Raw genomic sequence first — 144179 nt, 5'->3', positions numbered from 1 at the left:
TACAGGGCTCTATTATATCAATGAAATGAAGCCAATGTCAGCAACAGTTGAACCTCCAAGGGGAAGACATTCCAATACTGGGGTATGACAGGAGAGAAGTCCCTCTTGCGTGTTCTCACACAATATATTGCTGCCACTGGTGAGATGCAGAGAGGACTCCTTCTTCACCAATGTTATGAGCTATTTCCTTTTGAAAATGTTTTTGATACAGCCAGCCCTCTGTATCCACAAATTCTGCATCCATGGGTTCCTCCATTCAAAGCTTAATTTAAAAAAAAAAATCCCTAAAGCAAACTTTGATTTTGCCATTTTGTATAAGGGGTGCCATTTACTATGTGATTGAATTTAATAGGGCTTGAGCATCCATGGATTTTGGTTGGCATAGGAGGTCCTGGAACCAAACCCCATTGAATACCGACTGCCCACTGTATTTGCAGATCTGGTCCCAGTAGTCCTTGTAGTCTGTAGTTCCTGAGTGGGATACCAATCTACTATTATTTGACTGGAACAGACTCATGAAAATCAAACACGACAGTAAAACTGTTATAATTTTTGCAATATGTTCACCAACATTTCCAAGACTTTCTTTAACTGTACTGCCATAAAACGTTTATTTATTTTTTCTTTTGCCCTGTGTCATTTCATTTGCAGATGAAGAACAAACTTCTTCCCCTTCTCCTGGTGTTACTTGTTCATTGATGGACATGTATTTATCTTACATGGCATTTTGTTCAGATCAGCTGCAAGGAAATAGCTTGGTCATCAAAACAAGATGAAAACGGGGGAAAAGAACATGATCTTAACCAAGAGCAAAGGAAAGAAATTGCCTCTGTTACATTATTGTCTTGGCAAGAGGTGGGAGGAAGGGGAAAAGAAAGAGGAAAATAATATATTCAGACACAAATTACTTTCCATACCACCCACTGTGGATTTTCAAAGGAAATTCTCACTGCTATAATTAGAGTACAATAAAAACAGCCCAGCTGCACCATCTCCTTTTTAGGAGTTATTTGCATTGTCTATTAAGTCATATTTTCCTTAATTAGTTGCAATTTTGTGGGAAGGATAAAACAGGAGAAAAATATCTTCCAGGGCTGTAGTTATTGGGGGGGGGGGCAAAATGAGAGCATTCTCCCCAAATAATTTCTCACCAGTCCACCTCAACATTAGGAAGACCTTCCTGAGAGTAAGAGCTGTTCGAAAGTGGAACACACTGCCTCAGAGTTTGGTGGAGTCTCCTTCTTTGGAGTTCTTTATATAGACGCTGGATGGCCATTTGTTGGGGATGCTTTCATTGTGTATTCCTGCATGGCTGAATGGGGTTGGACTGGTTGGACCTTGATGTCTCTTCTAAGTCTATGGGTTCTATTATTCCATGATTCTAAATGGTTGGATTTCCCCTCCACCAAGGCAGAATTCCTACAGTCAGTTCAGAAGTGGTCTTGTGCTCATGGTGCCATTGGACATAAAAGTGTATAGGTCATGGCTGCACATACACATTTGGTTATGCATTCAATGGATGTACATCATGCATTGATGTGACTATGTACATTGCCTTGTGGTTTTGTGCATGGATGCACATTTGGCTGTATATTCAATTGCAGATTTGGGTTCTTGATCCAGTTATACAATGTTGCCATTCATCATGATACTTGGATAGCACAGTTAATGCAATTTATGTACCCTCTGTGTGGATTTACTATGCAACCCTGATGTAGGATCTCAGCTGTGGTCTTTCGTCATATAAAAATGAATTCAGAGAGAGTGCTGAACCTATAAATCTTTCCAGAACTATCCCTGGAAAAAAAAAACTTTATCTGCATTTTACAAACCCTCCCTTTCTCTCAAGAAACAATTGCATGCTATATTTACATATAGTCGGTGTGTGCTAATGTTGGTTTCAATAAGGTAAATGTTGCCCAGACTGCAGGATTGCTGCATTAAACATTTAGGGCATTGCTTCGCTTTCCTCTGCTGTATCAACAATTTAAACTTCCTTATTTGCTTCATGAAACAGCAACAATAACAACAGCCTCAACATAAAAGAAAAGAAAAACAACAACCCACAGTTGGTTCAAAGAAATTTTATGGAGGGCTAATGCATAGTGAACCATGTCAAATAGATTTTCTTGGGCCCTTCAGCAGATGCACTGCAATTTTGCCGCAAAGAGCCATTAAGCTTTAAAGCTTGAAGAACGCCTAGCAAATAGGTGGCGCATCTGAGGGCAACATTTCTTCCATTTCTGATGTCCATGCTGTAGGTGCCAACAGTTATGTAGCCAAAACATTACCATACATGTCTAAGAGACATGACCCAAACTTGAGATAAACCAAACATTTGTGGAAGTGACCTCAACAAATGTTTTGGGGATAAGATTATAAGAAGGCAAGACCTCCTGGTGATTAACTGTGCTTAGACGGCACAAAATCTTGACTAGTAATGGAATCATAGAATTGGAAGAGACCTCAAGGGCTATCCAAGGAAGACACAATCAAAGTGAATTAGGGAAGTAAGGCTGTGGGGGATCCAGAGCTCTCAGAACTGAAACTCTGGGACTTTCTTATGAGCTGGGACAATGCCATTCACTGGACTTTCCTTTCATTTTAGGTGCAATCCCTATTGCAGCTGAAAGGGAACTGATATTTTTTTTACAGCAACAGGGATTATGCATTAGTATGTTCCCTACAGAACGAGTTGGACATTTTGGTTCAATGTAAAACATTTACATTCAGTTCAAGGTTTTGGAAGCAGAGCTGTGTGTGAATGCCACTTCACATGATGCAAATATACAGTGGCATTCACTTGTGTATCCAGCTGCACATTGAGTTGTACAATGTTGCTCTTCAACACAATGGCTGTGTAGCACAATCAAAGATCTTGCAAGGTCACATGTAGTATAAGAAATCCACATGCAGAAGTCTGCTATAGCTTCCCTGTCACCACCACAGGAGTCACTGTTGGATTTATAGGTTAGGTATGTTACTAACAGGATGTCAACCTCATTGTGTAACTCCACATGTGCTTCACACAATACTACAACAATGTAAGGTACATGGGCTGCAATACAGGTTGAAAATCCCTTTTTCCGAATTACGAAATCTGAAATACTCCAAAATCCAAAAAGTTTTTCATGGGTTGCTGAGATAGTGTCATCTTTGTCTTCTGATGGTTCAGTGTGCATAAACTTCATTTCGTGCACAAAATAATTATAAATATTATAAATATTATGTATAAAAAATTCCCTCAGGCTATGTGTAAAGTGTATATGAAACCTAATTGAATTTCATGTTTAAACTCCACCTTCAAGACATTTCATTATTGGTTTCTGCTGGGGATTCATTCCAGGACCACCACCACCACAACCACAACCACACCATGGTTGAATCTGTGGATTAAAAAAAAATCCGTGGATAAGGAGGACTGACTGTATATGCAAAAATTCCAAAATCCAAAAAAATCAATAATTTTACACATACCTAGCTAAGGTGTTATAGGAACTTCCTAATAAACTGTGAAGATGCTTATCAGGACATTGGAAAAGTGTCCCAATGTACATCAGGCTCTACTGATGTACATCGGTAGTCCCTAGCCATTGTTACAATGTGCATTGCAGTGCCCAATGTGTGTCAGCACCCATTTCACACCAGGACTGATGTTTATCAGTCTGCATGTGCATTGGGACTGATGTCACTATGGTCTCTACACTGGCTCTGCTGTATTCTAGACTTCTACATGAGTATATAAAATAAATCCCATGTCATATTCCAGCCATCACCACTATGTCTTTGAAATGGAGCAATACATATTGCACCATTTTATTCAGTGGTAGTCTATAGACCAAGCATAGTGAGACACCCCCACTGGGTCTACAAGGCACTCATGATTTTGTTGCAAGTCTCACTTGTACGTTCCTAGTACATTACAGATGGACGTTGCAAGGAAACTTGCCTTGCAGTTTTCTTACTGTTTTGTTTTGTTTTAAAAATAAGCAACAGCAATTAACTTGGAAGTATCACCTCACACATTCTGAAAGCTTGGGGCAGAAAACAATAGATTAAAGCAAATATAAAATGTCCTATTACCTTTCAATTAAAATCCAATTAAAACAGATGAAAATATATCCAATTCAATCTTCCCCTGAGCCAGACAGGACTGTAACCTGTATTTCTTGTTAATTTATTCTTTAATTAGCTTACATTTATACTCCACCTGAGGCTTCAAAGTGGTTTACAACTTTTTCATTGTGCCTTCATTTGATGGGAATGCTCCAGATGCAAATCGGTTGCTCTATCCCAGCCTAAGCCCTACTGCTGCACTTCTGTAGCTATATGAATAGATCTGGGCTGTGCAATTACCTCACACTGGTGCAGATGGTGAGGATTTGGCCTGCCCATGTGTGACAGCATTGAGAATCTTGTGTAACTCAGCCACCTACTGGTAGTAGCCAAGGGTGAGATTGTGAGCCAGCGTGGTGTAGTATTTTGACCATTGGTCTATGACTCTGGAGACCAGGAATTGTTTTCTAGCTCAGCCTTGGAAACTCATTGGGTGACACTCTCTCAGCCTTGAGGAAGACAATGGTAAACCTCCTCCGAGCGACTCTTGCCAAGATAGCCCCATGATAGGTTCACCTTAGGGTCACCATAAGTCGGAAACAACTTGAAGTCACAATAACAACAGGGCTGAGATTATAAGGGTTTATACACTCTGTACAATTCTATAGTTTGATACCACTTCAATTTCCATGGCTTCACCCCTTCGAAACTTGTGATATGTAGGCGCGTTACAGACCGCCCAGAACGGGCGGTCTGCTGCCACCGCCATTTGCAGCGTGAAGGAGACCCAGCGTCCAAACTGCGCAGCTCCTCTGCGCTGCAAATAAGAAGCCCCAAAATGGCGCTTCTCTTTGCGTCATGGCTATGATGCTGCGAGGGGCCAATGGTGCATTTGCTGTGTTATTTGTGCCACGCAACGTGCAGATGCAACGCGTCCACTACATCAAGATTTATAGTTTGGAATGGGTGCCTCCATTTTGTACAGACTTGGTCCATATTAGAGTTAGGGGCGTCCGGAAGGGACGCCCCTTCTCAACCCTAATATGTACCGAGGCAACCCTAGCACGCCACTTCAGCGCGTCTGTAACGCGCCGTAGTTTCATCAGAATTCTCAGTTGCAGTGCTATCGTGCCTCCCAAACTATAAATCCCACGACTTCACAGAATACAGACATGGCATTTAAAGGGATATCAAAGTGCAAATTGTGCAGTGTGGATACAGCCTTTACCATGGCCTCAATCCCATCAGTTAATCTTGTTTCAGGTATGTTGATTGAATCTACGGTTAAATGGTGGATTGATATGTAAATATGTAAATACAGTGGGTTGGACTTGTGTTGTTTTCAGTACAAAGAAAGTGCAAATTTTGCACAGGAAAACTGTAACTGGCAGTTTTCAAAAATGTTCTTGTAATAGGAAGAAAATTGCTATGATTATTCATTGTTTCCTTTGAGAATGAAATTAGTGAAGCCTTGAGTGGCATGCTGCAAGATTTGTTTCTGGGACTAGCATTCTTCAACATTTTAAATCAATGACTTAGATGATGGGGGAGAATGAACCCTTATAAGGGTTATGGATGATACAGTACTGGGAAAGGTAGCTAACACATTTGAAGATAGGAACAGAATTCAAAAGGACTGAGAAAACAATGGATTCTTGTACATTTTAATACTACCGCAGCCCCTAGGTGAATATGGCTATTGTGAAGCAACTTGATTCAATTTTGGACACAGGTAAAGTTCTGTTAGAACAGAATAAAGAAAAATCGAATGGGATCAGGCAAGGATGCATATTATCAGCATACTTGTCCAACTTGTATAGAGAAAATATAATGCAAAGAGCATGTTTTAGACTCAGAAGGTGGAGGAGGAACATCAACAATTCTAAGATATGTAGATGACAACATACTACTGTTGGAAAAGATCATGGACACAGAAGGAAGATCAAGGAAGAAAGTGCAAAGGCTGGATTGTTGCTAAACATGAAGAAAACAAAAATAATGATTATAGACGATCTACATAAATTCAGTCTAGACAATAAGGGATGCAAAATAGTTAAAGATTCCACATACTTTGGATCAGACATTGATCAGATCAGAGACGGCGGTCAAGAAATAAGAAGACTAGGAATGGGAAGGGCAGTGATGAAAGAACTAGACAAGATGCTAAAGAGTAAAGATATACAACTGAACACTAAAGTTGGAATCATCCAGTCCACTGTATTCCCCATCGTCTTGTATTGATGTGAGAGCTGGACAGTTAAAAAAGTGAACAAAAAGAAAATCAACTCATTTGAGCCGTGGCGCTGGAGAAGAGTGCTGAGGATCCCGTGGACAGCCAGAAAGACAAACAAATGCGTCCTAGAACAGATCAAGCCTGAAATCTCCCTGGAAGCCAAGATGATTAAACTGAGGCTGTCATAGTTTGATCACATCATGAAAAGGCATGACTCTCTAGAAAAGACAATAATGCTTGGAATGGTGGAGGGAGGCAGAAAAAGAGAAAGACCATGCACTCGACAGACAGACTCCAATAGGGAAGTCATGGGTCTGAATCTATAAGACCTAAACAGAGCAGTGGAGGATAAGGGGACTTGGAGATATCTCATCCACAGAGTTGCCATGAGTTGAGGTTGACTCAAGGGCATCTAAAAACAACATTATTTAGAAAGGAATCAGTCCTAAGCAGAAAGCGCAGCCTGGGTTAGTTTGAGAAACGGGAAAATAAAGTCATTCTCTCTCTCTCTCTCTCTCTCTCTCTATATATATATATATATATATATATATATATATATATATATATATATATATATATATATATAATCTGTGGAAGTGATGAAATGGGAAGTCATTCCTTTTGCCCAAAATAAACTAGAGTTTTAAATGTTCAGAGGTAAGAGGGACATCAAAACCTGACCATTTGATGAAATATGCCTTGGAAACCTTTGAAAACGGGAACAGGGAACTAAATTTAGCTCCTACGTATTTTGGGGGGGAATGGTTAAAATGTTCCCTAAGATCTCTTTGCTTCGGTTTATTGGCTTTTTGTTTCTAAGCGGATGGTCTCTTCGCTTTTTGCAAATGTCAAGCATAGAAAAGTTTTATCAAACATAAGAAAGTTTTATTTGAGTATACAAAGAGGCAAAACTTTTCTACACTTTCAATTCTAGAAACATAGGGTTCATCAAGGTGGTAGAAATAATACAGCGTGACACCACTTTAAGTGCTATAGTGACACTCTATGGAACCCTGGGATTTATAGTTTTACAGTATTTTAGCCTTATGTGCCAGAGTGCTGATGCCTCACAAAACTACAAATTCCAGGATTCTGTAGGATGGAGTCATGGCAGCTAAGGTAGTGCCAAACTGCATTATTTCTACAATGCAGATGCACCCTTAGTGAAGAAAACTCTCACTGCTGTGATATAGCACCATTTCTGAAAGTAGATGGGGAAAGTGAGGTTATGGTGAAAGCCTTCCCTTCCCTTCACCTGATAGGGAGTGGTTTTATAATTTTGACTTCACTTTTTGTCCCCATGACAGCAGAGGAAGGAATACAGAGAGAAGCAGGATATTGGTTGCAATGACTTTGCCACAGTGACAATTCTGCAGAGAGATGACAGATGCAGGAGCATATGTTTTTGGAGCTATCAGTTCTAATAATTTCACTTATCATAAAGAGAGGGGGCAACGTCTTAACGTCTTAGAAGGAAATGACATTTCTGTAATTCCCCGATCCATGTTGTTCTTGTTTTTCGGTATCCAGAAAAGGTAAAACTGTCTTACCAGATGCTCCAACTCCCTTGACAGTTTGTTAATAATAGCATCCCATAGTCTGTTCTGGTAGAGAAACAGAGGCGACCCAGATGGGATATACTGGTAAAAATGGAAAAATCTATGTTACCCATTTAAATTATTAAAAGTCACAGCTTGGAAGTAACACATTAAAATACTGCTATTGCTTGTGATATTTTTTTTAACTCTATTGTTAGTACTGACTAGAGCAGGCCTATTGAGTCCATAGTATTTCCCTATGGGTCACCTCACCATGCAATAATTGATCAAATGGATCTATTCTACTTGAGACTAACCAACAGGATGTCTGCCATTAGTTAATAATAATGAAGTTATGATTGAGAATGTGGTTACTTACTTTGGGGTAACAAACAATGCATTCTAGTTACTGTTAGAAGTTATCTTTAAAAGGGCAATTTTAGCCATTTCTAGAGGGATTTTGACTTGATTTTCAGTTTCTACATCACTCTCTCCTAACCAGCCTAAGGGTTGAAGGGTGAGTGAACATATACATGTTGTTAGAGGTGGGATGGAGGGTAGAAAGAAAAGACATCATCATCATCATCATCATTTCCTTTATTTTTATAGTGTCATCAATTTACATGATGGCTTACATGGCGCTTCACAGAGACAGCAACCAAAAACAGTGGGTCTTGCCAGAGGCATACAATCCAAAGTGTGTGCATAAGCATACACACAGAAGGAAGGAAGGAATAATAAAATACAGCTATACTATACAGATATAAAGCAAATTATTTAAGTGGAATACAAAAAGTATAACATAATATAAAACAAATGAGCCAATACGTGTAATCAAATATCCAGGATTATAAAACAACATTAAACAAAAGTTCCAAATGCTTTAGGAAACAAGAAGTACATCGCTGAATTAGCAAAAGATGAAATGCAGACACTATGCGATACCATGCTTCTCCCAATGTGGCACTTTGTAGGACCACAAATCTTGCTATCCCCAGCCAGCAACCCCATTAAGGGATTTGTCAAAATGAGGAACTCACTTAAACCCCCTTCCAAGCAACACTTTTGAAAGAATGAGACACAAAAGATACCTCTTGTAGGCAACAACGTCAACCCACACATGCCATTTTCTCTGTTTGACCCTATGGCTTCTAATCTTACCACAATAATAAACATTAAGACCATGGAAGATCCATAAGAATTCACCCTAAACAATGAGAAAATTGAAATAGTCAAAGAGTTCCCATACCTTAAATCAAACATTGACTGGAACAAAAACTGCAGTCAAGAAATCAAAAGAAGACCAGGACTGGGAAGAGCAGCTATGAAAGAACTAGATCCTGAAGTACATAGGTACAACTCTTAACACTAAAGCAAGGTTAATCCAAGCCATCATATTCCCTGCCATGTAATGATGTGAGGGCTGAACAGTGAAGAAAGCTGATAAGAAGAGAATCAACTCATTTGAGATGTGGTGCTGGAGAAGAGTACTGAGGATACTGTGGATGGCCCAGAACACAAACAAATGGTTTCTAGAACTGATCAAGCCTGAACTCTCTCTGGAAGCTAGGATGATTACATTGATACTGTCAGACTTTGGTCACATCATGAGAAGGCATGATTCATTTGAAAAGACAATGATGCTGGGAAAGAAAGAGGGCAGCAGAAAGAGAGGAAGACCACATGCCAGATAGTTAGACTTGAGGGAGGCCACAGGTCTGAGTCGGCAGGACTTGAGCAGAGCAGATGAGGACAGGGGATCTTGGAGATGTCTCATCCACAGAGTCACCATGAGCTAAAGTTGACTTGAAGGCAGTTAACAACCACAATTTATAAGTTGACTTAGGTCTTTGGGGCCAATTCTTTTTTGACTAAAATTTCTAGACATATAGATATCCAGTATACCATGTCCATGCTTTCTGATGCATTTTTTTCTCATCTTCACTGCTTTAAGATTTTGCCTATTAATTCTGTATGTGAACCACCCCAAATTTAGGAACCGTCTCAAATGTGGTGTAGCCCGTACTCACCAAAACGACTGAGAATTTAATGGAGATATCCTTCAATTTAGGCATCATTTAGCTCATGAAACTGAATATTAATGCCACGTGTTGTATATGGGAGGCCCCTTTGACAGCATTTCATGCCTCATTGGCTGGCAAAGTTATTAGATTTTAGTGAATGGTCTAAGAGTAAATTGACTCTAAAGGGCTCCTTTGAATCACTGGCGCATGAGATTAGAACAATTCAGAAATAATTTTGATCTTTTCTTCACCCACTACTAATATAACTTTTTCCCCCTGAGTTGTCTCCAGTTAGCTCAGTACTTACTTTAAAAAAAAGCCATGAAGGCATCATTAGTGCAATGGTTTGGCTGACATTTGCATTCAGATTGTAGTTTGAGAAGAATCATCCTAGTATCTGTCTGCAGATAGGAATGTTAGATCTGATACATTACAAACTTCTTCTGGAAAGGCAATTCTAGGTGAGAGGAGGCCGAGCTGTCTGTTCTCTTGACTGCCTGGCTTTCCTTGTGGGTGATGGCAAATAACATGGTCTTTTTTGCAGCAGCATCAAAGTAAGCAATCTATTCTCTAGATAACTGTATCCATTCCTCCTTGGCTTTTAGATGCTAAACACTTACAACAGATTCTTACAACCCCCCTATTATTGTTGTTGTTGTTGTTGTTGTGTACCTTTAAGTCCTTCCTGATTTATGGTGACCCTATTCTATCATGGGTTTTCTTGGCAAGATTTGTTCAGATGAGGTTTGCCAATCCCTTCCCCTGAGGTTGAGAGTGTGTGACCTGCCCAAGGGGAACAGATTAAATTAGCCTTCTAATCAAGAACAGAATGGGTATTTTAGGGCCCATACAGACAGGCCAAAATAAAGCTGCTTCGGGTCACTTTGTAGATATGCTGTTTAAATAATGTGTGCATTCTAAGAGGTCAGAAGCTGCCTCTTTGGTGTGGCTTCTGGCCTCTTAGGATGCATGCATCATTTAAAACGCATACCTCCAAAGTGACCCAAAGCAGCTTTATTTTAGCCTGTCTGTATGGACCCATAGAATCATAGTATCATAGATTTCATAATAGTCATAGAGTTTGAAGGTGCCCCATTGAGTCCACTCACTGCCCCTTCCCACTCAGTGCAAAAACTCCAGCTACACTCCCTGTTCATTCCCTCCTTGTTGCCTCATATTTACCCCAACAAGTCTTCAGCTAACCATGGTTTTCTGTAACCAGTTTTAAACTTTGGTTTCAAATCCTGGCTTGGTCCAGTCCTGATAAACATAGTTTTCCCACTGAGATGTAACAAAAAACTATAATGAAATGAAGGCCCCCTTGGTTGATCCAAGGGAGGAGGGACTGAAGAGCATGATGACAGAACACACAAATGGAAAGCTTGTGAAGAGTTTCACTTATTAATTTATGGTATGTATGTCTGAACTGAGCCAGTGGATTACTAATCAAGGTTTATCCCCTCTGTGTCCAAAATATTCACTTTATGCATTGCTTGATGTAAGAAAGGAAAATAATGAACTGCATCCTCTGTGATCTAAGTTCATGTTATTTTGCTTATTCCATTTTTTTTCTCATGTATTATTCTTTTGGCTGCTGAGATACTTAGCATCTATTTCATAATGCTGAAATATTGAAATGGTACCAAAGGGCTTGTCCACAGGTCAAGCAATAAAGAGCAGTTTACCTTATAAACAGGATGCTGGTGGCTGCTCTGTGTGCATGTTATGGTTTATTATGACCAACTCACTGTTGACTCATGGCTTTATATATTTCCAGTTGACCTCTTACCAATCCTTTTCTATGGCATAAAAAAAAATCTCAGAAGTGAAAATTCTCTGCCCTCTCATTCTACTTCTTCATAAGAAAACACTCTTTCTCTTCCATACATTAGAAACTCTGCAGAAACTAAATTACTACCATGCCGTAATTAGAACAGTGTTTCTAACAGAGGCTAAATCACAGTTGACGAAAGCCATTGTGGTCGCTCTTCCCGTAAATGGTGTTTCATGGCCTCTGAATTATTCTTAGTCTTCTCCTAATCTCTCCTCTTCCTTCGATTTCAAGACGAATGTCTCAGTTTTGCATAGCTTCATTATCAAAACCTCTTTTTTTGTGGGCCTAGGATCATTTTTCGCTTAGCATGAGACCTGACAAGAAATTTTTATTATTATTATGTTCAAGGGAGATTAGCTCATTTTCACTCAATGAACACTTTCTCATTCATCATGCCAAAAGCTTCTGGGGTTTTACGTGATTTACGACGGCTTAAAACCTGAACATGGGGTGGAAGAAGATGCCTAAATCCTTTTGTTCATTTCAACTAGAGGAGACCCATTCAATCAACATGGGATTTGCCCATGTTTTGACTCAGCATTCAACAACTGATTCAGTGTCTCTGCTTTTGTTGTTGTGTTCTGTCAAGCTGATTCCAACATACAGCAATCTTCTGGTAGTGTTCTCTTGGCAAAATGTCTTCAGATGAGGTTTAGCATCACCAGCTACTTAGGCTGAAAGTGTGGGGCTTGTGTGAGAGTTTGGGACTCACTCAATGGTTTTCCATGGCTGAGTGGGGATTCAAACCCTGGTCTTCCAGAGTCCTAAACAAACCATTGCACCAACTGCTCAGTTCTACTCTAGTTGGGACTAATCAACTACTGTACAGTCCTAACCAATAGTCCCAACCAACGGAATTCCAACTAATAGGCTGCAATTCTTGCAAAAATTATCTTTCTGGACTACAGCTCTCAGAATCCCTCAGATCATATGGTCAGTGGTCCAGAAAAGCACAATCCCTAACCTCATCCAAGTTTTAATGTGTTACAGAAGCTACCAGTTTTCCTTCTCCCACAAACTCTTCCTACTATATGAGAGGAAAAATGCACATCCCAACTTTATATTACGTGGGTTCTAGATGGAATTGTTGTGAGTTCTGACCTCACAAGAGCTCTTTGTGTTCTCCTCTCTTGGCCCAATTGCACAGTCCTCCTTAGGGTACGGCCCCAAATATCCCTCTAGCCACTATTGTCTTAGTAAATCCCATGTTCTCCAAAACAGCATGACACAAGAGATATAAAGAATACTCTTTTTTCATTCATCATGCAAATGGTCAATGACCACAAGTGTGTGTGCGTGTGTGTGTGTGTGTGTGTGTGTGTGTGTGCGCATTTCACATTTGTAAAAAAAATGCACAGTTTTTGGGGGGAATGTGTGAAAACAAGTGTTTTGTACTAAAGCCTGATATTTTTACTCAGAACACACTGTATTTTGTGGAAAAGTAGACTCCTTGCTTACCAGAAAAATGTCTTTAACACAAATGCTGGGGTTCTTTCTGAAGGGGGGCAAAGAAATTTTTCAGAAGAAAGTCCTGATGTGTAAAAACAAAAACTACCACAAAAAAAAAGCATTGAGCAAAAAGAAAAAAAACTCTTGTAATCTCATCCAGCCAGGAGAAAAGTTTTGAAATTACTCATTCTTGGATGCAATAATGAATTAAACAAAGATTTCAATCTCTGCCTGGCATACAGATTGAATTAAAAATGGCATATTGGCAGGTGTTTGGCAGGCTCATGGGGCATAGCTAAACACCTGCAAATCCCCACCACAACCCAAGAGTAATGGGTAATGAAAAAAGAGAAGAGCTCATGGTCTGATCTGAAAACAAAAACATGTCAGATTGATACTAAGAACTGCAATCCAAAAAGTGTCATTTCATTGGGAGTTCTGGAGTCTGGGGGTGGAGGTGGACTGGCTGCTATTAACAGCTCTGTCTTACTCCTTATTAGTTGTGTTTATCTGGCTTGGTGTAATCACTTCTGGACTGCTGCCCTTGCTCTTGTTCTTCTCTTCATTTTTCTGGATTACCTGTGACTGATCTGTATTGGATTACTTATCCTACTGCTGTTTGTATTACAACAGCCTGACCCTCCAGTCATTTGCTGACTGTAGCACAGGAGACAGCACAATTAATGCTCATTTTATCCTACAAACATTTACAGTATGTGACTGTGATGAAGGATCATGTCCATTTCTTAATTGTTTACTGCTACACAGAGGAAGAAGCACTTGTAAAATTTTCTTCCTCAAATTTCAGAACAACTTGGATGGCACTGGATGCTATGCACCTTGACTGGGGAGTGGGGAGGTTTCTCTGGTAGGAAATTATCTTTCTGCTGTGGACACCATTCCCAATAATGCTCCCCCAAGCTTTTGTCCACTAATCACTTTAAGGCAACAGCTTTGGTCAGCGTATATGAAAGCAGTAATAATAAACTCATGGCAGTTCAAGCAAATTAAATTGGTATGAAATTCCAAACTAATATTTGAACAACAGTTGAGCTTTGCATTATTCCTCTAGCTGTAGCCACAAAGATCTTAAATGGTTTATAATAGACCTACCGTGTTTTGAATATACAAAATATGGTATAAAGGGATCTTTTCATTAGTTTGTGGTCATAATAAGTTGTACCAATTAATTAAATGGAGGGTCTCCTTGAGGGATCTTTTATCTGGATTAAATCTTAATGCTCCTTTTGTTCCCCCTGCAGATGTGGAGTGGATGTGAAAGTAAGAATAAGAGACTCACAAAATTAATATATTTCTATTTTTTTAAAAAAAAGCAAAGTGGACATATTCTGAGATCCTAAACTGAAGAGGCACAGCATAATTTTACACTCATGGAATTAAATAGTGGTTGTGCAATACAGGGAAACATACCTATTGAATTATAGTATCATAGAGCTGGAAGAGATCACAAGGGTCACCCAGTCCAAGCCTATCCTGCCATGCAGGAATACACAATCATAGAATCAAAGAATCATACAGTTGGAAGAGACCGCAAGGGCCATCCAGTCCAACCTCATTCTGCCGTGCAGGAACTCTCAATCAAAGCATCCCCAACAGATGGCCATCCAGCCTCTGCTTAAAGACCTCCAAAGAAGGAGATTCCACCACCTCTGAGGGAGTGTGTTCCACTGCCAAACAGCCCTTACTGTCAGGAAGTTCCTCCTAATGTTGAGCTGGAATCTCTTTTCCTGGAGCTTGCATTCATTGTTCCAGGTCCTGTTCTCTGGAGCAGCAGAAAACAAGCTTGCTCCCTCCTCAATATGACATCCTTTTAAGTATTTAAACAGGGCTATCATATCACCTCTTAACCTTCTCTTCTCCAGGCTAAACATCCCCAGCTCCCTGAGTTCCTCATAGGACATGGTTTCCAGACCCTTCATCAGAGATGCCACTAAAGTCATGCTCCAGTTTCTCAACATCCTTCTTAAATTGTGGTGCCCAGAATTGGACACAATATTCCAGGTGAAGCCAGATCAGGGCAGAATAGAGTGGCACTATTACTTCCCTTGATCTAGATACTAAGTACCCCTGACAGATTACCTTCCACCCTCTGTTTGAAAACCTCCAAAGAAGGAGATTCTACCACTCTTTGAGGCAGCATGTTCCACTGTCTAACAGCTCTTACCATCAGAAAGTTCTTCCTAATGTTTAGGCAGAATGTCTTTTCCTGTAACTTGAATCCAATCCCCATGTCCTAGTCTCTGTAGCAGCAGAAAACAAGCCTGCTCCATCCTCAATATGGAATCCCTTCAAATATTTAAACATGGGTACCATGTCATCCCTTAACCATCTCTTCTCCAAGCTAAACACACCCAGCTCCTTACATCACTCTTCATGGTTTCCAGATAAGACACCAACAGAATTCTCCACTTATCTGGGATTTCTTTTTTGCGGGGAGAGCATGCTGAAAGAATTACAGCAATCCTTTGTTGTGTGCAAATGTTACTGTCTCTGCTACCCATATTTCTTTGATCTTTGTTTATGCTGGATGAGACAGCATTTGCTTTCTCTGTTCCACATAGCAGAATGAAATGAAAGAGCTCAGGACATGGGTTAGGGAGGGGCACAGATGCCTACGGTGTATAAACTGTATACTAAGAGTTCCATTTCAGACATGTCAAGTCCCATTTCTCACTTGAGTTTAATTTCCAGCATTGTTCAATTTGCTGGCTCTCTGCTTTGAAAATGTATTTGCTGCTTTTCACATTGACTTCTGTACACACACATCCATACTCACATAGGATAAAAGGGAAATCTACAAGGTCTTATATGCATAGAAATATAAAAAGAAAGTGGGCTCCCTCACTTGAATTGCCACCTAGACATGCCCTGATGTTTCCTTCTCTACAATGGCCACTCACTTAGCCCTAGACATCATCTATTTTGTTTGCTATAAATTGTATAGCCACGTTCGACTATCTGGAAAGATTTTTCCCAGGGTGGCTTACAAAAAATCTTTAAACACATAAAACATACAACTTGAAAGCCATGTTGTTGTTGTTGTTGTTGTTGTTGTTGTTGTTGTTTTCATTTGTATGCTGCCTTTCTCCCAGGAGGGTCCCAAGGTGGCTCACAGATTTTAAAAAAATAGACATTTCAATAACATTCAAAACAATTAAAATCAATTAAAATTAAAAGAGAATGTCTGAAGCTTAGTGGCAGCCATTGATTCATTGGGACACTGTACTAAATGCCCCCGAATCTGGATGCTTGTTTTTACTTGTCATTCAAATTGTTGATCTGAGCTTCAAGTTAGAGATTCTGAAAGCACTGTTCTTAGAATCCATATGCCTCACCTGAGCTGGTGAAGGCATCCAAAGAAGGCTGCTAAAGAAAGCTTCATGGCACAGGCAGTTTATTATAGAGAGCTTATTACACAGCTTAGGTGAATTTTGAAAGTAAACATCAACACTGTGAATTGTGTCTGGAAATAGACTACAGGTCCTTTCACTAGTGTACACAGTTTTCACACCCACCAGGAATATGGAACGTGTCAAGAGAAGGGTGACCAAGATGGCAAAAAGTCTGGGAAACCAATGCCTAGCAGGCGTGGTTTAGGGAAGTGGGGAAGATAACGATAAGAAGTGACATGATAGCCATGTTTAAACATTTCAAAGGCTGTCATATTGAAGATGGAGCAAGCTTGTTTATAGACTAGGGCATGGAGCAAGGAATTCAAACTACATAGACTCATAAAATCATAGAATCATAGAGTTTGAAGAGAGCTCAAGGGCCATCCAGTCCAACCCCCTGCCATACAGGACCTTTCAATCAAAGCAAACCCATACAGGAAAAGAGATGCCACTTAAATATTAGTAAGAACTACCTGATGATAAAAGCCATTAAACAGTGGAAGAAGTTTCACCAGAGAGTGATGGACTCTCCTTCTTTGGACATTTTCAAGCAGAGGCTGGATGACCATCTCTTGAGGGTGCTTTGATTGTGTCTTCCTGCACAACAGATACAGGTTGGACTGGATGGCCCTTGTGCTCTTTTCCCACTCTAGGATTCCATGACTGTATGAACTCTAGCCCTGTGATTCCACTTTCATGCTCTGTCCTGTGGAATTTGGTTTTTGTAGTTTGATGAGCCACTAGAGCTTGCTGGGTAAGAAAATAAATGCCCCTCCCTCATGGCCAAGGCCAAGTTGACAATGCAAGATTATGCTTCTTGCTTTAGGACTGGGAAGAACATTTTGACCACCGCAGACCTGAGTGGCAAGATTAGAAAAAAGTAGTGAGGGATTTATTTTATTTTATTTTATTTGCCTACCCTGCACTCTGTTCCTGTGGAAACTTGGAGGAATGGTCTGGGAGCTGTCCTTAATTTAATCTAATCACATTGGCAGAAGCTTTGGTGGTGAGCACCTTAGAGGCAGGGCTTGGCCTGGGAGGTTCTTTTTGGTCAAGCTGGCCAGTAAGATGATGTCACATCCCGGGATAATGGGAGGGCATTGGGGTCTGGATGCTTGCCCATTAGCAGTTGAGGAGTGAACAGGAAGGTCCCCTGGCCTTTGCTGATTTCTGTACTATCTAGATATCATTCCAGGGGTTGGGGGCTGAGTTTAATAAAATGTGGCCTTTAGTTTGCTCCAGCATCTGTGTCTGCCTCTTTATTTCTTGGCGGGTGTGCAGATAAAACAAAAATGTTGTGTGACTCTTGCTGGGGGGAGTGACTCTCCTTCTTCCTCCCAACATTATTAGAGGGCTCCTTGTCACCTTGCCTTCTGACAATAGAAAGAGCTGGACACCATCTGGAAGGCACCCTGCATTTCTCAACAGCAGAGGAAGGATTTTTAAAGTTCAGTGACTTGATTTTTGCAAAGTGAAAAGCAATGCTTGCTTCTGCCATGGCTCTGCTCCTACTGCCCATTTGTATGGCTTGCACTTGCCTTCAAGTGTCACATTAAAGCACGCTCTATTTTCTGCCCCAGTGCCATTGTAACATTCTCAGTCGAGGCAGAATCAATGAATGTCCTACAAGGTCTGCACTGGAGAGCACTTGGAGTGCTATGTGTTGCTTACAAACTGGAGGGTGGAGGAGTGAAATCACAAAAGCAGCAAATGAGGATGGATGGGCTGCATGCATTGGCAAGGAAGAAAAAGTGGGTGCAACAAGCCAACCTTCCCAGGAAAAAAAAACAGGGCAAGGAAAGGTCAGAGTTGGCTATAATGGAGCATATATAGTGACCAAGAGAAAAAAATGTATATTCAAGTTGAGCAGAAGATTTATTGAATCAAAAACTGTTTTTCTCCAAGTTATACAGGCTCCAGAAGGCTTGGAAGGCCCATATGTGTGCACATCCAGCAACTCTCTAACTCATCTCCATTATCATTTTTAAAAATTAACCAAAAAAAAGGGAGAATTCTGTTTCCAGAAGGGTGTAATTTTCCAATTAAATGTTATTCTCATAAGGGCCTTACTTAGTAGGCAGCACATAGCACTTTTAAGTACATCGAAAGATCTACGTCCAACCTCCAGAGTTTAGGAATGAGTGCAAGAAATTGGTATGGAATACAAGTTTGAGAAGAAACTTGAAACAATTTATTTTATTGTATTTTTGTGTAGCGAGTGTGGCCTCTGCCACCAGACAGATAGGTTCTAGAGTTCTTGTCAGTAAACACAACCATCTGTGTAGAAAGTTCAAACTTGTATTTGCAAAGCCTTGTCTGATAGTTACACTTTAGCTTGGCAGTTCAAGGCTGTGAGCAGAAAGGATGGAAAGAATACTTGAAAATATCTTGTTAAATGGTTGAAAAATGTGTTTTTCAAGTGTCTGGAAAACATGGTGAGAAGAATCGTGACAAAATTCTTCCGGGTTTAGGACTTCTGTGTAAAATTTGCATACGGTTTGTTTGCACAGAAAAAGGCATTTTGGGGGTGGAGGGTGGGGAGGGGTACATGAAGTTGCATTTTTTCACAGAAAGAGTTATTTTTGTGCCACAAATGCTGTTTTCTGTGCAAAACAACCTTATGAAAATTTTGCACAGAAGAAGTCCTGAATTGTGAATAAACTTGAAAACCACATTTTTGAAGACTTTTTCTCAGTGGTAGTAAATATCTAAAATTACTCATTGCTTCCTTTAAGAGGAAAAAAAACTTGCATCCCTAGGGAACAAACTGGGGAAGTAAGCTTTCCGTTTAGCAGCTTGTTTGTACACTTCTCAAAGCTATCGGGCGGCACAGCCTTATGATGCTCCTTGAGCTATTTGGGTGCTGCGTACAAGCGACACCATCATGGCACCTGCCGTTTGGTCAGGTACACACCAAAATGGCCCTGGGTGCCGGCACAAGGGCTTTTAGCATGTAAATGCTCATCCCTCTCTGAACCCTAGTTTGGGTCCAGGCTGGCACAAAGTGCCGGTCTGTACACCCTCTAACTAATTTAAAGAAATATGTTCAGCAGCATTACCTTGTAAAAGGCATTTAAAATACAATGTGCCCGTGTTATATGCGGATGTGCTATATGCAGCTTTGAGCGTACGTGCTCAAGCCACGGGGAGTGCACGGGGTGCAAGGGACGGTGCATCCCATTCAGATGAATGGGGTGCGCGCCCGTGGCACGCGCACGCCACCGCACCGCCGTGCACACAAGCCCCATTCATTTGAATGGGGCTCGAGCATAGGCAGAATTCGCCTTATGCGGGGGGGGGGGGGGCGCGGAACAGATCCCCCACATAAGGCGAGGTTCCACTGTATGTTGAAATAAAAATACTACAACCCTTCCCCAGTAAAAGCTCTACCTGCTATAACCAAATATCTCATTAAATAAAAATGTTATCACCTGCTGGTGGAAAGAGAGCAGGGAGGGGGGCAACCAACTTTCCCATGGAAGAGAGTTCCACAGTCTGAAAGCAGTCATTGAGAAGTGTCTATCCCAAGTCCTCACCAGTCAAGCTTGCAAAGAAGATGGGATGAGAGAAAGCCCTCCCCTGCAGTTCTGGCTTATATAAGGAGATTGTTGTTGTTGTTGTTGTTGTGTGCCTTCAAGTCATTTCTGACTTATGGTGATGCTAAGGCAAACCTATCAGGGGCTTTTCTTGGTAAGAATTGTTCAGAGGACATTTTTCATTGCCTTCCCCTGGGACTGAGAGCATGCAACTTGCCCCAAGGTCAGACAGTGGGTTTTATGGTTGAGCAGGGAATTGAACTTTGGTTTTCAGAGTTGTAGTCCAACACCTTAACCACTACGCCATGCTGTAGGTACAATATTTCAAATAATTAATTGATAGATCATAAAACAGAATGAGAGAGCTGGAAGAGACACAAAGGGCCATCATGGGCCTGCCATCAAAGCACTCTCAAGAGATGGCCGTCCAGCCTCTGTTTAAAAACTTCCAAAGAAGGAGGCTCCACAACCCTCAAAGTCAGCATATTCCACTGTTAAACAGCTCTTACTGTCTGGAAGCCCGTCCTAATGTTGAGGCTGAATCTCTTTTCACGTAGTTTGAATCTGTGGCTCTGTGTCTTAGTCTCTGGAGAAGCAGATAACAAGCTTGCTCCATCCTCAATATGGCATCCCATCAAATATTTAAATATGACTATCCTGTCACCTCTTAATCTTCTCCAAACCAGGCTAAACATACCCAACTCCCTAAGTCGCTCCGCATAGGGCATGGTATTCTGGACTACGTAGAATTCCTTCCACACATCTCATGTCAACCTCATACATGGAGGACTTTTTGAAGAATTTTGAATAATAATTTGTTATATTGTATTATCACATGATATCAAAAAAGTTTTACTTCTGTAATATATATTGCAATATAGTTTTATGAGTATACAAAAAGTGTTGTTATTGTTTTTCCATTGCTCTATTATTTGTAATGAAGAAATATTGGAATCCATCACCTAAAAGACAAAAGGAATGCTTTTGTTGTTGTTGTTGTTGTTGTTGTTGTTGTAGACCACCAGCTGCAACAATTTACCACAAGTCAAGCTTATCTTACAGCAATGATATGTCTCACTTTTCAACAGACTTGAGAAGGCCTAGGACTGCAATCATTCTCAGCTCAGAACATTTCAGAGGAAAATTTGTACTTAAGATCTACTTAGGTGTTCCTGGATGGTGATGTCTTTCTGTCTATTCTTGGCATCCTTTTGTGCTTTTCATCTGGTTAGAAGGACGCATAGATCTTGTCAATATCTACTGCATGGCTGTAGCTGTGTGTAAAGAGCACGGATGAAATTAAGCATCACTAGAAGGCAGGACATCTTTTCTGGGCAATTACACTTACCTTGTATAATCTAATGAGCTGTTACGATGCCCTAATGTAACATTTTTAAGAAGCAGGTTGTGCATCTCCTCCTCGGCTCTACAATCCTTCTTCTTCACAATTTGCTGGGCTGCAAAGATAATTGATTCGCCAGGCCAAATCCCCACATCACACTCTAGCCTTCACTCCTGTCCCAGACCTCCGAGTTCTTAAAAATATTTTTTTCCTCCATATATATATATTAGAAATGAGGAACCGGTGTTTTCACTGATAAAATGCAGTGCCTTGAAAAGAAAAGGTCAGCTCAGCAATCTATTCTCAAGTGGTAACCTGGTGATAACAATAAATTTACTTTCATTGCAAAATAGTAATGTAAAAAAAAAAAAAAATACAATAAGAGCATTACCTTTCTCATCATATAAAGAAGCCATAGTTGGACTCAGATTCCATTTGCTTCTGCTGGGAGCAAAGGTACCCTTGGAATAGTCGACACCATAGATTATAACTCTGAGAATCCCTCAGCTATCTTCCAGCATAAAAGGGATAAAATTGGATACCATTGTCTCCTGTGATTGTCAAGGCATATGAAGTCTCTGGATTGGACAGGTCTGGTATAAATGCTTACTGCAAGCCTGACTGTCTTTCATTCTCCTCCCTTGAGGTGGTCATACTTGTGACCCTAAAAGTTCGTGGGGCCCCCACCAACAATGTTGGTGTCTTTTGGGTGATGCTGGCTGAAAACTGGAAAGGAGATGTGATGAAGTGGCCAAGGTAGCCCTATGAGGCTGAGGTGCTAATTGTTTTTTTAAAATATGTGCAGCATGCCAGGAAGCCATTGTCTCTGTTCAACCCACTGTTGATGGCCTGACGTTTGTGGATATATTCCAATTCTTTTTCTCTTTCTTTGTAGTGTTTTTGTTCAATGACAACCGGCCTGAGGTCAGAGATGGTATGCTCAGGAAGACTGAAGTGGTCTGCAACTGGTTGTGTGTGTGTATATTCACATTGTCTAATGGCTAATTTTCATCCATTTATCTTCTGGCACAGAGACTGATCTGTTTGCCCAATGGAGAGTGCTAAGAGGCATGCTGACAGATGATAGCATATATCACATTAGAGGAACAGCAAGTGAAAGTACCTCTAATATTGGTGGTGGTATGATTAGGTCCTGTGATGTCATTTCCTGAATAGATGTGTGAGCAGTTTGCATCTGGGTCTGTGGCTAGGTGTTGTACCTGTCTCCAGATCTATGTTGTATGTCCTCTTGTAGGTAAGTAACTATTTGAGGCTTGGAAGCTGTCAGTAGGCAAGCATAGCCCTGCCATCAAGAGCCCTTGAGACTTTCCATTATTAAGTCGACCTATCTGTAATATCGGCTTCCCCATTCCCTTCTGTATTCCACTTTTCCCAGCATTACCATATTTTCATTGTGACATGTTTTTTCTTTGATATGTCCTCAGCATGACAGCCTTACTTTACTCATTTTGGTTTCTAGGGATTGTTCAAGCTTGATCTGCTTTAGGATCCATTTGTGCTCATTTTGTGAGTCCAGGGTGGCTGCAGAACTCTTTTCCAGCACCCCCCCCCTTTTTTTTTTTTTTTTTTTTTTTTGAATTGACTCTCTTCGTATCAACTTTCTTCACTGTACAGATTTCAGACCCCTATCTAGAAATCAGAAATATTTTGGCAAATTCCCCTTTAAAAGGGGGAGTGGGAAAAGCTTGGCCCATCAGTCTCATGTAACTTCAATCCCTTTCTGCAGCTTCCTCTCTAAACCCTAAATCCCAAACTACAAAAATACAAAAACAAACACCCAGCAAAATATTGCCCAACTTTCTAGGAAGGGAAGAGTAGAAGTGACAGGTGGTTAGTCCTGCGTCACACCTTTTGCTTAATTTTGGCTGAAAATCTATCAGTGTGATCCACTGAATCCCTGTGGAGATAGAAATTGGCCTCTAATAATGTTGAAAGCTTTTGTTGTTTTTTCCAGACTTTGGATCAGCATCTGGCAGACATAGCACTCACATCTGGGATAAGAAGTCCTGCCCAATTCTTGTTTCCCACACAAACTTCAGGAAATCCCTTCATTGTTGTTGTCACTCACAAGCCTCTGGCTGCAGAAAACATTTGGTATTGTCCCAACTGGTGACCCTTTCCATGGCATACAAATGAATGTGCATTTACATAGGCAATAAAAACAGTAATTAAAATCACCAGCACATTAAATTCACATCCTAATCCCTGAGAACAGCACTGCCTTGGGGCAAAGAAGCAGCATTGGGGGAGGGGGGCACCCAGGTCTAACAAGACACCAGTAGTTAAATGCCAATTAACCATGCCTATTAGTTGTCCATTATCAACTCTGGCTAATGTAAATAAAAACATTAATTGCTACAGGTCCTGCTGTTAACTGCTGAATCAATCCAAATATTTCTAGGTCTGTTAATGATGGCTTCACTTGCCATTTTAATGTTTACTCTGTGCAAGCATTGTCTGAAACCTTGTAAATAAGGAGCAATCAGGTTTAAAAGCCTACAGCCTTAGAGGAAACTGGGGCTGGAATCCCGTTGGTGTCTTAGATATGTTTAGGTTCCCCATGTCATATGGAAGTGGTGCCGCACATATTGTGCTGTTCCCATGTAGATGTGCATTCTTTCTTCTTGTTTCTCCTTCAGCCACTGCTGAAATTGGTGATAGCATCCTTTCATTGTATGTTTGGTTCCTCATTCAGCTGGGCATTTGATTGTGCATTTGGGTGGACATTCAGTTATGCAGAATTGCCTTTCAACACAAGGATGAAATAACACAACCAGCATTCATTTCTTCACCTTGTTGTTAACTGTCCTTGAATTGCCTTTGACTCATGATGATCTTGTGGATGAGACATCTCCAAACTCCTCTGTCCTCAACTTCTCTGCTCAGGTCATGTAGACTCAGGCCTGTGTCTTCCTTGATTGAGTTTAACCATCTGGCACATAGTTTTTTTCTAATAATTCATTTTTCCTCATGATGTGGCCAAAGTACAACAGCCCCAATTCCGTCATCTTGTCTTCCAGTGAGATTTCTGGCTTGATTTGTTCTAGAACCCATTTGTTTGTCTTTTTGGCTGTCCATGGTATTCTCAGCACTCTTCTCTGGCATCACATCTCAAATGAATTTATTTTCTTCTTGTCAGCTTTCTTCACTGTCCAGCTTTCACATCCATACATGGTGATGGGGAATACTATGGGTTGAACAATCTTCACTTTAGTGTTTGGAGTTATTATCTTTACACTTTATGATTTTGTCCATTCTTTCATAGCTGCCCTTCCCAGATCTAATCTTCATCTAATTTATTGATTGCAGTTTATGTTCTGATCAATATTTGACCCAAGGTATGTGAATTCTGACTAATTCAACTTTGTCATTGTCTAGGGTGAATTTTGAAGATCTTCCATAGTCGTTATTTATTTGTTTATTTTTTAATGTTCAGTATTATTCTGACCTTGGCACTTTCCTCTTTGACCTTATTAAGTAATTGTTCCATAGCTTTGTTCCAGATTAATACTTCATAAGCTCATAGAATTGTAGAGCTGGAAGGACCACAAGGGAGATCTAGTAAAACCCCACTGCCATGAAGGAATACGCAACTAAAGCACTCTTGAAAGATGGAGATCCAACTTCTATCGACTGCTAGTTCACTTCCTGCTTTTGGTTTTTAAAGATTCCTCTGTACAAAAAATGGCCTGGGAAAGGGGATTGTAAATATTCTCACATACATTTTTCAGGAGTGGGAGCATTTGAAGCCCAAGCTTTTAATATAATTTTGAGTTTTGGGAGCTGGTGAAAGAAGTGCTGCCCTCCAAGTTTTCTCAAGAGAGCTAATTCAGCCCCCATCTCCTAATAGTTGCCCACCCCTGATTTATATTAAAGTTATAATAAAAAAGAGTGCCCTACAACCTTGTGGGAGATACAACAATCCAGCAATTCATCTCTGTAAACTGAGGCACTTATGTATGGATTTCACTCACTTGAGCTCAAATGTTAATTTCCTCCTGGAATCACAACATATCTCCTCGCCTTGTTCACCAGAAAACCTCCCAAAGGCCCAAGAGATCTCTGAGCAAGGCAAACGTAAGTTCATATCCAGCATTTCATGCTGGATATGTGTTCATGAGGGTGGGGGTGAATCATTACATTGGAGCCTTGCTCACCTTTGATTGAAGATAAAGGCATTTCATACGGAATTGAATCCCCTTTTATCTGAATCAATAAATGCTCCCTCCCCCTGCTTCCCTGCTTATCTAATTAATGCAGAATGTCAAATAGGAAATCAGCAGCTTGGGCAGAAAAAAAAGTACAACTGCTCAGAAAAATTAATTAGCTTTTCATTAAGACTGTAAAGTGCAGGAATATCTGGTTTGGCAAAAATGTTAATAATCATGAGCTGGTCTTTGAACTATAATTAAAATGTTGAGTTCAAATGTGAGAAAAGAAATTACTAGGTGCCCCGGTGCCCACAGGAAAGGTGGCTGGAGCCTTAATCAAAAAACTACAGGTGGTGGGAAATGTATATTTTGCTAAATGAAGTGGGATCAAATTAGCCTACATTTTAATGGTGCCATGGCTTTGATTAAGAAACCAGCCAAATATTTCCTTTCAGGATGTTCTTAATATAGGTAGAGTAGCCCACACCTTCCAACCATTTTAAATATGGTACTTCTTTGGTAGTGATAGGCAAACCACATGCCCGGTTAATTTGAAACCTGGTTCTATAGACCGTAATGTTTGCAGCATCAGTACCTGTACTGGAGGTGCCCCACTGCCAGCAGGAAGATGGGTTCTACAATCCTTGTCAGCATCGTCACCAAATTTTAACAGCTGCCCAGCGATATAAAGGTTATGTTGTATTCAGTAGAATAGACTCAACCAAGGAAGCCACCATCCTGAGTTTGCAAGATCTGAGTAGAGCTATTGATAACAGAGTGATTTGAATCTCTCTAATCCATAGAGCTGACTTGATGGCAGTTGTGTTACTCTCTAGATGTTATTGTTATCAAAGTTCATTTGCATAGTGCTGCAGGATTTACGTGGTGCTTTTCATAATCATCAAGCAAAATACAAATAAAAAATAAAAAGAGCCTCCCTACGGTGTACAATCTAGAGTGAAAAGCAGCAAAATTAGAAAATAGCAACTTTTAATTAAAATAACTCTAAAACAGCAGACCATTGACGACCTGGAGCATGTCCAGAAGAGGATGACCAAAGTGGTCACAGTCGCCAGACACCGGTTTAGGGCAAGAACAGTTTCCTTGGAATTAGGTGGAAAGGAGTGATAGAGTTGGGTATCATCAGCATCCTGGTGACACCTTACTCTGGACAACCTCTCCCAGTGGTTTCACATAGATGTTAAATAACTTAGGAGACAGCACTGTGCCCTGAGGTACCCCACAGGCCAATGGCCAAGCAGTCAGACAGGAAACCCCCAGCACCACCTTCTCAGAATGCCACTTCAAGAGAAAAAATGTAGTCACTGTAGAAAGTTCTGCATCCAGTAGCATGGCACATGGCAAGTTAAAACATTTTTGTGCCACCAGGCCTTTACAGACAGTCGAGGTTATGCTTTTAATGCTCTGTAGTGCTGGATATGAAATTTTAAGAGTCTGTTTATAGTTTTATTTTTATTGTTTTACTCTTTTAGCATTTTTAACTATTTTGATATGTACTGTTTTTAAGCACTTTTATCTTTTAAATTGCATTTTATTATTTTAATAAGTCATCTGTTTTAATACTATAATAGCTTTATTCTATTTTGGTGCCCACTTTTATATGTTCTCAATTGTATTTTTTTAAATTTGTAAGCCACTTTGTGAACCAATTTGGGGGGGGGCTATAGTAGTAGTCATCATAATAATAATTGAAAAGGGGTACACATTGCACACATGCATTTGGTGCTGCATTTGCATTGCATATGCATGTGAATGCATGTTGCCCATTGATGCATATGCATATTGGATTGTGCCTTTGGTTGTACATTTGTTCTCTTGGCTCAGCTGGGTAATGCCATCATTTAGCCAAAAGTTTTGTAACACATTTAGCACATAATTCTGCATATGGTTATGTACACTATGGAGGATTTCAACCTTTACATTTTAACCCCACCTGCTACTTTTGCAAGTGGTCATCAAAAGATTGCTGAAGTACTTGGTTAGGAAGTCTCCTCTGGAGTATTTGAGAAACTGGACTTTACTATCTCATCCTCAGAGACTGGAATGGAGTCCCATAAAGCCTTCATTGTGGGACAGGCTGTGCTGCAATTCACATATGGAGGTTTAAAGCCAAGGGAGTTACTACTGAGACATTACATTTTACGATACAATTTCAAGATTCTCCTAACTCTTAGGCACTGAGGAATGCAAATGTATCTATTTGGAGACCTTTTATTTAATTTCTGCACCAGAGGATTTGTGCTCAATTGCAAACTGTATATTACAAAAGTGAAAACCTTGAGCTGGAGCGCAGCTGGGTAAAAGTGTTCCAGCAAATTCTCTAAGTGTGGTTTAATAACAGTGGAATCTGTCCTCATCCCACCATCCAGTACCTTCATTAATAACACCAAATTAGGAAGAGTAGCTAATACCCCAGAGAACAGGATCAAGATTCAAAATGACCTGAACAGACTAGAAAACTGGGCCAAAGCTAACAAAATGAAATTCAGCATGGAGAAATGTAAGGTACTGCACTTAGGGTGGAAAAATGAAATGCACAGATATAGGATGGGGGACACCTGGCTGAATGAAACTATGTGTGAAAGGGATCTTGAAGTCCAAGTAGACCATAAGTTAAATATGAGTCAACAGTGCGATGCGGCAGCTAACAAGGCCAATGCAATTTTAGGCTGCATCAACAGAAGTATAGTGTCTAGATCAAGGGAAGTCATAGTGCCACTCTATTCTTCTCTGGTCAGGCCCCACCTGGAATATTGTGTCCAGTTCTGGGCACCACAATTCAAAAAGGACATTAAGAAACTGGAGCGTGTCCAAAGGAGAGCAACTAAAATGGTGAAGGGTCTGGAAACCATGCCCTATGAGGAACGACTTAGGGAGTTGGGGATGTTTAGCCTGGAGAAGAGAAGGTTAAGAGGTGATATGATAACCCTATTTAAATATTTGAAAGGATGTCATATTGAGGAGAGAGCAAGCTTGTTTTCTGCTGCTCCAGAGACTAGAACACAGAACAATGGATACAAGCTCCAGGAAAAGAGATTCCACCTCAACATTAGGAACAGTAGAACACACTTCCTTGGAGTGTAGTGGAATCTCCTTCCTTAGAGGTCTTCAAACAGAGGCTGGATGGCCATCTGTCGGGGATGCTTAGATTGTGATTTCCTGTATGGCAGGGGGTTGGACTGGATGGCCCTTGTAGTCTCTTCCAACTTTACGATTCTATGATTAGGGTGCCACAGGGGTCTGGGCCCAGTGCTATACAATATCTTTATCAGTGAGTTGGATGGTGGAACAGAGGGCATGCTTCTCAAATTTCCAGATGACACCAAATGAGGAGGGGTAAGTAATATCCTAGAGGACATGATCAGAATTCAAAATGACCTTTTCCGGGGGAAATTTCCCATCCGATAGTCTTCATCGTCTTTTCTAATGAGTCATGTCTCCTCATGATGTGGCCAAAGTATGACAGCCTCAGTTTAATCATCTTGGTGTCCAGGGAGAGTTCAGTCTTGATCTGTTCAGGACACATTTGTTTGTCTTTTTAGCTGTCTATGGTATCCTCAGCACTCTTCTCCACATCTCAAATGAATTAATTTTCTGTCTGCTTTATTCTCTGTCCAGCTCTCATAGCCATACATGGTAACAGGGAATTAAATGGCTTGAACAATTCTAACTTTAGTGTTCAGCTACATATCTTTACACTTTAGGATTTTGTCTAGTTCTTTCATAGCTGCCCTTCCCAGTCGTAATCTTCTTCTGATTTCTTGACTGCAGTCTTTGTTCTGATCAATGTTTGGCCCAAAGTATGGGAAATCTTTAACTATTTCAATTTCCTCATTATCTAGTTTGGATTTATTTTATTTGAGAAAATTTCTTTATTTGAGAGAGAACTACCGGGATATTTATGGGCAGCCCCTTCAAGGTCACAGGGGTCTAACTAGTGCTTAATTAGGTCAACGTTACTTAATAGGTGCTGGGATTAGCGTTTTCTCTTCATCACTCAATGAAGAATAGAGGCATGTCGTCTTCAGTGTCTGCAGCCTCTGCCAACTCCTGCTGGGAAGCAGGGTCTCCTATTGCCCCAAACCTCATCTCCTCAGACTCAGAGAGAGCGCCATCATTAGGAGTGGCAGTTTACTGGCAATCTGCCTCCTCCTCCTCCTCCTCCTCCTCCTCCTCCTCCTCCTCCTCTTCCTCCTTGTCTGTCATCAAAGTCCACTTATGAAGATGTAAGGCCCCAACAGGGTTCCAGAAAGCATTTTCTGTTATGGATTCACCTCTCCACTGATATTAGCACCATCTCCTCCAATGCAGGCTGTGATAAAGAATAACATATATCTTTCTGAAAGCCAAAAAGAAGAATCCCTTTAATTCACTAGATTTCATGGCTGCTTCATCTATTTTTCTCTTCTAAGCCTCTTCATAGAACTGTTGGATATATCCCAGTATTTAAATCTTGCAGAACACTAGAGTCATATTAGAGCAAAGGCTTGGTCACCAAATTCAAGTCAATACAGATTTCAGGATAAAAATTTAGGAGCCCTAACCTTCTGCCAGCTGTATGTAATGCAAGGTAAAGAGGGCACTAGAACAACCTCAGGTGCAATCTGTGAGCAATTTTGCTGCCATTGTGTTCTTCTACTGCAGCCAATTCTGATAGTGTAAAAAGATGGGCTTATCCTCTGAGCCTTTTCCTTCCTGCACACATTATAAAAATAGGTACTAAACTGGATGATTCCACAAATGCCGATTTAAGATAAGAATGAAAGAAATGAGATGACTTGGATGGAAGCAGAAGTACAATTGAGACTCTATGCTGGATAAGTGGAGGAAGCACACAACCCTTGGTCTAGGTGTAGCTCCCAAGCCATTTTTGTGGATACTTTAGCACTATGATTCACCATAGAGAGAAGCCACAGTTGAGGCTGGTACACATCATGACCCTTGGAATCAAAGAACCATGGAATTGTAGAGTACCATATTTGGAACTCTGGTTGGTTCTAAGGGAGTAAGCAAAGGCACCCATCACAGTGAGATCACACAAGGCATCAGCATTATCCCTTTTGTCTATGGATGGTGATGAAGGATTCTGGCCAAAGAAGATGGCTGTGCATATATAGACAATAGAACCCTCTCTAAAAGTAGAAGATTCCCATTGTCTGAGATATTCCCGCCAATCGTCCAAACATTTACTCCATCTATTGACCATTCGTCCCTCCTGGAAAACCATTTAGCAGTGAATTGATTGATTCATTCCCCCAGGATATGATTTTGCATATATATGATTTGCTCTAGTTTGGGATTGGGCAGACACTCTGTTCATTCTACTAGACTTCTTAATAAGCCAGCCACCCCACTTGCCAAGGCAGCTATTGAGCCATTTCCACTCCTGACACTTATCGATTGGAACCACACATCAGGATCGGTAGCATATCACCATTAGTAAAGCCTCTGCTTTTCCCATCCTCCCACCTTTGCTTCATAAGTTCTTCTGTGTCTGCATGAGTGTGTGCTTGTGCGCTTGTTACTTATTGTCTTAATATAACTACAAACCTATTTGGAATTGCCTCTGGAGGTCTGTGTGATTTGGACCCATTATACACAGGGTTGAGCCCAAGGCCGACTGTTGCCCCAGCCAAGGTATTTTATTTGAGCTATTACAATTCTCGGAACATGTTAATTTGTGGGTGCCCTCCCAGGATTCCAGCATTTGGGGTGACAATGTGCATCAGTCAATTCAGAGGCTCCTCTACATAGTAATATATCAGTAGCCCTTGCTAGATACAGACATGGAACTGCCCATTTCTAATTCCTGGAAACATAACTCCACTTACAAATACACAAGTCCCCCAAAGAATTAAAGCCATGAAGTTTAAAAGGATGTGAAATTCCTGATGTCAATGAAGCTGGTGTAGATGAGCAGAATGTGATTGTGTCATTCAATGTTTGTGACAGTGTTTAAAAAGGAAGATAAAATCTTGTTTTTTAAAGGAGTGTTTAGAATGCACCTCCGACAAGAACAGCCAGTCATTTATTTGACACTCTGCAATTATTTGCTAATTTTAGTCTAGATAATGTTTTTCAGGATGATCTCTATGACATGTTTCTGTTGGCTTCAAATTATCAGTGTGTTCATAACTGCAAAATTAGGGAGGAGAATTTCACAAGAATTATTTTTTCCTACCAATAATCCCAATTAAATGCATTTCACTGTGAATGGGAACGCTTACAGAGGCCAGGAGTTAGTAATGTGTCATATATATCGGGGGGGGGGGGAGTGTGAGACCCCCAATTTTGTTGAACTGAAACTCCCATCAGCCCATCGCTAAGGGTGAAAGATGAAAGGAGGGAAGAAAGACATTGCAGTCCAACATTTTAAAAATAAATATTACATTTTTGCAAAGTATCAAATAATTAAATATCAAATAATTACAAATACTAAATTCCTCATTTATGGTAACCGTAAATAATGGCAATAAGGCTTGGTAAGGTGGAAGAGAGTAGAAAGAGAGAAAGATCACATTCCTGATGGCTAGACTCAATCAAGGAAGCAATAGCCCTGAGTCTGCAAGACACCAGGATGGTCGATGGTAAGGTGACATGAAGGTCTCTCATTCATAGGGTTACTATAAGTTGAAGTTGATTTAATGGCTCTTAACAACCATGACAATTAAAGTGATACCAAAACACTATAATTGTGTAGAGAGACAAGATTCTTCACAGTTCAGACATATAAACTTTTCAGTTCAGATTTCAATGCAAAGAAATACATTTCCCCCCACAAAAATTGTATTTTCTGTGCAGGAAGGCCTCAATAGACTCCATGAAGCTGAGTGTTCCATTTTGCTCATCTCATTGAAAACACAACCAAGCACGAAACAACACCAAGGCAGCAATTCAAGAGAGCCAAAGTGGTGTTTTGGTCTGAGTGCTCAACTCGGATTCCTGGCAGCCCTGGTTCAAATCACCTCCTCAACCATGGAAACTCATTGGAGGACCTTGGGCAAGTCACATTACTTCATCTTTAGTGGAAGGCAACAGCAAACCAAATCTAAACAAATATTGGTATGAAAATCCTAGAGGAGGATTGCCATAAACCAGTCACGTTGAAGGCACATTAACAACAATATTTATTTGTTCATTTATTTTCTTAGGAGATTTTGCAAGCGCTTATCATAAGACAGTGCTTAGGTAATGCAAAATAACAAAATAGCAATAGATTGAAGCTGATAAAACCACAAGCAACTCTTAAAACATATTGAGTGTATGTGCATTCAAGTCACCTGTCAATTTATGGGCCCTCTATGAATTTCATAGGCTTTTCTTAGGCAAGGAATACTCAGAGATGCTTTTGCCAGTTCATTCCTCTGAAATATAGCCTACAGCACCTGGTATTCATTGATGGTCTCCTACGCAAGTACTAACCGAGGCTGATCCTGCTTAGATTCCAAGGTCAGATGGGATCTGGTGCCTGAAGGGTAATTCTTAATACTAAACTGTAATAATCCTAGCAATAAACATGAGGGAAAAGCCTGAGCAAACAAGTGGATCTTCCGGAGACATATGAAAAACATAACATCTGTTTCCTCCCATATAATAATAGCGAGTGTATTTCAGAGCAGAGGTGTTGTGGTAGAAAAAGCTTGCCTCTGGATCACTGCCAGAGATAGTCAACCAGCTGCTGTATAAATATGCATGTGATAATACCTTCACAAATAAGTGTGTAAAAAAAAAACCCAAACAAACCTTGAAACATATTTTGAGCAAATAGGTCTGGAAAGTGAAGAAAATTCAAAGAGGGAGAGAAAATGTACCTTCCACAAATGTCAAAATGTTCATGTCGGAGGACTTGCACATGTGCAAGAATACCAACAGGATTCCAGGCAATATTTTTATTGGAATTATCTGGATAGAAAAGTCAGTAGTAATTTTTTGGAATTTGTGAAGATGATGATCATATCGCACCCACCTCACCCCACGGATCGAGGTGGTGAAAAACAATAATTAACGGACACACAACATCAGTTAAAACACATCAGTTAAAATACACATCAATTTAAAAGTACATGCATACTATTTAAAAGATCAAAACATATACATAATTAAACAATCCACATTTTACATTCATCATTTCAAATTAACAATTTAAAAATGAAAGTGGTCTTTAAAGTTATGTTAAGTCAGAGTTTAAGAGGGATCTAAGAGCCTGTAGGGCCAGCATGGTATTATGGCTTGACTATTGGAGTGGGACACTGGGAGACTAGGCTTTGAATCACCGTCGATATGGAAACCCATGGGGTGATCTTGGGCAAACTACACTCTCTTGGGGGGTGTTCTCACTTAAGATTTGAAACGATTTAAAATACGTTTTTAATAAAACCAGTTCAAAATAACCCTGGTCTTATCCCGCGTTCCGAATCGCTTTTATTCTTCGTTCCTATCTGGTTTTTTAAATTGAAGTTTTTATCTGCAAGCGTTCCTACTTGGCATGAAATAGGTGTTTAAATAAATCGATTTTTCTCCTCCATACCTTATTTGGAGCTGTCAATCAATAGTACGTCAGAATGACGTAACGTTAATCCGGAATATTTGGAAGCGATTTATCTTTCGGCGTCATTTCCATTTCATTGACCGTTTGTGAATTGATGTATTTTTGGTGGTTTTTTTTCTCAAATGGACCAATGAAGGCGCTTAATCGCTCAAACGTCCTCTTCTGCATCTCCCCATATTACCTGCCATAACTCAGTGCTAGGGAATCCTGGGAATGGTAGTTTATTATGGCACCAGCACTCTCTGGCAGAGGAGGATAAATGTCTCACAAACACAACAGTTCCCATAATTCCTTAGTACTGAGCCAGGGCAGGTTAAGGGGTCTCAAACTGTATTATTTCTACAGTGGGTTTGGAACTACAGATGAGGGTTTTTTTCATAAATTAAAAAAGTTGTTACTTTATAATTACCTTATACACACACACACACACTCATATGCATATATATATACATGTGTGCAAACACACACACAAATATATATGTCACACACACACAAATATATATGTGTATATATACCTATATGTTTGTGTGTGTATGCATTTATATATATATGCATGTGTGTGTGTGAGTATTCATATATAATCATGTGTGTGTGTGTGTCTGTCTGTCTGTCTGTCTGTCTGTCTGTAGTGTGTGTGTGTGTGTGTGTGTGTGTGTGTTTGCCAAATCGGATCAAGGAGGAGAAGGCAGTGGGTTTCAGTGGGTAGAGACTGTTCTGCATCCAAAGCCCAGGGTTGGAAAATGGGATCAAGGAGGAGAAGGCAGTCAGTTTAAATGGGATAGAGACACAAGACAGAAAAGGGGAAAAGAGAACGATCCCAGCGGCAAGAGGCTACAGTCAAAAAATAGATAAAGGGACAAGAGCAAGGGTGAGAAAGCAGGAGAGAAAACAGAGCGTGGGGTAAAGACCTAAGAGAGAGGAGAGAGTGAAAGCCAAATAAAGCAAGAGCAAGAGACGTCCCAAGACAGCCAGGGAGAATCCCTTCAGAGAGCCCAGAGATCAATGAAGGAGGCTGCTGGAAAAGCAGGGAGGGAGCACTCTTCCCAAAGATTCTCTTTCCAGGGTTGGAGGAGAAGGCAGATTCCATTTGAGAAAGGGAGGGAGAAAGGCTCTATCCCCCCCCCCCCATTGATCAGAGCCCTTCCCTGCCTGGGCAAGATCAGATGCCTCCTCGCGAGGAGCCTTCCCTTCCCTGCCTGGGCGAGATCAGATGCCTCCTCGCGAGGAGCCTTCCCTTCCCTGCCTGGGCGAGATCAGATGCCTCCTCGCGAGGAGCCTTCCCTTCCCTGCCTGGGCGAGATCAGATGCCTCCTCGCGAGGAGCCTTCCCTTCCCTGCCTGGGCGAGATCAGATGCCTCCTCGCGAGGAGCCTTCCCTTCCCTGCCTGGGCGAGATCAGATGCCTCCTCGCGAGGAGCCTTCCCTTCCTTGCCTGGGCGAGATCAGATGCCTCCTCGCGAGGAGCCTTCCCTTCCCTGCCTGGGCGAGATCAGATGCCTCCTCGCGAGGAGCCTTCCCTTCCCTGCCTGGGCGAGATCAGATGCCTCCTCGCGAGGAGCCTTCCCTTCCCTGCCTGGGCGAGATCAGATGCCTCCTCGCGAGGAGCCTTCCCTTCCCTGCCTGGGCGAGATCAGATGCCTCCTCGCGAGGAGCCTTCCCTTCCCTGCCTGGGCGAGATCAGATGCCTCCTCGCGAGGAGCCTTCCCTTCCCTGCCTGGGCGAGATCAGATGCCTCCTCGCGAGGAGCCTTCCCTTCCCTGCCTGGGCGAGATCAGATGCCTCCTCGCGAGGAGCCTTCCCTTCCTTGCCTGGGCGAGATCAGATGCCTCCTCGCGAGGAGCCTTCCCTTCCCTGCCTGGGCGAGATCAGAGCCCAAGCGGGCAGGGAATGCCTCTTCGAGAGGAGGCTTCCCTTCCTGCCTCTCCTCCATTAGAAATGGGCTCTCCTCACACAGAGGGGGGGGTTGCAATCCACCGGGGGAAGCCTTGTAGTCCTTTGGCAGATGCAGGCGCTTGAGCAGCCGGGACTTCAGGCGCTTAAAGCACTGAAGAGATTAAGCGCCTGTAAACCATTAAAAATTTTTTTTTAAAAAAACCTTATCTCTTATTGAAAGGCCACAGCGGACAAAGGGGTGAGGGAAGCAAAAATGGCGACAGCCACGATGGATGGGGACAGAAAGGGCAACTCTCCCAAAGCCAGCCCCATCGCACTCTGCTCCTCCCATTCAGCTAACCCAATTTCAAAGGCTGTCGTTCCTATTTAAATGTTCCGGTTCCTAACTCGAATCAAGGGAAAAACATAGGTCTGACCCTAGTATTTTTTTAACATGTGTTAAATGTCGAAAACACGAATCAAAATTTTAAACCGCTCTACGATTCGAATTGTAGTGGGGACGATTGCAAGTTGCTCTAGAACCGTTCTAGGTTTAAATCGGATCCTAGTAGGAACGCCACTCCTAGGATTCAATTCAGAACGCGGGGTTTCCCCTAGTGAGAACAACCTCTTGGTCTCAAAAGAAGGCATAGATAAACCTCTTCTGAACAACTTCTGCCAAGAAAACCCCATGATAGGTTCACTTTAGGGTCACCTTAAGTCAGAAATGACTTGAAGGCACAACAACAAGAAGAACCTATAGTACAGAAACCATCAGTGGATTAAAACATGGTCTCATTCAGAGCTTTAAAAAAATTTAAAACTACTCTTGGGGTCTGCCAGCCAGGCACAGGAAGATATCAGAAGTCCTAGACTGAAAAAAGTAAGTAAAAGACCCATAATAAAACTGAAGACAAGTCTGTATCAAGATACTGTTCAAATAAAGGATCTGTATCAAGATTCCATTAAAGTCCATTTCATTTTGTCCTTTTCAGCTCTGCACTGAAGCTGGTGAGCTCAGAAATATATCTCCTCTCTCTACCCCCCAAGACAGAGGTTAACATTAAAAAAAAAAAAAAAACCTCACATTTCATAAGCTGAAATCTCTTTCCAATTGAAATATTTTCTCCACTGGAGTCAAGACCACATTAAGAAGGCAACCTGCCAGACCTCCCCCAAGGGATCCAGTTCACAGCAGTTAGTCATATCGATCTGCAAGGTGCTTTATCTAATGGGCCATTCCCCCATATTCAAGTCCAGTTTAATTCTTTTTTTTGTGGGGGGGGGGGAGCACACAGCAGTACTTTCAACATGTGGATAAAAGTGGAGGATGTGGATTTCTCATCACTTTAATCCACATTTTGCCCTGCAGCAATGTGGTCCTGGTATATCTTTTTAAAAGGAGAAAGCATGGAAACTATGCAAAAATCTCATCTGACAGATAGAAGATATCAGAGCATCCATTGAACAGGTGTTACTTACTCAATTCTCTAGCTGCTACTTTTTAAAAAGGCACGGTACTTGTAATCACTGTCCTTGGCAGCACCATGCCCATGTTCAAATTGCTAAGGTATACAGCAGGGGTCGGCAATCTCCGGCCCGCGGGCCGGATGCGGCCCATGGAGGCCTTTCAGCCGGCCCCTGCCTGCCCCTGCCGCCGCTGATTGCAGCTTTTCCCATGCCGCCATTTTGTTTTTCAAAATGGCGCTGAAGTCTCACGCGACCTTCTCCAAGGTCGCGCGAGACTTCACCGCCATTTTTAAAAACAAAATGGCGGTGGCCTAGAGGCGAAGTCTCACGCAACCACAAGAAAGGTCATGCGAGACTTCACCAAGGCCCGCTGCTGCTGCCGGAGCCCTCTTGGTGGGTCCCAGCAACGGCAAAAGGGCCGGCAAAGAAGAGGAGGCCTCCAGTGCTGGCGGCCCCCGCCGGCTTTTTTGCCGACCTCTGACGGGGCCTGGGGCCCTGTCAGGGGCCGGCAAAGAGGGGGAGGCCTCCAGCGCTGGCAGCCCTCACCGGCTCTTTCCCGGCCTCTGACAGGGCCTGGGGCCCCGTCAGGGGCCGGCAAAGAGGAGGAGGCCTGGCCCCCAGAGGGTGGAAGCTCCACCCCCAGCACACGGCCCCACCCCCGGAGGGTGGAAGCTCCACCCCCTTGGATTCAGCCCCCCAGTTGTCTGAGGGACAGCAACCCGGCCCCCGGCTCAAAAAGGTTGCCTACCCCTGGTATACAGAGACATTGTCTTAATTGAGAATGATAGATTTGGCATAAATACCCAAGCCTGTGATAGAATAAAATTGGCAAAGAGTTGGGATAGAGCCTTTCCCTTTCACTACTTGGATGATGGAGAATGTTCCAAAGTGGTATGTCCTACTTGAAGTCTGATTTGACACCATCTGTCTTTACAGTCTCACAATTTTGCCACCCCAATCTGAATCTAATATGCTTTATGGATGGAACAAGTCCTGTGGGCTAAACTACATGAGACATGGGGATGTCCCCCCTTTTTAAAAAATTAGCATTGCCTACTGAGTGTTTGAATAGAGCAGGTGTGAGCCAGTGGTTTGTTTTGAGCACTGGACTACAACTCTCAAGAGCAGAGTTTGAATCCTGGCTTGGCCATGAAACCCCGCTGGGTGACCTTGGGCAAGTCACACACTCTCAGCCTCAAAGGATGGCAATGGGAAAAAAACCTGAAGAAAGCTGCCAAGAAAACCCTATGATAGGTCCACCTTAGGGTCCCCATAAGTCAGAAATGATTTGAAGGTACACAACAACAGGGGCAAGTGTATTGTTTTGAGTATGGAACTTCAACTATTAACAACATTAAACAAGGCCCAAGTACCTTCAGATAGGTTATGTTCAACTTTGAATTGACTAAGAAGGTAGCCAGCATGTGCTAATTCCCAACTTGTGCTAATTGTGTACTGTTCACATTTTAGCAGAATATCACTAGAAACAGTTGACTCCAAGATTTTTAAAAATATCCCTTGCCAGATTGAAACAACAGTGTCCTCCTGGAATCTCTCACAAAGCCACAGCTCTGTTGCTGTTTTGTGCTCAGCTGCCCACAATGCTGCTTTGAACTAATAAGCGACTCATTGTTTTGTCTGTATCTGCAATTATATACACGACAGGTTTCTGAAAGGTTCATTTATCATCCTCGCAATACAGTATGCTGCTTACCTGCCAAAAGTATATACAGGAAGAAATTGCCTCCCCCCCACTCCCCCCACATCCGCCTCTGGCTATTTGATGCATGTCCAAGGAATGGAAATACAGAAAAAGATTCCTCCCCTTCAACAATGAAAAAGGAAACCTAGCAGAGATGCACCTTGTGAACTGGTGCAATAGAGAAAGCCCTTAGAGTAAATTCATTTTTGAGTGGCAACCTTTTCTTCAAGGCCTACTGCCCAGGAAGAAGTAAATTTGAGCCTCGGTTATACAACTTCAGGCCATGTCTTAGGAGCTAAAAGGATGGATTCCTCCTCCACGGAAGTAATGAAGCCCAAAGTTTCCTCCTGCCTAAAGAAAAGGACAAAATGACCCCCCCCTTCACACTCTGTATTGATCTCTGTTGAATCTTGGGGTCTGGGTTACCTACGGGATCACTTTCTCTTGTATAATCTGTCCCATACAGTCAGATCTTCTGGGGAATAATGCGGCTGCCCGACTGCGCAGGCCAGACGCTTTGCCGCCGGAAGCCAGCGCGGCTCCCTGGCCCCAACTTCCTTGTTGGGGCCGTCCTCCGCCCTGATTGGTGGGCTGGGCGGAAGGGCCCGCCCCTTCCTCCTGCGCCGCTCTGTAGGGGCGGAGGAAGCCTCTATGGTGAGGCTTCAGTCCTCCAGGGCAGCTCATTGGTTGGGCTGCCCTGGAGGAGGAGCCTCCCCATGGGGTGAGGAGGCGGGGCCTTGGCCTATATAAGGGCCATGCGGCCAGGCCCTGCAGCCATTTTCAGCTCGGCTCTCTCACCCACCCATCCTCCGCTTGGGTGCTTGGGGTTTTCTGTCACAACTTGGGGCGGCAGCATAGGCCAGGATCTGGTTGGTTTGGTTACCAGGGCTATGGAGCACTGGTTTGGGAGTCAATAGGGACCCGGGGGCGAGCTGGGCATGCGTTGTGGCCATTGTGGGGGCCACAACATGGTTAAGCCACCCGGTGACTAGGGGCTTTGAGAACAAGAGAGTGCCTGGTGTGATGGCAGCTAGTTGGCGTTCCTTAGCCCCTAGGTCATCCCAATGCCTGGCGATCACCAGGTATGCTGCTTATCGATTAACCGTTGTGCCAACCCTTCTGTTCTGATTTGCTGTCGCTAATAAAGTTGTGGCCTTTCATCCAACTTGGCTTCATGTGGTTTTTAGCGCCGGCCTCCCAGGCAAATTGACTTCAGTCATCTAGGACTAGGGGTGCATCTACATTGTCAAAATAATGCAGTTTGACACCACTTTAAGTGCTGTAGCTTCGGGGATTTGTATTTTTTCAAGGTCTTGTTGTATTTTTGGCCTTCTTTGCCAAAAAGTGCTGGTGCCCCATAAATTTACACATCTCAGGATTCTGCAGGTTGGAGCCATGGCAAAAAGTGGTATCAAACTGCATTGATTTTAAATTGGTCTCCACCATAACTATAATCCCTGGAATGATTCTGTAATGGTGTGGTGTGAACGTACCCCCTTTCTCCCTCCTTCTCCACCCTCATGCCTTTTGTTGTACTTTCCTACACAGCTTTGTTACTCTGACCTGGACTTCTTTCGCACTACACAATTATAGCCAGATGATTTCATAGCCATATGGCCATATCCTATGGAATTTTGCGATCTTCAGTTTGAGGAGAAGTATTTGTTGTTGTTGTTGTGTGCCTTCAAGTCATTCCCCACTTATGGCGACCCTAAAGTGAACCTATTGTGAGGTTTTCTTGGCAAGATTTTTTCAGAGAAGGTTTGCCATTGTCTTCCCCTGAGACTGAGAGAGTGTGATTTGCCCAAGGTCACCCAATGGGTTTCATGGCTGAGCAGGATCTGAACCCTGGTCTCCAGAGTTGTCATCCAGTGCTCAAACCACTCCGCCACGCTGGCTCACTTGAGGAGAACTCTGGCAGTTTTCAAATTGTCAACCAGAGCGCTCCAGTGCCTCACTAAACTACAAGCCCCGCTATTCCAGAGAATGTTGTCATGGGTTTCCAGAACAGAACAGGGATTTGAACCCTTATTTTCCCAAGTCCTAGGCTGCTGCCACACTGCAAAATTAATGCAGTTTGTCTCCACTTTAACAGTCATGGCTCCATCCTATGGGATCCTGGAATTTGCAGTTGATTGTAAAAGCAGACCTTGCTGACAGATAAGGCTAAATATCTCACAAAACTACAAATCACAGAGTTCTATAGCATCTTGCCATGGCAGTTAAAGTGACATCAAACTGCATTAGATGCAACTCTAGTCCAGTACTGAAACCACTGCACCACACTGCCTCTTACAACAATGGAGTAAGGCGCTGCACCAAAGTACAAAGAAGGAGATTCCAACTAAACTTTAGGAGGAAAGTCCTTATGTTAAGAGCTATCTGACAGTGAAATAAACTACCTCAAAAAAAAAAAAGTGGATTTCCATCACTGGAGGTTTTTAGAGTTTAGATAGCCACCTGTCAGGAGGGTTTCAACAGGAGAGTCTATCACTAGAGGAGATTAAATTAGATGGTCCTTTGGGTCCCTTCTACCTACATGATGTCAATTTACAACATGATATGAACTGAGAAGTTAACTGAGAGTGCTGGGGGTTTTTAAACTGAGACTGGATGGCCATCTTTCAGGGATGGGAGTCTTTGTTTGGTTCTTCCTGCATGGGAGAATGGGGTTAGACTGGATGACCCTTGGGGTCTCTCCCAACTCCAGGATTCTATTATTCTAACTCTTCTGAGCATCTCTTTTTGGAATCTGGCTGAATTTGGTGGCTTGTACGAAACAGACCCAAGCACAACACAGTTAAACAAACAGCCTGTTTGTGAAATACAGTCATGTGTATACAAGCAGATTAGAACAAGCAAACACATAGACACAATCTTCCAGGGGAAAACGGTGATGATATTAATTCTGTAAGACTGCCACCTAATGGAAGCACTTTGGTGTGGCCCACAGCCATGCCTGTGAAAAATCCCCAGGTGATAAAGCAGCGCTCTGTTTCACTGAAGGGCTTGTTTGACTGTGCCTTAGAAGAATTTCCCCCTCCAGAATACCAGGTTAATGGTTCCAGCAGGAAGGTTTGAAAGGCTGTGATGATGAGGGCAGTGATGGATTAAAGGAAGAGATTTCATAAAATAGAACTAAAGCCTAAACCTTTAGGGGGGGAAAGTGAGTGGATATGGTTTCAGAATCACAGGCTTTGGAGAAAGAAAGCCATTGCCCTTCTTCTCTGAGCCCATGGAGAAGAGGGAAAACAAATATATAAATAGAGGAGTGGGTGGCAGAAGGGAGCAAGAATAAAGACACAAATATAAAGAAGCAAGAAAGATACACATCAAGTAATGTTATGGATGGAGCAAGGATGGAAAGACAGAACCTTCCAGGTTTATGGCTTTTCAAGGCTGCATACACACTACAGAAATAATCCTGTTTGATACCACTTTAACTGCCATGGCTCAATGCTATGTAATCCAGAGATTTGAAGTTATGTGTGATTTTTACCTTCTCTGTCAAAGACCTCTGGTGCCACAACAAACTACATGCCAGTCAAAGCCGTGCCAAACCGCATGGCCGAGGAAGAGGAATGGCCTCTTCCTACACAGATATCCCTCCATGACATCTTAACTGAGAACAATTCTAACAAAATGTAGGACTATGATTCCAACATCTGCATTCATTTTTGGTTTGTATACACCTTATAAACATAGCCTAAAAGTAATTTTATACACAATATTTCTAATAAGTTTGTGCATGGACCAAAGTCTTTGTACACTGAACCATCAGAAAGCAAAGAAGTCACTGTTTCAGCTACCCATGTGGACAATTTTGGATTTTGGAGCATTTTGCATTTGGGAATTCTGGATAAAGGAGACTCAACCTGTTTTTGTTTTTTTGAAAAAAGAAAACCCACCAAGGTATAAAAGTCCATTATACTGGGGGAAATACTTGCAAAATTGCATTTATCAGGCATAATTGCATAATCGTTATGAGAAACGTATACAAAAAGAGATCCAATGTATTCAATCCATTTGTGTAGACTTTTGTTTTGTTTTTTTCTTACATTTTTTGAGATGATCACTATATTGATGTGGAAAGAAATTAAGTTAGAGCTGGAAAAAATAAGAAGAAGATTGACAGATTCATCCATCCCTAAATAGGAACCAGTCACCTCTGGGGAAAGCTAAGTCTCAGGCAATGTTGTAATGATGCTGGTCTAGTCAGAACCACATCGATCTAATCCGGAAGGACTCTTCTTATATTCTTGTTACAGCACTATATTATTTTGCCTTCTCTCATAGAGGAAAGAATCTATAAATAGAAACCCTGAAGTTAAAGGATGGAATGTGGGCAAGATCTAAGCTCCATCTCAGACATGGGATGTTTCAGTCCTCATAGCAAAGTGATGTGTAGTGCTTCTTCCAGAGGTAAGAAATTCTGGGACTTGTAGTTTTGTGAGCTCTTCTCTGTCAAAGAGTTCTGGTCCCACAAGGAACTACAAATCCCAAGATTCCACAGGATGGAGCCATGACAGTGTGTCAAGCTGCATTATTCCTGCAGTGCAGATGCAGCCTATGTATATTTACATGTACCATATTCAGATCAAAGATCCTTCAGCAACTGTTAGAGTTAACAGCCTTTGCATGACTGTACTGCCATTTAGTTTGTGTTTTTGCTGACTTCCTATTTCTTTTACCATGCCCACTTTCTTCTTGCATCACTCCGACCTGCAACCATTTTCTTTCTTTATGCTCCCTCTATATGCTTTCCAAAGAAGATTCAGATGCTTCTTTTTCTGTTAGTCCATGTGGGGATGGCACAGCACTGGAAGTTGTTCAGCTTCTGCCTTAGCAATCTGATCATTCTCCTAAAAAACAATCTCTCACATTTTCCCAAGAGTAACATGTAGCATCTTGCTATTCTGCATGCATGTGACTATAGATAAATCACCAAGGGTCCCATGGTAGCCAATGGTATGTATAATCCTCACATTAAGTGAGGTAGTGAACCCACTCTATGTTTTATTCCAAACTTTACATGGTGTTCACAACTGGAATTGGCTGTAAATTCCAGGCCTCACCGGGGCTTCGTTTGGTAGTGAAAACCAACATGCCACATATCACTGCTATAAGAGAAGTTTTATTATTTTTAAACTTATGCCGCAAAGGAAGCATCACATTCCTTTAGCTGAAGGCTTCCAACATCCTTTTATAGCAAGTGACAGAATCAGGTCCCTAAACAACAAATTCTACCCAGACTATTCCAGCATTAAACCGTAGATTCCCGTAACAACGTAACCCTTTCCCAATGCAAGGCCACTGCATTGCTGTGACCCATCTCCCATCTTAATAGATAAGAGAACAGTACAAGCAAGGAAACCATAGGCTTATTCCTATGGTTGGTTCCCAGCTACCAGTTGATTCCTAGAACTTTCTAGCCTTGAACTGGAAGTCTAATGTGAAACTATATAGCAGATCCAGTACAAAATAACCCTTTCAATGCTTTTTGACAGAATATTTCTCGACAGCTACCTTGTGTCTCAGGGAAATGATGAGATATCAGTAGAGTAGTAGTAGGAAGGTTGAGAGCCAGTATGGTGCAATGGTTGAGCATTGCACTATGACTCTGGAGATCAGGGTTCAAATCCTGGCTCAGAAGTATAAAACACCACTAGGCAAGTCACACTATCTCAGCCTCAGAGGATAGCAATGGCAAACCTCTGAAGAAACTTGCCAAGAAAACCCCATGATAAGTTTGCTTTCGGGTCACTGAAAATAACTTGAAGGCATACAACAACAATAGGAAAGTCAGTCGGCAGGCAGATAGAATAGAATAGAAAAGATATAGCAATAGCAAGTACATTTCTGTATCGCTTATCAGTGCACTAAAGCATTCCCTTAGTGGTTTACAAAGTGTAAGCTAATTGCCCCCAACAATCTGGGTACTCATTTTAGCGACCTCCTCGGAAGGATGCAAGCCTGAGTCGAGCTTGAGCCCTTGGCTGGTATTAAACTCGCAACCTTGCAGCTTTTGAATGAGTGGCTGCAGTACGGGCATTTAACCACTGCACCACCAGGGCTCCTGGTGATAGATAGACAGACAGACAGACAGACAGACAGACAGACAGACAGACAGACAGCTGTTTGGTCATGATGGTGACAAGAGTTCTTAAAATTCATTTGCCTGATAACAGGTGCCACACCTAGTACAAATGCTGAATCTTAGGAGCTAGACAGATTGGCAGAAAAGGGCAGTGAGACACCACCCCTTTTTGCCCCAGATGAAGACCACAGCAACCAAATGCTATGGCCTCCAGGAGGCCTAAAAAGAATCTGCTCCCAGTGGGTTCTTTTTAAGCCATGCGTGGGGAGCCATTGGCGTGCTCACGTGTGATGATAATGTCTGCATAGTGCAATGCTGCTTGGGCACTGCACTGCCTGGACATCATCATTGTGCAGCCCATATGGATGGGTGCATGCAGTGATGGCGGCCAGGGTATGTAGTAGGGTTGCTGAGCATGTAAATGCTCAGCTCCCACACACCCCTAGTTTGGGCTGAGGCCGGCGCAAAGCACTCATCCGTCCAGGCCCTAAGTTAGGAGGTGATGTTCAGCATCTTAGCTAGTTTCTTTAAAATTCTGATTAAAACCTGGAGTAGATATACTTCCCTACTGACATCGAAGCAACCAGTCATTTCTGATTGAAGTATCATCTCTTCATACATCTCCCCTCAATGCCTAATTATGGTGTACTTTTCTAAAATCATCACCAGCTTGGCAGTAGCAATGTTTGAGTGGAGCAATTCAATTAATTTCACCAAAACATCAAAGATACAATAACATCCCTCCTTTTGAATTGATTGAAGGAAAGAGCAGAGTGGTATCGACAGAGGAACAGCCAAAGTCTGAGGGAGAACCAATCATTGGCAACTTCACAATCGCGGCAGCCGACACCAAATCAATAGTGTCTGCATTAGAAGAGATTGTGAAAGGGCCCAGGCTGGAATTTTAGCCAGGAGAAGAAAACAGGGAGAAAAGAAGATATTTTTATGAGCTTTGCTAAAAGGCAAGACAGGGATGGTAACTAAGGAGGGAGAAATGGTCTCAGGCTGATCTCCAAAGCCACCGGATATTTTGGAAACGAATGCTATATGTCACCTTGTGACAAGAATGGTGCATTAAAAGTGTTCCATGGATAGGTGAAAGTAAGTGCAAAGATGACAAGAGTGAGTAGACAGCTAATGGGATTGAAAAGAATGAGAGAATAAGTAGAAAGTTGGTGGGCTTGAAATGAAGAGTTAAAGGTGCTAAAGAATGGAAGTGAAAGAAAGAGTTAGCTAGAGAACGGAATGGAAAGGTATCATGCTGTTGTTCCTGGAAGCCCCTTTGGAAAAGGCAGCATATAAATGAAGTAAGTAAAATAAATAAATAAGTGTCATGATATTGGATGATGATGATGATATTATTATCATCATCATCATCATCATCATCTTGCCTCTCTTCCAAGATTAGGAACCAAAGCGGCTATGTTATGAGGATGTAAAAGGGTATGAATGGGAGGATGGGTTGTTATTATTATTATTATGATTATACATGATAGATAGATAGATAGATAGATAGATAGATAGATAGATAGATGATAGACAGAATGTTTGACAATGTGATCTAACAAAATTTAATTTTAAAAAGTGTTCTCTAGGTAAAAAGAAGAAATAGGAGAGGTAAGCATTTCTAGAGAGCCAGGGAAGAGAGCAAGATATGAAAAGAGAGATGCTACTAGCAGAATAAAAGTACTGGCAAGGGATGGCCATAAATGCATCCCATGGTTTAGTCTAAATTTGAAGACACTAATCAAGGTGTTGAACTTAATTTTGATTATAGAATGCAGCACCTTGGACATTTGCTTTAAAACCTGGAGTGGAGTCACCATCCCATTGACCTGGAAAGCCCAATCCACCAGTGCTGAATTTAGAATATTCCCAAAATAATGTCAAGTAAGAACGATAACATTCAAGGGGCATCTCTGAAGAGCTTAGGGGCTTCCCACAATTCTTTGTTCAAAAGATGGAGATAATTTCAGAAGTCTGTGATGCCTCTCAAGCGCTCTATGATAGCACTCTGACCTAGAGCACACTTGTGAAATAACATGAGTTCTTCTGAATCCTTACAACGCATCCATCCCCCCTTCTCCTGACACTTTTAACTGTGAAACAAGTGTCAGGAGAAGAGGGGATGGACATGTTACATTGCAAGCATGTCATTTTACAAGTGAAAAAATTGTGAAAAAAAAGTGTCCATTGTCCCTTCTCCTGAGTAGCAAACTCTCCATGCTAAAGATGGAAGGACTATTCCCTAACACCATCCATCCATCCATCCATCCATCCATCCATCCATCCATCCATCCAATTAATTAATATTTCACCTTTCTCTGAGCACAGGATTAAAGATAGCTTTGAAGTGGATTGCTTCTCCCAGGAAAGCTTCTGGCCATGCTGGTGAATCAAGTATCCAACTTTATTTCATGAAAGAAATGCAAAGGGATCTTATAGCTTTTTTGAGACTGATGGAGCAAACAAAGTTGTAGTATAAGCTTTCAAAGACATGGTCACCTTCTTCTAGGCCTCATTCCCACCACATAATAAACCAGTTTTCAGATCAGTCTGAACCAGTTTAAATGGCCCTTGTTTGGACTTGTGATGAATTCTTGGCATGGTTTTTCAAGGGGCCCCAGTGCTGAACCCATTTAAAATCCTTCTTCTGGATCCGCTGAAATCCCTACATCTTTTGCAATGAATCGATTCAGCGCTAGTGGGAATGAGCCATGGATCTGAATCGGTTCCCTATGACACAGTCAGCCCTGAGACATGACTCTGTGTTGAATTGATCCATTAATTAATATGAACATGAAGTGGATTAAATTGAAACAGGTAAGGTAATAAAAATGTGGCTCGAATAGTGTGAACATCTATTCGCTGCTAGATCACTTCATCCATTTGACTCAAAAAATGGTTTATTCTGTAGTGGGAATGAGGCCTTATTTATGTAGTAAAGCGGTGTAGTAAGAAATTCTGTAAATTTCTTTAAGCTAATTTATCTTAGAATTCATGACATAAATCTTCACTTATTTCATTCTTTCATGGAAGAATGAAAAATTCCAAAACTCTTCTCCCAGCTCAGTGAGATTGCAAGATTTGGGAGGGGGGAGTTTTATTATTTCTCTTATTTTTATGTTTTTGCAAAAAAAGGGGGGGTTGCATGTAAAATATGGGTTTGTGGAAAGATCATAGGTTTTTTTTTCTTCAAATAGCATTATGTGAAAAACAAAACAAAACCCAGAAATGTGAAAAACTTCTCATTCTTTGATCAGGGGGGTCTTGATGTATCAAGTATTTTTGGGATGTGGTGTGTGTGTGTGTCCTTACTTTGAATTCATGGTAAATCTAATAAAAAGGAATCTTTTAATGGCATGCACAGGCACGAGTTCAACTTTGCTATGCATAAATCCTTGTTGCAGAGGTCAGAATTATCACCCTCCCTTGCAAAATGACCCTGACAACCATTCTTCTTTGCTCCCTCTCCATGGCCATGCAGTGGCCAGTGGAAGTTGGAGGTCAGCTGAGAAATAGTTGCCTCTGTGACAATAGCCAGATGCCCAACAATGAAGACACAGAATCATAAAGCTGGAAGAGACCAAGCAATCCAACCCCATTCTGCCATGAGGTATTACACAATCAAAGCACATCTGACAGAAGGTCATCCAGACTCTGTGTGCATTGCTCCAAAAAAGGAAACTCCACAACACTCCAAAGCAGCATGTTGTGTGGTCAAATAGCTCTTACCACCAGGAAGTTCTCCCTAAGGAATCTCTTTTTTGATAGCTTGAATGCATTGCTCTGTGTCCGGGTCTCTGGAGCAGCATAAAATAAGCTTGAGCCTTCTCCAGCATGGGCATCCTTTCAAATGTTTAAACATGGCTATCATGTCACCGCTTAACCTTCTAGTCCCCAGACTAAACATACCCAGCTCCTCAAGCCAGCTCCTAGAGTCATTTTTTGATGCCTTTGCAAGATAAAGTGGTTGTGCATCTGTCTACAATCACATTGCTCAGCACCTCTTAACCATTCCACACTCTCCATCAGTTATTACATCGCCATGAAAGAGTGGCCCTACAGGAAGATGATAATTCTTGAAAAGGGAAGGGAGAGATGTTTCAAAGCGGCAGAACTTTTTGATTCATCTCCCAATGCAGCATCTCAGCCATTTATTTAAGAATACTTCATATGGATCGCCTAGCAATCCTCCTAAAGAAGGTAGTAGTAGTAGTAGTAGTAATATCATCATCATCATCATCATCATCATCATCATCATCATCATCATCATCCCACAGCTGCTCAATGTTCTTCAATAGGGTTTCTTGTATTTCTGCTCCTTATGAAGCAATGACAGAAGGTTAAAAGGACCAATCCCCTCTTCGCTCCATTCACCTCTAGGAATGGAAAGAACATTCACAAATATTTGCATCTGGATGCAATTTAGGACTTACTCTGTGCAGGAATTCTTGCTAATGTGAATACCATTAAAAATGTATACTCCTAATCTTTCTCATGTATGTCAGTCTCCAGAACACTGTTTTTGGGATGGAAAAATTTTGAACATAAAGTCCTGAATTGTGAATGGGCTTCGAAAGCTGTGTGATTTTTGAAAACTTTTTCACAGTGGGATGAAAATTGCTAATATTACTGGTTGCTTCCTTTGAAAAGAAACCCAGTAAAGAATTACATCCCAACTTTTCTGATCCTAATCTCTATCGCTCCTTCTTTTCTGCCCTCGCTTCTCCATATCTTCAATCTCTCTCTCTCTACAGGCTCCTTCCCTTCAGACTTCAAACATGCTCTCATTTCCCCAATTCTGAAAAAACCTTCTCTTGACCCCTCCTCTTTGTCTATCTATCATCCGATTTCTCTTCTTCCCTTTCTTTCTAAGGTTTTGGAATGGGTTGTTTATTCTCACTGTCTTGAGTTTCTTGAAGCCAACTCCATCCTCGATCCCTTTCAGTCTGGTTTCCGCCCAAGGCATTCTACAGACACAGCTCTCACTAAGATCTCGAATGACCTTTTACAGGCCAAGGCTAATGGCCTTTACTCTGTTCTCATCCTTCTCGATTTTTCTGCAGCCTTTGACACCGTTGATCACTGTCTCCTAGTTGACATACTCTCTGACCTTGGGTTCTCAGACTCTGTTCTCAACTGGTTTAGATCTTATTTGTCAGGCAGATCTTTTGCAGTAGTTGCAGGGGGCCAGACTTCTTCTCCTGTTCCTTTATCTGTTGGAGTTCCTCAGGGCTCTGTTCTGGGTCCCCTTCTGTTTTCTCTCTACACACTGTCCTTAGGAAAACTCATCAGCTCTTTTGGTTTTTCCTACCATCTGTATGCCGATGACACCCAGCTGTATCTTTCCACCCCCGACCTTTCTCCAAGGCTTGAACAGCAAGTCTCATCTTGCCTCACAGCTGTCTCGCAGTGGATGCGCCATCGGCGTTTGAAGCTCAACATGTCCAAGACAGAGCTTCTTGTCTTTCCTCCTAAGTCTACCCTTCAACACTCCTTTTCTGTCTCTGTGGACGACATGTCTATTCAACCAGTCCAGCAAGCCCGCAGTCTTGGTTTTATCTTTGATTCTTCTCTGTCGTGTATCCCTCAGATCCAGACCACAGCCAAGGCTTGTAGATTCTTTTTGTACAATATTGCCAAAATCCGAACCATATCTCTCTGCCTCTACTGCCAAGATCTTGGTCCATGCCCTAGTGGTCTCACGACTTGATTACTGTAACATCCTTCTGGCAGGGCTTCCTCTTTCTCACCTCCGTCCTTTAATTTCTGTCCAGCATTCAGCTGCATGCATTATCAAATCCGCCCACTGCTCTGACCATATCTCTCCTTTGCTGGCATCCCTTCCCTGGCTCCCCCTCCCTTTCCGCATTCATAATTGCATAATTGTCACTTGCCTCCCTGGATGAAGATTAACCATCCATTATGAAGCCAAGCCCTCCCTCCAGTCCATCTGCCTTGGTCCAGGCCTTGGAGGTAGAGAGGAACTGCTGGACCTCATCCCCTTCCCCACCACCTTTCCCTTCTCCTTTTGTGTCGTGTCTTTTTAGATTGTAACCTGAGGGCAGGGAACCATCTAATTAAAAAGACTGTATGTACAGCGCTGTGTAAATTTACAGCGCTTTATAAATAAAGGTTAATAATAATAATAATCCATTACAAACAATAGAACCCAGAATTGTATTATTGACTCCAACTAGAGTAGGTTAATAAACTCAATGGATCTTACCTAGGTGTTGGTTTACCATGTTGGCAATGCCTCAGTAGGTCTGCTGTAGCTGGGATGAGCAATAGCATTTAGGCCAGAAATTGCTTTTTCTTCTGCTCTAAATTATTTTTGTGATCATTGTGCTTTGGTTTTGTCTTCCTGGATTCATTATTTAAGGGGCAGATTGCCAACCCAATTAAAGTCCTGCCTTTCCATGCCAGCCTTCTCATTTCACCCAGGGCCAACCTTGTAGAATAACCAAACCTGCTGGCCACTCTTGTTATGGAAAGCAAATTATGCCAAGGGGTTTCCTTTCTTGCAAGGAAAAGAAGAAGCAAATGCAATATGGCCCAAGGCCATGCCTCGTTTCTCAACAGCATCCAAGCAGATGTGTGCCAAGTGTCCTCAGCACATCAAAAGGGACTTGAGAAAATAGTTTTACTGTGGAAGTAGAGACTCACAAGTGAGAGACGTTCCTGAGATTTGTAATTTCTTGGCAGAAGGAAAAATCCATTTGCACAGGAATTGAAAAATTCAGACAAATTTGACTACAGGTTGAGTTTCACTTATCCAAAAATGCTTGGGACTGTAAGTGTTTGGGATTTTGGGGTATTACTTTTTTCAGATTTTGGAATATTTGCATATACACAATGAGATATCTTGGAGATGGGACCCAAGGATAAATATGAAATTCATTTATGTTCCATATATACCTTATACCCATCACATGAAGGCATTTTTATACACTATATTGTAATTATTTTTGTGCATGAAAAAAAGTTTGTATACACTGAACCATCATAAAGCAAAGGTATCACTGACTCAGCTCCCCTGTGAACATTTTTTGGATTTTGGAATATTTTGGATTTCAGATAAGAGATATTCAACCTGTATTTGTTTATTTTAAGGCTTTATACCCCATCCTTCTACAAGTTCCTAGGATGGCTTATGAATGTTCATCAGATCTTCCATTCACCCAGCCAGATTATAAAATAGTTTTGCATTACCAGTACCACTAATACCTCATATATATAAAACTGATCTTTACTGAACAGTTTTGATTAGTTGTTTTGCTCCAATATTTTCCATTCTAGTTCCTGGCTAGGCCATGAGAGTCTTATGATCTAGGAAAAGAAATATTGAATCAAAAATAATTACTTCTCAGCTCTTAAACTGAAAAGTGATTATGAACCCTGATCTCCAGAATCATAGTCCAATACTTAGACCACTAAACTACTGACTCTCGCCATCAATCTTAGCCTTGAACAATCTACAAAGCAAGTTCATTTTTACAGCCTCTCTCCTAATTTATTTGTATATATGCCTGCTTTCAAAGGTTTCACTCTATGCATCTGATAGAGTGGACTGTAGTCCATGAAAGTTTATGGTTGAAAGTTCTTCCCAGTTGGTTTCAAAGGTGCTACTAAATTCACAGTGAATGTTTTTTGTGGGTTTTTTGGGCTATGTGGCCATGTTCTAGAAGAATTTTTTCCTGATGTTTCGCCAGCATCTGTGGCTGGCACAGTGAATGGTTTGTTTGTTTTTTCTTTTAGAAATGGCTCCTTGGCTGCATCCTTTTAAATTATCTCATATTTGCAATTTTCCTCCCTGACATGTCCCAGTTCTTTTGCTGCTTCTTGGTGTGTGTGTGTGTGAATTCACACAATGATTATGTCCCTTCGCGTTCTTTTTTTTTTTTTTTTTTTTTTTAATAATCTTTATTAAATTTTATAAAACCACAAACAGAATATACGAAGTCTACTTTGTACACCTTCTACATAAATTATCAAAAAAAAGTTCCTAAGTTACATTTCAGAACACAAAGCTATAACACATAAATTTAAGTTTCTAAGTCTGACATCTTCATATCTTCTGTGACCCTTCTATAGGTTGACTTCCTCTTCTCTTGGAGCGTGAAAAAAGAATTCCGCTTCATACAGCTGTAATATACCTTCAATCTTAACTGAGCTGACTAAAAACTCTATACTCCAAAATATTTGCACGTATAAATCACCTAATCCCCTATTGAGGCATACAGAATACTGGTTTCCGCAGAAGCAAAATTGAACTAACATAAAAGAAACAAAGTATCTTTCTCAGCCTGTTTTAAGTTATCATGCAAGCTTAAATATACAATCAGCTCATACAAAGTATCAGGTTTTCCCCCTGGGCTGCCGCTTCTAAACACATTCCTTTCCCCCTAATCCTTTAATGATTTCTGAGTATCAGGTAGTTGTAATATCCATTAAGTCTTGTAAACCCTTAAAAAAAAAAAAAGAACACTGAATCAACCAAGTAGTATAGAATAAAAAGCTCTTAACCATAATTGCTCATTAACCTCCTCATTTACATATCAAGGAGTCCTTTTTCCACATTCCACTCTCTTTCCCAGTATCTCAGTAATTTCTCCCAGCCTTCTTTTCTTTTCTTTGTACTAACATTCTTAACATTACAGGAGAGTGTATCTAATATTCTATAATCATTGACTTTCAACATCCATTTATCCAAAGAGGGGGCCTTATCCGATTTCCAAAGCTTGGCAACTTCTATTCTGGCTGCCGTTACCATGTATAGAATTACTCTCCAATAGATTTTCTCATCATCAGGTTTTAGGACTGTCGTCATATTAAGGAGATATAGTTTTGGATCCAGAGAAAACTTAATCTGTAATATATCCTGGATTGATCCATGGATTTTTTTCCAAAAGGATTGTATAACACCACATCTCCACCATATGTGCACCAGGTTTCCTTTTTCATGGTTGCATCTCCAACAATTACCCTTCTCTAATTTGTACATCATCTTAATTTTCCATGGAGTGTAATACCATCTATTCATTATTTTTAACAGATTTTCTTTAGGGTCCTGGGCAATCGTAAAATCCTGGGTTTTTTTCCATGCGTTCTGCCACTCATTCAAATTAATTGTTTGCTTTAAATCCTGTGCCCATTTTAACATATATTCCTTTACTGTTTCTTGTTCCAATTTACGGCTAAGCAATAGCTTATAAAATTTCGATATTTTTTTCTTTTCTGGTTGCCAAAATATATTATCTAGTTCGTTTCTTTTCTCTTCTATCCCCCTCAGACTATTATCTTCCAAAAATTTATTTCTTATTTGCTGAAAATTAAACCAGTTCAACTCAAACCCTTCCTTTGTTAGTTCTTCCTTGGTTTTACATATCAGGCCCCCATTATAATTTATCTTTATGCAATCTTTATAGGAAAGCCATTTATCCTTTCCTCCTCTTATCCATCTACCGAAAAAAGCTTCCTGGGCCGAAGTCCAAACAGGGATTTTACAATAAAATATTTCTTTAACCTTCCGCCAAACTTGTAACAGAGATCTTCTAATTGGGTGGTTATTAAAATCTCTGTTTTTCCCTTCCTGATTGTAGCATAAAAACGCATGCCAACCATATCGCAATTGTATGCTCTCCAAATTTAATACTTCCTTATCCTCTAATTTCACCCAATTTTGTAGCCACAACAGACTACATGCCCAGTAATACGTTTGAAGATCTGGCAGTGCAAAGCCACCTCTTTCTTTTTGATCTTTCATTATGGTACTTTTAATTCTGGGTTTAGAACCTTTCCAAAGAAACTTATTTAATTCTTTCTCCCATTCTTTAAATTTCCTAGTTTCTATTCCAATTGGCAAATTTAAAAAAAGAAACATAAGCTTAGGGAGGATGGCCATTTTTATGACCGCTATTCTCCCTAACATTGAAAGATTAAATTTGTTCCACCTACTCATGTCTTCTTTGATTTCTTTCCATTTGCTGCCATAATTATTATCATATAATTTCAAATTATCTTTAGATATTATAATGCCTAGATACTTAAATTGCTTCTCAATTCTAAATCCAGATTTTTTCTTCAATTGTTCTTCCTCTTGGTGGGATAGGTTTTTTGTAATTATTACAGATTTTTCTTTATTCACTCTTAATCCTGCCACTTTTCCAAAGGTATTCAACTCAAATTTTAAAGGTTCAATGCCTTGAAGTGGTTGTTCTAGAATTATCACCATGTCATCTGCAAACACTTTAGACTTTACCGAGCAATCTCTGATCCTAATTCCTTTTATATCTTTGTTGTCATTAATTTTGGTTACTAACACATCCATTACTAAGATAAATAAAAGTGGCGATATAGGGCATCCTTGCCTGACTCCTTTCTTAATCTCAAAATCGGTTGATTTCTCCTGATTTACAATCAAGGAGGCTTTTTGTCTATTATAGATTTGTCGAATTGCATTCAAAAATTTTTGACCCATATCTCTTTTTTCCAAAACCCCAAATAGAAATTTCCATCTTAACTTGTCAAACGCTTTCTCAATATCGAGTGCTATTATAGCACCCTGTTTATTATTGTTCACATGAAAATATTCCAAACTATTTAAGACCGTTCTTATATTATATCTTATCTGCCTGCCCGGTAAAAATCCATTCTGTTCTTTGCCTATTATTTCGTTCAATATTCCTTTTAATCTTGCAGCCCAAATCATAGTATATATTTTGTAATCAACGTTTAATAAACTAATGGGCCGGTAATTTGCCATACACGTACTGTCTTTGTTCTCCTTCGGAATAAGCGTTATACAAGCTTGTTCCCATGATTGCGGCACACCCTCCGTTTCCACTGAATTAAATAGCTTTACTAAGGGTTCAAGTAATTCTTTCATAAAAGTTTTATAATACAGCGCCGAGAAGCCGTCTACCCCTGGAGTTTTTCCTTCTTTTAATTGGGATATAGCCTTTAAGACCTCTTGCTTAGAGATCTTGGCTTCTAAGATTTCTTTCTGCTCTTGTGAAATCTTTTTTAACAATTTAGAATCTAGATAACTATCAATTTTACTTTCTATATTCTCCCTTTCTTGTTCTAAATCATACACAGATTCATAGTAGTCCCGAAGCAATTTTATTAAATCTTCTTGTTTTGTATAATCCTTCTTATCTACTGTTAATTTTGTTATCCCTTTTCTCTCTTTATACCTCATTAGTTTCTTAGCCAGCCACTTACCTGCCTTGTTCCCATTTTCAAAAAAATTCAGTTTATTCTTTTTTAATTCTATCTCAATTTCCGTGTCTAATTTACTTTGGAGTTGCCTTCTTAGCATTGTAATCTCATTTAATACACTCCTGTTCCCAGGTTGTCTTTTCAGAATCTCCTCTTTCTTGCTTAATACCTCAATAAGATTTCTCTCTTTCAGCTTTTCCGCTTTCCTTATCTCACTTTGTTTTTTAATCAACAGACCCCTAACTGTAGCTTTGCTCGCATCCCATATTGTCTTAGTATCGCAGCCCGATGTTTCATTTACTTTAAAGTAGAAATTAATTTCTTCTTTTAGGAACTGCACAAAGTCTTCTTCCTTTAAAAGTTTCTCCTGCAACCTCCACGACCAATTCTTTCTAATATTAAAGTTTAGAGACATATCAATCAAACAATGGTCAGAGTATGTTTTAGGATCTACTTCCATTTTTCTAACTTTTCCTAGTAAACGTTTAGAAACCAGAAAGAGGTCTATTCTAGACCAAGATCTATGGACTCCAGAAAAAAACGTAAAACCAGCTTTTTCATTATAAACATGCGACCATAGATCTTCGAGCTCATGTTCCTGCATAAGATCAAAGCAGCTCTTTGGGAGTTTCCCCTGGGAGTCTTTTAGTTTTTTCTCCGATTTTCTATCTCTTTTAACTTTCAAAACCCCATTGAAGTCTCCCGCTATAATCAGTTTCCCTTTATCACATAACAGTAACTCCTCATTGAGGTTTTGAAAAAATGAATCTTTATGCTCTAGAGGCCCATATATGTTTACCACTATTAGTACCTCGCTGCCTATATTTATTTCTACAATGATGTATCTCCCATCTGGATCTGATTTAATTTCTTTAGCTTCCCATTTTCTATTAACAAATGTAATACTTCCCCTTTTCCTTTTATCTGTTGAGGAAATAAAGCAGTTTCCCAACTTAGGGTTCTTTAAGTATTTCACATCCCCTGTTCTAATTTTGGTTTCCTGTAAGCAAACAATATCATATTTTCTTTTCTCCAAAAAATGGAAAATTTGCTTCCTTTTCTTTTCGTTATTTAGCCCCCCTACATTCCATGAGGCTAAGGTCAACATTTTTCAAACAATACTTAATATCCCCAACTCAATTAAAAAAAGAAAAACAAACCATCTGTATACCCCACCTTTACAGATTCTTCTAGTCCAAGACAGTTAATGCCTGTGCTGCCCCTTTAGTCCGATTGTTCCCAGCTAATATTTCCTTGGATATGTTTTCATCCATTTGCGACGAAATTTCCCTCTTGTTAAGGGAGGTAAATTCTGGAGATATAGCAGGGAGTCCTAGTAAATTCTCTTCCTCTGTTTTTTCTTCTGCTTGCAATGCTTTCCTGTAGAAGTCTTTTGCTTTTTCAATAGAGTCAATTTTATATCTCCTTTCCTTAAAGGTGAACACTACCCCTTCAAGGTTGCCCCATCTATAGCTAATATTCTTCCTCTGCAGAAACGAAGTCAAAAATCTGTATTGTTGTCGCTGCTTCAAGATAGCTAAAGGCAAATCTCTATATATCTCAACTTTAACATTATCAATTAACAGCGCTTCAGCAAAGCTCTTTTGAATAATTTTTTCCTTAATTCTTAAATTATTGAAGCCAACTGCGATATCACGGGGCAATCCCTTTTCTGATGCTGTTCTGGAACGAATACGGAAAAGTTTATCCACTTGAATATTCATCAAATCTTCTGGGATCTCAAGGAAGTTAGCTAAGGCTGGAATTATTATCTTTTCCAAGTTTTCTTCTTCTAATTCCGGCAAGCCTCTAATTTTAATGATCTTGTCTTTTTGTCTTTTTTCATGAGCCCAAAGAATTTTTTCTTCCTTATCTAGGCGCCTTGCAGTTTCCTCACATCTATTTTCCAATTCCTCCGTCCTTTTAGCTGTCATCTGTACCTCTTCCTTAATTTCTCTAAATTCTTTATTTAAATTATCAATTTTTTTTGCCAATCCATGTATCTCCGACTGTATGTCCAATCTGATCTCCTCCCTCAAATTTTTTTGTTCTTCTCTTATCTCTGCTTTAAAAGATTTTTTGAACTCTCGTAATTCTGCTAAAATAGTCACATTCAGATCTTGTTGTTTATTAGACCAGTCTGAGGAGTTCCTCCTATTGCTTGAATTCGTCCAGCTCATATTATCTTTCTTGTTTTTGGTTTGTCTTGTTTCCATTCGTTCAATATAAGCTTAATAGTATAAAGTAGAAGATAGGGCTGAGATTAGCCGTGTATACAAACCAAAAGCTGTTCAAATGTGGAAAAGGAAGCCAAATTCCAGTTGCTTTTTTTCTTTGTGCTACTCTGTATTCCAAGGTCCGACTTTCAAAGACACAGCTTTCAGCCAATTACACAGTCTCTGTCTCAAACAATGTTGCCCCTCTAGCTCCAGCTGAGAGCTCTTTACTGATTACTCATAGGGTGCTATTAGCCTCAAGGCAAGCAGCTGGTAGAATTATGCCTGATTTCAGCCCCAAATTTATGGCTAGTAGGCTACTACTAAAGTTCTAAAGCTCTAAACTTCAAAAGTTCAAAACTCAATGGTTCATTAGTACTCATAAATCTTTTTCACTAGTTGTCAATGTTTAGATGTATTCAAGCTCTTTAGAAAAGGAAAGAAGGGATTTGCCCCCCCCCTTTTTTTTTTTTTTCTTTCTTCCTGAAAGGGAATACCCTGTCGGTTTGAATCAACAACTCACTTCAAAGACAGTTCATCCCTTTCAAGCTCCGTGCTCCCAGGGCAACCCAAAACTGGAAGGTTTTGACTGGTTCTTCTCACGTCCAGCACTGACTCTCTCTTCTGAAACCTTGGGTGGGCCAAACCTCGGTTCCTTTCAGCAATGCAAAGTTGTTGTCAGGACTGGTTACTTGAAGTAAGGCTCACGTCGCGACGGCTGCCTTGCGACTTTCGCCGAGGCTTCTTCTCCCCTCTGCAGCGGCTCCCCGATGCTGGAGGCGATAGAAGCCTCTCAAGCCCCCTGTCGGCCCTCGCCCCGGTTTTCCCTCAGACCGGGGACTTTCTAGCTCCCAACAGCTGTTAGGTTGGGGCCTCAAACAAGTCCGCGACGGACCTCTGGAGAGGGAGCAAACGCTCTACACCTCCATTCTCCTGACGTCACAACAGGAAGTCCCCCTTCGCGTTCTTTGAATGAATCAGCATTTTGCATTAGAAAGAGTGTGGGGTGTGGGTGTGTGCGAATTCCCCCACTTAAACTATCTGCAGTTTTGTGAGAGATGCCAAAATGCTGTTAGAATTTTGGAGCACATGCCAAGGGTAGTTCTGTGGCAGTTTCTGGGTCCAGTGCAGGTGGCAGTGAATCTACTCTGCTTTGGTTCATATTCTGAAGGGACTATCCAAGGTGTTCAATCTGTCTTGGCGATATTCTTCATCAATTGGAATAAATCTTTCAAAGGCTGGAGAAATATACAGAGAAGATTTTCATCTCACTGATATTGCAGTCGCCACCTGCCACTTTTCTGTGGCTGTATTTTAGAAGAAGAGGAAGAGAAGGTGGAGGAGAAAAAAAAGAGGAGGAGGAGGGAGAGGAGGAAGAAGAAGAAGAAGAAGAAGAAGAAGAAGAAGAAGAGGGGGAAAGAAGGAAGGAAGGAAGGAAGGAAGAGGAAGAAGAAGAGGAGGAGGAGGCGGCAGCGGCAGCAGTGAAGCTATAGTAGCAAACATGTTTTTCAGCCATCATGCAGTGGAAATCCTTTCATTGACAGCTGGTTTTTTAGAAGTGCAGTTTCCTAGGAGGAAAATGCCAGCCACCATTGGTGCCCAGGGCATAGTGGGGCAAAATAGCAGCCAGACACCTACATTGGTCTATAAACAATTTGAAGCATGGAGTTCTCCTGACTGCTTTGCTTCCACTAATGTTCTTAAAGTAGACAATGATTCATGCTGTGAAGTTGTGCTTCTCATAACTCCATGCCTTGGTTCTCTTCTATAACATAATTGCTAAGAGACAGAGGCCAGAGGTTTCAAAGCAGTGGGGTGGATTCTCAATTTTAGAAGCCTAAAGTAACATTTTAGATCCACTTTGGACACCAAGATGAATAATCTGATGCCTCTGAACTGTTTTCAAAGCCAAATATGGGGAAATCATGCTCCTCTACATGAAATGGGTATAAAAGGGTTTCTTGAAGAAAAAGAAGGGTGCATCTATTCAGACTGAAATATATTTATTTTCTTTATATTTCTCTATTTTTTAACTTCTTTTGCTTCACTCGGGAACAAACAGATCATCTAAAATGGTTGACAAAGATTTTCAATGAATTAACCTTTTTTTCTTTCTTTCTTGCAATTGCAAATTAGCTAACACATTCATCTGTAATTAAAAATTAGCAAGTGCAATCTTTTGCCCAATAAATGGCACACTCTGCTGCTGAAACTTTTGCAAATGAGACCCTCATAATGAGGGGCAAAGCTAATTACTAGAAAAATAATTAAGAAATTATTCTGAGATGATGGCTGGAGATCAACAAGGGCAAAAATGCAGATGCTGCTTAAAACTTTTAATGGATGGAACACTTGATGCCTGATGCAGAGAGCAATAACAAGACAAAGGAGAGAAACAACCTGCGCAGCTATATAAGATGGTTCAATAGACTGAGGGTAAGACTAGAATCTGAAGGGGCTACTACTCATGGGAGATAAAGCAGAGTAGTGGAGTTAAAGTAGAGTTAATGTGGGGTGAGAGCCAAGTTTAAGTCCCTATTGAATCATCAAAAAGAACACCAGATGACCTTGAGCCAGTCAGCCTCTCAGTCTGATCTACATTATGAGACTGTGGTGACAAGCAGAATCCTGTTGGTTTCATATGCTTGTTTAAGTTTCTCTATGGATATAGTTGGAGACGTTTGTTTGACACAGAACATCTGTATTCAGTTCAGGTTTGTGGAAACAGAGGTACACATGCAGTGCCATCGCACATGTAGGTGACATGCAGATGTGAATCTGCACTGAATCGTAGAATTGTAAGAGATTCCAAGGACCATCCAGTCCAGCCCCCTGCCATGCAGGAATATGCAATGAGAGCACTTCTGACAGATGGCCATCCAGCCTCTGTTTAAAAACCTCCAAAGAAATAGGCTACAACACTCTCCAAGGCAGTATGTTCTACTATTGAATAGCTCTTACATTCAGAAAGTTCTTCCTAACGTTTAGGTGGAATCTGTTTTCCTGTAGTTTGAATCCTGTGCTCCATGTCTTACTCTCTGAAGCAGCAGAAAACAAGCTTGCTCCATCCTTAATATGATGTCCCTTCAAATATTTAAACATGGCTTCATGTCACCCCTTGTCCTTCTCTACTCCAGGCTAAACACACATGGTTTTCAGGCCTTTCTTCACTTTGGTCACCCTCCTATGGACATGTGTATGCACATTCTAGTGCACATTCTTTTCTGCTTTCAGCTGTGCCATGTTGCCATTCAACACAGGTATTTTACATCATTATCAGGGAGAGATTGACAGTATGCTGTGTAACCTTGATGTCAGTCAGAGTGAGTGGAAGAAGAAAACCATGTATGTTGCTTTGGGCTCATTCAAAGAAAGATACCTTATCAATGTAAATAATAAACTTTTAAAAAAGTTTTTGCATATTACCGCTAGTAAAAGAAGTTGTTCAGAGGAAACTCCACCTCTGAACATTCTTTGTCTAAGAAAACAATATGTGATTCATGACATCTCCAAAAGCTGACAGGAGACGTGAATGCACATGCATACACATGCACAGCAGTTTATCCCTGTTCTGGAGAATATAAGTGGGAGAGGACTATTCTCAGAGACATCTGGTTGTGCATGGGGATAACAAAAAGCTGGACCAGATAGGCCTCCAGTCTGATCCAGGAGAACACTTTTCCTGTGTTCTAATATGAAACTCATTGGTTTAAATTTCTGCTGAAATGCACTAGTTGTTGTTCATTTTCCCCTGAATATAGATCAACCAAATATGCTTTCTGTGGCTCTTGTGCCTTGAATAGGGTAGGTAGGCATCTTCCAGGGACACTGTAGTTGCATTCTGCACAGCAGGTTCTGCACTGAACAGAGGGCTGGACTACACGACCCTTCCAGCTCTAAAATACCATATTTCTCTAAATATGTGAAGTCATCTTAAACTGACTCAGAACTATATCCCATCCAGCTCACTATTGTCCATTCCACTCTTCCCCATCAATCCCAGCCACCATGGACCTAAAGTTGAAAACATCTAGAGAGAACCAAAATATTTGTCATTCAGCTGACTTCAGTTTATGGTGACCCTATGAGTGAGAGTGCTCCAAGATCTCTGATCGTCAACTGCCCAGGTCTTGCAAATCAGGACCATGGATTCCTTGACTGAACGAATTAATCGGTAGTGCAATCTTTCTCTTTTGTTCTACTGCTTTCCAATTTACAAAGCATTATTGCCTTTTTCAATGAGGCAATTTTTCTCACAATATGTCCAAAACATAACAGCCCCAGTTTAGTTATCAACAATGAGAAATACATCTCTCTCCCTTTTCTGGACTTATAAAACCAGTGTGTTCAAAGTGCTGAGAAGAGTGCTGAGAATACCATGGACAACCAAAAAGATAAACAAATCAGTTCTTGAACAGATCAAGCCTAAACCCTCTCTGGAACCCAAGATGATTAAATTGAGACTGTTGTACTTTGGCCACATCATGAGAAGATAGGACTCATCAGAAAAGACACTATAATAAAATACACTATAAAATACACTATAATATGCACTATAATATACACTATAATAAAATACACTATAATAAAAGGTGGACCATAAACTAGATTGCTAGACTCCGGGGCTATTGTCCTGGACTGCAGCCAGCACACACAGACACACGCCAATAAGAATGGCTTAGCCCAGCAAGTGGAAGCAAGCGTGAGAGCAGTCCGAGAACCAAGCCGAAGCCAGGATACCAAAAGTCAGAGCAGTCCAAAAACCAAGCCGAAGTCAGGATACCAGGAGTCAGAGCAGTCAAAGCAGTCCAAGGTCAAAGCAGCCAGAAGATAACAAGGGTCCAGTCCGAGGTCAAAGCAACAAGGAGTCAAGATACAAGGAGCCAGTGCCAGCAGCAATCACACCAAGGGATCATGCAATAAACTCTAGCACGGAGTTGAGGCCTTTCTACAGCTTAAGTAAGGGAAACTCTCCCCCGTGCCACCTGCAGCTGGTTTGCTGATTGCCTCTCTGCAATCCTCCTAGACCTGCGCCTGCAAGCACTCTCATCCCTTCGCTGTTTTTAAGCAGGCACCTCCAGGCAAGCTTCCTCCTCAGAGTCACCACTAGGCTGTTGCACCACAGGAGGCAGCTCACTAACACTAGGACCTGGTTGGGCCTCCTCCTCTGAGGCTGGGAGATCACAGCTGGGACCTGGCAGAGCAGGATGAGCACCTGGTGTAGCCTCAATTAGCTCTTGCTCTGGAGGAGGCCCCTCTTCATCCTCCTCCTCCGAGAGCTGTTCTTGGCTGGCCATGACAGCTATACAAATTGCCCCTAAGGCAAACTACAAACCCCGGGGTTCCATAGCACTGAGCCATAGAAGTTAAAATGGTGCCAAACTACTTTATTTCTGTAGTGTGCCAGCAGTCCTGTTTAATGTCAGTGATTGCTCAATTGATAGCCTACAAGAACTGGCAGCAGGAGGCCAGTCCCAAGGCTCATATCGGTTTACACAGAGAGAGTCATGAAGCCAGAGATGGCACACAATTGCAGGAAAGTTTGCGAGCTGTTTTTCTGCAGCAATAGAATGGCCAAGGGCTGAAATAATTTATACCTAGCAGTTAATCAAGCAGGGTATTGTCTGACATTTTGCTCCTGGTGCTTTAATTTACATTCCTAGGGAGATGCTTCTGTCTATATTTGTTGTCAAGGATAGACCAGGCTCTTCCTTTGCCAGTGCCAATGCAGGACTATCAACCCCCCTCTGGCTTCATCTGATGCTTGTCATCCTGGCTCTCCTCTTCGTCTTCATCCAAAGAGGCCTCCTCCAAGTAGGCCATGACACCACCATTGAGTTTAATGGATCTTACTCCTCTATAGTTTTGCATTGTCTGCATGATACCTTTCCTGTTTCTTCATAACTTTGTAGTACAGAACTGGAAAGAAATGTTACAAGTATCATGAGATTGGCCTCTTTAATTAACGAGCAGATGATGTTCTCCACTTATCAGCCCTGGAGACCAAACATCAATTTAAAGCCTTTTAATTGCATCACTGCTAAACTGAGCCGCTTTCTGCATTATTTATCCTTTGCCCCAGTGTTTTGATTTGCTTTGGTTGCAATCAATATGCAACTGATTCTCTCCCTCTCTCTCTTTCTGCATGGTCTTCTGTGTCTCTATGAAACTGGACACCATGGACTGTTTAGACCTTTGCTCAAAGCAGTTCTGGATATCTTCCACCCTGCATCTAGGCAGATTAACTAGAAAATGATTTCAGTGAGGTTTCTCAAAAGAAGAGGTAACTGTTTCTCAACAAAACTGTTTTTCAGGAGTTCCAATGGTAGCAGCAGGACAACGTCTTCCTTTTCTTTCCCCAACACTAAAAACAACAGTAACCATACCGGCAATTTGGCCACCATTGTGTATTCTTAATAGTGCCCCCCCATCTTGGCTTGTTTTGGCCCAAATCCTATTCATATACTGTGGATATGGGCTTTGTCTCACTATTCAATTATCAATTTCTGCTCAGGTTGGGGTTTGCAACTGGATTCAAGGCTTAGGTTGGGGGGGGGGGGGATGATGTTCACATGAAAAACAAAATAATAGCAAATATTCAAATAATAAATGTGCCATTTTTTTTTCCTGGGAAAGAATTTCACACATTTTCTCAGCACACACACACATAGAGAGAGAGATTTGGATGACCTTTAATTCAGGTAATTTTGAAATATGCTTGGCTGAGATATGCTTGCAGTTGCATTACACAATGTCTAATTTATAGAATCATAGAGACTACAAGGGACATATTCCCCTTCCTCTCTGCCATTCCCTTTTACTTTTGTGTCATGTCTTTTTAGACTGTAAACATGAAGTCAGGAAAATGTCTAATTAACAATCTATAAGCCACTCTGAGACCCTTTGTGGCTGAAAAGAAGGTATAAATACAGTAAATAAATAAATAAAATCCAACCCACCCACCCCATCATGCAGGAATACAAAATCAAAGCACAATTCCTGCCATCCAGGAATACACTATGAAAGTTCTTGGCCCTACAGTTTAAGAAAGTTATAATTTTGGTTCCATCTCAGCCGATCCTAGCAAGTTCAAGCAGTCCAAAATAAGCATAATAGAATCACAGAATCATAGAACCAATAAGGGCCATTCTGTCCAACCTCTGGCCATGCAGGAATACCAATAGACCTTTGACAGATGGCCATCCAGACTCTGTTTATAATCCTCCAAAGAAGGAGACTCCACTGCACTCTGGGACAGCTATTCCAATGCTGAACAGTTCGTACCATCAAGAAGTTCTTCCTAATGTTTAGGTGGAATCTCTTTTCCTGTAACTTGCATCTATTGTTCCATGTCCTAGTCTCTGGAGCAGCAGAAAACCAGTTTGTTCCCTCCTCAATATGGCATCCTTTCAGATATTTAAACATGGCTATCATGTCACCACAAAGCATACAGAAGATCTTGGAAACAGAAGCAAACACACAAGAAATGAAGTCCTATCAAACAGTCAGGAAAGCTAAGCATGTGGGATCCAGAGCCAAAGTCTTATGAAAGACCAGGGCCAAATACTAGAAGATCAGGATGTTGCCTAAAATGCTGGGATCTGCACCAACAAATGAATATGCTTTAGGATAATTTTAATAGCTCAAATTATGTTTTGGCAGGACAACAGATGGTCTTGAGATTGCAACCCTATGTCTAACAGTTCCAAATCACACAGAACTCCAGAGGCAATTTCCAAATGGGTTTAGTTTATTGGGAAGGTAACCAACAGACCTTCCAGGGGGGGGGGGGGGGAGTGTTGGAAGTATCTTTTCTCCTGACCTCTCATCACCTTCCACAAGCACAAGACTCCTTGCCAGGGGCTCATGTTCCCCATGTGAAGAGGACTCTTCTAATGGGACAAATCATCTAACTGGAATATGTCCAAAGGAAGAGGACTATGATAAGATGTCTAGAAGTCAATCCGTTTGCAGAGCAGCTAAGGAAGACAGATATATTTAGCCTCGAGAAGAGAAGATTGAAACATGGTATGATGGAGGATGCTCATTTTCTTCTTCTCCACAGAAAGGATCCAAACTAATGGTTTCAAAATTATGAGAGAGTCTGACTAAACATTAGAAAGAACTTCATCAGAGTAAAAACTGACCAAGAGTGAAACAGACTATTGTTAACTCAGAATGTGTCAGGCTCATCTTTGAAAGTTTTAAAGAGAGGTTGGAGGACCATCTGCCTGGGATGCTTCGGCTGTGGATTTTCTGTGTCAGCAGGGGTTTGGATTTAAGGTCACTTTTGATGCTGCCATTTCTATAATCTTGTGACATGTAATTCATTTTGAATTCAATCCCTTTCCAGCTAGATGTCATTAGAAAAGAAGAAGGGTATCTTTAGTTTCAAGCTTCTTCCCTGACTTGACACTTTTACAGCACCATACAGTGATGGAATTGAATGGGCCTTGAGGGTTATCTAATCCAACTAAACACTCCTGAAAGAATGTCCAACCTCTGCATATAAACCTCCAAAGAAGGTGACTCCAGTGAACAGGAAAATTTTGAGGTTCCCTTCATCTGTTCACACTTTGATTATTAAAAAATATCTCAAACATTGTTCCTCAATGGGTTAGACAAATGAACAAACATGGCTGCCTTCTTGCATGTGGGTTGGCCTTGAAGAGATCTGGTTCCTACTCTACTCCTCAGCTTTCACAATTCACAATTATGGGAGAAGAAGGGGACATTCTCTAGATCAGAACATTCCTCCTGACGTAACTCTACATCTATGATAGCTTATGCTACAACTTCTTTCTCACAGTTAATTTCAAAGGTGCTACAAGATCTCTGTGCCTACGTATGTTAGTTTGAGTACTGACTTCAAGTCCCTTCAGAGGCAAAGGATGAGACCGGTATTTCTAGGGGCCTTTTCACATTACAGAATTATAGTATTGCAATTCCACTTTAACAGTTATAACTACATCCTATAGAATTGTGGGATTTGTAATTTGGTGAGGCACAAGAGATCTCTAAGGCTCCATCCACACAACAGAAATAATCCAGTTTGACACCACTTTAACTGTATACAGAGAGATCTTATAGTACCTTTGAGACTAACTGAAAGAAAGAAGTTGGCATCACAAGCTTTCATGAGTTGGCATCAGAAGCATTTGGTTCACTTAAGTCTTCTAAAGCCCATGTTGCCAACTTCTTTCTTTCAGTTTGTCTCAAAGGTGCTACAAGATCTCTTTGCATACTGATTCTAATGACTAACATGGCTATATCTTTGAATTCTACCACTTTAACTGCCATGGTTCAATGCAATGGAATTCTTGGAACTGTAGTTTGTTGTAGCTCCAGAGGTCACTGACAGAGAAGGCTAAATGCCTCATGAAACTACAGTTCCCAGAATTCCATAGCATTGCACTATGGCAGTTAAGGTAGTGTCAAATTAAATTATTTCTGTAGTGCGGATGCAGCCTAGATGAGAATTATAAATGCCCCTCCTTGAAGTGCAAATCCCAGGATAACATGAGATGTTACTGTGGTTAAAGTAGAATCATAGCAAGACAATAAGGGAGAAACAAGGGCCTAAGGTCAATATCTAGTCAACAACTCCACTGAATTGCCCAGGCCCCCGGCGATAAAAAGGCCAAAAGAGAAAGAGAGTAGAAGAAATGAGACCATCTCTTCAGCAATTCCAAAAGTGAATAATCTATTATAATCAAGTAACAGCCAGTCCGGACAGAGAAAGGCAAGGAGTGAGTAATGAAATTGGTCAATTGATTAGGCAGCCGCCTCTCCAACTTGGTCCTTCAGCAGCTTCCATTTTTCCCCCAGTCCCCTCAAGGGGGAATTCAACCAATTTTTCTGCTCTCTCTTTTCCTCCTTCTACCACCACTTCAGCATCAAAAATCAAGATTAACATTCTCTGTCACTTCTCTGGAAGAATATTTTTATTAAGGAAATGCCTTAGGAGTAAAATGTGCTGAATATTCCTTTTAATCATACCAGGAGCAGTAGGAGAACTGCCAGTCAATTTAGCTCTTTCTCTTTTTCAGGCACAGACCCTCGAAAATGCGGGGGGGGGGGGGGGGGAATCACCTCCAAGACATGTTCAGTGCTCATTGTGGATTATGTAAAGTATCGTTTCATTAATACCTTTCTCCCTTGCGCACTGTCAAGGCAGTTCATAACTTCCCACCCTCTCAGTTTAAAGAGCAGTAAAGGCTAGGGGTTCTGATGACAGTCGGGTGATGACTCTGCTATGCTCTGGATTTTAACCTGAACTTTAAAGAGGACAAGATCAAAATTCAAAATGACCTGAATAGATTAGAAAGCTGGACCAAAGCTAACAAAATGAAACTCAACATGGAGAAATGTAAGGTACTGCACTTAAGGCGGAAAAATGAAATGCACAGATATAGGATGGGGGAACACCTGGCTTAAGGAAACAACATGTGAAAGGGATCTAGGAGTCCAAGTAGCCCACAAGTTGAACATAAGTCAACAGTGACATGCGATTTTAGGCTGCATAAACTGTTAAGGAAAAAGCAGCATGGGATATACAGTGAATGAAATAAAACTTGTATGTGAGAGTCAGTGTGACTCAGCAGAAGCAATGAAGAGCCACACAGGTGTAATAGGTAATGTAATTAGCAAGTCCTAAATGCCAAGGACAGAAATGCAAAGTGGATAATTGAACACACCTGAGAATTGTTAAGTGGTCAAGGCTGAGATGATGAAATCATTAATTCTGGGTAGTAGTGGATAGTAGTGAGGAGTTGTATTGGAGTTGTGTTGGATAGTTTTGGAGCTGTATATAGTAGAATAAAGTAGATCTTTTATATAAGACTACTGAGTTGTCTGGTGTCTTGGGTGAAGATGCAAGAGCCAGCTGGATGCTGAAGAAGTGGGAAGACTTCTGTGGAAGCAAGAGTGAGAAGGCTTGGAGAGTTTGTCAGGGTCTTCAGCCTATTCTCTGTAACTCTGCTGCTTTAGAGCAAAGCTTTAACCACTGGCCAAAACTGGTCAGCGCCGGTGCGTAACAAGGTGGTGAGTTCGAGCCAGAGGTGAAGAGCAACAACTCCCATCATCCCTGACATAAACAGAAGTACAGTGTCTAGATCCAGGAGAATAACAGTGCCACTCTATTCTGCTCTGGTCAGGCCCCACCTGGAATATTGTGTCCAGTTTTGGGCACCACAATTCAAAAAAGAAATTGAGAAACTGGAGCGTGTCCAAAGGAGGGTGACTAAAATGGTGAAGGGTCTGGAAACCATGTCCTATGAGGAACAACTTAGGGAGCTGGGGATGTTTAGCCTGCAGAAGAGAAGGTTAAGAGGTGATATGATAGCCCTGTTTAAATATTTGAAAGGATGTCATATTGAGGAGGGAGCAAGCTTGTTTTCTGCTGCTCCAGAGAACAGGACCCGGAACAATGGATGCAAGCTACAGGAAAAGATATTTCACCACAACATTTGGAGGAACTTCCTGATAGTAAGGGCTGTACACTTCCTTGGAGTGTAGTGGAGTCTCCTTCCTTGGAGGTCTTCAAACAGAGGCTGGATGACCATCTGTCAGGGATGCTTTGACTGAGAGTTCCTGCATGGTAGAATGGGGTTGGACTGGATGGCCCTTACAGTCTCATCCAGCTCTATGATTCTAAGTATCTGATATGGTGATCTTATTTCTGAGTGAGATTTAAAAGCCTTGAACAGCTCTTTGCAAGTGTGGGATACATTTAATAGAATCATAGAATCCTAAAGTTGGAAGGTTCCACAAAAGTCATCGATTCAAACCTCTGCGAACAGGTATATACAGTGCACCCGCTCCATACATGGCTTCCGGTTTACGTGGAAGCCGCGCTGTGATACTTTCAGTGGCATGCGCCACTGCATGCACAAACCCCAGTCACTATAATCAGGCTTGAGCATAGGTAGAATTATATTGTCCACCATGGGCAGGTTTACTCTTATCTATTTTATTGTTTGTATGTACAGCACTGTGCAAATCTACAGTGTTATATAAATGAAGCATAATAATAATAATAATAATAATAATAATAATAATAACCTAACATACCCTTGAAAGATGCCCATCCAAGCTCCTTTTAAAGACTTTAAAAGAAGGTGTGAAGATGGAACACCTCTGAAGCAATCTATTCCACTAGCAAACACCTCTAATAATAATAATAATAATAATAATAATAATAATAATAAAAGTTCTTTTTAATTTTCAGGTGGAATCCCTTTTCTTGTCATTTAAATCTCTTGGTTCATGTACTAATCTATGGGGTAGCAAAAAAACAAGTTTGCTCCATCCTCAATATGATTTCTTTCAAATATTTAAATGGGGCTATCGTGTTGCCTTTCACCTTCTCTTCCCTGGACTAAACATATCCATCTCCCTAAGCTGCTCCCAATAGGGAGGGCTTGGTAGGTTCCAGACCTTTCACCATTTTGATCCTCCTCTGGACATACTCTAGCTTGCCAATGTCCCTCTTGAATTGTGGTGCCCAGAACTCTACACAGTATTCCTGGTGAGGTCTCACCAAAGAAGAATATGTGAAGTTGAAGGCTTTCATGGCCGGCATCCACAGTTTTTTGTGGGTTTTTCGGGCTATGTGGCCATGTTCTAGAAGAGTTTATTCCTAATGTTTTACCAGCATCTGTGGCTGGCATCTTCACATAGCCTCCAAAAAATCCACAGAAAGCAGAATAAATTGGTACTATTACTTTCCTCAATCTGGACACTATACTCCTGTTGATGCAGCCCAGAATTGCATTGGCTTTTAAAAACTGCTGTATCACACTGTTGACTCATGTTGCATCCCATGTGGATTCCTCCGCTCTTTCAAGAGAAAGCCAGAGTGCAAATGAAATTAATTAATAAATAAAATTTGTTAGAGAAAGTGCAGCTCATGGGCCACATGTGACTTCTGGCCCTCACATTTTGCCTTCCTGAAGCTCCCTGATCACCCCCATTTCCTTTTATTTTTACATGTTCATGCTGATATTTGGGCAGTTTTTCACCAGAAAAATGCCCCAAAGCCTTCCAAACATGATGGTTTATGTTCTCCCAAATTGCTCATCTCTTGAAACCTGTCTTAAATTGTCAAATTATTTTTGGTGTGTTTAAATTACTGTTAATCTTTTCAATTGTTTTCAATTGTTTATCTTTGAGATTACTGGCTACTGGAACTTTGTTTCATGGCATCATTGAAAGTGCTGGGTATGATCCATAAAGCTCTACAGTGCTCCAGAATATCTGAAAGACCATATATCCCTATATCAGCCAGCCTGTGTCTTAAGATGCTTAGGGAAAGATTTCTCTGGATCCCACCATTGTCTCAGACCTTTTCATTGAGGACATGTGGGAGGGCCTCCTTGGTTGCTGATCCTAAGCTGTAGGACTCCTTCCCAATAGGGTGACTTGGAAGTCTTTATGAATGAGTTGCCAAAACTTGAAGTCAATTTGGCACCAGAAAAACAACAAACCCAATGGGTGGCCTTGGGCAAGTCACATTCTCTCAGCCTTAGAGGAAAGCAATGTCAAACCTCTCGGAAATAAATCTTACCAAGATCCCATGATTGAATCACCATACATTGGCATTAACTGAATGTATGTAACAACAACCACAAAGCCTCCTTAGGTCCCATTCCAGGTGAAAGGACAGATACTAAATAAATTAACAAACAAATAAATAAATACTTGCACTCCACCTTGAGAATCTTTGATTTAGGATGCAAATAATTTATTGAATAAACAAATAATAAGATGACTTTTAAGGCAGTGTGTAGAAACTGAGCTGGCCCATGAGGACACCAATATCTGCCAACCCTTTTAAACCTACTGCCTTTGGACCATCATCACTTCATCACATCTCCAAAATGAGTAAATCTGAAGTGAACCAACCCCAGCATCTTCTTTTTTTCATGAGCAACTCAGAGTGGTATCTATCCCTAAAGGCAATGTGGTGTGTAAAAATCATACTACTTAATGCTATGCACATATAAATATATTTGTGAGCAAATCAAAGCAGTTACCGAGAATAACAATTTATCAGGCTGTGATCTGTAACTGCTCGGGAGGGCAAATTATTATTTGTATCTGAGCTTCCCTAAAGAGGAAAGAAGAAATCTATATATATAAGCAATTTATTTTCTACAGGGAGAAATAATTTCTTTAAGACAGCCAGTGGGAGATGTCAAAGATTGTAGCATGTAAATAATAAATAATACAGTATTAGAGAAAGATGAAATATTTAGAAGCATTAAAGGATGTCATAATAGCCCAGAAACAGCCAGAATTATTCTACATGAAAACAGGCATTTTCTATCATTATTCCTTCTCCATGAGACTATAAATCGAAACCAAGATTTAACATACTTCAAAGGAAGAGACATTTTAAATATGAGATATGATTATGATCTCCCTTTCAGTCTATAACCAGAAAGGTCAGAAATCTGGATTTGGAACCAAGAGTTATAGATTCTGTAATTAGGAGGGGAGGGATTACAAATTTGCCTAGAGCTGGCACATGGGACAAGAGTAATGAGAAGAGACACATGTTGGGTTAACCAGGGCCACAACTTTATTTAACAGAAAGTACTGTTAAGGAGGAGAGCGTGAATAGCTTTATGCTCATGAAGATAGTGAATAGCATTACCCAATGCACACTTGCATGTGCAGTGCATGATGTATACCACTGCACATCCATGTGCAAGACTCCGCATCTATATACCATGCACGGTAGCACTGCATGTGCAATTCTCCTTCCCAAAAAACATGAAGTGCCTATGAACATTCTAGATGTGACAAAAATGTTGAACCACATGTGTGCCTTCAAGGTTGGTTTCCAACTTATAGCAACCCTAAGGTGAACCTTTCATGGGCTTTTCTTGGCAAGATTTCTTCACAGGAGCTTTTCTTTTCTCTTCCTCTGGGACTGAGAGAGTGTAACTTGCCCAAGGCCACCAGTGGATTAACATGGCTGAGATGGAATTTGAACCATGGTCTTCTCATGTCCTAATCCAATGCTCAAGCCACTACACCACACTAGCTCTACCCATCCACTTACACATGTATAAGACACCAACAGGATACCAGCTTCCCACGTTGTTATATGCATCAGGTTGACTTCAACTTATGGTGACTCTGCACGAGAGAGTAGGAATGTAATTCTATGCTTATTTTCTTCTTGAAGGAAGCAATAATTAATATTAGCACTTTTCTTCTTGCTGCTGAAAAGTCTTGTAGTTTGAAACAGTCTGTGCAAAAAATTCACACATGGTAATTTTTGCACACAAAACAGCATTTTTCTGCTTAGGAAACAACTTTTCCACATAAAAATATTATTTCTGACCAGGAATAGTATTTCTTTGCTGTTTCCTTTGGAACAAAAACCACAATGTTTTCTATGCAAGAATTCAAAACTTGAAAATTTTGCAAAGAATTAAATCCCAAAGTTTAAAGATATTTGTCATAGAATCATAGGGGTCATTCAGAGGTCTTTTTTTTTTAACACAACGTTGTGGGTCATCTCACACATGCATTCCAGGTGTGCTATTCACACCATGGAACCATACTGATGTGCATCTCTGCAAATCCAGTTGCTCATATGTGCAAGCATTTGAATAAAGATGGAGTTCACAACGTGAATGCATTTCGAACGCATTCAAGGCATGATTCATTTTATTCCTGGTTTATTCTAGTCTATTTGCATTGGTTATTCACACTACTTTTGACACAGATCTTTTTAAAAACCTTGGAGAAAAACCTGATATTGATTATCCCGAATAAAGTGGGGTGTTTTGCATCCCCTCCCCAAGTTAACCAGGTGCATTTGGGATGCATGTGAACAACGGAGATTCAACCCAGATTCATCCTGGCTTATTTTCACAGTGTGAATAACTACATAGAGGTACAGAAATTGGAAGGGACCACCCAGTCTTACCGTCTTGCCCTGACATGTCAGTAAAAGATTCTTCATCACTCAAAAAGCCTTTTAAAAACAGTTTTCCAAATATTTTTGAATATTCAGCTTATCCCTATGAGAGACTTCCCAAGACCTGCTCAGGCCTTACAGACTTAAGGTCGTGACTTCCAGTTCCATCTGTCTACTGTTTGGGCTGCCATTAATGCCAGACCAGACAATTAGCACTTGCTCAAATGACTCTGAACCTATATGTTCCTAGAGTTGGAAGTTATGTGACTGCGGTCATCTTATGCCGGTGACATCCCACCATTTCCCTCCCCCGGATCTGCTGTTGGCAGTGACCTCCTTGAGACATGATACTGAAGGATATTCACAAACATCACACCATCAATTTAAGTACTCCATAAACCATTGCCTTCCAATGAATGGGAAATCATCTCTGTGGTGTTGTCAGACACTTGCATTTGGTAATCATAATATAGAAAGGATGGCCTTTTTCTTCTCCTATCACTCATAGGATTCCAGTGGGGGCACTTGTCAAATGAGAGATGCTGGAATGGGCTCTGAGGTAACAATCCTTAGTCTTTGCCATTCCATTTCTCATTTTTAGAGAGGCAGTAAATTATGCTGAGGAGATAAATGTCTCACTTTATGAGGTGATAACAGGCTGGATCCTGACAGTTAAAGCAGCAATTTCCATGAAAGACAAAGACGTACCATGGGGGGTTTGTTTTACATATTTCCTTTGAATTTTGATGTTTTGAATGTTTGCATCTTGATGTCTGCAAATGCATGGTTGAGATCGATTGCACAGCAAACTTGACTCTGGAAGTCCAGTAGACCAAATGACATAATAAAAAAGATGAATGTGTAACTTAAAAAAAAACCAGGGATCGAGTATTTCCTGTGGGAGAGGGGAAGTGAGTTAATAGAACCATAGTTTTGAATCCCAACAAAGCCATGAAACTCATTGGGTGACCATGGGCAAGTCATATGCTCTCAGCCTTAAGGAAAGGCAATAAACTTCCTCTGAACAAATCTTGCCAAGAAAAACCTATGGTAGGTTTGCCTTGGGATCACCATTTGTCAGGAACAGCTTGAACAAGTTGACCAAATGTCTTCTTTTTTCCAAGATGTGTCCTATACCTCAACTTTCTACCCAGGAGAAATTTCAAAATGTCCTCCATTTTGAGCATGACTAAGAAGCCTGAATTTATAATTATATTAGAGTTTTTAATTTTTATTTGGAAATGTCCTACAGCTTTTAAATATCCTACTTTTTTGTGGTGCCTTATCCTTTGTGGTTAGGACACCTGGTCAGTCTGGACTTAAAGGCACACAGCACACACACAAACACAAGGGCCATCTAGTTCAACAGTCTACCATTCAGAAATATACAATTAAAGTACTCCAGAGAGATGGCCAGCAAACCACTGTTTAAAGACCTCTGCCGTCCTCTGGGATATTCCACTTTCAAATGGCTCTTGCAGTCAAGAAGTTGTGAAGTCGAAGGCTTTCATGGCTGACATGCATAGTTTTTTGTGGGTTTTTGGGGCTATGTGGCCATGTTCTAGAAGAGTTTCTTCCTGACGTTTCACCAGCATCTGTGGCTGGCATGCCAGCCACAGATGCTGGCGAAACGTCAGGAAGAAACTCTTCTAGAACATGGCCACATAGCCCAAAAAAAACCCACAAAAAACTATGTCACGAAGTTCTTCATAATTTTTACATCATGGAATAACTTTTCTTGCAATTTGATTCCCTTGGTTCATATTCTAGCCTCTGGGGCAGCACAAAACTGCTGAAAGAAAGATGCTGAGCTACTGCCATTGTCAGAAAGTGTAGTAGTCCAGTAGCCATATGGATCTAAAACAGGAAGTGGCAACCTCAGAAGATCTGGAGACCATTTTTGTCTTCCCTCAGCCTTGTCAGGACATATTCCCCTCTAATCTCACATACAAATATATATCTATATCTATATAGAGTCCTAGTCCTAAGCTCAAACCACTGCACCACATTGGCTTTTTCTCACACATATATCTCACTCTCTCACATCTTGTGATAGGTTCAGTAATATGGGCACATACAAGAAAGAGGGAGGTGGAGTAAGGGAGAGACAGAGCTGTAGTGATTTGGGCACAGGAGTAGGAATGTGGAGATGAGGGTTTGATTCTTTCCTTGGCTCTGGAAACCAGTTGAGTGAGCTTGGGCAAGTCACACACTCTCATCCCCACAAAGCCCTGTTATAGGCTCACTTTAGGGTTGTCATAAGTCAGAAAAGAGTCAAGAGCACACAAGATTAGTGAACAGTGATGCCAGAAGCCATTCAAATGTTATTTTGGGTCCCTTCTGGCATATTTCAGGTAAAAAAAAAAAACATTTTAGAAACTAGAAGTTATTGCATGATCACTCCCAGTTTCTAGCAAAGCTTATTTGGTACCTGAAAATAGTCTTTAAATTTTAAATCAATATGCCCCCCCCCCTCCACTCTACAATTTTGGAGGCTCCTATATGCTGGGTTTGGTTAATTGCTTTCTGAGAAGGAATGGGGATTGGAAGTTGCCCTGGGGCCACATGTAACTGCAAGTCAAATCTCGTTCAGTCATGATCTAGAATAGGGGTAGGTGACTGCACAGGAATCAGGGACCAATTTCAATTGATCCCACCTTCCTCCTAAAACCATGCTCAAATACTTTGTCATTCCTCTTTATTCCAGCCATAATAGTGACTGAAAGTAATACTACATCATCAGTTTGGCTGATATAAGATGTTTTTGGGAAGGGTGGGTTGCGGCCATTTTTGGTTTGTTTCGTTTGGTTTTGCTTTACACATTCAGGTAGTTGGGGTTCAATGTTGGTGCCAATTTTTATTTTATTTATTTATTTATTTATTTATTTTGCCTGAAAAGTGTACCACAAAATAAAAACTGGGCACTTTGAAGGACATTAGGGGACTAATGGGAGGTTTTGGCAACGCAGAGGTATGTGGTCCACAGAGTGAACTTTCCACATCCCTCATCTCCAAACTTGGTTTCTGTATCCTAATGGGTTTGTTGGTATAAAATATGTGGAGTTATTTTCATATGATGAAATGCATGTCTCTGTATTGCACAAGCCTTGTGCTGCTGTTATAATAATCCAAATTGAAACATGTAAAGAGATTAGAGGACATATGGCAAAGATGAACTATTGGCTCTGGTGAAATCTCAAAGACACTGACTTTTGCACTGAAAGAACCTTTTACTTGCTCGTAAGACCCTGTGTTTCATTTAGTTTTCAGCAAATGCAGATAAATGCCTGCATGCTTCTTGTTTGTTAGTATTGATCAAAGGAGAGACCAAAAGCATTTCTCTGTTAAAAAAGCTCCAAAATCTAAAAACACTAACACCATAATTTGATTTGTTGAACATGATAGCTATTAAATTCCACTGTGTGCATCTGTTTGAAAGGGGTGTGGGTGAAAGTCAATGATTCTTGAAACCCTCAGGGAATTGTTGCATTAAAAACAAATTCTATCCATTTTTTTAAATCACAAGGATGCCCCTACTTATTTCAGTGAGATATTTGCCCAAATAAAAATACTAAGGAATTAATCTTCATTCTTGCCATGTCTATGTTGGAGCAGTGGTTCTGCCCTTTGGGAACTGAAAGACTGGTGAGATGCCCATCAAACTTTGCACAAATCTGTAAATACTGGAGAGGTCAGGGGGGGGAGACTGACCCATTGCAGGGATGAACATACATTTCCTTTGAAATAAGGCAGGGAAAACTTTTTTTGGAAGGTAGCATTTCTTGGAGGATTCCAGGAGAACATGGTGGTGGGATGGTTGTCATTTTGCAGCACAATTATGGTTATGTACAGGCCAAATTAAAAGGAAAACAGTTTCACCATCACCACTGCACCTCCAGACTCCAGCAGAGTAATAGCAGTGGTGAGTTTCCTTGGAGATCCCATGAACCTGATAGAGGACCAAATGGAACTAGCTCCTGGCCTACTAGGAGTTTCTGTCCACATATCCAAATGAACAGAAAGCTCAAACAGCAGTAGCTAGTTACTTTCTTGTCCTTCTGAGAGGTTGAAGCTATTTTGGGTACATGGTTCTGGTATGCTTGGATATATTCTTGTAGTCTGAAGTGAGCCAGGAACTGGGAACCAAGAGATATGGGACTAAAGGATAGTGAAGAGGGAGTCATCTTTGAAGGACAAACCAGATCCTGGGTGAACAATTAAGTTCAAAGAACAACCAAGGATATTGGAGCACAGCAGCACTCAGGAAGAGGTGGCTTCTTGAGTAAGGTTCACACAGAAATAGGAAGCTTTCTTATACCCTTCCTGTCCAGTGGCCAGCTTCAGAGAACAGAGTCAGCGCAGGGCCTAAATAAGAAGCTACCACCTGAAGTTCAGTGGCTCACCAGTTGGGCTCAACACAAGAATGATCCAGTGGCCAGCTTGAGCGAGAAGAGTCAATGCAGGACCTGAATGTAAAGCTACCATCAGCTGGAGTCACTGTTCACAGCTTCCTGCAGTTTTGGAAAACTGCTAGACTTCCCAGGTGATCTTCTCTTTAAGTGTCAAAAACTCCTGCTTGAACCTATATCCCTCTAAGACTGACCAGGCTCCCCACCTTGACCTTCAAACCATACTGTAACCAGCAAAAACAAGTTGGATTTCACACCTTGATCCTTAAAAGCTTCAACAACCTGTATGTGATTGATCAATCAAGTCACTCATTGGTAGGTTGCCATATTCCACTTCTTAAAATTTGGGCACCTAATTTGCATATTATGAAAATATCCTGCTTATGCAAACTACTCTAATTTACATTCTGATTATGCAAATTCAGAACATTAATAGTTGTATTATTATTTTTTTACATCCACTATGTTTAACCTTTCTACCATTTTAAAAGTTAGAACTCATCTGACAGAAACAGTACAGAACAATGTTCAAAATCCAAATCCTGAACATTTTTAGACCCTCCAGTCTGCAATTGTTCCAGCTTCCCAGCACATATGACAAGACTACTCATTGGCCAAGCAGTATTAATTTAAAAGAATCAGTTTAGTGGTTCACCATCTTAGGACCTCATTGCACAGGGCTCGCAGAATGGGTCCAGCGCAGAATGAAAGAGAGCGAGAACAGAATGGGGAAAGGATACATTTTACTGCATACCGGAATACCACCCATGCCACTGGAAGTCACCATTCCATTCCCCATCCGTCCCACAAAGGGTGGTTTTCAGGAACGGGGACTTCCAGTGGCATCAGCGGCTTTCCAGTGTGTGGTAAAATGGATACTTTCCCCATTCTGTTCCTTTCCCAGCTCCTTTCGTTCTGTGCCAAGCCCATTCCATGAGCCCCATGAAATGAGGTCCTTAGTCTGCTGAGTATCCTTATTCTTAAGAATAATAACCCACCTTTTCCCTAGATTGGGACTCAAATAGGGTTGCCATAATTCTTTACTAAAAACCAGGACAAAATGTAGGACAAAATTTAGGCCCAAATATAGGACAATTGTAGGATAAAATTTAGCCCAAAATGTTGGACATTTAATGCCCTCCATTTTTCTTAAATGTCCTACATTTTGGGCTAAATTTTGTCCTATATTTTCGTCTATATTTTGTCCTACGTTTTGTCCCGTTTTTAGTAGAGAATTATGGCAACCCTAGACTCAAAGCAGCTTACAACAAGTGTGAGTATGTGATTCACCCAAGGTTGCCCAGAGGGTTTTAATGGCCAAGGGGAGAACTCAAACCCTGGTCAATAGAGCATTGTAGTACAATGCTCAAACTACCACACCACACTGGCACTCAAGTTGCCAACTCTGGGCACTAGAAATACATTTAGTAGGTTCCTGTGAATACATCACAGAACTTATTTGCAGAACAAATATAATTAGGATGAGGGATGTTCTCTCTTTCTCAGCCAGTAAAGAGAAATATTAAGTATCAGATAAGTACAGAGGCACTCTTTAAAATCTGAAAGTCAGTCAGCAACAGGATCTGAACAGCTAATCAGGTTAGTCTGAAGGGCACTAAAGAGCACCATGAGATCAATTGCCACATCATTTTAATGTTCATCAGGGAGGAAGGGAGTTGGTAAATTATGGATGTCTTTGCCTCCTGAAATGCTGTTTCAGCAGGTATGTTGGAGTAGCACGATACTGCCCAGGCACACAATGAATTGAAATGGAAATGGAAAAACTACAGAGATTTGAATTTGGGCAAATTTCCAGTCCTCAGCTTTTGAAATTTGGAAGATTTTGCTGATGGTAAGAAATGGGCACACACACACACACACACACACACACACACACACACTCTTTGTAATTTTGTGTTTTCAAGTCATCAATACCAAGCTGAATTTATCATGGGGGGTTCTTGACAAAATTGGACAAGTTTTGCCTGTGTCTTCCTTTGAGGCCGAGCAAATGTGATTTGTCCAAGGTCATCCATGGTTTCCATGGCTGAGTAGGGATTCGAACCCTGGTCTTATGTGTCTTAGTCTAAAACTCATACTACTACACCACACAGTCTTCCTATACTCTTGTAACATGAGTTAATTCTTTGTTCCTTTCTACTCAGTATCAAGCTTTTCCTCCATTTGATTAAACAATATTGAGCTTCCCATCAGCATTTTTGGTTGGGGACTCATCTCTTAATCATTAGTTGAAACGTTAAAGACTTTGGGGAGTCATCCTTTAACCTTACAATAAATGTAATTATCTATTTGGAGAGTGGAATTTCACAGAATAACAATACATATGACGTTATTTGTAAGACAACATGTTTAGACAGTTTGTTTTCAGCACAGGCAGAAAAACACTACTGTCTGAGATGCCATACATATTCATTTTTAAGAAATACATGGTTATCTTTCTCTTTTTTTACTGTTACATAGCCACAATTATCTAATTAAATCTATTTAAAATTTATTTTATTAGAAAACAATATAAACAGACTTACAAGACACATGTTACATATAAACACAAACATCAAAACAACAAAACAATTGCAATATATAAACATATTATCCGACATTCTATACAATAGTACATTCTCAACACTTCCAGGAGATCAAATGGTACCCTTCTTGTTTAGTTTAAAATAAGGTACTCCCATTAAGTTATGATCAGATATGTAGCCTCTGCAATACATCCCAGGTGGATGCGACGGTCAGGAGCACTTGTTATCAGCTTAGGCTGATACGCCAGCTGTGACCCTATCTGGGCCAGGGGGACCTTGAAACGGTAGTACATGCTCTGGTAACCTCTCGTTTGGATTTCTGTAATGCGCTCTACATGGGGCAACCCTTGTACCATACTCGGAAGCTTCACTTGGTTCAAAACATGGCAGCAAGACTGGTCACTGGCTCTTCCAGGACCAGTCACATAACACCAATTCTGAAAGATCTCCATTGGCTGCCTATTCGCTTCCAGGCACAATACAAGGTGTTGGTTATTACCTATAAAGCCCTATATGGCTTGGGCCCAGGATACTTGGAGGACCGCCTTTCCCCATACATTCCGCCCTGCACACTCAGATCTGCTGGGAAGCAATTGTTACGTGTCCCAGAGGCAAGATATTCTACCACCACTCAGAGGGCCTTTTCTATCTCTGGCCCCATCCTCTGGAACTCGCTTCCGAACGAGCTCTGCTCAGCCACCTCCCTGGAATACTTCAAAAAGGGGCTTAAAACTTTTTTGTTCCAGCAGGCTTACCCCTAACATTCCATGTTGCCCCCTTCTCTCTCCTCATTGTTCTTGTAATCCTGTGCTAGTTGGAAAAAAAATTTAACTGGATTTTAACCGTTGTTAAGATATTGTGAGATTTTGTATTTTTTGTATTTTAATTTTTTTGTATATTGATTGTATCATGTTTTTGGCTGTTGTGACCTGCCTTGATCCCAGGAAAGGCGGGCTAAAAATAAAGCTATTATTATTATTATTATTATTATTATTATTACATGGCCACAATTATCCAATTAAATCTATTTAAGTGATTCCTAAACTGCAGCAAAAGCAAGATGCCAATACAGTCCATTGGCCAAATGCTATATTAAGGATGAAATGGATTGTGTCAATGAGATTCATCGGTTGAATGATAACGTAAGCTATATTTAGTGTACAAGTTAAACAGAGAGAGTGATAAAATGCAGTGTTACCTGATGCTCTTGCCAATGAGAAATCATTCTCTTTCTCTGTATTCAGTAGCCTGTTGTACCGAGAACAGGTTATGCGTCAGGATAATCACATATTGTGGCACACTAATTTCTTTGACAGTAATCCACAGTTTTTCATGATCGACACAGTCAAACTATAGTTTTGCTATAATCTATAGAAACAGTCTGATTTTCTTCTGGAATTCTTTGTTGTGTTCCATTATCCAACATATATTTGCAATATGCTCCTAGTGCCTCTTCCTCTTCTAAACCCACCTTGGACACCTGACATTTCTCACTCCTTATAGGAGTGAGATATATTTGTTGTCAAATTTTGCTTGCTTGCAAAATCAATGCAATGATCTAGCGATTACTGAAATCCCTGGTTTCACCTTTCTTCAAATGTATATTGAGCATTTAGATTGAAATGGAATGTACATTGAGCATTTCTAGTCTGTGGGGCGTTGTTTTGTTTTTCATTTCTGTTGATATGGTTGATATGATTTTAGTTAGGACTAGAACAGATTCTGTCTTTGTAGCTTGAAGCATCTCTATTGGTATGCCATCTCTTCCTGGTGATTTATTTCTCCCAAGCATTCTGAGTGCAACTTCTAATTCACCTTTTAAAATTGTAGGTTCATCTTTAATTGGTTCTTCCTTGAATTAATCCACCAACCTTTATTCTCTTTTAAATAGCTTTTCAGTGTATTGTTTCCATCATCTTTTTTTCTCTTTTTCTTGATCATGCAGTGTTTTCCTCTGCTGGTTGTAGATCATCTCCACTCTTGTTTTAAATTTCCCTTTGAATTCTCAGAAGAGGAAGAGGTCTCTTGTTCTATCTTTTTTGGTTGTCTGCACCAAGAAATATTCTGCACTCAGAATATTTAGTGCCTCCCTGAAAAAATAAGTGTTAATTGGCTTTCTGAAATCAAGGAATAAGGATTGGGTTGTTTGCATGTAAAGTCTATAGAAGGCCAATTTACATGCCTGGCCTGATTAAACATTTGAAGGGATGTCATACTGAGGATGGAGCAAGTTGGTTTTTGGCTGCCCCAGAGAATAGGACCTGAAGCAATGGATTCAAACTACAGGAAAAGAGATTCCACCTCAACATAAGGAAGAGCTTCCTGACAATAAGAGCTGTTTGGCAGTGGATCACACTCCCTAAGAAAGTGGTGGAGTCTCCTTCTTAGGACATTTTTAAACAGAGGTTGGATTTTCATGTCAGGGGTGCTTTGACTGTGAGTTCCTGCATGTCAGGGGGTTGGATTGGATGGTCTTTGTTGCCTCTTCCAGCTCTATGACTCCATGAATCTATGTCATTAGAACAAATACATCCTTCCTTTGTCCTTGAAAATGGTAAATCTAGTGTAAAGCACCTAGATTTTTATTCCTTATCTCCTTATTTTTTTTCTATTTTTTTCCTCTTTTTTATTTTATCTTATTTAAATAAAATATTAGAGATATTTTAGGAAGGAAATGGGATCCACAAACAATTTTACGAATGTAAGAAAGGCATTATTATCATGAATAGAGCAAATACTGGTGTAAGGAAGTCACTATGTTTGTGTCATACTCGTTTGTTTGTTAGTATATGTTATGTGTATATGGGAAGTTAGGGTTGGCGGTAGAAGGTAGGCAGAATGTTGAAGAAGGTTAGGGTAGGTAGGAGAAGAGTGAAGATGGGAAGAATAAGAGTAGAAGGAGGAAGAAGAGTAAGAGAGTAAGAGAGTAAGGCAACTATAGGAGAGTCTAGTGTAGGGGAAGTTAGGACATAGGATAAATAGGAGAGAGATTCCCATTCGAGGTCTTAAGACTGTATTTTATTGTTTATGGTCTGCTTCTTTTTTTCTTTTTTGTTTGGTAAATTTGTGGTTATTTGTATATTGGTATGTTACATGTTGCTTGTTTTTATATTCAATAAAAATTTATAAAAAAAGAAAGGAAAAGAAAATGCTTTCAAAACACACTAGAAGATGTTTGAATGTCAGCCATAAGGCCATCAATGCACACACATCCATAACTACATCATTGAAGGATAGGAGTTATATTAAGCTATCTGGTCTTAAAGTGAGAGGCAGCACATAAGGCTAATCAAAGTGTCTTAATTCTGCCATTGAAATGCCACCTCCAAAAGCCCAAAGAAGCTTTGGGCTTTGCTTATTTTTAGAAGGTCCCTTAATCTTTTCTCAGCCTCAGCACACATGGCAAGCCCTTGAGAGGAGTTTTGTACTATCATGTAATAGAACCAAACTAACCAAATGTTTGGAGACACAATACAGAAGCCACATGGAAAATATGCTGTGCAGAGGGAGAAAGAGGCCAGCTTTCCTAACAATTTGATGGGAGTTGAAAGTTTGTTGCCAGAGATAATTTTCAGATGAATCAGGGAGACAGCCTTTAAAAGGATCTCAAAGATGGGGTCCTTTGCCATGCAGAGGGGAAAGAAAGTCTGAAGAAAAGTCATAACATTAACATGAGGATATTCTAACATTTTAGACAAGGCATTATTGGGATGTAGCCTTATATCCAACCCTTCAGAGACGGATGCTCTGTTACCTGACCACAAGTGTTCCAGTCCCCAGGAGAGCTTGGCTAGCAAGGTATTAGGATGCTGTTGAACAAGCATCTGAGGGTCTCTATTTCTTGAATTAAAATTGGAAGCATGCTTCAGTCTTTCATCCAAAAAGGATTGTCATGAGAAGGACAAAATTAACTGTTATGTGGGCAATGAACATTTTATTTTTATGTTTACTCTGAATGAAATTAATCCGCAGAAGAGCAGCACCAGTAGTAAAAGAAGGTATAACATACAAACCCTGCCATTTTCCCTCATCAAAATTGCCTCTTCCAAGCTACAATTTTTCCTTCAAGTGACATCTATCATTCTCTCTCTCTCTCTCTCTCTCTCTCTCTCTCTCTCTCTCTCTCCATCCATCTGAAAAAGTAGACCAAATCTATTAAAGCTTATGCTACAACTTTTTTCACACAATTACAAGATCCCTTTGCTGTCAGTCAAAGGTGTAATGGTTTGAAAGTTGAACTATGATTTGAATCCCTGCTCAGCAGTGGAAACTGTGGCATCCCTGCTTCGCTTACCACTGCGTGATCTTGGGCAAGTGACACTCTTTCATCCTCCAAGGGAGGCAATGATAACCCCATTGAACAAATGTTGCCAAAAAAACCCTGTAATAGTGCAGCCATTGCCACAGCAAATTACTCAATTCTGAGGTCAGAACAAGCTGTCCAGCTTTGATGACATGTCTGGGTACCTTGTTCTGACCTCAGAGTGAAGTGACTTGTGGTGGCCATGCCAGGCAGTACAGAAGTATGCATGTACAACTAGCCACCTGGCACCAGAGTGGAGACCTCCAGATCTTCCAGATTCTCCTTCCTTGGAGGTCTTTAAACAGAGGCTGGATGGCCATCTGTTGGGGATGCTTTGATTTGGATTTCCTGCATGGCAAGGGGTTGGACTGGATGGCCCGTGTGGTCTCTTTCAACTCTATGATTCTATGATTCTATGAGGATCAACTGGTGAATGATTTAAATCCTTTGTAAGAGGGATATACCCCAGGGTTGGCCAGGACATCATCCAGACTGTTTGTGCAAGACTTGAGGTCTGGGCCCTGTATCATCCATACTCCCTGTCAAGAGTTTCTTTGGGCCATGCAGATAGGACCTTAAAGAACATATCATTCTTTTGTATTTCAGCACCACATGGCTTTGGGCCACTCATTTATTTCCACTGCAAAGACTTTGAGGAACTCCTTGTCACTCGAGGAGGCTAATGTATTGTATTCATTAGGAAAAGGAACCAATGCCTTGATAGAACTTATAAATTTCTTATTTTCCTGGGCACCGTCTACAGAAACAGTTCCTTTTCCTCAGTAGGCTTCGTCCTTCTTCAATACTTTGAGAAAATGTAAGCCTATGACCAACATTATAATTTTATATATTTTCTTTCTCCTGTATGATTCTTAACATCTATGTCTGATGTCAAAGCTAGCGGGAGCTTTGAAAGCTTTTTTGGGGGAGGGGGCTTTAGGATGTCCTAATAAAAGTATCACTGTTTTGGGGATTTTGGATGCTATTGTACTTTGCTACATAACCAACCCCTAAATATGTTTCCCATGTGTGTCTGTTTGTTTTCTCTGAGTTGTGTCTATTCTGCTATTGCTACCAGCTGTGTAAAAAAGAGGTCTTGACTTGCTTGATTGAAGCTGGTTCTTTGATAGCTGAGAATGTTAACTTAATGGTTGAGAAGTAGCAAAATCAACTCAGGAAAGGACAAGTCTGTTCCCAGTAAGTTGTGAGAACTCCTTTATTTGAAGTCTCCCTTTTGCTGCTATTTTGGCAACTTTTTGATAAAGGCAACAAATCTGACACATGTTGGCATTTGATCTTCAAATCGATCAGCCTCAAAGAAGCCTAAAAGGAGCCAACTTTTCTTCCTTTTACTCTCTTACTCCCTTTGATAATAAGAGGTCATTTTTTGTTGTGGATATTATAAGATCTTTGTTTCCTTCAAAAGTCTGTGCTTGAATTTTCCCCTCTTGAGAATGAGCTGTGAGGATCCAAGTTAGAACCAAAAGAATTAAAATAGAATTAAACCATTAGCAATGTTCAAGCATCGCAGAACATACCTTTTAAAAAGGATAAAAAGCAATTTAATACAGGACAGTTAAAGTAATACAGCAGCCTTGTTACTATAAAATATAAAACACGATGCTAAGGTTTCTTCTCTGGGTTGTTAAGACTATATATCAAGAAAAAGGCCATAGTTGCAGAACAAAAATATTCCTCTACCTTGTCTATATCAATAAGTGTGATGTAGAAAAGAGATGGAAGGTGCATCTACACTGCAGAAAGAATGCAGTTTGGCATCACTTTGACTACCATGGCTCTATCCTACAGATTCCTGGGATTTGTATTTTGTTCTGATGCCAGGGCTCTCTGAGAGAGAAGGCTCAATGTCTCACAAAATTACAAATCCCAGAACTCCATAGCATTGAGCCAAGGCAGTTAAAGTGGTGTCAAACTGTATTAATTCTGTGATGTAGACGCAGTCGAAGTCTCAGGGTGTTGAAAAGAGGGATGATTGTATTATTAAAAATAGTCTGATGCATTTCAGCCTGGAAATAGTTTTATGGCCTTCTTTGGAGGTTTTTAAAAGGGAAAAGGACATTATAAAGTCTAAAATAGATTATATGTAATCTTATGTAAAATACATATAATTTATTTTGCAAATTGTAACTTGTCTCTCTTATCATATTGTTATGTATCTATTGTCCCCCCCCCTTTTTTTTTTCCCCCATGCCAAAATGCATTGGGCTATTTTCAATAACAAAATCCTCTCTCTTTTCAACATCCTGAGACACTGTCTATTTTCTTTTGGAGGGTTCCAGTCCTCTTTGCTGTTTTCAAATACCAGTAAGGGCTCCAGCAAATGGTTTCCTTTTGCCAGTGAGAAGAGAAATAGGATTTGCTAAATTACATATGAAGCTTAATAAGGCTGCTGCCAAACTGAGAGCACCAAACATAGCAGAAAATGTATATATTGTAGCTTGCAAATTCTTGGCTTTGGAAAAGCTGTTAATGTTCTCACATTCATTTGGAGAGCAGTGCTTGAAAGCAGACTGTGCCCTGGCTTGCCTGCTCAGAGAGAAGGTGCAGTTGTCAGAGGGAAGTGTGGGAAGTGAGTTAGCACTAATATTATTGAGCTAATCACTGCTCACACACACACACACACGGTCACAACCTGCCTAGTCTAAAATTAGTAAGGCCTGCAGCATAAGGCTTCCTTTTGCCAGCATAAAGAGAAACCCAAACGTAATCTATAGCTATAGCAATAGCAATAGCAATAGAAAGTACATACATTTCTATACCACTTATCAGTGAAATAGCATTACGTAAGTGTTTGCAATGTGTAAGCCAATTGCCCCCAACAAGCTGGGTACTCATTTTACTGACCTACAAAAGGATGGAAGGTTAAGTGAACCTTGGAGCCCTTCTCTAGGATCAAACTTACAACATTGTGGCTGCTTTACTAGCAATTAACCATTGAGTCACCAGGGCCCCTCCTAATCTATACTTTGATTAGCAAAGCAAAAGCATTACAATAAGAATATTTTACCCAGAAATTGGAGGAAATAGTTATTATGGGTTTAATTTTAGATTGAAATGCAAACTGAAGAAAGAATAAGAAGAAATTTAAATGGAAACTATCTGAACAGACAGGCCAAGATAAAGGTGCTTTGGGTCACTCTGGAGGTATGCTGTTTAAATGAGGCATGCGTCCTAAGAGGTCAAAAGCCGCGCCAAAGCCACACTCCAGTTCTAAGGACGGGAGCACAGCTTTGGTGCAGCTTCCATCCTCTTAGGACGCATGCATCATTTAAACAGCGTACCTCCAAAGTGACCCGAAGCAGCTTTATTTTGGCCTGTCTGTTCAGGCCCTCAGTTTGGAAGAGACAGAAGTGGACAATTTATATAGTGGTGATGATTATATTTTAGCAAATAAAGGAAAAAGAATGTTATATTTTCACTAACAATAGCAGCTTGTAGTCCAGCATTCAAACCTTCAGATTATCTGTTGAGAAAAATTAGAGATAGGGGGAGAAGGATAGTGGATAAATGGTTTACAGTAATCGCTTCCTCTTTAAAGGCATGTAAATAAATGCCTCATTTCTTCACAGGCTGAACAAACCTCCTGATGGGAGAAATTCAAACCACTGAAAATAAAACAGAGTCCTAAAATTAACAACAGAATCGGCAGCACCCCAAAAGTCTAATTTCAGGCTCAAAATACAGTACTGTATATGTCTATACAAGGGGAAAGTGGGTAGCTGGGGGAATAAACCAGGAACTAATGGTTATTAGAAAGTTCAGTTAACAGAAACCAAATTGACTTGAGTTTCTTCTACCATCTGAACACCAGTCTGGAAATCCTTGGAGATACCTCTGGGAGAATTCAAATGAGAGTTTTGTCCTGAAAAGTGGTATTCTCACCTCCCAATCTCTTAGCAGAGGCAACTGGGACAACGAAGGGCTCTGAAAATAGAATGTAATTCTCTTTGTGAAGGTTTCCCATGGTGGTTATGTATGCTCAGAGGCGCTGGGTGTACAGTAATAATGTGCCATTAGCATAAGCCCAAGGGGGAATGAGCAACAGGGAGGATCTTATCTCTTGCAGTTCATCTGGTGACAGTTGCGTGGCATTTATGGGCTGGTGCAATGAAAGACATTGTTCTTCACTTGCTGAAAAGATGTGGAGCTGTGAGGAGGTACTGTGAAAACAGCTGAAGCTGTACAAAAAGAATCTGAGTCCATGGTCATGCTGAATAAACATGCAATGAGTGTCTGTCATAGAATCATAGTATCATAGAGTTGGAAGAGACCTCAAGGGCCATCAAGTTCAACCCCCTGCCATGCAGGAACATACAATCAAAGCACTTTTGCTTTTCAGGAGCAAAGTGTGGAATGTCTGTGCTGAGCTAAAATAGGTATGTAATGAAAAGCTCTTCTAGAATCAACAGGAAGGACCCATTAACAGTTTCTTGGGGTCATTATGAAAGACATGGAGCTACTGCTTGATATGAGATCCCTGACTGGCAAGGATGTTCCATGGGATCCTTATAGGAATCATTGTCCTCATTCTAGTTTGCCCTCATTCAAATGCATTGCTTTTCCCCTGAATGAGGTCAGCATATAACTAGATCTACTGGGGTGCTAAATACTTCACCATTATACTATGGAGGATATGATCCCTGATTACCTGGGACTATTGAGGTAGCATGGCACAAAATATCACTAGTGAAGCTACAAAATCAGGAAGGAAGAATAACCCAGAAAAGACCAGCTGTGAATAACTACAGACCATCAAAAAAGGTTTTTTTAAAAGTGCTGCTTTTGAAGTGAAATTTGGTGGTGTGGACATTGAGTACTGGAACATAGCACTATTTTTGCTGAAGACCATGGGAGCAAGCAGTAAGACAAACTTGGCCATCTTGTTTTGGAGTGGTCTTGGTGTGCATCAACACTGCAGCTTGTCACCACTTTAAGTGCTGCAGCTCCATCCTGTAGAATCCTGGGACTTGCAGTATTACAAGATCTTTAACCTTCTCTGGCAAAGAGTGCTGGTGCCTCACAAAATTACAAATCTCAGGATTCTTTAGAAAGGACCTATAACATTACTTTTATCACAGGCTTGATAGGCATTCTCTCTTAATCTTTGTGTCTCTTTTACAGGCTAATAATATTGACCTGTTGTATTGACAACAATGAATGAAACACTTGGAAGTGCTGTAAAAATGCAAGGTAAAATAATCACAAATGGTCAGATTTCATAGGAACAATGAAATGGAGGAGGGTTTTTTCATGAGCCTCCCAGCCTCCCTCCCTTCCTTTCCCTCTTGGATCATGCATAATTTTGTATGCATGACCAATGTTTATTCAGTTGCCACTCCCCACTTCCCCCCAAAAAACAGGACTTGAGGAGGCTTTGATGATATATGAATGCACACCTCCCAATGTTCCTGTATGGCAGGGATAATCCTGACTAATCCTCTATCATCTCACATTTTCAGATGCTTTCACAATGTCCCACTTTCTCTCTACTCCTCCCACTTTTTCTCTTTGTCTTCAAGATTACTTCAGTTCCTGCAAGCTGAATTCAATGTGCAAAAGTAGTTTGGACTTCATTAACTCTTGGGGGGGGGGGAAGATGCAGGGGGAAATTTTTGCCCTTCCCAGTTCGTTGTTGTTCTGTGCCTTCAAGTCCTTTCCAACTTAATGCAACCCTGAGATTACATTAAACCCGTATCATGGGATTTTCTCGACAAAGATTTATTCAGAGAAGGTTTACCATTACAGTACTTTCCCAGGAGGCTCAGGCAAAAGCAAACTGCCATAGCCAATGCTAGCTGGCGAGTTCTTCCTCATTAATAATTTTCGACATCTTCACTACACTCTGGTGCTGCTTGGCCACATGTGTCCCAGGCCTGTTACAGACAGCCAAAATAAAGCTGCTTCGAGTCACAGTGGAGGTATGGTGTTTCAATGATGCATGCGTCCTAAGAGTCCAGAAGCCACACCAAAGCCACGCTCCAGTCCTTAGGACTGGAGCGTGGCTTTGGTGCGACTTCTGGACTCTTAGGATGCATGCATCATTGAAACACCATACCTCCACTGTGACTCGAAGCAGTTTTATTTTGGCTGTCTGTAACAGGCCCCAGTTTTTATAAATCTCATTATGTGCAAAGACATCACCCTGGCCACTCTGGGTTTTTTTCTTCTTCCACCCCACTCCATGTGTGCAAATGCACGCATTTCCCATCTCCTCTTTCCCAGCCACACACCAATGTCATTATGGAGAACAATCCACTCACACGACTGAATAGTTGGATTTTCTGCTCCAAACTAGGATAAATCCCCCCTCCCTCCCAGATTAAGACCATGAGGCAAAGGAAAGGCCCAGATGTGGACAGCTCACTGTGAAAACTAGATGAAACCATTTTATTTGGCCTGAATCGATGTGCCGGTGTTCCTCCTGTCGGGTTATGTCAGCAACTGTGGGGGTTTTCTTTTTTATAAAAAGTCTTTGCTGTCCCCATCAAATGTCTTCCTTTGAGACAGAAGACTTCACCTCAGACTGTGCCAATTATTCTAATCTCCTGTTTGACTTGTAAAGCTGGAAGGAAATACTGCCTCGCTTATTTTCATTCTGGATTGACATACAAAAAAAACGAGGCTCGGATACACCAGACAGACCTAGAGTTTCTCCACCTCCAGAGACGGAACAGGGAAATTGCCGCTTATGTTGCGTTTTGTTTCAAGTTCTCCTCCAGCAGACAGAAATGAGATCCCCACCAAAGTGTCTTATCAAAATGAAACAGAAGCGGTGGGATTTAGAGAGTGGCCAGAGGTTATGGATAAATGCAAGGCTCTTCTCATTGTTTGCAAGGGTGCAAGGGGTCATATTCTTGACTGGAGGGGGGTCTCTGATAAGAATGGATTATGATTAGTGAGGCCATTCTGCACCTTGCCTTCTGCTTCTGCTATATTTAATATAGAACCAAGAGGGCAAATGCAGTAAATGGGTTGAAAAGTCTAGGGAGATAAAACAACCAGTGCAAACAGATTGTTCTGGGGAAAGGGAGCAGCTCCTAGGAATTAAGAAAATGTGTAGCATTTTCCTCCCTTCCACAAAACTGTGGTAATTTAAAGTAAGTCTATTAAATCAATTTCCTTTTGACCTTAAGGTCAAATTAGCTCCTAGCAATCCCCATGGAAATTGGCCTATATCCTATAGTTAAGCCTTACTGGAGAAGATCATAAAGGATTTACTTAGGTGTTGATCCACCATTCATCAATCGATTTAGTGTATCTGCTCTGTGGTGGATCTACACTGTGGAAATAATGCAGTTTGACACCACTTTAATTGCTCTAGCTCCATCCTAGGAATCCCAGGATTAGCATTTTCACAAACTTTCTCTTCCAAAGATTGCTGGTGCCTTCCAAAACTACAAATCCCAGGATTCTATATGATGGAGCCATGCAAGTTAAAACAGCATCAAATAGCATTATTCAGCAATGTGGATGCCTCCTTAGTTGTATTTAATCAAAAGGTTTCTGTTTCTTCTTTTTGTCCAAGCTATGTGCTGTTTTCCTGTCAATCATAAGGGCTTTTCCTCCTCACTGTAACAGAAAGCATTGAAGTATTGGCCATTATTATATTAAGAGCTGCATTAGGTTGCATGAACTGAACTATAACCTGTTCAGGAGGGATTTAAATTCTTATTTCCGGAACCCCAGAGATCAGTCAGCCTTTTGTTCAGCCACTTCACTGATCAATACCATTCCCTATTCCTGAATGGCATTGTTGCCTTAAAGTGACCTCAGCTTAGACTTTCCCCCTGAATTAATTGTGTGTTGCTGTCTCCTCTGCTTCCAGTCAAGCAGATATTCAGGATACTGTGCTGGAGAAAGAAAAAAATGATGTTCAATTACTTCTAAGGCTAGAGATGCTCCTGCCACAAAAATAAAATAAAATAAAAATAACCAGACACACAAAATAACTTCAAAAGAGGGCATCAATTTCCACGGAAGACCTTCTGGACATCCATCTATGTTTGCAGCGCAATTTAGGCCTCGTGAACAGTGCAGATAGCAGACCAAAATGGCATTTGCAGCTCACATTCGGGGTGAATAATGTGCCGATGCAAGGTTAAGGTCATTATCTCAGGGCTCATGCTCATGACAATGGGGGAAAAGAAATATCACCTCGATCCAGAAAAACCAATATTTTTGTTTTGGATGCACTTGGGGCAAGTGGCAGGTTTGGTATTTTATGGAGGATGGCATCATTCTCCAGACCTTGTTTTATAGCCCTTTTCTTGCTGTTGGCCACATGCTGAGGAGATGGAGAAGTAAATCAGTCCTTTTCCAGTTCATGCCAAGCAGCTCAAGGAGAAATGTGGGAACCGATTCTCGTGCGTACATGCCCAGGATCCTGCGGTGTCCTGGACAATTTGCAGTGTCATTGTGGAAGACCTGAATTGTGAAGGACAGTCCATTGGGATGTTCCATTTTGATTGAAAAGCAATCAGAACACAGAGTGGCCAAGTGGGGTACCAATTTCTCCCCCCAAACCTCTCTGTGGACCAAACTCCCTTCCTCCTACACACAAAAAGCCCAAATATATTGCTTTTCTTCTAAAATTTTCTTTTAAAATGGTGACAGGAAAAGATGTTACATCACTCCCTGCTGCCATCTCAACATTGACTGTGGGGTCCTTTGGGTGGAATAGGGTATTTTTCATGTGTTTTTACTTGTTGGGGGGGGGGGGTCTTGTTAAGGAAAATGCAACATGGGATATACAGTGAAAGAAATAAAACATGTATGTGAGAGTCAGGGTGACTCAGCAGAAGCAATTAGAAGCCACACGGGTGTAAAAGGTAATGCAATTAGCAAGTCCTAAATGCCAAGGACAGAAATGTAAAGTGGATAATTGAACACACCTGAGAATTGTTAAGTGGACAAGGTGAAATGATGAAATCATTAATTGTGGGTTGAACCAAGAGAACCAATGAGAGTGGATGTACACGCCCACTGGGTGGAAACAGACAAGAGTGGGTGGTGTTTTCCAGTGACTATAATAATGGCTATGAATCCCAATGTATTTTGTGGGTAGTAGTGAGGAGTATTATTGGAGTTGTGTTGGATAGTTTTGGAGCTGTATATAGTAGAATAAAGTAGATCTTTTATATAAGACTACTGAGTTGTCTGGTGTCTTGGGTGAAGATACAAGAGCCAGCTGGATCCTGAAGAAGTGTGAAGACTTCTGTGGAAGCAAGAGTGAGAAGGCTTGGAGAGTTTGTCAGGGTCTTCAGCCTATTCTCTGTAACTCTGCTGCTTTTGAAGCAAAGCTTTAACCACTGACCAAAACTGGTCAGCGCCGGTGCGTAACAAGGTGGTGAGTTCGAGCCAGAGGTGAAGAGCTACAACTCCCATCATCCCTGACAGGTCTTTCTGTTTGATTTGGAGGTAAAATCATTCCAGTTTTTTTTTTAGATTGGGAGGCTTTGCATGGAACAAAAGTACAGTCCAGGATCTGCATGCAGTCCACAGACCATGCTATATTCACACCTGGCAAAGGAGATCAAGCAACAGCCATGAAAGGAAAAGGGAGCCTCTGTACTGTGTCTTTTATGAAGGTATCCAAGAAATTACATGTTTGGACCAAAACTCCCAGAGTCCATGTCCATTCTAACTGAGGTTTTCAAGAATTGCAGTACAGAAATTGGGAGGCTGTCAAAGCATAAACTATTATGGCCAGATTATCCTGGTCTAGGAAGGGTCACAGCTGGTGGACCAAGCTCAGTTGGTGTTATGCACTTACTTATGAGGCTAGCTGGTCTTCTAGTTATAGCTTTGAAGTGAGCATTTCTCTCAAACAATGTACCTCCTCGTTCTAGCAGATCACTACACAATCCAAAACAGTTTATCTCTCTTGTTTCTGGGTGTGAAAATTACCTATTCTTGTACCTTCCATCTTAACAGAATCTGACTTTGGTTTATTGACTGGCACCCAGGCTACCCCTGACTACCTGTCACCAGTCCAGCACTTGAACAACCCCTTCTGACTGAGACAGAATAGAAAGATTGAGCTCAGCATCTCCTACATGTTGATGACATTATATTCCAGATCTTGAGACAATACCTCCCAGCAGCTTCATAAAGTTATTCATGAATGAATTACAGCATAGGGGACAAAATAGAGCCTTGCAGAACCACACAGTGTAACTGCCAAGGAGCAGAGCAGAAGTCTCCTGGTAGTACTCTCTGATAATGGCCCTGAAGAGAAGAGGGGAGTCAGTGTAACACAATGCCTACTAAACTCACCACTGAGCTAATTCCAAACTAGCGTTGAATGGGTTGTCTACATCTTTCTGATCAAGCAGCCTGTCCTGCTATGCTAGTCCTTTGTGCGTACTTTATTTCACAAAGAAAAAAGGCAGCAGCTGTGTACAGAGACTATTCTGAAGAAATTCTAAGAACCTCACAACAACAACAACAACAACGTTTCTCTCACACACACTAAGGTGAAAAATCTCACCCACATAGATGTCGAAAACGTTCAACAGGCCATCTCAAAATCCTGTAGAGAAAGCCAATTACTTACTGAGAATGAGCAATTTTACACAAGGTCCTCACATCCCTAGGTAGAGCATGTGCTTTGCATGCAAGGGGTCACAGGTTCAAACTCTGGCATTTCCAAGTGTGGATGGGGTGGGGGAAAGGGTCAGATAGCAGCTGATGGGAATGTCTTTTGTCTGAGACCCCGGAGCACTGTTGTCAGAGAAAATCAACAGTGATGGGCCAGATGGACCAATGGTCTGACTGTGTAGAAAACAATTTTGTGCAATGCTGTGCAGTCTGTGTTGAACAGAGGAAGTGTTGATTTGTTTTATTTATGCAATTCCCAATCTTCTTTTCCTTTCAAAATGGGTCCATAAAGCAAGACTAAAACAAAGGATGGAATCCTGTTGGTGTCATACACATATAAAGTTCCCTTGCAGATGCAATTCAACTTTTTTGTTTACTGCTGTACATTTATTGTGATGTATTCAGTTCATGGTTGCATAGGGACTCATGTGTAGACACCTTCTCTGCGCTGCTATAGAATGCTCTGGGTTTTCCTACAAATTTTGGAGCAAATGGTAAGTTTAAAAAAACTGGTTTATAAGGGAGGGACTGGGCAGATTCAGTGCAGAACTGACCTTGCATCTTGAAGACTGTTCACTCTGAAACTCACTGAATTTTGTCAACAGGTTGCCATGAAGATGAGGTGAGATTCTTTCATTTGGCACATGTAGATGAGCCCTTCTTACAAATAAGTTAGAAACAACTGAAAATGGTTGTGGGAGAAAAGTATGAGGGACACATTTGCCCAGCCTTGTTCAAGATGGTGTACCTGCTGCTTAGCAGAATGCACACAGAGATCAATCTGTACAATCCTTACCATGGCAGGCCACCTGGAAGTACACCATGCAGGGAAACAACAGAATAGCAAAATAAACAGCTTAAAATGATTTAGCAAGCAAACTGAACCACACAGAGAAGAAACCAGAGTCACTCCTCAGCATTTCATCCTTATGGCAAACATATTCCAAAGGTAAACAAAGGCTGGAGTCCTGCTGGTTCCCTACAACAGCAGTTGCTTTTTTTCCAGTGTCATGCAGCAGAGAAAGGCCAAGATCCTACATCTGGCTCCTGTAGGATAAATCTCTACATTTATGTAAATTCCACTGATTCAATGCATCGTGTAGTAGGTAAATCAACCTTAGTTTTAGTCTGGGTACACAACAAGATTCAGGCTATTGGGCAAGATCCTGCACCAGGGTTGCAAAACATCAAGCTTCACGTGTGGATTTATGCATCAGTTGTGCTATGGAATCCTTGTGTGGAATGGCAGTTTTGTGCAACAGATATATCCACAGGCTATAAATTTATTGAATCATATAGTTGGAAGAAACTTACAAGGGCCATTGAGTCCCACCCCCAATGTGCAAGAATAGACAACTAATGCATTCCTGAAAAATGGCTATTCAACCTCCAAAGAAGGAAAATCCATCAACCACAAAGACTGCATCCGCACTGCAGAAATAATGCAGTTTGACATTGCTCCAACTGCCATGGATCAATGATATGGAATTCTGGGATTTGTAGTTTGGTGAGGTACCAGAGCTCTATGTCAGAGAAGGCTAAATATCTCACAAAACTACAAATCCCAGAATTCCATAGCATTGAAGCATGGCAATTAAAGTGGATGCATTATTTCTGCCGTGCCAATGTGGCCATAGACAGTCCATTTCACTGTCAGACAGTAAACATCAAGAAATTCTTACTCATATTTAGGTAGAAACTCTTTTCTTATAATTTGAATCCACTGGTTCATGTTCCAGTCTCTGGAATAGCAGAATACAACTTCCCCCCATCTTCTACATGACAAGCTTTCACCTATCAATCACCTATTTATTGGTATGCTAAACATACTAAGTTCCCTAAGTCATTTCTCATAAGACTTGGTTTCCAGAACTTTGGCTTTCTTGGTCACCCTTGTCTGGACATATTCCAAACTGTAAATCTCTTTCTGGTGCCCAAAACTGGGCACAATATTCCAGATGAGGTCTAAAGAAAGCTGAATGGTGTTGTGGTTTTGCTTCCCTTTACAATGCACTCCTGTGAAATCAGTGTAGAACTGCACTGGCTTTTTTTGACTACCAAATCATACTGTTGACTCATGTTTAGCTTGTGGTGTACCTTGATCCTATGGCTGTCAAGTAGAAGTAGCAACAATGGCTATATATAGGCTGGAATCCTGTTGGTGTCTCAGACATGTGTCAGTTTCCCTATGGAAGCAGTTTGATATTTTTGTATGAGGTAGAATGCCTGCATGCAGACCAAAGTTGTGGACTTGCGCATGCAGTGAGGTAAGAGCTGCTATGGAGTATGGTGGAGTATCCTTTTTTAGAGGGATATAAACAGAGGCTGCAAGGAGGGCTTCGTGTCTTCCTGCATGGCAGGGGATTGGACTGGATGGTCCTTAAGGTCTCTTCCAACTCTATAATTTTATGACCCCATGCTGTTTGTGCATTTGAACATAGATGTACATGTACACTGAGTTTCACATTTGGTATTTGGGTTTAATTGTCCACCGTTGTCATTCAACACAAGGGCTGTGCAGCAGACTTAACACATGTCTCCACATGCAGTGACTTACATTATGAAACATCAATATAGGATCTCTGAAGTCTTCATTGTGTTGCCTGGATATCATAAAAGAGTGGTGAGAAAGATAATGTGAAAACAGGATAAGCCTGGTTCTGCCCTCTTCTTAAGGTGTAAATATAATTTCTTTGTTAACTTCTTGTTGCAATAGCTGATAGATTGATTATCCAATTGATTGATGGCCAGAGATGGGTGGAATTGTCATCCTCTTTGCACCCCAATCGCCAGATGAACAGACCTCCTTTGTTTGCTGCAGCTGTTGACTTCTAAGTTGGGCATGGGGAAGGTAAAGCATGGAGATATTACTAAGTTTTGCAGATGTAGCTAAGCAATATTGAATATCAGTGAATACTCATTTAAATTAGTTACATGGTTTTAAAAAATATCTAGCACACCCCAGTTAAAGACCTTTTGCAATTGCCAGTTAACAGTCAATAGCCTGGTAAACAAAGTCTTTTCCTGATAGCAGAAAGAGAGCAGAGGGAGCCCCCAGTAAGAAGAAACTCCTTAGCCTTTGAGGTTTTAAAACCTGGGCAGGCTTGTATTAGAAGATACAGTCACTCAGCTGGCCATATAAGAATTTATAGGTGATAACCAACATTTTGAATAGTGTCTGGAAACAAACTAGTATCCAGTGGAGCTGTTGCAACAAGGAAGTAATATACTTCATAAATAGTCAACTTCTTATGATCCAACTTGGTTTGTGACTTTGTTCTTCTAGTTTGCTCCCCTGTTTTGGGGGGGGGGGGTTTATCATTTTCTACTTAAATGGTATGTAATTGCTTTAATAGGTATATATCATACATGGGGCTTTTGTAATTGCACGATTACATTGCTGCAATTATTTATTTTCCCTTCTTCTACTTAGTGTTACATAATATTATTAAAGTTGTATTTTCTATAGCATTTTTGGTGGATTTTCCCCCCAGTAGTCAATTTTATATGAGGACCATTGTGAAATAACCACTGCAAAGAAAATAGAATGGCTGAATCTGTCTTGACAATATATAAAGTCTCAGCATGCTATTGCATGGAATTCAGGATTTTATTTTTAACATTCAGTGTTCTTTCTTTTTCACATATACTAGGCCTCGCAGTGCTTTCACAAATATTTTGTATGAAATGAAATTCTAACTCAAATTCTGGAGTGGGGGAGTGGGATCCTATGGCCCTATACAGACAGGCCAAAATAAAGCTGCTTCGAGTCACTTTGGAGATATGGTGTTTCAATGATGCATGCGTCCTAAGAGTCTGGAAGCTGCACCAAAGCTGCACTCCAGTTTTTAGGACTGGAGTGTGGCTTTGGTGCAGCTTCCGGACTCTTAGGATTCATGTATCATTGAAACATCATACCTCCAAAGTGACTCGAAGCAGCTTTATTTTGGCCTGTCTGTATAGGGCCTATGTGATCAGAAAATTACAGAGCAAAGCAATGGAAACTGCAACACTAAACCAAATTCAGGCAAATGGGGATTTGATGCAAGATTAGAGATATGACCATCTCTCAGGATGCATCTGCACACACTGTCCTCATGGCAAGGAGACTGGATAACACTTCTGCTGCTGCCTTTAAAATATCCCAGTTTTTCTCTCCTCCTCCCACTTTCTCTTCCACTTAATTCAGTTACTGCAAACCAAGTTCAAAGTACCTTTGCACCTCTCCAAGAGGAGAGGACTTTCTCAGTCTTCCCAGTAGTTAAAAGAAAACTGCTGCAGCCAATCCCTAGTTCCAGTGCAGGCAGATCAGACACTGTCTGGCATGTCCTACCCCAGAACTGGCCACTGGCCACTTACTGTATGTCAAAAGAAGTCACTCCTTGCTCCAGTTCCTCCAAGCCCCACATTGAGGTTCTGTCAAGCTGTTTGCAGAAGCAAGTTGCTGGACTGCCTGGTGGACCAGCCATTCAGTCACCTAGTGCTACAACAGAGAATCACCAGGACAGGGCCAGGATATACCTGGCTGTCTCCAGCATATCCAGCACATGAATTTGCACTCTCAGTCTCAGCTCTGTTGTATTTCTCTGAATCCTGCCTCCATTTTCTTCCCTTCTTTTCCACCAGGCTGTAAGTCTTTGGCCAGAATCTGTTGACATCTTGTACATTTCCCTTACCAGGGAGCAAGTGTGGTATAATGTTTTAAGCACTAAACTACAATCCCCACTCATCCATAGTAGTCAACCACTGGTTGACCTTGGGCAAGTCACACACTTGCAGCCCCAAAGGGAGGCAATGGCAAACTTCCTCTGAACAAATCTTGCCAAGAAAACCACATGATAGGTTCTTCTTAGGTTCACCATAAATTAGAAATGATTTGAAGGCATAGAACAACAATAAGTTCCCCTGCAGCAGTGGCTGGACAGTTTGTCTGATACAGAACACTTACATTCGGTTCAAGGATGTGGAGGCACTGTGTATGCTTGGATGAATACGGCTGTGTATGCATGGATAAGCACCAAGGTTGGATGTACATTACACGTTGCACATTCCTATTTGGCTGTGCATTCGGCTGCACATTTGCTGCTTAGGGCCAGAACAGACCAGCAAGAAGACCAATTAGGGCCATGATAAACATATGCTGTGACTCCAATCTGCCTTGACCCTGGCCCAAATAGGAGCGGAAAAGATCCACTCCTATTTGGGCTCGGAAAGAGCTGGCTTTCCCAGCCCTGCCACAACCCCAGGGTGGCTCAAAGGCACTCTGGTGGCATGCAGCATCTAAATGCCACACCATTGAAGCGTCTTGAAGCTGCCAATGTCTGGATGGCTGCCTGGCTTGCAGGTATCATTGGAGCATGCAACATGCAAATGCCGTGCTGTGATGATTCCTGGAAGTCGGCCTTTTACAGCTGTCTCATTCAGCCCTTAGCTCAGTTGTACAATGATGCCCTTCTATACAAGGATTGTGTAACACAATTAATGCAGAACTCCTCATGTAAAGACTTACACTATATTATCCTAGATAGTATATGGGATGCAGTGCCTCAAGTAGTTAAGATGTTGACTCTGCTGAATGCAAGATCGGCAGGTGGGCAGTTCAAGGCCTGAGTGCCACATGATGGGGTGAGCTCTCATCACTAGTCCCAGCTTCTAGTTCAAGAGTATGCAAATGCAAGTAGATAAATAGGTACTACTCTTGTGGGAAGGTAAACAGCATTCTGTGCAATCATGCTGGCCATATGATCACAGAGTAGTCTCTGACAGCGTTGGCTCTTCAGCTTAGTAACAGATATGAGCACCGCCCCCCATGGTTGGACATGACTTGAGAACCTTGTCAGCAGAGAATACCTTTACCTTACCTTTATACTATCCTTAAGTTTTAATGCATTTTTTTCTTTAGTGCACATTCATAGGATAATAGGACTTGGGGAAAGGTTTTTAACTGTGTGCATTTTAGCCTTCTGCATTTTAAAATGGGCTCATTGTTTTGGTAATACTTGATTTCTCTGTAATGATGTTTTAGCTTCATAAATGTGCAGCTTCTGAAGACAAGTGCCACTATTTGTTATTGCTGTTATCTCTTCTTCTCTTCTTGTTCTCCTGCTTCCTCTCCTATTACTTCTCCTACTTCAGCTCTTCCTTTTCTCCTTCTTCTCCTGCTTGTTCTCTTCCGTTTCCCCCCTTTTCACCTGCTTTCTTCTTTCTCTCCTTCAACTATTTAAACCATAATAATAATAATAATAATAATAATAATAATAATAACAAATTTTATTTCTTTCCCGCCTCTCCCCGTGGATCGAGGTGGGATTACAGCAAAAAATTCAAGAACACAAAATGCAAATACAATGTTATCTAAAAATACAAACAATAAAATGGTCAGCAATACTGTTGCCAATCATTAAAATATCCAGTCATTGTCTGTTCCCATACTATTGGATTGGAAGTGGGGGTGTTCTTTAGGACCAATTATAGCAGATCAAATGGATAGGCTGTACACTTAGAAAGGACAGCAAACAATTAAAAACTACAATTCAAAGCACACCTTCTTACAAGAACTTTCCTTGAAAATCTTATGATTTAAAAGAGTGTCAGAATAAAACCACCAAGAACAACAACGTCTTCACTTGCTGCCAAAAAGACAGTATGGAGAGAGCCATTCCCGTCTCAATAGGAAGAGAGTTCAAGTGACCAGGGGTAGCCACTAAGAAGGCCCTATCTCATGTCCTCACCAACCATACTTGTATAGGTGATAGGACTGGAAGAATAGCTTTTCTTGAGGCCACTGGGGCCAAGTCACATACCCTCCAATTGTTCCAATCTGTCAGGGACAGTCATGCTTAATCCTCTGCCATCCTAATTCTTTGTCTGTTTTTCAAGTGTTACGGTTTCTTTCCCCTCTTCCCACTTTGCCCTCCACTTAATTCAGTTGCTATAAACTAAGTTCAAAGTACCTTTGTACTCAGCAGGGGTCAAGAGGAGAGGACTGGGCAGAATCTCAACCTTCCCAGTAGGTTAAGGCAAAAGCAAACTACTGCAGCCTCTCCTGGCTTATGTGTTCTTCCTCAATAATACCTTTCACCATCTTGACCACACAGATGTTACTTGGCCATGTGTTCCAGTTTTGATCTCTGAAATGTTGGAGGGTATGTGGATACTTAAGACTCAGTTTCTCCTGACATGAATCAGTTTCAGCAGCATTCACCTGAAAACAAATTAAATGAATTAACGGAATTAAAGTGAGTTAAACAAATTAAGCAAATGGTAAGACTTTCACAATTTAAAGGAAGGGAAATCTAATTAAGGCAAATGATGCTCTTATGATTTGATGGCAAAACCCCCAAAGGACGTGAAGAAGAACTCAAATATTTGCCAAAGGATCTGCAGATATCTTTTTTTAAAGGTTGTATTTGTATATGGAAATACTGCATTTGTTACAGCTATTATATATGCTCGGTAGTTATTAATTATTGATACAGTCAATTAGCCTACATGGTGACTCTGCAGTAAAGAACATTTGTAGCTTGGAGACAAGATAGAAGGAGGGGGAAAGAGTTGGGAATTGGAAGATTATCTTCTCTTTTAAAAGCCTAGAGTTATTATGGCTGAAATTATGGGCAATATGGAATTCCATCAGTCATGCCTACAAAGTTTTAACTCAAAAGATGCTGGAGCAAGCAAGACATACTGGAAAGCAAAGAGGCTCCTGAATCTTTGGCCCACAAGTCTTTCTCAAGTGCAAGAGCTGGAGCTGCATCTCCATAAATTTCATTTTCTCTTGCAAGAAGAAAATTTATTATTTGTATGTTTATTTATTTGATTGCTATCCCAGTTTTCTCTTGAAAGGGACTCAGGACGGCTTACAATATAAATGAGAAGAGAGCATCCAAACAGTATGGAGTACAAAAGTTAGAAATGCATTAAACAATTACAGCCAATGCATAGAATTACAGAATCCTAGAGTTGGAAGAGACCAAAAGAGTCATCCAGTCCGACCCCCTGCCATGCAAGAATACACAGTCAAAGCATTCCCAACAGATGGCCATCTGGCCTCTGTTCAATAACCTCCAGAGAAGGAGATTCCACCATTCTCTGAGGCAGCATGTTCCACAGCTGAACAATTCATTCCTTTAGGAAGTTCTTAATATTTTGGGGAAATCTCTATTCCTGCAGTTTGAATCCATTGTTCTGTGTTCTAGTTTCTGGAACAGTAGAAAACAACATTACAACAGTTGAAACACTTAGGATACATACTGCATAGTTGTCTTATGCTCCAATCACCAAATGGCCCATGAAGCAGGTGGTTGGAGTACAAGAGCTGTTGGGTAGTTAATCCAGTCCAGGTCAGTCACAGGTTATCCAAACAAGATGAAAAAAGAAGCAAATAAATGGTCATCAACCAATCCAGAAGCCATTACTGTAAGTCAGTAGTCTTGATACACAAAGCTAGCAAGGAGTAAACAGAGTTGCCAAATTATAGCCAGTCCAGGATCAAGAAAACATGAATGCTCAAGAGTACTACCAGTTACATAAATAAGATGGTTATGTCGAGGAGCTGCTGGGAGATTTATAGGCAGGTGTCTCAAATGCCAGGTATCTAATTAATCAGTGTCTCCTGTTTAAGAGCTGCTGGGAGCAGAGTACTCTCTCTTTTGCCTTTTTGTCAGCCTGCAAAAGATGGTACCATGTCTTCAGTGTCTGCCACCTCCTGCTGGGGAGTAGGGCCCCCTTCTGCCTCAGTCCCCAGCTCCTTGGACTCAGAGAGACCACCTTCACCAGGAGCTTCCTGTTTAAATAGGATGGTCTTTGTTTGCTAGTGAAAAAATAACACAGTGGAGGCAGATCAAAAAATTCCCTTGGAGAAGTCACTGAGAAAGCTCTTTTCTTCACCAATCAAACCTGGGAGGATGGTGGGATTGAGACAAAGCCCTTTTATGAAGGTCATAAGATTTGGGCAGACCTAAGCTATGCAGAGTTTTATAGGTCAAAACCAGCACTTTGAATTGTGCATGGAAACATAAATACCTAAATAAATAAATGAATAAACAAACATGCCAACAGGCAGTGAAACTTTCTCAGCAAGAGAGTTACATGAAAGTGTACATACCAACTTAACTTCTGCCTATTTTCCTCAGAGGCGAAAATGCAACTTGGTGAGGATAATTTTGAGTGTGAAAAAAATGGAAGTGTGAAGAACACTCCCATGTGTCTTGATTGGATGCATTGTTTCAACGCCCCCCCCCCCCAACTGCCGCCACCACTGTCACCACCAATCCAGCAATTTGTTTCTTGAAAAAGACCAAGGTATTATTAAGCTGCCAAAATATCTGCACCCTTTCCTATAAATCGGTCTTCCTGACTGGCTTTCGCTCACTCTCCATCCCACATCATAGGAATGTGTTTCCGTATTACCATCCTGTCCCACTTGCATTGCTCTAGATAAGGATGGACAGGAGTTTTGTCGGATTTGACAGTTTCATTTATAGTACCCATTTCAAAACATGTCATACTTAAAGATCTGTGTTTGTACATATGTATGTTAATAAATTATTATTATTATTATTATTATTATTATTATTATTATTATTTGTATCCCACCTCTCCCTGTATTGGATCGAGGCGGATATGCAGGATGATGGGTTATTGTATCCTATTGGCAAGGCTGGGAGAAATAAAGATTATGTATCATATGCGACCTGTGACAATGAGCAGATATGTGGAAAGGAAGAATGAATAGCCAATAACCATGGTTGTTCTTGTGAGGATCTGTAGCTTGATACAGAGAGGAAAAGAATATGTTTGAATTGCTGACAAATGGGATGAAGGCTTTTGTAAAGGGTGAATTGTTTGAACTCTAAGTAACTCGGGGAAATTCCTTAGTCCAGACAACAACTATATACTGGCCCCATACAGACAGGCCAAAATAAAGCTGCTTCAGGTCACTTTGGAGGTATGCTGCTTAAATGATGCATGCATACTAAGAGTCTGGAAGCTGAGTCAAAGCCATGATCCAGTCCTAAGGACTGGAGCGCAACTTTGGCGCAGCTTCTGTACTCTTCGGACACATGCATCATTTAAACAGCATACCTCCAAAGTGACCCGAAGCAGCTTTATTTTGGCCTGTCTGTATGAGGCCCCTGTTTTCTACTCTGTGCACCAAAATAATGTGGAGTGGAGTTCTCTTGGTCAGGATTCCAGACAGCCAGACAGCCATACCCCCTTTCAGGGTACTCCATTTCATGTTGTCTTCTCATGCTGGCTCTCCATCTCTCTCTCCCACACCTATCACACAATACCTTATTCATTCACTGTGTATATTTATTCAGTAAATAAGAGTTTTTCTTGCATTCTTATATGTAGAGAGTGAATGTCCAAAAGAAAGAGTTTACAATATCCTTGGAAGGTCTCCATGTGAGCTTCAAGCTTGATTTTCCAGAGTTGTGTCTCATGAGGAGAGTCTCCATAGACAGAGGTAAAGATAGTCCCTTGACATGAATCTCTAGTTCTAACTGACTATAGCAGGCGGTGCTCATCTCTGTTTCTAAGCCAATGAGCCAGCGTTGTCCAAGGACTGCTCTGGAGGTTATGTGGCTAGCATGACTGCACCAAATGCTGATACCTTCCCACTGAGAAGTAGTACCTATCTACCTACTTGCATTTGCATGCTTTCGAGCTGCTAGGTTGGCAGAAGTTGGGACTCGTGACAGGAGCTCACCCCATCATGCAGCACTTAGGCCTCGAACTGCCAACCTTCTGATCTTCTGATCATCAGACCTGACATCTTAACCACTAAACTACCGGAGACATGGCAATATAGGCCTGATTACAGATTGATGAATGTGATGACTGGCAGAGGATTATAAGGCCTGTGTGCTTCCCTCTTTGCATCTTGAAGAAATTTGCCTAGTAAACAACAGAACAAGGCTTGTCATTACACTATTCTTTTGGTGGTGGTGAAAGAAGAAGCCTAACCTCCCACCCACCCCTCAATATATTTGTAATATCCCCTCTATATTTGTAATACTGAACAAAATATATTGATGCTCTCTCTCTCTTTCTCTCTCTAGATGGTGACCTCAGCTTACAGTATAATGAGAGAAGGAGGAAAATTCCCTGTTGGCTTTTTCTGCAGCATGCATAATTTGTACACCTCTGTCATGTTGTTCATTATTAGGTACATAAAGAATACTGGCAAATTTTCTCATCCTCAGAAAAATAGTCTCAGCGCCCTGAGAGAATGAGTTGGAAAAAATGGTCAACTTTCATGAGACTTTTTTATTTTTATTTTTACTTTTTTGCATTTGGGGACTTTTGGGGAAAATGTAATTTGGAATTTCATTTGAATGGAATGTTGCAGTATTGTAAACACAAGTAAGTTCCCTTGTACATGTGGCTGTACTTTGTCATTGTGTGACAGCCAGATTCAGTCAAGACTCACATAAATGTCATTCTATAACTTTAACCATTGCATTCTTGGATAGATCCACTCCATTCTAATTTGATCAGACATCACTCAGAATACTGTATCAGATTTTGGGCACCACAGTTCAAGAAGCACATCAAGACATTGAAGCATGTCCACAGAAAGGCAATCAAGATGATCAAAGATTTGGAAACCAAACCTTATGAGGAACAACTTAGGATATGTTTATCATGGAGAAGAGAAGGCTGAAAGGTGACATGATAGCTATCTTTAAATATATATTGGAATGTCATGTAGAAGATGGAGCAAAGTGGTTTTCTGCTGCTCCAGAAACTAGGACAAAAAACAATGCACTCTATTTAAAAGAGAAGAGAATCCACCTAAAAATTAGGGGCAGAAATCTGTATTATAAGAGCTATTTGACAATGGAATAGAATGCCTTGGAGGATGATGGATTCTCCTTTATTTAGAGTTCTTCCAACAAAGGTTGGATGGTCAACTTTCCGGTAAGCTTTAGCTATGTGGCAGGGGATCGGACTTTATGGCCCTTTTGGTCCCTTCCAGCTGTAAAATTCTATGATCTTATTATTCTATAATTATTTGTAAATGCCTTCAGTGTGCCCTTCGAGTCATTAGAATTGCAGAAACACATTCCTCATTGTGCAATGAGCCCCTAAGCAGGCACATTGGCACTCACACAATCAAATGCAAAATATTGGTATGTGCTACACCATCTTATATGAATATGATAGTGTAGCACAACCATCGCTTTAGTATGGAAGGGTAGATTTACTCTACAGCAGTCATGTAGACTTGAGTCGATTGACTCAGTAGCTCACCGCACTACCCTCTTATAGTGCTGCTATTCCACTTTTGATGCTCTGGCTGCCTCCTGTTGCATTCTGGAGTTTGTAGTTCAGTGAGGCCTAAGAGCTCTCTGACTGAGAATTCTAAATGCCCCTCCTTAAATTTTAGATCCCAGAACTAGCAGTAGATTTGCTTGCTTAACTTTATCCAAGAACATCACAGTTAGGCAATGGGCTTAAGGAGAGGGTTGAAGTCTGCTACACATTGGAAAAGCTTTAGAAGAATTATCTTTCTGCCTCAAGCCTCCCACACACATACCCCACCTTCATTTTTTATGTTAGGCTCCTATACTTAAGACCTGACTTGAAACTTGACTGGAATGCATTTTGCAAGGAGCTGAGACTCAGCTTGAGACTTCAAGATAGAAACTTGAGGCTTGACTTGAGACTTGAAATAAAAAATTTGAATACCTCACTGCTCTACAGAAGCACACTCGGAACTTAACCAATGGTTTCTTCCCTTGTCTTTTTGTAGACAATAGTATATTTAATGCAAAAACCTCTTCTTCTTCTTCTTCTTCTTCTTCTTCTTCTTCTTCTTCTTCTTCTTCTTCTTCTTCTTTTTTATCAAAACACTTCTTTGCAAAAACATTAGCCAAGAGCTTATACTGAGAAGATGAAGAGTAGCTCTATGCTTGTGGAGTTCTGCAACACCAACTCATTTGTGAATTGCACTACCAAATGAACATAAACACTCACACATCTTCATGTGCGTTATGCAGTGTTCCTCCATGCATAATAAGCAATGTACATCTATATGCAATGTCACCACATAAGCAGTGACACTGCCACAACCTTGGCCATATTCAGTCCTACACAAATTGAATATAAATTGAATAAATATAAATGGAATAAATGAGAGGAGGAGGAGGAGGACAACCTTGCACTGAATGGATATGTTCTGCATTAGACAAGATTGTCCCATTTTTTTCTCCTGCATTGGCACCTCCTCCTCCGGTGTTTTAAGGCAAACATTCCAAAGTTTTTGTGCAAATGAAATTTTCTGAAGTAGTTCCAAAATATGAAAAAAAATATATCAAAAACGGGAGTAAAACCTTGCCAAGCAGGAAGGAAGTTGAAATTATTTGCTCTTGCATATGAGAACAAAAGTGCAGATTTATACCTCTATCTCTTGCTCACCTTCCACAATGTAATAAATCTCACACCCTGAAACCCTTTCAATGTAGAAGACTGGCACCAGACCCTGTATCATTTTGTTATTCTGTTCCAATGATTTTCAAACTCTGGTTCACCAGGTGTTTTGGACTTTAGCTGCCAGAACTCTCGGCCATCTTGGTCAGTGGTCTGGGATTCTGGGAGCTGAAGTTCAAAACACCTAGAAGGCCAGAGTTTGGGAATCACTGCACGATTCCATAACATTTCTACAATGTCTTTGTCTGGAGTGCATTGACTAGAAATGCACATGGTATTTCCAGTGTGGTCACACCATAAATGTATACAAGGATGGCATGAAACTAGCAGTTTTAGTTTTCATTCATTTCTTAATGATTCCCATCATGTCATTTATATTATTTTTACAGCACTTACACACTTCATGTTTAAATATGGGGATGGTCAATGGCATGAGGTCCAGGGGCCATTTCTCCTTCTGTGGCCACCATTTTCCCAACACAGAGAGAGAGAACATGTTCAAATACCTCCACACATTGTGCCTGTCACCATTTTGAAAGGGACTGCAGAGGAAAACAGGCATTTGGGGGAAGATTATTTTACATTGCTTTAGAAGCTTCTTCGCAGAGCAGAAATACAGCCAACGTTTCACTTAATGGGGGTTCTTGAGTATTTAGGTGTGCTTGGTGTGTTTTTGTGCATTTACATGCGTTTGGAGGGGTTCTGGGTGGTTTGAGAGCATAATTTGTCTGAGAACCAGTCCCAATGGGGCTTTGGGTGACTGATGGGGGACTTCAGATGCTGCAATCCTCATAAAGACGGTAGATTCTGAGAAGAATTGGAGAGGAGAGAAAAAAAGAGGGGCCATTTTGCTGTTCTGCTAGCAGGAATGAATTCTACTGCAGTGCCTCATCCTGAGTGCAAATTGCAGATGGTTAATCCTGTTTAGAAGATGATCATACATTGCTTTAGAAGCTTCTTTGCAGGGCAGAAATACAGCCAACGTTTCACTTAATGCATCAAGAAAGTGTTTACTATCTGTAAATCTTTTTGAAAGCAGTGACTCCAGCAAGACAACAGGCAGTAGTTTCTGCTTGAGTTAATGCATTTGGAGATGGGTCACTTACAGGAAACCATTGGCCGCACCATTGACAATATTTCAGAATTAATCTGGAAAAGCTACAAGGTGAGTGCCTCAAAAAAAGAAAAGAACATGGGGAAACAGGCTACACAGTTTTCATTCCCCTGAAGGTAACCACCAAAATGCATTCTTCCTTGGCAGCTCAGTCTTAGAGCAGGAATTAGATAGCTAGTTACAAGAATAACAATTTGCAAAAACATCCCTACTTATTTTCCAGCTATCCTTGCCTTTTTGAACCTGAGCACCACATGTTAGGTGCATAAACCTGCAAGTTTGCAACTGGAATTTCTGTGGCCTGATTTTACTGTACATCCCTAGGAACTGCATGCCCACCTAGCTCCATTTCACAATGTTCCCATTCAAAAGTGAAAACTTGGCTTAAATGTGCATTGTGGCTCCTCGCCTGATAAAATCTGTGGCTGAGATTTATCTTTGAATCCTTTTTTTTAACCACATTAAATTGGGGAATAGGAATAAGAATGCAAAGAAATACACTCTATCCTCCACATTTCTGGGTTTGTCTTTCACAGATTTGGTTATTTGTGAGTTTGTAGATATTGCTTAAGTACGCCAATAGCAATAGCATTTACATTTCTACACCACTTATCAATGAGCTTAGCACTCTCTAAATGGTTTACAAGCTGTAAGCCAATTCCCCCCAACAAGCTGGGTACGCATTTTACTAACCTACAAAAGGATGGAAGGTTGAGTCAACCTTGGAGCCCTGGGATTGAACTCACAACCTTGTGGCTGCAGTACCAGCATTTAACAACTGTGCCACCAGGGCTCCTTAGGAACCCAAGGTAGCTAGCAGACAAAAACAGTTTTTTAAAAATGCAATGAAATTTAAAACAGTTAAAATAATCTAAAAATTGTATAAAATTACATAAAATATGTAAAAGTTAAAAGCATGACTAAAACACACATAATTCCATAAAAACTACCCTGTTATGATTATATATCAAATACCAGGATTGGGGGGTTGGGGAAGATAACTTGTTTTAATGGTAACTGATATTTTACTGTATTGCATTGTATGGTTTTTAAGATGTTGTAACCCACCTTGATTACTTGAGAAAAGGTAGGCTATAAATAAATCTTATTATTATTATTATTATTATTATTATTAAAAACACTTTAGCTTTCCAATGAAAAGCAAGCAGGGAGAGGGCCTTTATGCATTAAAATTAATGCAGTTTGACACCACTTTATCTATCATGACTTCAACCTATGGAATCCTGTGATCTGTAGATTGTTATGGCACCAGAGCTCTCTGAGACAGAAAGCTAAATATCACACAAAATTCCATAGCATTGAATCATGGCAGTTGAAATGGTGTCAAACTACACTAATCCTGCAGTGTAGAGTCGACCTGTTGAGCCAACACATAGGTAAATCTCAGTGATTCAAGGAGTCTACTCTAGTTGGGACTTGGAATAGGATTTAGGATAGTAATACATGGTAATTAATAGCTGGAGAGAAAACTACTAGAACCAAAGTGGAAGGACTCTCTTCTTTGTTCAGCAAAATGGTTTATTAGATATTGAATAACTCTGAATAGTGCCAAACAACCTGCTTTGAGAAGTCAGAGGCTTTCATGGCCAGCATCCATAGTTTTCTGTGGGTTTTTCAGGCTATGTGGCCCTGTTCTAGAAGAGTTTATTCCTGACGTTTCACCTGCATCTGTGGCTGGCATCTTCAAAGAACTACCTTTGAACTACCTGTCTATTTAACCATCATGGGGATGGGTCAGGAGAAGGCATTTTAAAGAATGCTGTTCAAACAGAATGTGCAGAGCAAAGGACATCAGGGGAGAAGCAGGTGTTTCCAAAGAGAACATTTGTCTTAAAACACAGGTGCATTTTTACAAAATGCAATGCTGCCTTGGCACCAGCCATGCCCACTCAGCAGCACTGTGCCCTTGCATATTCCAAGTCTTTCTGGAACGACCCCTATCTTACATGCCCAAAGCTGTTAATCATCTGCCACCCCATCCTACAGAGCCAGGGGGGGGGGGGGGAGAACATTTACAAATGCTCCCCAGTTAAACAATCTGAGGAATCTATTGAAGAATATGTTGGTATTGCACTTTGCATTTGGGAATATTTTAATTTTATTTTTTAAAAGCAATCTTTGGGTTTTGAAATGTGCAGTGCTAAGGTCAAAAATCAAAGCAAAACTGACAAAACAAACTGAACAGAATGCACATGGAAAGATGGAAGCAGTAAGCAAGATTTTCAGTGAACTAAAGACTTTCTATAGCTCTTTCCCATCTTCCCAATGATTTGAAAGGATTGCATAAATTAGTTAAACTATCTAAATATGCAAAAATATCCTTCAGATGTATAATGAGTAAAGGTCACTTGTTTTTCCCTCTGTCCATAATTTTTGGTAGATTTAGTAAAGTAAAAGATATATTATTTAAAAGAGGAACTGACTCTTTTGGAGGCTACTGGGGACCCTTTCACACTACACAATGATAACATTATGATTCCACTTTGGCTGCCATGGTTGCATGCTATAGAATCCTTGCAGTTATAGTCCAGCAAAGCTCTAGTGCTCTCTGGCAGAGAACTCAAAATTTTCCTCCCTAAACTGTAAATCCCAGGATTCTGTAGAATGGTACAATGGCAGTTGAAACATGAAGTCAATGTAGTGCTATCATTGTGTTGCATGAAAAGGCCCCAAAAGAAGCTGTCTATCTTTTTAGTTCCAAAAAAGGGGAGTTGATGAAGTTTGGAGGGACTGAGAACTGCAAAAACATTCTTGGATACTTGCTACCTGTAGCTGAACTGAATGGTCTCTAGGGTGTCTTCAGCCCTATGAATTGGGTTAATAGCATATCTTCAGCCAACTTCTATGGTTGTTTACCTGGACAATGTCCCACTGTGTTCAGGACTTACTCTGATTGCCTGCCTACCTGTCTTCCTTCCTTCCTCCTATAATCATTTGCAATTTCATGCTTATTTGGGCTACATCTGTGTCTGCAAGTATAGTCCTTGCTCCAAGGAAGAACAGTACAGCTATTCTCAGGAACTATACCAATGTTCTCACTGCAGCTGTCAGGCACATCTGAAACTTCACTGAAGAGATCTGGTCAATGTTATGCTCACTAGTCATTAACTTGAGCAACTTTGAAGAAACTGGGCTAAAACCCTCCATCAAGATAGCTGGAGAGAGGATTGATGATGTGCTTAAATTCTGCTCTGAGAACATCACTGCGCTCTGCTTTCTATAAAGCAGATGAGATTGTTTTTCCCATCTTCCAATTTTAGCCATTTAACATAAAGCTGCTTAAGGAGGAGAATTTCTTCAGCTTCCAATTTAATCAGGGCAATTTCAGATTGGCTGAGCATCTTTTGAGACACGCATCAGCTTGTAGTCTTGAGATAATGACAGGGAAGCCATCATTTCTATCCTGTAATATGCTCCAATTTCATCTTTAACATGAACCTCAATTAAGACTGAAAGAAACTACATCTCAACCAGGTGAAAGAAAGAAATTAAGCTTCTCTCACCCCTCCCCTGCCCTCCCTTCACATGGAAGTAAGCAGAATACTGCACTAATTTCAGCCGAGAAATTATTGATGCATCTTCCATGACTTTTTATTAATCAGCATCCGATTGAGCACAATTTGTAAAATTCATGTGGCATCTATTAAGCATTTTCTTCTAAGTAAGTAAATGAAAGAGATTTACTAATTCCAGGCGACATTTCATGAATTGGTAATAGGCATGAGAGAGGCAATGGTGGAGGGACATATTAAATCTGTGCAAAATGCAAAACAGGCCTCTGATCTTCACTAAATTGATTTAATCCCTTTTTGCATATTTTAAGTCCCCGTCAGATTTTATAAATATTGATACAATGGAAAGAAATGAGAAGGCTTGGAAGTCAGTAGTCAGCTCTGTTAAAAGCCACTGCAACACATAAGCTTCGGTTTAGCAAATCAAGGCCAGATTCAGCACAACTACAGCATCGGAATGCCAGCAGAGCAGCTCACCAAAAAGTTCTCCAAATGTCAGTATGTGCTGCTTTGGAAGAGATGCAAGAATTTCAACAGGGAGAGATATACGGTAGTATGAAAGGCTCATATATAGGAGAGGGGACACCCCGCTTGACAACAGTTCACATGAAAGGTCTTAGTAGGCCAGAGGTTGAACATCAGTCAATCACTAAAAAAGCCAATGCTTTTGAATACATTGTCTAGGAAGGGAAGGAACAGTGCCACTCTATTCTGCTTTGGTTGGGGCTCACCTGGAATACTATGTCCAGTTCTGGGCACCACAACTCAAGAGGGATATTGACAAACTGGAGCATTTGGTTGCCCTTACCAAAAGGTGAAAGATCAGGAAATGATGCCCTATGAGGTGTGGCTTAGTGAGCTGGATATGTTTCCTCTTGGAAAGAGATAGGCAAGAGGTGACATGATACCAACATTTAAATATTTGAAGGAAAGTCATATTGAGAATGGCATGGGCTTGTTTTCTGGTGCTCCAGAGGCTAGGACACAGAGCAATGGATTCAAACTACACAACAAGAGATTCCACACTGGCAGTAAGAGACATTCAACAATGGAATATGCTGCCTCAGAGAGTAGTGGAATCTCCTTCTTTGGAGGTTTTTAAGCATAGGCTGGATGGCCATCTGTTCGGATTGTGTGTATTTCCTCATGGCAGAGGGTTGGTCTAGATGGCCCTTTTTGTTTCTTCCAACTCTAAGATTCTAAGTGCCCAGGTAAGCACACCTGCAGTCCAAGGGCAAACCCCCAAAAGCAACTAAGCCTGTCTAGGGTCATACACAAGGAGTCAGCAGAAGTATAGTCAAAGTAGTGTGTAGTCTAGGCATAGAAGACAATCTTATCAGGGTTCAGTGCTTGTCAAGGAGTAGGCAGAATTAATAGTTCAAAAACAATCTAGAGTCTAAAAACCAGTGGAGCATGACATAGGAAGCAGTTCTGTTGATCACAACAAAGGAGCAGCCTTGGTTGTCCGATTTCAGGGTGGCAAGTGCCCAGGTGAGTACACATCCTTATATCAAGAAACAAAGGAGGAATTAGCCAATTGAGAGGATCTGGAAGAGCAGATGACTGGCCAAGCAGGTTGGGGGTCTAAGCACAAAATACAGTCTAAGGGTCATTAGCCAGTCAGTGAATATCTGAAGTGAAGATTCCAAAAAATGAAGGCAAAACTCAAGAAACTAGGGAGTATGAGACCATCATGATAGCAAAGATAATGGAGCCATTGGTCTGCAGCACAGTCACAGTGTTAGCTGTGCCAGGTTTTAGCCAGCTGTAACTCAGCATAGCTGGCCTCATTATCCCAGTATTTTCTTTTTAAAACAGACCATTGCCTGTGCTTTTGTTTCTGTTGTTTCAGTTTCTGATGATGATACAAAGGATCAAGTAGTTTAGCCTCCACCTCCCTGTCTTCAAGGTCAACATATAATGGTCACAGAACCATAGAAATATAGAACTGGAAGGGGCCTCATGGGCCTTCAAGTCCAAACCCTGCTCAATGAATGACCTCCAGATAAAGCATCCCCAACAAATGGCTATGCTGCCTGTTTTTGAAGATATCCAGAGGAGACCCCTTCAAGCAATTGGTTGCATTGCTGAACTACTGTCACTGTCACGAAATCCCTTCTAATGTACAATCAAATCTTCCCTCCTCTGTCTTAAAACCATTAGACCTAGTTCTATCCTCTGAAACAGTGGAGAAGAAGCCCAAACCTCCTCTTTGTGGCAGCCATTGAGGTATTTAAAAAGTGTGATGATATCATCCCTCCATCTCTCTTCATCAAGCTGAACATGCCCAGCTCCTTCAACCTTTCCTCCATACTATTATTATCCTTATTGCCCTCCTCTGAACCTGCTTCAGCTTCATTCAACTCCTCTTAAAATGAGATGTCGGGAACGGAACACAGTACTCCAGATGAGGCTTGACCAGAGCAGAATATAGGGGAACTATGACTTTCCTCAACTTGGAAACTACTTGTCTATTAATGAAGGCTAAGATAGCATTTGCCTTCTTTGATCCAGCATTACACTACTGGTTCATGTTCAATCTATGATCAGCAATAAGATCCAGCCTCTGCTTCCAGGGCAGGACTGCCTGCCTCCTCTGGTTTTGATTTGAATTTATTATCTGGGCTCACCTCTTCCCCATTCCTCATTCAAGGAGGCCTCCTCTAGCAAGGACTTGACTTTGGCATTACAGCTGACTAATTAGCACATAGGTCTTAATCACTTTGGCATGTTCCTCTTACATTAGCTGGATCTACAGAATAGTTTGGGTGGAAAGTACTTTTGGGGATTACAGTGGCATGCAGGATTTTGAACTAGAGTCTTTAAAAGTAACTTTTCTGAGCTCTGGTTTAATGCTTCAATTTAGTATAAGGAAAGTGATTATGGCCTAAATCCAATTGTTAATCCCAAGTCCATTGAATCAATGATTCACTGATCAATGATACATTGAATCAATGGAAACTTGGTAGGTCAGCCAATAAAGAAAGTGATGCAGTGGGTCAGTTCTTATTGGAATACTGACTGGCTTAAGGCCTAGTCTTAACTTCTGGAAGAAACATTTCTTGTAGTCTTGAAAGTTTTCCCAGACCAAGGAGTGTATATTGGGTGCCATTCTGCAGTTTGCTTTCTTTCTTGCTGTATATTTTATTACAATATGTTGACTCATATTATTTTTGGTGCAACTTTAATCTGCCAAAAAACAGGGGAGAAGCCACTTTATGCATTATTTACTGGTTAATAACACAAAACAGATTTCTTCAAGGAAAAAAACAACACCTTTTTGTTGCTGCTTTTCTCAATCCTGATGACCACCAGTAAATGAAATGCCCAGTATCTAATGCTGCACACTTTAACTGGTTTAAATGATAAAATTAATCAGCTAAAACTTTAGTGGGATAATGGGGAAGAACCGTTTTTGCTGGAACTGGCAAATTGCAATGGGAGGGACTGCAGACTTAGAGAATAATTGTTTAATTTTCCCAGTTAACTTTCTACCATTTCATTACCATAGCCAGAAATAAATGAATGGGAAAATATTATAGGTAACCTTTCCTTCTCACAATGAACAGCAGCATTCACTCATTAACCTTTATTTCAAATGCCTTGAAATGGAGGATTTGCTATCATGCACAGTTATTTAAATGTAATTCATTCATATTAGATATTATGTTCAGAAACTAGAGATTGGAAGGAGTGCATTACAAGCAAGGTAGTTAGCTATAAGGTGTTACTTGTTTGGAAACAAAGATATAATGAAATCATGCCTGGCATTCTGTGTTACAGATGCAAATTTGTAATCTAGTGTTAATAGATGCGTATCTGCTCTGTATATAGTAAGATAAAGTAGTCCTAATGTAAGGCAAGAAAATGCCCCTCTCAGACCACCTTCCTGTAGAACATGAAGCTGCTAGAAGGGAGCATCCACCAAGAAGGCCTGCTACTTTGTCCTCATCAAACAAGCCTGTGATGGTAACGGGACTGAAAGAAAACCTTTTGTTGTGGATCTTATGGGGGCACAGCCTTTTGGATTGCCTGGACTTAAGCCATAAGAGAAATACAGAGATAATGAATTTCCTCCTGGGTTTCTCAGAAGGCCGAGGGTTATAAATATGCAGGTACAGGTGGCCCTCCATATCCATGGATTTTTTTATCCATGGATTCAGGCATCCATGATATGAAAACATTAAAAATATATAGATAAATTCTGAAAAGAAAACCTTGATTTTGCCATTTTATATAAGGGGCACTATTTTATTATCCGTTGCATTTAATGGGGCTTCAACATCCATGGATCTTGGTTTTAACAGAAAAGCAGACAAATAGGGAGATGGAGTCATTCATGAAGCTCAAGGACTCAAACATTTGAAATGCATTTTAGTACCTAGGAAACCAAGAGACTTCATTTTTAAAAAATGGTTTCAATGGACTAATTACTCGACTTACATTACAGCCCCACTGTCAGGTTTTACAGCCTCAGATTCCAGCCCTTGCCATTTCTCTTTAATGCAGTTGCCCATAAAATGCACAGAATGCTTGTGTGTGTAGTGTGTGTGTGTAGTGTGTGTGGTGTGTGTGTTTTAACTGACCTGCCAAACAGGAAGGTTTTCTTGCCTTGGGAGGCCAAGAGACTGCTGATAAGGGCTGAGTCAGCAGCACTTGGGGGGATTTGCATCAGAAGAAGGCATGGGAGTTGGGATTTGTGCCTGGGTTACAGAGGCCAACTTTGTGCCTGTGACCTATGGATGGAAGGACAAAAGTTAAGTAGTATTCAAACCTTACCGCTGTTACAATGGTGAATCACATCCTCACTTCTCTGTACATTCCACAGATATTCCTGCAAAAGGAAGAAAGGAACTGTATTGCATTTCAAAAACAAAGTTGAGTCATATCTCCTTATCACAATCGCCTTTCATTCTCAAAGTTGACAAAAAAGATATCTATTTTGGACAAACCTCTGTCCTTGTTTTTCTTTCATAGATGTGGTCTGGAATCATTTTGATTGGACTCGACTAGAATTTGAAGTCGAAGGCTTCCATAGTTTTTTCTGTTTTCAAATCATTTCCAACTTATGGTCACCCTAAAGAAAACCTATCCTGGGGCTTGCTTGGCAGGATTTGTTCAGAGGGGGGTTGTCCCTACCTTTCCCTGAGGTTGAGAGCATGTGACTTGCCCAAAGTCACACAATGAGTTTAATAACCAATCTGGGATTCAAACCCTGGATCTCGAGTCATAGTCCAACACTCAAACCACTACGCCATGCTGGCTCTTTCAACTAGAATAGTCCCAGTGAATCAGTGGTTGAATGGTGAGTCAACTCATATGTGAATCCAAGTAATTCAATAGCTGTACTCTTGTCAAGACAAAAAAATATAAAAAGATTTAGATCATAGTTTTGATGCTAATCCACTTTATTCCTTTAATATGTGCCCACAACCTCTGAGAAAGACTATCATGGCAAGGAGATCATTTTTCTGCCAGAGGAAAAAAAGAGTATTGATGAGAGAATAGTGTCTGTGTGCCATTTTCTTCATCTTCAAGATGTTTAAAAGAGAGCAGAACAGTTCTGGGTTGCAACTTGGCAAGTCTGTATTATAAGCATCTCCAAGCATTACACTAAGCTTTCTCTCTCTCTCTCTCTCTCTCTCTCTCTCTCTCTCTCTCTCAATATATATATATATATATATATATATATATATATATATCTTTTTTAAAAAGTTTTGGAATTTTAATACACAGGAACAGGGGAAAGGAAAACAGAAAAAGGAAAAAAATAGGAGGTATATAGAATGAGTTTGGCATATACATTATTATCAGTTAACCATATGTCCAAAAGTACATTTTATTGAAGCTGGTGTCTATAAAATACCTACTCATTCATATCCATAGTGCGATCTTCTGACCATTGAATGAGAGATTGCTGATGTTTATCTTTGGATTATAAGTCTTTGGGAAATGATTCAAGTTCACAGGATACACCACATTTGCCATCAATTAAGCCCCAAGTTGCAGAAATTCATAATGGTGTGTGTGTCTATACATTAGGGATGGAAAGAATATTCCAAAGTATCTGAAAAAAGTGTTGAAAAATAAGTTTTGGAAACCCTGATAAAAGGGTAATCTTCGATTGATGGTTGGAATCTTTGCAATTTGAGACTTATTCTGTGCAAAATTCACATGTGGTATTTTTCAATAGAGAACAACATTTTTGTGCACAAAACAGCATTGTAGAAAATGCTAATCATAAAAATGCCCTCCTTTCTTCCTGTCTTGCACTATTTACCTCCTTGATGATTCCACAGTTTTCATGTCAATACATTGTGTAGACACACATGCAGACACAGAAACAGCCAAACCACTATTGTGACTACCTGTTTTTTTTAATGTGATTTTCAAAATGTGCATCCCAAGAAAAAAGAGGCATTCAAGAAGAGGATTCATTAAGCCTCTGTCTTCAGAAGTATTTTTAGAAGACAGGGATCTAATTAGTTCATTGTTTAATGAAGTATAGCAAAAGTGATTTGCTCTGTCTTCCATCTTGTTTGTGGCAGCCATTGACAGTTAAATGGAGGTGGAATGGCTCTGCTCTATGTTACTACTATCCTCCCATAGAAAAAGAGAGGGAGGAGAGGCAACAGATATCTCATAATGTTCTTAAAAATCATGAGAAAATGATGGTGTGAACATATTCAACAAATCATATCTATGAATCTATGGCTGATACGACTTTCTAAAGTTTCTTTTATAGCCATTTTCAAAATCAGTGAATGTGCTTCAAGGGTTTATTCATTTTTCAAAAGCAAATAAATGGGGCTGTACAAAACACAGTGTTAAAGCAGGGATGTTGACATACATCAAGGCTTAAAATATTGTTAAGTCAAAGGCTTCCATGACTGGCATCCATAGTTTTTTGTGGGTTTTTTCAGGCTATGAGGCTGTGTTCTAAAAGAGTTTATTTTTGATGTTTCACCAGCATCTTTGCCAGCATTTTCTGAAGATGCCAGCCACAGATGCTGGTGAAATGTCAGGAATAAACTCTTCCAGAACACAGCCTCATAGCCCCCAAACCCCCCAAAAACTTTAAAATATTGTTCTGAAATGCATTATCATTTCTAATAACATAACTGCCCTGCTGAATTAGACCGAAGGCAATACAGTCTAGAATCCTATTTGCACATGCATCCCATTGTGCTGCCCAGTGCCTGCACCACTGCCACAAGTTGCTCCCTCTGAGGTCACAACGAATCAACCAGCCATGTGATTGGTGGTGCAGTGGTTACATGCTGGCACTGCAGCTACAAGGTTTTGAATTCAATTCCAGAGGGCTTCAGGTTGACTCAGCCTTCCATCCTTTCATAAGTCGAGTACCCAGCTTGTTGGGAGCAATCGCTAACACATTGTAAAAAACTTAGAGAATGCTTAGTTCACTAAGAAGTGGTATAGAAATACAAATTGCTATTGCTGTTGATGCTGTGCACCTTATTTCAAACTTCAGAGGGAACGACTTGCCACTAGCAGCAGTGTCGCCAAGTAAAACAATTAATGCACATGAAGACAAGAACAGAACAAAAAACTGGGAAACACATATTCACAGTAGAAGAGAAAAAGGAGACAAAGTCCTACATGCTGTGCGATGGTCCAAAAACTTTGATTTTTAAAAAAAGCCCGATGAGTTTCAGCCTTGTCACCAAATGTCTTTCTTCAGGTGCAAAAATGCATTGGGTTTTTGGACCATCATGCAGCACATGGGACTTTGGTCCAAAACACACTGCAGAAATAAACAGGTTTGAGACTGCTTTAACTGCCCTGACTCAGTGCTGGTATTTTCAATTACCATCCTGGTAATTATAGCTTGTAACTCTGAAGAATTTTCCAAAGTGCTGATCCCTATCCAAACCTATTTTGGGAGAAGGGTCTAGCATCTTGCCTAGCTACTTTAAATTTCAGCAGATCCCATTCATTTTATTAGGAACTTTGCTTTGTGATCACCTCAGTCTTTTGCAGATCAGCTCCCATCTTTCTTCTGGAGTTGCAGAAGGCAGATACAGATCTCAATGCACACTTATCAGCCCATAAGCACCATCTGAGTTTTACATTTCAGCTCCATTAGCATAAGAATGCAAATCTTGCAGGCCCGCTAATGCCCCTAGAAGTTTCACGCATCTTTGAAATGAAACATTTTGCCAGCTTTTACAGAGAAAATATTTCCACAGGGATCAAATTAAAGCAGCGTTTAATTTTAATATATGCCCTTTTGTACCCAAGCTGTTTGCATCAAAGGATTACATTGGTAATTTTAAAGCTGTGAGCTCACACTTCATTGAAGTTTTTTTTCCCTCCGTCTCTTGTTCCAGACGAAGGCAAGGCATAGCGTGTATGTCTCTGTGTGTATATACTCTCAGATTGGGCTACAGCATTTGGCACCATCTATATCTTCTAAAATTAAAGAGGTATTAATAATGTGTCAAAATTTGGACAAGTTACTTTTGGAGGACTACAGTGCTCAGAAGCCCCCACCAGAATGCTGAGTTGTATCTACATAACATCACTTTTCCAAGCCTTGTTTTCACCACCATCCTCTAAGACATTAAACATTGCCTGTCTATGGAATATTCTTGGTCAATAGCATCTGCTGACTCCAATGGCTAAGGAGGTATGAAATAGCTTTGGCTTTTACTATGAACTATAAGGAATTTGTCCAAGATGCTGAACCTGGATGGTTGTCTGTTAGGAGTATTTTGACTTTGTCTCCCTGCATGTCAGAATAGGGTTGGACTCTTGGGGTTTCTTCCAACTCTATGATGTTATGAAAGGGGAATATACCATTACGAAGCAACACCATCCTCATCTGCTTCTGAAGCAAAGCTGAGGAATGAACCCACGGAGGGCATCCAAATCTGACGTTGCATGAGGATTTTTGTAAATAACAGGCTGGCAGAAAAAGCCTTTCTTTCTGCCTTTCTGTTGTTAGGCTATTTGGTTCAGCTCAGCCTTCACCGCACTTTTAATTTTCCAGCAGTCAAGGTCAACAAAGCCAGCCTCAGCTAGTTAACTCTGTATATTAAGATTTTGATTGCTTTTCAGGGGCAGCAGGTGAAGAGGAGATGTACAAGGCTGCGGAGGGAGAGTTTTCAAAAAATAATACTGTTTCAAGGTTTTCTTTAAAAGCCCTTATCTGTTAGGGTGAAAATGCCCATTCATGGGTAAGCAAACACTCAACAGACAGGAAGTTGCCCAAACAGGCTACTTGTGTAGAAATAATAGTAATCAATACTTTTATACCCCTAATGTGCACCCCGAATACCTCCCCCCCCTCCTCTTCTTGTCAGCAAAGGCAAGCTGGCTGGAATTGTTTTATTGATGTTTTTAATTGAATGTATTCTTATTTTTATTGTATTATTGTATTGTATTGTTTAATATGTTGTACACCGCCCTGATTTTTTTAGAAGGGCGGTATATAAATAAGGCTTTTATTTATTATTATTATTATTATTATTATTATTATATGATTTAAATGATTTTCTGTCTCCCCTCCAACAACACACAGCGTGATAATGGAGACAGACATTTTGCTGGTTTCCAATGAAAGGAGACCATGACACAACGAGAGGAGAGGGATGGACCTCTCAGTGGCTTTTGAAACCATCAACCATGTTATCCTTCTGAACCGCCTTTCTGGGATGGGACTTGGGGGCACTGTTATGCAATGGTTCTAGTCTTTCTTGGAAAGGCGGACCCAGAAGGTGGTGTTGGGGGACCGGGGACTCGTGTTCGACTCCTTGGCTGCTGGCCTCTGGGGTAACCCAGGTTTCTGTGTTGTGCCCCATGTTATTTAACATCTACATAAAACTGCTGGGAGAGGTCATCTGGAACATTGGGGTGCAGTGTCATAAGTCTGTGGATGACACCCGACTCTATCTCTCCTTTCCATCTGACTCCAAGGAAGCTGTTCCTGTGCTGAACCAGTGTCTGCTGTCAGTAATGGATTGGATGAGGACAAACAAATCGTAGCTCAATCCAGACAAGACAGAGGTGCTCCTGGTCAGTCATAAGGCAGGCCAGGGAAGTGGGGCTTTGCCTGTGCTGGATGGGGTTACACTCCCCCTGAAATCTCAGGCTCGCAGCTTGGGTGTGCTCCTGGACTCCACTCTGAGCCTGGATGCGCAGGTCTCAGCAGTGGCCAGCAGTACATTTGCACAGTTAAAACTAGTGCATCTGCTGCTCCCATTCCTTGAGATGTCAGATCTGGCTACAGTGGCACATGCCTTGATTAAATCCTGTTTGGATTACTGTAACACACTGTATGTGGGGCTGCCTTTGGAAGCTGTTCAGAAACTTCAGTGGGTTCAAAACACTGCAGCCAGAATGGTGACTGGAGTCTGTTATAGGAAGCATATAACTCCTCTATTGAAACAGCTTCACTGGCTACAGGTTTGCTTTCCTGCAGAATTCAAAGTGCTGGTCATGATCTATAAAGCCCTACACAGTTTAAGTCCAGACTATTTGAGAGACCATATCTTCCCATACGAACAAGCTAAAGCCCTAAGATCCTCAGGAGAAGACTGTATCTCAGTCCTGCCACCATCACAGGCTCATTTGTGAAGACACCAGAGAGAGCCTTCTCGGTGGCTGCCCCCCTCCTTGCTGGCCTTTTGCCAGCAGTTAAAAACATTTCTATGCAGGCAGGCTTTTTAAAATCATGAAAGCCTGGTTTTATTTGAGGAGGGGTGTTTTAGATTATGTTTTTTAACTTTTGCATGTTTAAATTTTTAACTTTGTAGTGTTTTAATTAGGTTATTTTAATTGTCTTTTAAAATATTGTTTTAATTTGTTTTTATATTGTGAGCCGCCTTGGATCCCTTTTGGGAGAAAGGCAGCATAGAAATAAAATAAATAAATAAATGATGACAGAAGTAATAAAAGCCTTGGCTGACCCTCTTCTTCTTTCTATGGCATTTTCTTCAGCTCACCCTCCCACTTTGCACTGAACCTGTCATTGTTCCATCATTGAAGTAGCATTGCCCAGCATTTTGCACTAATGAGATGTAAATGCAATGCTGCTTCAATGACAGGATAATGACAGGATCAGCACTATGTTATGAAAGGTTTTCGCACAATTGCTGTCATGGATGGGATAAGGACGGGGGAGCTATCCCATCCCTATCCCATCTTTCTATGATAATCTCCAGAGGCTTGCTGGCCATCTGTCAGCAGTGCTTTGACGGTGAGTTCCTGCATGGCAGGGTGATTGGACTGGGCATGCTTTTGAGATCTCCAGATCTCTTCCTCAGGCAAGAGACTCCAAATCAAAAAGCTATGTGGTGGAGGAGGTACAGAAGGGAAGCCGCCCTCATTTTGGAATCTTAGGCCTGTTACAGACTGCCAAAATAAAGCTACTTTGGGTCTCTTTGGAGGTATGCTATTTAAATGATGCATGGGTCCTAAGAGTCTGGAGGTCGCACCAAAGCCACACTCCATTCCTAAGCACTGGAGTGCAGCTTTGGTGCAGCTTCCGGATTCTTAGGATGCATGCATCATTTAAATAGCATACCTCCAAAGAGACCCAAAGCAGCTTTATTTTGGCAGTCTGTAACAGGCCATAGTGTCTGTATTTTAAGACTCTCAAAAGTAAATGCGAGAGGAGAGCTAGGGAGGTGATGTCCTTTAAGATTTCACCTGGAGGTGCCCCTAGGACTGCTGGAAGCAACAAAGAAAGAAATGTTTCATATCCTATTTTTTAAAAAATATTAAATCTATCGCTTAACTCAGATGTGTCTCTATCCTGAGGAAAGGACACAGATTCTTTGTATGTGTATGTAGATTGAAGTCTCCTGTCGACTTATGTTGACCCCATGAATTCCATAGGGTTTTCTTAGTCAAGGAATACTCAGAAGTGGTTTTGCCAGTTCCTTCTTCTCAAATATAGCCTACAGAACGTGGTATTAGCTGGTGGTCTCCCATCAAATTATCATCATGGGCTGACCCTGCTTAGCTTCCAACATTAGAAAGGATCTGGTGCCTTGAGGGTATTTAGGCCTATGGCCTCTTTACTAGATGGAGACAAAAAGAAAGAAAGATGTCTTTTTAGTAACAAAGCTGGATATAATTTTAGGTATTGTACTAAATAAAAATAAAACCCAATAAAAGCCAGCTGAGGTAGATTTGCCTAGTTATCAGCTAAGGTGGAAAATTTCTAAGATAGGGAAGAACTTAACTACATTTATTTTTTAAACTAAGGTTGGGATTTCAGCATTAATACAATTTCATAATGAAGTTATGAATGAAGTTATTAAATAAATAAATAAATAAATAAATAAACTATTAAAGAGCCAAAAATTTCTACCTTTCTCAGCTGGTTCTAAACCCAAATTCTAGTTCTCTTGGAGTTTTGCAAACCTGCTTCTTTCATTTTCTTAGAGCCTCAGGGTTGGAGAATTATAAGGTTTAGGTTCTAGGTGTCGAACCAATTACTTCCTGTGTTCGGTACTAGATACCACACAGAGACGCCTCATGTGTGAGTTTTTGAAATGCTTAACCATTTGACTTTTGCCGGAGTCCACCTTAGAATCATTAAGCTAAAAGAGGAGGGATAAGGAAAAGAGGTTATAAAGGAGAAAGAAAGGGAAAGCAAGAGCAGAGTTTTGGTAAGGTGGATGAAACATGAGCTTTCTTGAAAAATCCACGCAGAGATATACTTCTCAACCAAATTCAATCAAGGATCCAGGATGGGAGGTGAGAGTAGCAAAATCATGGATAACATTTCCTCCCCATTTGTATTCAGATGAGATGTTTAGGGGCATATACTTTAAATTTACATGGCAATTTCTCATAAATGCAGTACAGTGGGCCTTTGAGTATGTAACTCTCAAGTCCCGTTACATACAATGGCATAGTAAAATGGTATCCCTTATTTAGAATGGCAATAGCAAACTATTTTTAAAAAAACAAAATAAAATAAATATTTTCAAGCTGTGGATAGTTGAATCTTTGGATGCAGAATCCATGGATAGAATCATGGAATCCTCAAGGGCCATTAAGTCCAAACTCTTGCCATGCAAAATATGGTGGTCTGGCTGTAATTAGACTTCCCCTTGGAAATGGAAATGAAATGGAATTAAATTTTGAAATGGAATTGAATATCTTAGTTGATTAAATGATTAGTAGCACTTTCTACTAACTTTCCTATCCCTGGGAAGGTGATCAGAATGACTAGAGTAGTCTTATTGAAACTCAGAGTAAGGGAAATGGTTACATGTTAGTTGCCAAGCTCATTAAAAGAAATTATTCTGAAGCTACTGTTCAGAAAGGCAAATGGGAGTTTCCCCCTTTGTTCTTGCCAGCTCTTCCTTTGTACCCTCTATTGAGTCTCACCTTTCCGGTCCCTAAACTAGTGGGGACAGGAAGGCAGAATTAATCTGAAACCTGGACTATGTTAGACACAGCTTTTGATCACAGTTCTGTGCCTATGAGAGACACTGACCTGGATGCTTATGAATCCATCCCCTCAGAGGCACCTTTCTTGGTGGCTTCTCTGATTGTAGAATTGCTTTCCAAGTCCCCGGTATACATCCACCAGGAAGCAAAGACTTTCCAGTTCAGACTTCCCACATCAAACACTGAATGCCTGCATTAAATTCAAGGATGCAGAAGGGGACTTGTGCATTCCATCCCATTGCATATGTGCATTGATGTGCTTGAATGTCCATGTATAGGGATGCACAGGGATGGGCATTTGCATGTGCAGGAGATTGCACATTTGGATGCATGTCCAGTTGGGAGACACTGATATTGTACTTTACAGTTATGGGTCCTAAGCAGTGAGTTATAAATGCAGACATTTAAATTAACTCAACTCCCAAGTAGTATCATGGTCATTGTGTTTTTATTTCTATTTTGGTTTGTTCGGTTTTTTGGATTTTTTTTTAAATCATACTGGGAGTGGACACCCATTTTGAAATAAATAAATAAATTCACAATTATGGACATGCTAGATCAAAATCCACTAAGGATCCTTTTATTCTCAGCAGAAAAACAGCCTCATTTGTAATCACCCTGAGAACTTTGTTATGGGGTGATCTATAGATACAGATCATTAGCTGAATAACCATGAGACTGAAGCTGATGGCATTCCCTTGGGTTTTGCCAGAAGCATTTGGCACTCGAAGAAAATCTTCTGAACTCTGTTGCCTTTCATTTTCTTTCCATTGCTGCCATTTCAGTTCATCTGCAAGAGCTCAGAGAACTTAAGATCAGTACATTTCTCTTATAGTTTATGTAAAGGAAGGCAGTTCCAACCTTTCCTTTTCCCATCAGATTCTTGAGCCCTGCTGTGAATTTGGGATGTTAATTTCTTGTTTTCTGTTTTTAGCACACCCTGCTTGGGGAAAAAGAACAGGCTATAAATCAGTGATCCTCAAACGTCTGTCCTCCAAGTATTTTAGATGTCAGCTTCCAGGTGTGGCGATTGAAAGAATATTCAGAAATATTTTGGGGAAAATTGTTTTTAAAAGTTTCTCAGGTGTTGGGAAACCCTGATGAGGAGAATGCTAGACAGAAGAGAATCTTTGCAGTCTAGCACTTATTCTCCATTTTAAAAAATTCACTATTTGTGCAGAAAATGAAGAGCCATACTCAGTTCAAGGTTATGGAAGCAGAGAAGTGCTTGTGATGCCACTGCACATGACCACACATTATACATTGGTACACTTTGGATCATGCATAGTTGCACATTGATACACATGCATGGTGTGCATGGATGCATGCTGCAGATGCACATTCATGTTTGATTGTGCATTCAGTAGTGCAACAGCACAATACACCAACAGTGTTATACAGCCATCCCATAACTCTGTGACAGGTACAGTCACATTATTGTTATGTGGCTTCAAGTCATTTTTGACTTACAACGACCTTAAGGTGAAACTTATAATGGGGTTTTATTTGCAAGATTTGTTTAGAGAGGGTTTGCCACTGCCTTCCTCTGAGGCTGAAAGCATGTATCTTGCCTAAGGTCTCCCAATGGGTTTTATAGCTGAGTGAAGAATTGAACCAGGGTCTCCAGAATCATAATCCAACGCTCAAACCACTACACTACACTGGCTCTCTCCATTTCCTCAATTCAGGATATTGTTCCTTGGCTTTTGCCACAGGCAGCAAATATCTTGTATCAGCACTGACTGCCATCTTTCTCTGAACCATCAACATGAACATGTCTTTAGATTAAATGTATGTATGTAAGATACTATCACTACATCTCTAGAAAGGTCCAAATCCACAAGTAGGTTTTTCACTGTGTGAAGAAATTCTTGCTTTTTCTTCTTCCAGGCAACTTCATAGAGTGACCCCAAGTTCTAAAATTAGAAGAATGAAAAGCTTCTCTTTGCCCACAGTTCTTTCATCGTCTCCCCATGTCTTTTCCTGCTCCTTTGATCATTTCTTAGAAATGCTATAAAGAGCATCATAGGAGAGGCTTGCAGCCGTATTGCGGCCAGTCTCCCACAGTGTGTGGGTGCTTCTCCCCATCTGATGCAAAAAATAGAGCTAACTGGTGGAATATCTAACCCACTCCATGAAACGTCTGATGGTGCTCTCTGGGAACTTGCTGTGACAAGAGAGGCACAGTGTTTAATCGGCCCTGTGGGGAGCCTATGGCTGCTTCACTTATCAATATATTTCAAGTTACTTCAAGAAGAGCTTTAAAATTAGATTGATACCCCCCAGAGCAACCCACCCATCTTATTTTCAAGGAACTATACTGTATAGTTTAGTTTCTGTATCAAGGAAAAGAATCCTCTCATTCTGTTCTGCTTTGGATAGATCTCACCTGGAGTACATTGTGCCTAGTTTGGCACACCACCCTTTCTGAATGATCAAGAAGATGAACTATTTCCAGAAAAAGATGACCAGGTTTGGGGCTGTGCACACAGCCCCTAAGGGATGACACGATGCCTCTCCTTTCCTAGCTGGATCGGAGCCGCAGCCCCAATCCAGCCTTTCCAGGGCACAAAAAAGAGCCGCAAAAAGTAGCTCCTTTTGTGTGCCCTGGAAAGGGCACGATAGTTGTGGTGCCACAGCTACACAGGACTCCTTCAGTGCTGTGTCATGCAGATGCAGCGCCAGAGGAGTGCTGTGATACTGCACACCATGTGGAGTGGTGCGTGGTGTCATGGTGCCCAGGAGACGTGATGCCCCGACTCCACCCCCAGATCGGTTTTAATGGCTGGTCTGAAGAGCCCCTTTGTAAAGGATCTGGAAACCAAGGGTGTATCCACACTGCAGAATTAAAGCAGTTTGATACCACTTTAACTGCCATGACTCTATCTTATAGAACTCTGGGATTTGCAGTTTGGTGAGTTATTCAGCCTAGTCTTTCACAGAGTGCTGACATCTCACCAGATGACATATACTGTACCAGGATTCCTAGAAGTCCGTAAAGGGAATATAACTGTTTTAGCTAGGACAGAGTCATGGCAATTAAAGAGGCAGAATTCAAAGCTATAACCATGTAAGTCTGTAGAATCGATATGTAGAAAGATCTTGTAGCACCTTTGAGACTAACTGAAAGAAACAAGTTGGCAGCATGAGCTTTCGTAGACTAAACTCTGCTCCCTCAGATGCATTTGGTTTTTGAACTGCTTTGATTCTGCACTATGGATACATCCCAAGTCAGAGATGGAAATGTTTAAGGATGCAGAATACATACACACACTGCTTTAATTCTGCACTATGGATACACCCCAAGTCCTAGATGGCAATGTTTAAGGATGAATGAATATGTATATATGTATGTATGTATGTATGTATGTATATGTATATGTATTGTGGCGGGGGAGTGTTTCTTGAATGTTGAGAAGCCCTGACAAGAAGAATCATGGACTGCCATGGGTGACCTCGGACCAGTCAGTCTCTCTCAGGGATGTTGTGAGGATAAAGTGATGATTTGAATCTGGTTTTTGCAAGTTCCCCTCCATCACCCTAACCCTATACTTCTCTGGCTCTGAAAAACAGCTCAGCTTGTCCTGCTTGTTCCTCAGCCAATTCAGAAGGAATAAAATCAGGAATGGGATGGATTCATCCCCTCCTGTAACTTTCCCATATTTGTCTAATCCTCTCTCTTCAATATTGGTTACATGCCCCATGACCTTCTTCTCCCTTACCCGATCCAGTATTAGCAGCAGCAGTGAAAAAAGAAGGCTGCTCTCTTAGGCCTGTTACAGACTGCCAAAATAAAGCTGCTTCGGGTCTTTTTGGAGGTATGTTATTTAAATGATGCATGCATCCTAAGAATCCGGAAGCTGCACCAAAATCTGCACTCCAGTGCTAAGGAATGGAGTGTGGCTTTGGCGCGACCTCCGGACTCTTAGGACCAATGCATCATTTAAATAGCATACCTCCAAAGAGACCCGAAGCAGCTTTATTTTGGCAGTCTGTAACAGGCCTTACTCTGTGCTTCTGTTAATCCTCAAGGATTGACTACTGTGATAGACTTTACTTGGGCTTCCCTTGAAAACATCCCAGAAGCTGCAGCTGTGGGAGATTAACAAGGCAAATCTCTTGAGTGTGGGCAAAGAGAAGCAACATACTCAAGACAGTACTCATAGTGAAGAGATCTGAAGTATTATTTGTAAGGTCAGGTTGTTGATTGTACAGAGATGGATCCAGGCACAATGGACATTTGTTTAGAGATGCAAGACTGTGCTTACTATACTGACATGCTGTTCAGAAAACTGGACATCAGAAAGAGAAAATTGGTAGCATGTACTGTGGTCCTGTGGTAGCATGTAATTTGCTCCTCAAACCCTAAGTGAAGAATTTAAAGAAAGAAAAAGAAAGAAAGAAAGAAAGAAAGAAAGACTCTTCAAACTCTAGGTAAAGGTTGCAGTTTTCCTAATTGCTGTATTTCCCTGTGAATTATTAACAAATATATCAGCGACTGTGCAAGGGAGGTTCTATACTTTAAATAAATAAATAAAGGGAGTGCGTTATGCACCATGAACCTGCTGAAATATTCATCATGTTGTTAATGAACCACATTCATTTTTAAAATGTGCAATTGGAGATGGCATCGAACATGATTTGATAATAATATAATTTGCTTATAATGGTGGAAAGGACGAGAACAGTGAAAATAATTATATCTCTAAACATTCGACATGGTTTCCTCCTGGCTAACGAGCAGCTGTTTTTCATTAGCCACAATATTATATCCATAGCTGATCAACCTGGGCACAGCTGGGAACATTTAGAAGAGTACAATGTGTTACCAAACCAGGTAGCTGAACTATTCCATTAATAACACAAAAAGGTGTTAGTGTATCTCTCTGTCCCTCTTTGTGGGTTCTACTTAAGGCTAACCAGAATGTCTTCTCTGAGCACTTTCAGCATTTAAAAAATAATTTAAAATGATATCTGTTGGGGATGGTCTTCCAATTATGTCACTAGCTCATAGGATCATGGTTGGAAGGTTCAAAGGCCACATAGTCCAACTACCTGCCATGCAGGATTTTACAGCTAAAGATACCCATCCAAACTCTATTTTAAAATATCCAAAGGAGAAACTGGGGCTATACAGATTGCCCCTTTGGGGCAGTCTACAGCCATGCCTTTTCACCCCAGATCAGGGCCGTGGCAACAGCACGCCAAGGCCCCAATCTGCCCTTCGGAGGATGTAAAAAGGAGCAACAAAACACAGTTCCTTCTTGCACCCTCTAAAGGCGCAGGGTGGCATGATGACACCTTTTTGATGTTGCATCGTGTAGATGCAGTGACAGAGTGGCATAATCATGGCAGTGAACCTTGAAAATGGGCATGCACCAAAATGGCACCAAAGGGGAGGGGTCACAGTGTGGTGTGTGTGGATGCTCCGCTGTGACTTTGCCCACAGGCCGGCCTTTTGGGCTGGTCTGTAGAGGCTCACTATTACCTTCCTAGGCTATTTGTTCCACTGAGGATACTGTGGATGGCCAAAGAGACAAACAAATAGGTTATAGAACAGATAAAGCCTGTACTCTCCTAGGAAGCCAGGATGACCAGTTTGAGGCTATCATACTTTGGAGAAGAAAAGACAATAATGCTAGGAATGGTTGAGGGCGACAGAAAGAGAGGAAGATGCATGGCAAATGGTTAGACTAGATCTTGGAGGTGTCTCATCCAAAGGATTGCCATGAGTCAAAGTTGACTTGAAGGCAGTTAACAACAACAATGGAGAAAGAGCCCTACAGCAATGAAAAGACTACAGACCAGCTACTGGACAGACACAGTGTCATATAAGGTATGGCCACAAGTGCTGCTATGCTGTTCTAATTCCACTTGTCAACCCTCATGTGATAAAGTCCTTACTTTCTCTTCTTAAACTATATTTGCAAGATGGGAGTACTTCCATTCTAACGACAAATGTACCAAGGGAGGAATGTGTGATTCAGGGTTCCTGCACCTTCCACAGCTGCCTACCCCTAATTTATCTTTTTGTTACCCTGCATCACTGGTTTTGTAGCATCTCAACTGCACAATCATTTGTTTTTCCAGTCTTATCCTATAATCCCAGCGTGGGAGGAAGGTGTGATGCTGTAACTCCACCCTATACCAGCAGCAGCCCAAGTTTGGGAACTAATGCTGTAAATGACAGCAATGTTGGGGGGGGAAATATATTGGTGCAATTTGACCAGCAATTGTATTGCTTGCTTCTGTACGTGTGTCCTGAAAGAAAATCTTTGCATAATTTTGCTCTTGCCACACAATAAATAGCTTTTTCTGGTTGATTAAACACAGCACCTGTCTTAGCAGCTGTTTATTAACCAGCACACTCCGAGGCAGGAGGCATTATCATGCTCATTTGCGATGCTAAAGGAAGCTGTTTGCCGGCAGAGGCTTAACGCACCAGAACCATGCCGGAATTTTGTAACCCGTAAAAGACCGAGGAGTTAGCAAAATGATTTGTTTTGTTATTCTAATTGGCCACTGAAGTGCAAGGCTGGCTACGAACTGATTCAGTGGGCTCTTTCATGATAAAACAGAAAGCATCGGCAGCAGGCCTGCCAAAAGGAGCAAGGGGAAAGAAGTGCTCCATATTCAATAGTGGGATGATTGCTTACATTTGGGAGGGAAGTGGCTTCTGATCAGAGTATGAATCCCTGCTACAAAGAATGAATTGTGGGATGATAAGAATGAGATGAGTATCACAACAGCTGCAACATTTTAAGGATAGTCTCAGAGGATGGAACTCAGCTTGCAGCCATGGTAAGAAATGTAAGTATTAGGAACCCTGGTGGTGCAGTGGTTAAATGCCTGTACTGCAGCCATTCACTCAAAACCACAAGGTTGCGAGTTCAAAACCAGCAAAAGGGCCCAAGCTCGACTCAGGCTTGCATCCTTCCGAGGAGGGAGCTAAAATGAGTACCCAGACTGTTGGGGGCAAATTAGCTTACTTGCTAATTAGCTTACTTGCTGTTCACTGCTATGATCTTTTGAATAGCGGTATATAAATAAGACATATTATTATTATTATTAAGTATGGACCTTATCATCCTAGCGAAATCCCATTCAGAAACGGAATTTAAACTAGACTTACATTTTTTAAAAAAATCCTGCAAACATGAAATAACGCAAAAATAAACAGAAGTTAAAATGGAGAAAAATGGCAGCTTTTTATTTTTGGGAAGTTCTGAAGGTAAAAAGTTGCTGGTTTTCTCCGTTTTACCTTTGGTTTATTTTTGCATTATTTCACAATTGCAGGAATATCATGTGATTAAATCCTGTTTCTGAATGGGGGTTCACTAGAGTGATAAGGTCCAATGTCAGATCATCTTTACTGAGCCAGACCAAAGATTCAATCAATCAGGGGCCAGTGGTGGCTGCCCGGTGAGTGTGCTGCTGAATCTGCCCTAGATTTTAGTCTGAAACTCCAGGGCCTGAGCATTAATTTCAAAATAGGATTGGTACTTTGGATGACATCTTGAAAGTTCAGGCTAAAACCCAGAGTGGATTCAACACTCCACTGGCTACCAAGGGCCATAGCATCCAATTCTGTTTCTAGTGCTGGCTGGCTGGTAGGACACAGTGGGGACACACACACCTAGCTAAGACTGTTTCCATCACGATGTAGCAGAATTAAGGTTAAAGCAAGGATGGTTTTAAAAGATGGCAGTGTTGCTTTCAGTGGCTACACTCATCAGGGACAGTAAAAACGTTTAGGTTCCACATCAGAGGCTGTTGTTACTTTTGCTGTTGTGTGCCTTCAAGTCAACTTTGACTTATGGGAATCATAGAGTTGGAAGGGTCCATAAGGGCCGTCCAGTCCAACCCTCTTGTGCAATGCAGGAAGACACTATCAAAGCACTCCCTGTAACAGATGACCTCCAAAGAAGGTGACTCCATGACTCTCTAAGGTAGTACATTCCACTGTCAGATGGTTCTTACCATCAGGATGTTCTTCCTAATGTTTAAGTAGACTCTGTTTTCCTGTAGTTTGAATCCATTACTCTGTGCCATAATCTTTGAAGCAGCAGAAAACAAACTTGCCCAGTCTTCCCTATGATTGCTTTTCAAATATTTAAACATGGCTTAACATTTTCCCCCCGTGGCTAAACATACCATTTTGTTCATGGAAGCATTTCAGATTACAGGGTGGTATCTTGGACAGTTCAGATTAAGTCTGTATTGATTTTCCATAGTTTATAGTTTTAGAGCTATTTTAATGGATACATTGCTTAATTTTTAAATTTTGGGCTTTGTGATTTTAGATTGTATGCCATAGGCAGGTTTTATCTTGTTTTTGATGATTATGTAAAGCACTGTGCAAAACCTACAATGCTATATAAATATACTATAATAATGATAGTTCCTTAAGACACTTTTCATAGGGCACATTTTCCACAGCTTTCACCATTTATTTTTATTTTATTTATTTTTTTATTTTACTTGTCAACATCATTCCTGAACAAAGATGTCCATAACTAGACACTGCATTCCAGGTGAGTTCCAACCTAGTAGAATAGAGTGCTACTATTGCTTGCCTTGAACTAGAGACTATACCCCTATTGATGCAGCCTAAAACTGTGTTGCCTTTCTTAGCTGCTGCATCACACTGTTCACTCATGTTTAGCTTTTGGTCTACTAAGACTCCCAGATGCACTACTGTCAAGCCAGGTGTCACATATCACATATCTGTGCATTTCATTTTTGCAGCCCAAGTATGTCGTATCTTACATTTCTCCCTGTTGAAACACTGAGCTTCAGGGCCCATGTGATTTTTTTCAGCTGCCAATATGCAACCAAAATTTGGTAGTGTGGCAGCAGTAGGAGGGTGATGTCCACCAGTGTTCCTTGGTCCAGGTGGAGAGGAATTTTATCCCATCATTTCACAATTAGGTGCCCCCACCCTTGTTTGGACCATGTGCATTGGAGAATGTGTCCCTTCCACACATACATACAGGAGGTTCTCTTGCTTTAGAACAGACTGTACTTGGCTAGATGGATAAAAAGCTTCACCTACTTAAGTTAAGTTAAGGCAGCTTGAAATGGTACAACAGAAATCGACATACAAAGCAGGCATCAGCATTAAGGGACCATAGCACTAAGTTGGCAGTAGGCCAAATGTTCCAAATATATATATATCCTTATCAGCTTCAATAGAGAGCAGCTGCTCCCCAGTGAGGGATGTCAAGTTTGGCTTATTTCATCCTCACAAGGAAGAATGAAAGATATCAGAAGTTTTTTTCCCCTACTGGGGGGAGATTATAACTGGTTTTGCACATTTTTTCCCTATGGTGTTTTGCATTTGCTGACCCTTTTTTTGTGTGGATTTGAGAAGGGGGATTTGAGTTGTTTTTTGGTTTTTTTTTTGTTTTTTAAATAATAATATTGCATAACAGCGCAATATTTGATACACCCTCCCTAAAAACCTCAGAAACTCATCAGAAAAAAAAAGTCCTGAAATGTGGGAAAAGTTGGGGCAGAAAAATCTTCTAATGGAGTGTGTAGCAGGTGTAACTTTGGAGTAGATAGCCTTCCGCAAAGCCCCATTTACTGGAGGAGAATCTAGGAGAGACCAGCAACAGAATGGGAAAGGAGGCAGAAGAGTCAGGATGGAAAGAGGAGGGAGGGAGGGGAGGTTAAAAGGAGTGGCATAAGACTTAGAGGGGCAGAAGGTGGCGAGATGGAGGAGATGGAAGGAAGCAAAAGTGAAAGGGGGTTCAAGACAAGGAGGGAGCACACAAGGGAAGCAGCAGCAGTGGTGAACTGGGAGGACAAGAGAACATGGGACGTCAGGTCAGACGATGAGGCTGGACAGGAGCTGAGTCCTTCAGCTTGTTTGCCATGATTAAGAGAATTGGATTTGCTTGTCATTGCTTTGCTTGCCCATTATGTATTATAGACTAGCAATAGCATTTACATTTCTATGCCGCTTCATAGTCAACACAGCACTCTCTAAGAGGTTTACAATCAGAAAATCAGTTGCCCCCAATAAGCTGGGGACTCAATATCCATGATTTACCCACCGATGGAGTTTATCACACGGGAAGGAATCAGCTAAATCCTGTGCAGAAATGGGATTTAAATAATAATATAATAATAAAATTTTATTTGTAACCCACCTTTCCAACGACCAAGGTGGGTAACAGCATATAAAATTTAAACAATATACAATCCATAAAACATACAATAGCCATTAATCCATAAAACATCAACAATTGCTACATACACTAACATCTCCAGCTAGCACAATAGTGCAATGAAGAGGGGAGGGTGGGAGTACTCCGGGGTATTAGGGATATGCCTGCTGGAACAGGTGTGTTTTGAGCCCCTTTTTAAATTGGTCCAGAGAGGTGGCCGAGCGGAGCTCGCCGGGGAGCGAGTTCCAGAGCTTGGGGGCCGAGATGGAAAAGGCCCTGTGAGTAGTGGTGGAATATCTCACTTCTGGAACTCTTAACAACTGTTTCCCGGCCGATCTGAGTGTGCGGGGCGGATTGTATGGAGAGAGGATCCCACAAAAGCAGGATCATTTTCAGATGCATTGGGCATTAATCAGATATTAACCCGCACAGAAAGTGGACAAATCCCCCAAATAAAAAGTGGCTGATTCTGTCCACTTTCTGAGAAGGTGAATGTCAGAATAATGCTCAATGCGTCTGAAAACGATCCCGCTTTTGTGTGATATTCCTGGAATTTCAATCCAGTTTCTGCATGGGATTTGGGCATTTAGCCTCCCGTGTGATAAATTCCTATGAAAGGATACAAGGCTGAGTCAACCTGGAGCCCCATGGGATCGAATTTACAATGTTGTGACTACTGCTGCTAAACGATGGGACTTGCAATTAACTACAAAGACTGTTGCTTGCATACCTTTATGGTTAGCAAGAAATTGAGAAGGGAGTTGAGTCTGTGCCCTGTGATGCAATGTCACTCTCATGAGAATGGATGGTGAGAGAGCAGAAGGAATAAGGTCCATGGGTAAAGGGGAGGGAGTCAGGGAAGAAGAGTGTTTTGGTTTCATGATGAATGAGGTTATAGCCCCCTTAAAAGTTTGATTTATATATGCTTTGATTGAGAGCCAGTGTGGTGTAGTGGTTTGAGCATCAGTCTATGACCCTGTAGACCAGGATTTAATTCCCTGCTCAGCTATGGAAGTCCACTGGGTGGCCTTGGACAAATCACACATTCTCAGTTCCAGAAAACAGACAGGTTAACAACAATAACAATAACAACAATGAGAAAGCCAAATTGAACCGCAATGGTTAATAGCAGTGTACCTGTGAACAAGGGGCAGGAAGAAGTCAGACATGCCCTGTTTGTTAGCTTTTCAGAAATTTCCCCGTTAAAGATTATTGGACTAAATACTAATGTCCCAGAATGGGCATCAACATTATTTCTTTCTTTTATAATTCCATCTGAGATTTTTTATATCATCATTAGTTATGTTTGTTCATCTGAGCTATGTGTATATTACTGTTTGATCTTTATACAAGTTAATATGTGTGATAACTACTGATATTGTGGAATTATTTATCATATGCATGTAATTATATAATCCCATTATGACCGGCATATTTCTTTTCTATGACATCATCACCTGGTCAGTTTATATTTGTGCTTTTATACAGTTCTGATTATTTTATAGGCATTATGATACTGGTCAATTTATAGTGTTCTTAATTTTTTCTTATATGTGTGCCTTTATACACTTATGATTATTCCATAAACATTATAATATACATAATACTTTTGCTGGGAAGGTCTGATACATGTCATCATCTTTTTACTAAAACTGGATGGCTTTGTCTGAGGAAAAATTTCCATGCAACTGGCAGAGCAAATAAAACTTAGGATGAAGGTTGCCCACAGGTTTCACCTAAAGTAACAGTGCAAGGTGAATACATAAGTGCTCTTTAGACTGTTTGAGGAATTTTCAGAGAAATAGAATCATTTTAGGGAGCCAAAGTGGATTTTTTTTTCTTGGATGTCCTATACACCCTTGGTCTGGATTCTCCAACTTTTGCTGGGTCTGCAGTGCAACACCCATGGCGATTGGCAAGCAGAGTGTTCTGGGGGTTATTTTAGTCCTCTCTTATTATGCCAGCGTAACCCAATTCTTAGCATTAGATTCATAATATAAATATATAATATATACTGGTTGCATTTCCCTTATGAATACATCAAGAAGGGGGTTCTATTTAAAATGAAATCAAAGCTGAATTTGTCTGGGATTCAACTCCCAAAACTGATTTAGCGAGATGTTGGAAGGCCTCATAAATATTGACACGTTCCTTTTCACTCAGCCCCTTCGTCTCCCCTTTCTTTCCAAGGACTTAGCATTTCTTGCTTGATAAACAGCTCAAGAATGCCTCCATGTGTCCTGATACAGTGCCTACGGAGAGATTGCACCATGTCTTCCCCTTGCCCCATTCTCCGATTGCTTTGACATAAAGAAACTTTTAATTACCATGTCAGGGTACCTTGCTGATCTTTCCTCCCGAATTACTCACAAAGCCACTTTGTGGCCATCAAAAATTAAAAGCTAGGGGCCTTCCTTTTTCTCTGGCTGTATTTTGTCTTGTGGGGGCCTGAGACCCTCCAATTCCACCTAGGCTACCTTTCTGAAAGAAAGACTTTGGGTAAGACGTGCTAGAATGGAGCACTCTGAAATTGCAGCGTGGCTTCTTGAACTGTTTCTCTTCGCTTCATAGCTTCCCTACCCAAGAAGATACAAATTGAATTAACCCAGAGGAGACAAAACACAGCAATGCTAATTGCTGCAGGAAAAAGAAGGAAAGGGAGGACAGGGAGGGAGAACAAGGCCAGCTTTGAAGCTTAATTGAGTTTTATTTGGCAGTGTTTGAGAAGGTGTAAAATCCAGCAATTAAAGCCAGTAGTTAATAATTCTAGGAACAAAGTTATGTTTATAGTTGCATGTTTTTGTTTTTTGTTTTTTTAAATCAGTAAAATATCTCACGAATTTGAAGTTGGTGGGACGGCAGTGTTTAACTTCTACTTTTACTGTATTTTAATGTTGTTTTATTATTGTTAGCTGCTTCGATCTGCTTGGAGAGGTGGGATGATATTATTATTATTATTATTATTATTATTATTATTATTGAAAAGTACCTTTTTCAGATGAAAACATCCAGAATTCTCCAACTATATTGGACACTGGACTGGCTAAGGTAGCTAAGGGATCATGCAACAAAACCCAAAATCCACAAAGGGATTGTACCTTTATTAGCCAAACAAAATACAGAAAATACAGCATTTGAGCTTTCAAAGCTCCACTGGCTTCTTCATTAGGCAGAGAACAAATAATTTCTCAAGAAGTCCCTGCTCTGTTACATCTGGAAAACGAGGTATCATATAGGTAAAACCTGTCAATTGTGGACTGTGATAGCTGTGGGCAAATAACAATTTTATAACTCGTTTATAACTTCTCCCAACATAAGACCCAAGCTTTTTTTCTCACCCAGCTGACACTTACTTGGCACTTTCAACATATATACAGGCTGGCAAATGTTTAGTGGCATGCAGGCCTATATTAACATATGCTTGAGGTATGTCTATTTTTGATTGTTGTGGAGCTTGTCATTCCCTTCCTTTCCCTGTAGTGAACAAAGCCTCCTCCCCAGATCTACTGCAGAACCACTGAAGTTCCTTACCACAGCCATTCTGTGTTGGATGGAGAGTAGAGTAAGGTATCACAGAAGTGTCTGCTAATGTCCCCATATCCAGATGTGAAATGATAACACCAGATGCTGAGACCTCTGGAAGTCCCTGCAGACCCCAGCAGAGGATGTAATCACTTTCCATCTGGTTATGAGGACATTCCCAGGAACTTCTGTGATCCCTCCCCTGACTCTCCTCCAAGGATCACAAGCCATGAAAGGGGACCTTCAGTGGCTCTATAGTAGGTCTGGGGCATGGTAGTTGGCTCTGCATTACATATTTATACTTGCAGAATCACTACTCTCTGCTGAGCCATGTAGGATATATGGAAGATTATCACACTAGGGCTTACCTTCTGTCAAACATCCCTGGATTGTTGTGGAAGCACGCATGTATGAACACCTGGCGCAGTTCCTTAGCATCATGGAATCATCAGCTCCCACTAGCGTCCCTCTAGTGTCATGGAATCTTTCAGGGAGAGAGACTTTCCTCTTACCACAAAGTTTCCATTAAGAGGAAAGTGACTCTCCCTGAACGATTCCCTGACGCTAGGGGGTGCTGATGATTCCATGACGCTAAGGAAGCACACCAGGTGTTCATACATGCGTACTTCCCCAACAATCCAGGGACGTTTTACAGATGGTAAGCCTTAGTGTGATAATCTTCATAGTGGCTTAGGGAGCTGTGTATGTCTAGCCTAGAGATGAGAAGGTTAAGAGGTGATATGTTAGCCAGCATTGCCAATTTCCAGGGAATTCCCCAGGATCCAGGGAATTTAATTAATTTCTTTATGGGGATTTTGACTGAATGCTCCAGTAAATATTGAGGAATTCCAGGTATTTTGGATTTTGATAAAACATTCCAGGGAATATCTTTGAGGCTTGTTGGCAACACTGATGTTAGCCCTGTTTAAGTATTTGAGTGATTCCAATCCTTGTGATGCCACTGACTCTTACCATCATGTTTAGCCTGGAGAAGAGAGGGTTAAGAGTTAATATGATAGCCCTGTTTAAATATTTGAAGGGATATCATATTGAGGAGGGAGCAAGTTTGTTTTCTTCTGCTCCAGAGACTAGGACATGGAGTAATGGATGCAAGCTACAGGTAAAGAGATTCTACCTCAACATTAGGAGGAACTTCCTGACAATAAGAACTGTTCGACAGTGGAACAAACTCCCTTGGAGTGTAATGGAGTGTCCTTCTTTGGAGGTCTTTAAACAGAGGCTGGATGGCCATCTGTCGGGGATGCTTTAATTTAGATTTCCTGCATGGCAGAGGGTTGGACTGGATGGCCCTTGTGGTCTCTTCCAACTCTACGATTCTATGATCAGGAAGAGCCAGTGTCATCACTAGGGTTGTAATCAACCAGTGTGGTAACTCATGTTGTCACTCCTCCACTGACCTCCTCCCATACTGCACCATACAAAAACATAGTAATGTACTTTGTACTAATGTTGCTCATAAATTGTACTTCCCATATATCGCTGAATGTAACAGCAATAGTTGTGACAACTAGCCAAATTAAAATTATCCCTTTAAATTATAATATCATATGCACAGCCTGAATGTATTTTACATGTACATTGTTCCATGTGGTTAAAGTGATGTCTTTAAAGAAAAAAACAAAATTATTTTTAATTTAAAATTAATTTTAAAATTAAGTTAATTTAAAATTATTTTTAAAAATTAAAATATACTTTAAAAAAACAACAATCTGGGGCCTCTCTTTTCTTTTCCCACTGAGCCTTGCCCTACTCACAACATCCCTTCAGGGTTTTAAAGGGATGCCACAGCCCATTTCTGCCAAAGGGCAGATATTTTGGGAGCAACGATTCCCCCACTTTAGGTGTCACTTGGTGCCTTCTGAACTCGTTCAACCTGCCCTCCTTATGATGCCTCTGGTAAGAGCTGTTGGACAGTAAAGGATGCTGCCTTGGAGTATGGTGGAATCTCCTCCTCTGGAGGTTTTGAAGAGAGGCTGGATGGCCATCTGTTGAGAGTGCTTTGATCATGTATTCCTGCATGGCAGGGAACTGGATGGCCCTTGTGGGTCTTCTGATTCTATGATTTTGTGATTTTATGAAGCTTTTACATCCAGGAGTCTTCTGTGCTTAAAATACACAGATATCCCACCCCATGCACTGTCATCCAGTTGCCCCCACAAAGATCCTCTAGTTTCTATTTGTAAATGAGTGTATTTAACTTCTCTTATGGATTCCTTCTTATTGAAGATACTCCTCCCCTGGACCTAAAACAGCTTGAGAGGCAGTTGTGGTGAAATCCTCCAAACCCTAGGGTATTTCCAACACCATCCCCCAGGCCACGTCCCTTACACCAACCCCAATTATCTGTTTTCTTCTGCACACACTATCAAAATGATAA

Source organism: Sceloporus occidentalis, unplaced genomic scaffold, assembly GCF_023333645.1.
Source record: "Sceloporus occidentalis isolate IW3139 unplaced genomic scaffold, rSceOcc1.0.p SCAF_3, whole genome shotgun sequence".
NCBI lineage: Eukaryota > Metazoa > Chordata > Lepidosauria > Squamata > Phrynosomatidae > Sceloporus > Sceloporus occidentalis.
This window is presented reverse-complemented; position numbering follows the sequence as displayed.